Here is a 135,219-nt window from a genome sequence, read left to right on the forward strand (position 1 = left end):
TTATTAGAGAAATAATTTCATGGAGAGATGTGCATAAAGGAGGAAGAAAATGTTACTGCTGTGCTTACTTTTTAATTGATAAATAATAACTATATATAATAACGGGGCACTCTGATGTTGTGACGAATAAGAGGACATCAAAAAGTTCATGGCCCATTACTAAAAATCTATGCCTGAATTTCAAAAACTTTTGCATGAAAATAAACCTACCTTCTAATTCTGTTTTTCCATGAACTTTTTGAAGTTCCTTCATTCCTATTATTTTTAATGTCTCCATTACATAATGTCTCATTTGTGATGAGACATTTGTATTCTCATTCCTAGCAATTTTAAAATGCTTAATACTTTTTAACATAATCACTATGCTGTGCCATAGATCAAAAAATCCAATTCTTCCCATCTAACTGGAACTGCTCTCTTGGAGCAACATCTTCCCATTCTCCCACCCATCCCCTGCTTCTGTGTGTTCTGTCGTTTAGATTCCTCATGTAAGTGAGATCACATTTTTACATTGCTATTCCTATATGATGTATCTCCTAAGACAGAAATTCCATCTATCAAATTTCGCTAACTTTTCAGTTCTACCGATCCCAGAATTATTTCTCCAGTCTGTGAAAATTCTGAGTTAACTGTGAGAATTCCCAAGATACCTAATGAAATGTCCTCTTGCCTCTTGTAGTTCCTCTTCGATTTTATAAACCCTCCTGGACAAGAGTAAAAATATGGGATGAAAAAGCTGCTACATTCTTGGAAAGCAAGAGATTAGATAAGTTCTTACTATGAAGGATACATTTATTTGAAATTTGAAATTTTATCATATGTATTCTTTTCTACAGAAAACATTCTGTAGATTCTAAAAACAACAAAAAAAAGATCTTAAACTTAAAAAGTGAAATAAAACCCAGAGACATAATTAATAAAGGGGGGAGGAAATCAATTACCTTTCCAATATAGAGTTGAGAAGCAGTCTCAATTTATATAGAAAATTTTCAATTATATGGGAAACTATATAAACAAAATTCTCTATTTACGTAGGAAATAATATAAGCAATATTGTGACTATATATGGACATGAATAAGTGATGATCAATGATACTTTTTAAAGACGTGTTTATTTATTTGAAAGGTAGAACAACAGAAAAGGAGGAAGGGAGGGGGAGAGAGTGAGTGCACTGCTCTCTGCTGGTTATCTTTATTATTGATTTTAGAATTATAAGCTAAACATTAGTTTTCTGATATATTTCTTTAGTAAAGGTTCAACTCAGACTTGAAGAAATCTTTAAACACAGTTCAGAGAAAATGAAGATTGCATCATGCCATTTGTACCAGAATTTGAAATCACTTTGCTATTATCTTCTTAACTAAATTTTTGTTATTTAGTGTTATGTTGTTGGTAGCACCCTACCTACATTCTTTTTACTGGACTACTGGACTGAAGCTAGTTTCCTGGCAAATTTGTGATCTTTTTTTCAACTGTTCACCTTGCTGTTCTGCTTTCCTCACGCCCCTCTCCGGAAAGAGAAACTCCAGATTAATCCTTTTCGGAACACTTCTACCTCTGGCTCTATTTCTTAAAAAACTGACCTTAAGCAATTAACATCTCTTTGGGGTCATAACACTACATATTATTTCTCTTTACATAACACTATATTTTTCCTCACATAGTGCTGTATGTTATTTCTCTTCGCATGCATTTCTTTTTCTTTCTTTCTTTCTTTTTTTTTTTTTTTTTTTGACAGGCAGTTAGACAGTGAGAGAGACAGAGAAAAAGGTCTTCCTTTTTTTGCCGTTGGTTCACCCTCCAATGGCCACTGCGGCTGGCGCACTGCAGCTGGCGCATCACGCCAATCCGAAGGCAGGAGCCAGGTGCTTCTCCTGGTCTCCCATGGGGTTCAGGGCCCAAGCACTTGGGCCATCCTCCACTGCCTTCCCGGGCCACAGCAGAGAGCTGGCCTGGAAGAGGGCAACCGGGACAGAATCCAGTGCCCCCACTGGGACTAGAACCTTGTGTCCCCGCACCACTAGGCAGAGGATTAGCCTGTTGAGCCATGGCGGCGCCAGCATCTCTTCGCATGTATTCCTTTTACCCTCAGATATGGATGTAACTTTCAGTGCAAAATTCAAAAAAAAAATTAAAGCTCTGTTCTATCCCACTAATAATCTATTTTCATCTCTAGGTTATTTTAGAGAACACGAGAACACATTGACAAAATGGATACAAGAAATCAGTCTGTTGTGTCAGAATTTGTGCTTCTGGGACTTTGCCATTCATGGAATATTGAGGTCTTACTCTTCATGATATTTTTGATGCTTTATCTGATCATTGTATCTGGAAATATTTTCATCGTGGTCTTAATCATCACTGACTCACATCTCCATTCCCCCATGTACTTCTTGTTGGCCAATCTGTCCTTTGTGGACATGTGGCTTTCCTCAGTCACCACTCCTAAGATGATCACAGACTTCCTCAGAGAGAACAATACCATTTCCTTTGGAGGCTGCATGTGCCAGATCCTATTTGTTCATTTTGTAGGAGGGGGTGAGATGGTGCTACTTGTGGTAATGGCCTATGATCGCTATGTGGCCATCTGCAAGCCACTCCACTACTCCTCTATTATGAGTCTGCAAAAGTGCACTGGGCTGGTGCTGGCTTCCTGGATTGCTGGCTTTGTTCATGCTGTGAGTCAGATGGCTGTGATTGTGCAGCTGCCTTTCTGTGGCCCCAGGGAGATAGACAGCTTCTTCTGTGACATACCGCTGGTGGTCAGGCTGGCCTGCATGGAGTCCTCTAACTTGGAAATATTAATGAATGCTGACAGTGGGGTTCTGGCTATGACCTGCTTTATTCTACTGCTGATATCCTACACATATATTCTTCTCACTGTCTGCAAAAGCTCAAAAACTGGAGCATCGAAGGCCCTCTCTACCTGCACTGCCCACATCACAGTGGTGGTGCTCTTCTTTGGGCCGTGCATCTTCATCTATGTGTGGCCACTCAGCGTCACCTGGGTGGACAAGTTTCTTGCTGTGTTTTACTCTGTTATTACACCTCTCCTAAATCCAGCCATCTATACCCTGAGAAATAAAGAGATGAAAAGTGCCATGGATAGATTCAGAAACTATTACATGGATTCCAGAGCAAACAGTTAACACCTAAAAGCTTCAATAGGAAAAATTCAAATTGTCAACATCCTGTTTTTATAAAATAGTTGAGGCTTCAGGGTGTTTTTGTGTACCTTTTACTCCTAGCTTTATATACAAGAGTAGAGGTTAGCATAATTCAGTGAATTTCAACATTTCCTAATCAAACAGAAAAACATTATGAAGTGTTTCCCTAAAATCCAAATATTAATGATATCTATTTGTGGAAGTCTTATCAAAATTATTTTCTGTGTCTTTAATAACATTAAAAGAATACTGCAATGTTATATGTACATTCTGATGAGCAGCATCTTAATGAAATTTTTCCTAATTTCTTTTAACCACATTGGCAAAAAGTGTTTATGTAACATTGATACCTCTCATCTAAATGTCACTTACCTTTGGCAAAACATTATCACTTTTTCCTTAACTTAAATTCCTGCTCAAATACTAGTGGGAAAAATCAGGGGAAAAGCCAAGAGTGGATGATATACATTTGGCAAAGTATATAAGGAATAACAGTGGGGGTTATACCCTGCTTGTTTTTATTGACTTTATAAGAATTAAAATATATAAAGAAAGCCTAATGACATTTTCTTAATTAGATCATTGTCAAAGAATGATATTTACAACTTATTAATAATTTTATAAAAATCCTATAATATACTGTCCCCAAAGCGGGGACCATGCCTTACTGATAATTTTTTCAAAGCCAAAATACATAGTACAATGATTAATTATAAAATGGATACTTATGAAAATATATCAGTAAATCAACAAATGTTAAATTTTTCACTCAAATGCCTATAACATTCATTTTCAAAGTATGTATAAACTACTCTTGTATGTAAAAAATTTCTAGTGATTTTTAAAATATTTCTTTTCTTTTTCCCAGAATGATAAATTAAGTGAATTGAAATTCATTACTAAGAATCAGCAATATATATCATAAAATGAAAAGAGGATCCCATTCAATAGGATGCTGGCCATGGGTTTATTATAAATTGCCTTGATTGTGTTGAGGAATGTTCCATCTTTGCCAAATTTTCTCAAGGTTTTTTTTTTTTTAATCAAGAAACAATGTTGTGTTTTATCAAATACTTTTTCCGTATCAATTGAGTTAATATGGTTTTGGTTTTTCAGTTTGTTAATGTGATGTGTCACGTTGATTTGCTAATGTGATTTGCTAATTTATCCCTGGTATGCAGGGATATAAATTGATAAATTCCACTTGGTCCAGGTGAATACTCTTTCTGATGTGTTGGGGTATTTGATTAGCTGGTATCAACACTCTTCTCAGGTCCAGAAAAAAGTGCTAAAATGTCTATGGAAACACAAAAAACTTAAATAGCAAAAAGTAACCTTAAACAAAAAAATACAAAGCCAGAGGCATCACAGTATCATATTTCAAGACATACTACAAGGCAGTTATAATCAAACAGCATGGTACTGGCATAAAAATAGGCTTGTAGGTCAATGGAATAGAGTAGAAACTCCAGAAAACCAAACCACACATCTATATCCTCTTAATCTTTGAAAAAGGAGCTAAAATCTTTTCCTCAAGGAATAACAATCTTTTCAACAAATGATGCTGGGAAAATTGGATCTCCTCATGCAGAAGTATGAAAAAAGACCCCTACTTTATACTTTGTACAAAAACCAACTCAAAATGGATCAAGGATCTAAATCTACAACTTGATACCATCAAATTCCTATCAGAGAACATTGGGGAAACCCTGCAAGATATTGGTATAGGCAAAGATATCTTTGAAAAGACCCCAGAAACACAGGCAATTAAAGCTAAAATAGACAAATGGGATTACATCAAACTGAGAAGTTTCTGCACTGCAAAGGAAATACTCAAAGTGATGAGGCAACTGACAAAATGGGAGAAAATATTTGCAAACTATGCAACTTATACAGGATTAATATCCAGAATTTGTGAAGAGCTCAAGAAACTCAAAACAATCCAATTAAGAAATGGGCAAAGGACTTGAACAGGCATTTTTCAAAAGAGGAAATTTAAATTGCCAACAGACACATGAAAAAATGCTCAGGATCACTAACCATCTAGAAATGCAAATTAAAACCACAAGGCAGTTTCACCTCATTCCAGTTAGAATGGTTCTCATACAGAAATCAACAAAGAAATGTTGGATGAATGGAAAGAGGTATCCTAGACCACTATTGGTGGGAATGTAAACTAGTACATCGATTATAGAAAACAGTATGGAGATACCTCAGAAAATAGAGCTACCACATGATCCAGCAATACCACTCTTGGGAACTTACCCAAACAAAATGAAATCAGCATATGAAAGAGTTACTGTACCCTATGTTTATTGCAGCTCAATTCACAATATCTAAGATATAGTATTAACTCAGATGTCCATCAACTGATGTCTGGAAAAATTGAAGAATTTATATAGTATGGAATACTACTCAGGCATACAAAGGAACAAAATCCTGTCTTTAACAAAATGGACACAACTGGAAACCATTATACTTAGTGAAATAAGCCAGTCCCAACAAGACAGATACCAGATGTTTCCCTGATCGGTAATAATTAGTAGAGTACAAAAAAGTAATGTATATGAGCAAAATTGACACTGAGATTTACAGCTTTTGTCTCTACTGTTGATGAACAGTGTTTTTTCCTTCCTATTATTTGTTCAATTCTTTACTTTGTGTAGGATTAATCTTATGAGCATAAAATAAACTGAAAGTAAATCATTGTAAAAAAATTATTTAATGAATAGTGTTGAAATAAACAGCCAATCTTTGGGGGAAAATACGTTGAATCTGTACATTGTAGATGTCATACAAAATATTCTTAAAATTAAATCAAAAAATTAAATTATAAAAAAAAAGAAAGAGGGGTATTCCATCTGCTGGTTCACTCCCCAAATCCAATCACCATAGCCAGTGTTAATTTTCAATTTAGTGTAAATAATTTTCCTACTCTATGGAAGAATTCTTTCCCTGAGAACCAAGACCTTCAAAGCAAGCAGACCTCAACATTGTAAGGATGGGAAGAAATAAATTTTTAAGACATTTATTTATTTATTTATTTATTTTAAAGAGTAAGAGAGAGAGAGAGGTTTTCCATCTGCTTGTTCAATCCCCAAGTGGCTACAATGACCAGAGTTGGGCCAGGCTGAAGCCAGGAGCCAGGAGCTTCTTCCAAGTCTCCAATGTGGATGGAGAGAACCAGAGACTTGCACCATCTTCTGCTGCTTTCCCAGGTGCATTAGCAGGGAGCTGTTTCAGAAGCAGAGCATAATGGATTAGAACCAGGGCTAATATGGGCACTACAGACAGTGGCTTAATCTGCTGCACCACAGCACTGGCCAAAGGGAAAAAATTTCTGAGCAGGTAATTAAGTATATTAGTGAGAAGACCTTCTTCTGCTCCCTCATCTTCATTCCCAAATCCAGGGGATGAATATCTCAAGAGACTGACAGGTGATCCAGCTCTCTGCGATGGCCTGGAAAGCAGTAGAAGATGGCCCAAGTCTTTGGACCCCTGCACCCGCGTGGGAGATCTGAAAAAGGGTCCTGGCTCCTGGCTTCGGATCAGCTCAGCTCAGCTCTGGCCTTAGCAGCCATTTGGGGAAATGAACCAGCAGATGGAAGACCTCTCTCTCTATCTGGCTGTACCTCTCTCTGTAACTCTGTCTTTCAAATAAATAAAATAAATCTTAAAAAAACAAGAAAAAGGAACAAAGTCTGTGCACATTCTGAGCAATCTATCACCAGCAATCTATGCAGTCACCTTTGTCACTATCTGCTCATTCTGTTCACTTTAAGCCCTAACCCTCCAAACAAATCACAATTAATTATTCAGGAGCAAATGTAGATCCATGCTCGCTGGTAATAGCAAAATGAAATACTGGCTCATTGTCTTCCAAGGTGAAGAATTTCTCTTTGTCATTATCCTTTAGGACCACAATCATGGTACTAACCTTACTAATCCTTGAACATAAGACTTCACTAAATTGAGACCACATGAAGTTGAAGATATTTACTTTTAGTCACTGCCAATGTATCATGTAAAACCATCCATATATTTAAGTTTTTATTTCCAATCTATTGTTACAAGGAACTCTGTGTAGTAATAGGTATGCACTGAGAAGTAAATCCAGCAAGAGCAGATATTGAAGGGGTGGAGTCATAAGCTAATGCAACTGCTTAGTGCCACAGGACCTACCAAGCTTCATCAATTAAATATATTTTCACATTTCAATTTTATAGACTGAGCAATAAGATGGTATCCATGCCATAATGAGTATGGGTCACATAATACCTGATTCCAAATTTAGTCATTTCTTATCTATGACAGCCCAAATAGGGTGGTTATCACTGGATCTCAAGAAATGTTAATAAGGTGGTTAATCTCCTATTATCTGGTTCAGATATGTCTAAAGCATACAAAATTTTCTCTTTGCTCATTATTGCATACAATCAAAATTACTGTATCAGTGTAATAAATTGGAATATTTTTTGAAATATAGAGTTGAAGGCATTGAAGAATATTGCAGTAAATGAATTTTATGGTATATAAGTTATATTTTTTTAAATAGATTTCCAAAGTACAGCTTATGGATTACATTGGCTCCCCCCCCATGACTTCCCTCCCACCCACAACCCTCCCCTTTCCCGCTCTCTCTCCCCTTCCATTCATATCAAGATTCATTTTCAATTTTCTATATATACAGAAGATCAGTTTAGTATACATTTAGTAAAGATTTCAACAGTTTGCACCCACATAGAAACACAAAGTGGAAAATACTGTTTGAGTACTCGTTATAGCATTAAATCTCAATGTACAGCACATTAAGGACAGAGATCCTACATGAGGAGTAAGTGCACAGTGACTCCTGTTGTTGACTTTACAAATTGACACTCCTGTTTATGGCATCAGTAATCTCCCTATGCTCCAGTCATGAGTTTCCAAGGCTATGGAAGCCTTTTGAGTTCTCCGACTCTTATCTTATTTAGACAAGGTCATAGTCAAAGTGGAAGTTCTCTCCTCCCTTCAGAGAAAGGTACCTCCTTCTTTGAAGACCTGTTCTTTCCACTGGGATCTCACTCACAGAGATCTTTCATTTAGGTCCTATTTTTTTTTTTCCCAGAGTGTCTTGGCTTTCCATGCCTGAAATATATGAGTTATATTTTGAAAAGATTATATATATAAACATATGGAATCTTTAAATTTTTATGGAAAATGTGCATTATGAAAATTTACATATGGATTTCAAATTTTTGCACCAAAATGAGCTTATTTTTCATTTTATTTTTTCCTCAAACTTGATAAAGTACCCTCATATATTCGTGGATATGTATTTTTATTTATTTACCAAAATATGTACACTAAATGGTAGATTTTTTTTAACATTTTGAGTTTGTTAGAGGTACAAATTAGAGAGATGTATACCTACCTCTAATTAGATGTATACCTCTAATACAGTATAGGCTATGAATTTTCTAGGTATGGTTAACATTAGACTTACTCTATGCCATATTTTAGTTTGGACTGCATTTTTTCATTTTGCATTAAGCAAAGAAGTACACTGGGAAGGAAATCAGAACTCAGTTATTCTGGGCAGTTTAGAGAAGATGATAGTTTATATATAGTTTGAGTAAAGTACCAGTAAATTATTATTTTGAGTACAGGTAATCTAAAATGTGAAGCCACACTTTGAGCAATATATGCTTTTTCATCGCCTTTATATACATGTATAGTTGGACTATACCTCATTTGCCAAATAGTGTACAAATAGGGTTGTCATAATTCAATGTAACTTCATAAGTAATTCTGAATATTGTATAAAAAAGTTAATTCAGAAAAATGTTTAAAACTAGAAAGTATATATTTCATGGTAGTTCAAAGTATTTTCCAAAACAAGTCATAAATGAAAATAACTAGCTCAACATCAAACATGTAGCAATTTTATTTCAAAGAAAGGAATTCTTTATTATAATATAAATAAAAAGATTTTATACATAAAAAAGAAATAAATGCAGTGAGAGCTCTTGTGAGAAGTCTTTCAATCTGTAAATAAAAGAAACCATTGACATTGGTTATAGTCTTGTGAATACAGTGCTCTGCTCTGTGTTTCATAAACTTTTAAGGTCATGTGGGGACTGCTAAAAACAAAGACACACACACAATTGTCCTATTATATTTAAAACTATAAAGTACATAAATAATCTATAAAAGGAAATTAAATAAGTAATCAAACGAATTATTACTGATTTTGGACATAAGTATCCAAGATTTTCTGAGCTTTTATGGATACAAGTGACATACTTGGTCCATAAGATGGTGTATGTATCAAACACTTTGAGTATCTGTCATGTAATTCTTAAACTGCATATATTCATTAAAGTATTTGTGTCATTTGTGTGGTAGAAAATATACTAAATGACTTGTACTCTCATGTATTACTTAAGAGATCTTCCTCAAACCTGGGACTTGATTACCCAGTCTCCTCATTGCCATCTTCATGTCTTTGTTCCTCAAGGTGTATATGGCAGGATTCAGAATGGGTGTAATCATGAAATCCAAAATGGCAAGAAATTTATCCACTGATACTGTGGGAAATGGCCACATATAGACAAAGATGCATGGCCCAAAAAACAAAACCACCACCGTGATGTGAGCTGAAAGGGTGGAGAGGGCCTTGGACAAACCACCCGAGGAGCGTTTCCATACAGTGACCAGGATGAATATGTAGGAGATCATCAAGAAGAAGAAGGTGCCTGTGGAAATAAACCCACTGTTGGCAGTCACTATGAATTCCATCCTGTAAGTGTCTGTGCAGGCAAGTTTGATGAACCAAGGAAGATCACAGTAAAAACTATCTATCTCATTAGGACCACAAAAAGGCAAATGAACAACAAAAGCTAACTGAGCCAATGAGTGAAGGAGACCAATAACCCAAGCACCAGACAGAAACAAAACGCACATCTGTGGGTTCATGATGGTCAGGTAATGGAGGGGCTTGCATATGGCCACATATCTGTCCAAGGCCATGGCTAAGAGCAGCACCATCTCCGATCCACCCAGGACATGAAGGGCAAATATCTGGAGGATGCAACCCTGAAATGAAATGATATTTTTCCCAGAGTAAAGGTCAGAAATCATTTTAGGAACCGTAACAGTAGAAAGGCACATATCAATGAATGAAAGATTTCCCAAAAGGAAGTACATTGGAGAGTGTAAATGAGCATCGAACATCACAGAAAATACAACAAGGAGGTTCCCAAGAACAATAATTACATAAAACACCACAGAGAAGGCCAGAAGAAAATTCTGCACTGGTCTATAGGTAGAAAGTCCCAGGAATACAAATTCAAATACTGCTGAATAATCTGTTTTATTCATTGATTTTGTATTACCTGAAAGGAACAACAATAAATAAAGTAATGCACAAGAGATATTAAACAATGTAGATGTCACAAGGCTTCAAATTCTAATATTAAAAAAATTAACCACAGTTACAAAATCCCTTTGAAAACATTATACATTAATTTGTTCATTTAACAACATCTATTGAGTAACTTTACTGAATACCCCTATATGTTAGTCACTGCATCGCATTCCAAAATGAACATAGACCTCATCATTGTACATTTTTCAGTCTAGTTGTGAAGCTAGGCATTAAACAACTAGTTACATATGTAGAGGATTATGCTGATTATAAGTTATATAAAAAGACAAACTAGGTGCTGGAAGATGTGTGTGCTAAGATCTAAAAAATGAACATGGTTTCAGGGGCTGGCGCTGTAGCACAGTGGGTTAATCCTCTGCCTGTGGAGCCAGCATTCCATATGGATGCCAGTTCTAGTCCCCACTGCCCCTCTTCCAGGCCAGCTCTCTGCTGTGGCCCGGGAGTACAGTGGAGGATAGCCCAAGTGCTTGGGTCCGTGCACCCGATGGGAGACCAGGAGGAGGCACCTGATTCCTGGCTTTGGATCGGCACAGCTCCGGCCATTGCAGCCATTTGGGGAGTGAACCAACGGACGGAAGACCTTTCTCTGTCTCTCTCTCACTGTCTGTAATTCTACCTCTCAAATAAATAAATAAAATCTAAAAAAAAAAAAAAAAAAAAAAAGAAGTATCCTGAGGAGTGAACAGAACAAACCTGAATAAATAAAAGACAAGTAAAGGTCTTCTCAAGGTAGAATCCTACAGGAGTGTTAAGTGTTTGGTGAATATCTAAGAGATGATAGAAACCATTGAGGAAGAAAAGTGAAATAAATAAGGAAAGTATAATAATAGAGAATTACCTTATTCAAAGAATATTTAGCTGGGAAAAATATTTGACCTTATATGTAGAAAAAATATCATGAAGAAATGTTCAGAATGTGCTTTTAATGAAAAAGCTTACAAAAATATATAGACAACATATTTTAAACCCTATAAAATAAAAATAAATGACAAATAATAATTGTTTATCTCTAGGTTCATTTACTAATTTGATTTTTGTAAAATTGCTACTGTGTGACATTGTGATAGATAAAAATATAGCCAAATATCAATTTCCAAGATTCACTTCATATATTGATATTTTTCTTAGAAGATTTACTTGAAAATTATGAGATTTTTCTAAACTACATACAGCTTGAACAACCAAACAACTGTAATCCTTGTTCCACACCTGAACTGCGTACCATGCATTCCCCACCTGCAAAGCCACCACCAAGCTTTCCTTCTGATCCCAGACCATTGATGTTTTCATGTTGTGACTTCCCTGTGCCCTTTGCTGCACTTCCCCAGCTAGAGAGCAGCATAAGGTGGCGGGAGTGCCATGAACACTTTACAGACATGAATGGGATTGAAAGCAGTCAGGACTGGGCATTCTAAGGGCTATGGACATGGAACAAGTGATGTAGTCAGAACCTCACATCGGGGATTCTGGGGGATGCTCCGTAAGAGCACGCGGTAGGGAATGATGCAGACAGTGAAAACACATACAGAGCAGAGTCGAAAAAGAGGGAATGAGACAACCACTGCTGCAGATGAGAAGAGATTTGCCTTGCCAGTAGCTGCCCATTGTTTTTATATTTTGATCATGTAATGTGGGGGTTTTAAAAGATACTTATTAAATACAAAAAAGATGCTCATTCTGAAAAGCAAAATGTGTATTTAGCACGATCACAACTACAGAAGATGAAGAAAAAATGTTTTACAAACAAGTAAATAAAAAAAGACCAATAATGTTAACAGACGTTTCAGCAAAGAAGATACGCAAATATACAGATGGCATAAAGCCTGTGGAAAGACGCTCCACATGATATCATGATATGTCATCAGGAAGATGAAATTAAAACGGTAAATACAACCACTTACCTATTAAGATGGTCAAATTTCAGAACACTGTCAGCACAGAATCCTGGCAAGGATATGGAACAACAGGGACTCTCATTCGTTTTGGGCAGTTGTTGACAAAATGAATAAATTCTTAGCATATGATCCAGCAACCTTGCACCTTATCCTCTACCCATATGAACTGAAAACCTCTGTCCACTAAATCTGCAAATAGATGTTAAAAGCAGCTTTATTCATAATCAGCATTTCCTGTAGTAGATAAATTAATAAATAAATAAATGGTGGTGTATCCAAACTATGGAATAATATTCAGAAATAACAAAAGAGCTATCAACCCTATTATAGAAAAATTCTAAGAAGTCAGTCCTAATGTGCAAATTTTATATTTTTCATAGAATCTTCTTTGGAGAAAATACATTGATCAATAATGTTTCCTGATTGATTAAGGATGGAGGTGATTTGAAAGGATACAGAAGGGAACTGACAGACACAGAATAAAAAGCAAGAGAAAAGAAAATTATAAATAAGAATAGATTAAAAGAAATGATAGAAGGCAGTCTGAGATAAGAAGGCACTGTGAGAGTCATTGATTAGTTACCATCCTGCTGAAACTTGTTCAATGACTTTAGTCTTTCACAGAAGTTAGAACTCCTTTATGAAGGCGATCTCCCTGGCTGTTTTCCCAGTCTCACATCTAGAGTCTACACGACCTCAACAAAGCTCTCTCCGATTTTCTTAAACTACTTACATCACCGTTTTTGTTTGTTTATCTTCTGTTTGCATCCTACAACTGAACTGCTTGGTACATGCTATTGGTTGAGAGATTATTTATCATCTGTAAGTACAATTGCTGCATCACCTTCTCAAAAACCGCTTCCTCTTTATTCCTGTTGTACATTAAACCTACTTCTTTGTGTTATGACAATTCATCATGGACAATTGGCCATCCTGTCTCTCCTGCCAAGTCTATGAGTTCTTTAAGGACAGAGATAGTATCTTATTCACAAATCCAGCCCACAGTAAATGTGCGTGAATACTCATATTCACAGACAAGTGGATGGATGACCTTATGTCAGTTTCTTGGTACATGTTTTACCCTAAGTTTCTCCCTGCCCATGCCCTACTAATTATATTATCAATCAAAAAACTTTTCTTAAACTGGCAGGATAAACCGATCTCTTTGTGCTAGTATTTCCTAAAGCAAGACATAGTGCACAGAAGGGAGGATAGAGTGGTAAGTGTCACTATGCTCCTAGATCTATAGATATGAAATGCATGACTTTGTTCACCATATACAAAAAATTTCTAAAGTTTAAAAAAGCGAAAACAACAAGATAGTTTGTGTTCAGAATTAACTTTTGAAATACATAATTGATATCTCATTTTAAGTTAAAAAATTGATAAGGGACACATTATCAGCATGTCTCACAGAAAAACACAGAACAGTAAGATGAAGATACATGGAGGTGTCCACATCTGTTGAGACTACTGCGCCCAGGAGGCTACCTTCTGGACCCACTGTCTAATCCATAGCTTTGAGAGGCTGTAATGCACAGTCAGTGGCCCAGATTTCAGAGCACTGGCGTTGACATACTCTCCAGGAACTTCCTTGTCCAAGAGAGTCCTGCTCTACTTCTTGTGGGCTAAATATAATTTTACTGGGGTCAGCATTGTGGCTCAGCAGGCTAAAGCCCCAACCTGCAGCACCAGCATCCTTTATAGGTGATGGTTCGAGTCCTGGCTGCTCCTCCAATCCAGCTACCTGCTAATGTGCCTGGGAAAACAGCAGAAGATGACCCAAGTGCTTGGGTCACTGCATGTAGTGGGAGACCCTGAAGAAGCTCCTGGCTCCTGGTTTCAGCCTTGTTCAGTCCTGGCTGTTGCAGCCATTTGAGTGGTGAACTGGAGGATACAAGATTCTCTCTCTCTCTCTCTCTCTCTCTCTCTCTCTCTCACTGCCTTTCAAATAAATAAATCATATATATAAATATATATGTATATATATATATAATTTCACTGCATATTTACCTCCTAATTTCGTCCTTAGCAATCACACTTCATTAGATTTCAGATTCCACGACAATAATTTTAATTACTGTTTTCCCTTCATCTCTGAATCCAGTCAATTCAGCGAACTTTCCAGACCTCACTTCCTAAAGAACACTTCAACGCAGAATAGGGCTACACTTCTTGATTGTGTTTTTTATTTTGATTAAAGCAGGAGCTACAAACTGTAGCAGCAACAGAAACTACAGGTTTGTGAGGCACAAACAGTCACCTAGTATTTTACAGCCATTATTAACAAACTATATGCTCTGACTCATATTCTACATCATCGTTAACCTGAATCTGGGTTTGTATTTTATGTCCTTCTATTGGCACTTACAGTTATCTCAGCGCAAACTTCTTTTGTAAATGGATTGTGTTATCAACTGTTTCTACATGTGAAAATTGCCTTCCCAAATAAAAGATTAAATGCTCAAAATATTAAGAGAAAATTGTTACCCTACAGCTGTTTGGCACTATTCCTCACTTTTATGTCTACCAATCTTGTTCAAAATGATGAGAATATTTATGGAGGTATAAAGAAACTTCTGTTTACCTCCTTAGATGGATTTTCCCTTTCATACTACTCTTTTTAATAAAGGTTAGAAATTAGTGAAAAAAATAACATATTTTTCAAATCAATTGCCCCATCATTTTTTTCTTTTAAATATTTATTCATCTAATTTGAAAGTTAGAGTGAGAGAAAGAGAGAGAGAGAATCTTCAACTGCTGGGTCACTCACAAGATCAGCCACATAGACCAGGCCAAAGCCAGGAGCCAGGAGCTTTATCCAGGTCTCCCATAAGGATGGCAGGGACCCAAACACTTGGACAATCTTCCACTGCGTTTCCCAGGCCACTTGGAGGGAGCTGGATGAGAAGTGGTTTAGCCAGGACACAAACTGGTGCCTACATGGGATTCCAGTGTTCCAAGTGACGAGCTTTGCTAGCTATATCACAATACCAGCCCCTCAAAATTTCTACAATTAACTTATGCAGGCTTAATTTAATTGGTATTTCTGAAATGTAATCAACTGAATCAGTCTGTTGGAAAATAATTTTATAAATTTGTTTTTATATCAATCCCCTCTTACATCTCTCCAAGAATTTTGAGGTGATTATGCTCTTAGTGACATTTTTCTGAAAATATTATTTTGAATTTTAGAGTCTTTAAAAGATATTCCCTTTGCATGTGCACCTTATCATTAAACTGTTTGTGACTGACCACAAGCATGTTGTTCATACTTGAAGAAATTCTAGAAGTATGAAACAAGTGATTTTCAACATCTAAATGTCTGTCCAAGGAAAAATAAATCAAACTTAGATATTCTATAATGCATTTTCATGTTGAATTTATTTTCATGGTAAAATAAAATAAAGTTCCACAAAATTCTGTGACACCCCAGATAAGAATTGATATCTTCAACCAACAAATACCTCTGTAAAGCATAATGATTTCTCCAATAATTTTATTTCCACTGATCTTTGAACTTCAAATGACTGTCTCTACCCCTGAATAAGGAAGTGTCAGTGGCACTGAAGAATAGTTAGCTCATCTAAATTCTGTTTCAACCAAGCAAAACTCATACCATAACACATTTTTATTTCCATAGTACTAGTCTCTAAACTGGAAAGGACTGGTAAAATACCACCTCAGTTCATTTCCTTTCCACTCTCATAGCTGCTCATCCAGCAAGCATGAAACTTAGCCTATCCCTAAAACCACACTTGCATTTTTCTATAGTTCCAGGAGAAATGTAATAGCTGAAACTAGAAACTGAAATACTCTGTGAAATCCTTTGATAAGTATAAGCAACAGTTTCATCAGCTTCAGTATAGTAAGGGGAAAGAAAGAAAAAGCAGCCCAAACTTAATGAGCTTTCAGAAACTTTCAAGGCATAGCCCAGAGCAATGCACTTAATAATCAGCTGTGCAAGTCTCCAGTCCCTCCTGGAGCATGCTCACAATTCAGACATTAAAAAAATTCCCACAAATCAGGGTACATTCCAGACCTTATTAGAAAACCCATGGAGTGAAAAACAAAAATTCTAACTTTCCTTTGCTCAAAGCTATTTCCTGGGGGTATCCTAGTAGGAAAATAGAGAAAATCCTTATGATAATGACACTTGAACAAATTACCAGCTTCAACTTTATGTCACCCACTTACCTGATAAGAAAACTAAGGAGAAAAAATATTAAAATAATTTCCAGCTATGCTTTTATACTTTTAAATATCTTTTCATTTTGATATCTTATGATTATAACCAGACCATAACTAGAGTAAGTTAGACCTGCCACAGCACTGACACCAGCTAACAGTGACCACTTGTTGTTTGGTGACCTAATTCCTCAGTCCATTCATCATGGGAATTCTGTCTTAGAATCCCCATGGAAGACAGAAAGGATACCAGAAGTTTACTACATAGTAAAATCAAATTAAAGGAAAACAAACATCTGTGCCACAATATACGCTAGAAGTCCCAACAAGAAGAAACAATGTTCCAGGCAGTAGAATGTCCATAGTTATCGCTAAAGCTGGTATTAGTGAGCAGGGAGCAGCTATTAACACGTTAGGTAAGCATAGCTTGTGTCATGAATATAACACATTTACATGAGCTCACAAGTTTACATAACTTCTAATTTCAAAATCAACATGATAAAGATCATATGTCATATTTATATTGAGGTTATGTGACAAAAAGATCATGTAACAGATTTTTTAGAGATTTTATTTATTTATTTGAGAGGTAGAGTCATAGAGAGTTGTTTGAAATGTAGAAAGTACAGAGATGATAGAATGTTAATAAGTGTGATTTTGAGAAGTGTGCTTAACCAACATGAATGAATAATTAATTAATAATAGAAATGCCTTCAGATTATTAAAACCTGTATAGAAATTAAATACTTATATACATAAATCATGATGAATGAAAAAAAAGAGTGCACTTAAATCAGTTATGAGGAATGCTATCATGATCAGAAAGTGATCTTCTTGTGACTGGAAGTATAAAAGCAGCAATGGGCAATAATCTCACACAATTTCCATGGGCTAAAATTATGTTAGGTAATTACCTAAGTCTTTGCATATGGAAGAGATTTTACTCACTAATATAAGTCAGCCTTCTGATATCTAGTTTGGAAAATACATTAAATTAACATCTGCTGTAGGGCAGCTTTACCAGTGAAAGATGCTCCCAGTGTTTGATTCTCTGTGAAACATTCTCCTCTTTCACTTTTTTTTTTGGTTCAAGCCATTAAATATTTTACTGTATTCTTTTCTTAAGTTTTTGACAGCATCAACAAAAAATCCATAATTCTTATCCTGTTCCAAATGAAATATTCTCCTGCCACTGATTTCCTCTGCCTCTGGGTTCCTGCCATTTAGATGCAATATGCCTACACATGGGTTTTTCATTTGTTTATTTTTTAAGATTTATTTTATTTATTTGAAAGACAGAGTTACAGAGAGAGATAGAGCCAGAGAGAGAGAGAGAGAGAGAAAGGTCTTCCATCATCCCCAAGTGACCACAACTGCCAGAGCTGAGCTGATCCAAAGCCAGGAGCCAGGAGCTTCTTTGGGTCTCCCACAATGGTGCAGGGGCCCAAGGACCTGGGCCACCTTCTATGGCTTCCCCAGGCCATTGCAGAGAACTGGATCAGAAGTGGAGCAGCTGGGACTTGAACCGGTGCTCATATGGGATGCTGGCACTGCAGGCCAGGGCTTTAATCCGCTGTGCCACAGCACTGGCCACTTATTTACTTTTTGACTGTGTATTTATCATTCTCTTTCAGCATCATTTTTTTCTAGATTGAGAAGAATGTATTTGGTATTTTGATTGGTATCACATTGAATCTGTAAATTGCTTTTGAAAGAATGGACATTTTGATGATACTGATTCTTCCAATCCATGAGCATGGAAGATTTTTTCCAAATTTTGTAGCATCTTCTATTTCTTTAATGTTTTGTAATTCTCATTGTAGAGATCTTTGACAAGCTTAGTTAAATTTATTCCAGGGAACTTGATTTTTTTTGTAGCTATTGTTGATGGGATTGATCTTAGAAGTTCTTCTCAGCCTTGACATTTCCTGTGTATACAAAGGCTGTTGATTTTTGTGCATTGATTTATATCCTGATACTTTACCAAACTCTTCTATGAGTTCCAATAGTCCCTTGGTGGAGTCTTTTGGATCCCCTGTATATAAAATCATGGCATCTGCAAATAGGAATAGTTTGACTTCTTCTTTCCCAATTTGAATCCCTTTGATTTCTTTTTCTTACTTAATGGCTCTGGCTAAAACTTCCAGAATACAGTGAATAGCAATGGCGAGAGTGGGCATGTTTCTCTGGTTCCGAATCTCAGTGGGAATGCCTCCAACTTTTCCCAGTTCAACAGGATACTGGATGTGGGTTTGTCCTAAATTGCCTTGATTGTGTTGAGGAATGTTCGTTCTATACACAATTCACTTAGAGTTTTCATCATGAAAATGTGTTGTATTTTGTCAAATGCTTTCTCTGCACCTATTAAGATAATCATATGATTTTTTTCTTCAGTTTTTCAATGTGATGTAGCACACTGATTGATTTATGAATGTTGAACCATCCCTGCATACCAGAGATAAATCCTAGTTGGTCCGGGTGAATGATCTTTCTGATGTGATGTTGGATTTCAATTGGCCAGAATTTTATTGAGGATTTTTGCATCTATGTTCATCAGGAAAACTGGTCTCTGGTTGTCTTTCTCTGTTGCATCTTTTCCAGGTTTAGGAATTAATGTGATGCTGGCTTTATAGAAAAAAATTTGGAGGATTCCCTCCGTTTATATTGTTCTGAATAACTTGAGAAGAATTGGAGTTAGTTCTTCAAATGTCTGGAAGAATCCAGCAGTGAAGCCATCTTGTCCTGTGCTTCACTTTTTTGGGATGGTCTTTATTACTGATTCAGTTTCTCTCGGTCATGGGTCTGTTTGAGTTTTCTATGTCTTCATGGCTCAATTTTGGTGTGCTGTATGTGTCCAGGAACCTATCCATTACTTCTAGGTTTCCCGGTTTGTTCACATATGGCTCTTTCTAGTAATTTCTGATGATTCTTTTTATTTCTGTGGTGTCTGTTGTTACATTTCCTTTTCCATGCCTAATTTAATTGATTTGGGTCTTCTCTCTCCTTTTGTGGTTAGTTGGGCCAATCCTGTGTCATTTTTGTTATTTTTTTCAAAAACCCAGCTCTTCATTTTGGTAATCTTTCATATTGTTTTTTGGCTTCAATTTTGTTGGTTTCTTCTCTAATTTTAATTATTTCTCTTCTACTAGTTTTGGGTCTGGTTTGCTGCAGTTTTTCTAGATCCTTGAGATGTATTGATAACTCATTTATTTGGTGCCTTTCCAGTTTCTTGATGTAGGCACCAATTGCTATAAACTTTCCTCTTAACACTGCTTTTGCTGAATCCCTAAGTTTGATATGTTGTATTATCATCTTCATTTATTTCTAAAATTAGAAATTTTATGATTTTTTTCTTTTGATTATTTCTGTGGCCCATTGTTCATTCAGGAGCATGTTGTTCAGTCTCCATGTGTTTGCATATGCTCTAGGGATTCCTGAGTTGCTGATTTCCAGTTTCATTGCCTTATGGTCCAAGAATATGCACAGTATGATTTTGATTTTATTGAATGCTGAGACTTGCTTTATGGCATAGCACGTGATCAATCCTAGGAAAAAATTCCATGCACTGATGAGAAAAATGTGTAGTCTGTGGCTATAAAGTGGAAAGCTCTATAAATATGTTAGGTCCATTTGGTCTATAGTGTCAATTAACTCTATTATTTCCTTGTTGATTTTCTTTCTGGTTGATCTGCTGAAAGTAGAGTATTGAAGTCCCCATTACTATTATATTTGAGTCTATTTCTCCCTTAAATATTTTAACAATTCTTTTAGAGAGTCACATCCTTTTGTTGAATTGATACTTTAATCATTATATTCTGTCCTTCTGTTGCTGTGGATTCGTTCTGAGAGGAGGAGCATGGTGGAGGCAAGAGGCACAGAGTCACCACCCAGACCCGGGGAGTTGGGTGAAAGCAGGCCAGAGGCGAGCAGCCCACAAACTCATTTATTTTAATTGGTACAGTAGCTTAAATAGCCAAGGCAGCCAATCCAGTCAAGGGGCGGTTTATGCCCTAACCAATCACAACCTGTTACCAGGCAGTATCCAAAGCCATCCAATCACAGCCTGTTGCCAGGCAGACTCTGTTGTCATGTGGTTTCCAAAGCCATCCAATCATAGACCTTTGCCAGGCAGGCTCTGTTGCCAGGTAGGTTTCAAAGCCATTCCTGAGTAACTGACGCTCACTTGCGAGTGGCCATCTTGGCATGGTCTTCTTATTCCACCACAGTCCTTCTTTGTATCTTTTAATAGTTTTTGTGTTAAAGTTTATTTTTGGCTGACATTAGGATGGCCACACCAGTTCTTTTTTGGTTTCTGTTAGCATGAATTATTTTTTCCTTCCTTTCACTTTCAGTCTGTGTGCATCTTTGTTGGTAAAATGTGTTTCTTGTGGGCCACAAAAAGATGGGGTTTCTTTTTTAATACATTCAGCCCATCCGTTTTTTTTTTAACTGGGGAGTTGAGACCTTTTATATTCAGTTTGACTATTTTCAAGTACCAACTTTGCCATGCCATGTTTCCGTAAATAGTCTCATTTTTGTATTTTAATTTCCTTTGTACTTTTCCTGGGTCATTCTCTGTCTTCACCTTCTTTCATGGTGATGTTCCTGTTTCTATGTTTCTGTGTGTAGCACATCCTTGAGCTTCTGTTGTAGGCCTGAGCAAGTAGTTACAAATTCTTCCAATTTCTTTTTATTTTGAAAGATCCTTATTTCTCCTTCATTCATAAATGAGTACTCGTTCCTGGGTGGCAGGTGTGGTAAGATGGCCCCAGCTATTGATGAGTGTGTGCATGGGAGGCAAAGTTGACAGTCCCCTGCTTAGGTTCGAAAATGTAAACAAACAAAATGGCTTCTCCAAGATGTCTGCAGGTCTGGGAAAGAGGGGAGAATAGAGGAGGAGAGGTGGGAAGAGGGGTGCCCAACCACTCTATTCCTTGGTCTATACCTTCTCTTTTTTACAGATGGAACTTCAAAAGCAATTCACCAAGCCCTCCTTGCCACTGCTGTTTGCAGCTCTGTGTACCCACGATTTCCCATCTCACCTGGTCTGCTGGGAGCTGGCACCAACCCTCCTGGTCTGATCCTCCACCACTTCCCTTTCTTATTTGCTCTTTTAGTGTTGGTCTGCCCGTTCTCTGTTACTGTCCTAGGCTTCCCATCACGAATTTCCCACAGCTCTATTTCCAGAGTGTATCTTCTCTCCTTTTTAACAATCTATTTGGCCTCATGTGACTCAGATTATCCTGTTGCTATACTGCCATCTTTGCTCACAACCCCTCACTATTTTAACAGCAGTGGTGGATTTATTAATACTATATAATACAGAGTCATGAAAACAATGATAAAGTGAGTAAAGAAGGGTATGTTATTATGTAAGGGTTGTAATTAAATGAGACATTTAATAATATCTATATACAAAATAACATGTCACCTACACATTTATATATACATATAAGTACTTGTGTAGCTATCTATATATATATATATATATAAACATATATATTAAATGTATAGATTAACTTCCACATTTGACAGAAAATGTGATAGTTTCTTTCTGTGTATGACTTATTTCAATAAAAAAATTTGACCTCCAATCCTATCAATTTTGTTACAAATGTCATGATTTCTTACTTTTTCTTGGATGAGTAATATTCCATTGTGTATATGCATCACATATTTTTATCCAGTCAACCAGTGAAAAACATATAAATTGATTCCAGGTATTTGTTATTGTTATTTGTGCTGTAATAAATATGGCAGTGGAAATACTCTTTCATATGCTGATTTTATTTCCTTTGGATATAAGATAGCTGGGTTACCTCGTGAATCTATTTTCAATATTTGAGGAAATTTTATACTGTTTTTTATAGTGGTTCTATGAATTAGCATTCCACCAACAGTGTATTATGGTTCCTTTTTCTCTATAACCTCACCAGCATTTGCTACATTTTTTGTTCCATTCTAACTGGAATAACATGATAGATCATTGTGGCTTTTATTTGCATGTCCATGATAGGTGATACTGAGCACTTTTTTGCATTTTTTGGTCATATGTATTTCTTCTTTTGAAAAATGTGTATTAAGATCCTTTGTCCATTTCTTATCTGGACTTTGTTGTTGAATTTCTTGAGTTGCTTATATATTCTGATTCCTAATCCATCATGTGGTGCAATTTGCTGATACTTTCTTCCATTCTGTATCTTTTCATTCTGTAAATTGTTTCCTTCTTGGTTGGATATAATCCCTTTTGTCTATTTTTACTTTTACTACTCTTTCTTTGGGGATCTCATCCAAATATTAATTATGTATGACTACATTAAAAAGTGTTTCCCAAATTTTCTCATCCATTCATTTCAGTTTCATTTATGTCTTTGATTCAACTTAAGTTTCTTTCCTATAGGGCTTAAGGCTGGGGTCTTGTTTCAAAATTCTGTGTGTGAAAGTCCAGTTTTCCCAGCACCATTTACTGAAGAAACTGTCCTTTCTCCAAGGAGTGTTTGTAGCACCTTTGTGAAAGATAAGTTGGCTGAAAATGTGTGGATTTACTTTGGGGATTTCTCTTCTGTTCCAGTGGTCCACATGTCTACTATTTTGCCCATACTATGCTGTTTGGGGTATGGTAGGCCTGTAAATTATATGTTTATCTGTGTACCAATTCCAAGACAGTTCAATTACCTAAGATCTTATAAATTACATTTTTGTGGTTTTGTTATAATTGCTGTTTATTATAATTCTGCACTCATTTTTAGGCCAAAAAACATAATTATGACTTTATAGACCTTTAAGTTTAAGCACATATGAACTCTTTTCTCTTCTAACCCTTTTGAAATTCCCTCTGGGATAATTTTTCTTTCATATGGGGAAAAACCTTTTGTGTTACTTTAATGAAAGCCTGCTAGTGAAAGATTCATGTTTTCATTATTAAATATACCTAGGTTGAAGGAAAAATATTTTAAATATAAATAAAATGGGAGGAAAGCATGAGGGCTATATAGGAGATGTCAAAATGATCTAACATAAGTACAACTAGAGTTTTACAAGAAAACAGCAAATAAAGAGGTGATACTGGTAGATATAATAGATGAGAAGTTTCCCAAACTGAGAAAAGTGTCAAACAAGAATGTATTTTTTCTTTCTCTTCCAACTCATAAATTTTTAATCCAACTCATTGACAAAGTTCTCAATTTTAGACATTACATTTTTGAATTCCAAAATTTACATTTAGTTCATTTTTCTAATTTCTAGTTCTCTGCTCATATCCTCCTTCCTATAGTTTAATTAATTAATCACATTTTTAATGTGTTAAATCCACATCTAAATATAAATATATAATATGATATTTTATATTTTAAAATATAATGTTACTATAAATAAATATTTAAATTTATAAATATAAAATAAAATATCAATATATTTTATATGCTTATTTTTGTTGTATGGTTTTTCTTCTCATTTTCTTTTTTTATATATGGTTAATATTCAGTACCAAATATTATGAATCAGAACTCACAGATTAAATTTATTAATTAATAGAAACTTAGTTTTTCAACTAATTACATTTTAAAAATAATTTTAAAAATTAAATGTTCAATAAGATTCAATGCTATAAGTTTTTCAAAAAATGTGCATTATGCCTACTTTCTCTTGTATGGAAAATCTAGATTCCTAGTAAAAATAATATCTATTTTCGGCTGGCGCCGCGGCTCACTAGGCTAATCCTCCGCCTTGCAGCACCGGCACACTGGGTTCTGGTCCCAGTCGGGGTGCCGGATTCTGTCCCGGTTGCCCCTCTTCCAGGCCAGCTCTCTGCTGTGGCCAGGGAGTGCAGTGGAGGATGGCCCAGGTGCTTGGGCCCTGCACCCCATGGGAGACCAGGATAAGTACCTGGCTCCTGCCTTCGGATAGGCGCTAGGCGCAGTGCGCCAGCCGCAGCGCACCGGCTGTGGTGGCCATTGGAGGGTGAACCAATGGCAAAGGAAGACCTTTCTCTCTCTCTCTCTCACTGTCCACTCTGCCTGTCCAAAAAAAAAAAAAAAAAGGAAAAAAATAATATCTGTTTTCTTTCATACTATATTATATACAAACTATTCCAAACTTTTAATGTGAATATAATAATAAATTAGGACTATTAAATAAAACAAATGAATGCTGTGACTTTTACTCTACATAATCCTGTATTTTAATAAGTTCTATAATTTGTTTGTACATTCACTGTGTTAATGTTAAATTTTTTATTTTATTTTACTTTACTGAAAATCTTGACATGTATTATGAAGAAAAATATGATGCTTTCAGTTACATGTATATATGAAAAAATGTTCTATTGTTTTTCTTGTTTTACTCTACTTACATGTATTTCATAATATTATCTCTATTTGCTCTTTTTAATTTTGTATTTTTTATTTATCATCATTTTATTTGAAAGGCAGAGAGACAGAAAGTTAGAGAGATCTTCTACCTGTTGATTCACTCTTCAGATACTCATATAGCAACCAGGCCTGGACCAGGCCTCAGCTGGGAGCCCAGAGCTCAGTCTGGGTTGCTCATGTGCATAGCAGAACCCCAAGTCTTGAGTCATCTGCTTCCCAGAGGATACATCAGCAGGAAGCAGAGATCAGCAGTGGAGCCAGGACTTGACCAAGGCTTCTGGAGGGGAGATGCAGGAGTTCCAAGAGACATCTTAACCACTATTGTAAATGCCAGTCTGAATTGTACATTATTTCGATATCAAATTTTATAACTTTTGTGTTTACCTTTCTGTAATATCCTTAGTTCCCACTTAGGAAAAAAACACAAGTTTCCATTATTTGAGTAACCAGATTTTTTTTTTTTAATATCCTCTGACTCATACCTGTTACTGATGAGGAAATCAACATATTTTTTCTTTTTGTTTTTCTGTTCCGCCCTTGCCCCTCCTCGTTAAAATGTGGTGTGTTTCATTGGTCAATTAACATTTAACTACTATTCTTTCACGTGCAGATTTACTTTGGTTTGTGTTATTAAATTCTGAACACCAGTGTAGGGAACTTTCCTAAATAACTCTTGATAGGATGTAGCTTGGATTCCTGAGGTAGTACTTATATGTGCAATTTTCTCAAAAGCTTACACCCTTAAAAATTTTTTTCTATACTTATGGTATAGATTTTAAAAACAGATTGCCTGTGTGTTAAATTTTATCTATCATTTTATTTCCTAGAGTTTCTTGAAAATGTGGTTCCATTATTGCCTCTTTTCATATATAATTATCAATAAATCAGATGTCAACCTGATTTTCTCTCCAATTTGAATATTTGAACTTTTTAAGAAGATGCAGAAGAAATGGCATTCTAAGTGTCTAGTAATTTTACTAGGATACATTTGTAATTGACAAACTGAGCTCAATTTCTCAAGTTTTTCCAAGTGTATTATAACCTGTTGGATTATGTTGAAGGCTTTCTTTTAAGACACTGAAAAAGTTTAAAACAATAGTTTTATTGAATAGCCTCATTTTAAAATAATGCATACAATGGATATCATTTGCCTGGTTCTATATAACTTTGACTCTGATCTCATTTTATCTCTGCTTTAATTAGAGTTAATTTTCTTGGTTCTTTTCATTTTTAGAACTTATTTGCAACTTGGATCATTATATTCCTTGGGATACCTTGCAATTTATTCTTCACTTCTGAAATGAATTTTGTTCTTTCAAATTTTGCCCTGTGTTAAGTAAGTTTTTGCTTTTAAGTTTGATATTCTTAGCCATTTCCATCATGGGGTTTGAATTTCTCACTCAGCGTGTTCTTTCCTGTGTTGGTCTGCAGGTTTAGTGACCTGTAACTTATGATGGAATATTATCATATGGTTTTCTCTGTCTTTGGCCAGAATCAGCATCAGTAAGGTTCAGATTTCAATAGCCCATAGAAAATCTGGGTGTTCTTCAGTGTATACATGTTTTGATCAATGGTCAGTTTTTTTAGTCAGAGAACTTTTTGTGTATGTTTGTGGTTTGTGTGTTGGCCTCATTTTAACTTAATCACCTAATCAAAGATCAGCTCTCAGAGAAGATCTTGTCCAGCAATGCTCCTTCTTCCATAATATCTCTACTTTCTTTGCCTGAGTGCTGTTCCTAAAACCTTAATTTTTTCCTTCCATACCACATTTAAGAGAATGGTTAAATTCAAGCTTGCAAGGGACAGTAACTTTTCCTTTAGTAATGTTAGTAATACTAACTGTCAAACTATTCCTTTGTCATATTCCTTATTTTCTGCATATATGAATAATAATATTTCTCGTTAAATTTAAGTTCTTTCAAGAATTATAATTCAAAATGTATAATCATGTACATTTATTAATATGAATAATAGTTTAAAACAAGGAAATGAAATGGCAAACTTTATTCAACTAGAATGTGAACCAGTTTGCTTACCAAAAACTGTTTCAAACCCATTATTCTCTTTAGATTCTAATACTTTTCAACCTTGTGACCATCGAAAATATATAACTACATATACTAGCAGTATGACAAATATAGCACTGAAGGCTGAAATTCATTAAAAATTTTTCAATTTATTCAGTGCATAAGTCAAAATGTGGGATACAGGAAAAAGTGCATTTTCTGTATTTTAAAGTCATAAAACTATGTAAAGTTGATGATAAATAAGTAAATATATAATTAAATTCTTGGTCATGGAGTTGGAATGAATTACCAAAAGTTTTTTGAGCTGATGGATTAAGGAAAATTAATTGTCTCTGACAGTGTGAATTCTTAGGCATGTATGTCTACAGAATAGCTGTCAGAAGACAGCACTTGTGATCTAAGTTACTTAGGAAATTTTCCTCAGACTCAGTACATGACTAACCAGTCTCCTCATTGCCGTCTTCATGTCCTTATTCCTCAAGGTGTATATGGCAGGATTCAGAATGGGTGTAATCATGAAATCCAAAATGGCAAGAAATTTATCCACTGATACTATGGGAAATGGCCACATATAGACAAAGATGCATGGCCCAAAAAACAAAACCACCACCGTGATGTGAGCTGAAAGGGTGGAGAGGGCCTTGGACAAACCACCCGAGGAGCGTTTCCATACAGTGACCAGGATGAAGATGTAGGAGATCATCAATAAGAAGAAAGTGCCTGTGGAAATAAACCCACTGTTGGCAGTTACCATGAATTCCGTTCTATAGGTGTCTGCACAGGCAAGTTTGATAAATTGAGGAAGGTCACAGTAAAAGCTATCTATCTCATTAGGACCACAAAAAGGCAAATGAACCACAAAAGCTAACTGAGCCAATGAGTGAAGGAAACCAATAACCCAAGCACCGGACAAAAGCAAAATGCACATCCGAGGGCTCATGATGGTCAGATAGTGGAGGGGCTTGCATATGGCCACATACCTGTCCAAGGCCATTGCAATTAGTAGCACCATCTCAGACCCACCCAGAACATGAAGAACAAATATCTGAAAGACACATCCCTGGAAGGAAATGGTATTTTTATCAGAGTACAAGTCAGAAAGCATCTTAGGAACCGTTAATGTAGACAGACATAAATCAATAAACGAGAGGTTTCCTAAAAGGAAGTACATGGGAGAATGTAAATGAGGATCAAGCATCACAGTAAATACAACAAGAACATTGCCCAGGACAATTGTTACATACAGCACTGCAGAGAAGGCAAGGAGGAAACGCTGCACTGGTCTGCAAGCAGAAAGGCCCAGGAACACAAATTCAGAAACCTCAGTGAAGTTTACTGCATACATTGGTTTTGTAGGATATTACCTAAGAGATAGAAAACAAAACAGGAATAAAGGGAATTTATCAGAAATAATATTGAGGGAAACAAATTTCAATCATTTTTAAAATCTGTATTAAAAGTTTCATGAGCACATGGTATTTTGAAAATTCATGTACGCATAGATCCACCAAATTAATTAAAAATCATCTAAAATTTCCCATGGAACTGTGTAAGGTTCTGAGTTAAAAGACTGATTGTGACTTCAGGCAAAGCTAAGTAAACAGCCATCAACACAGACATACGTTGATGACTGATTCTAAGGAAAACAATAAAGTGCTCTAAGGATGATGTGACTTAGCACACTGGTGCTTGCAGAGGCTGATGAAGGAAAGTCGACCAATACAAGTTTTGGAAGTAGCATGTAAACACTCTGAACCAGGAAGGCCAGCAGACAGAAGAACAGACGGAAGTGACAGGACAGCCTTACGATGTGGTATCCCTGATAAGAATTTTGGTCTTTATCTGAAGAGCAACAGAGAGTTACTGAAGGATGATAAGCAATTGCTTGATAATATTTCTCCTTCAAATGGTCACAATGTAAAGAACGAAATGAAAGAGTCAGAGAGAGCCCACAATAACCTATCGGGAAGAATGCTATCATACGATGAGCAGGATAAACTCTCAACCAGGGATGCTGGGACAAGTGACACTTGCAAAAATAATGATCTTTGCCTCTTGACGTAAATAAGTATTGGAGTTTTTAAGTGTTAAATACAGAAACCCAAAGGAAGTATAGGAATGCCTAGACAAAAATTAGCTTGGAAAACTAAACATTACTCATGTTTACAAATAATTGAAGAAACCAAGGATAATACCCAAAATATTAAAATAGAAATAATTCTAAATATATATATACAGTACTCATATATGTAGATATATGTATAATTATTTTATACAGAAATATAAGAATTGTAAATAATTTATACAAAATAGCTGTAAAATATCAAACAAAAATTGACATACTTAATATAAAATCAATTCTTCCATAAGATAAATGAAAAATATGATAATTCAAATTTAAAATAAAGACATTAACAAAAGATGAAATCCATATGGCCAGATAATCACATTAAAAGTAAACCACACACTAGTGATCAAAGACGTGTAACATGCAGTGTTTACAATACATTGATGGAGCCGGCATTGTGCAGTAGCAGGTAAAGCAGTCGCCTGAAGTGCCAGCATCCCAGATGGGCACTGATTGACTCCCAGCTGCTCCACTCTTGATCCAGCTCTCTGATATGGCCTGGGAAAGCAGTAGAAGCTGGTCCAAGTGCTTGGGCCCCTGCACCATGTGGGAGACCAGGAAGAAGCTCCTGGCTCCTGGTTGGATCGGCTCAACTCTGGCCATTGCAGCCAACTGGGGATGAACCAGAGGATGGAAGACCTTTCTCTCTCTCTGCCTCTCCTTCCCTCTCTGTGTAACTCTGACTTTCAAATAAACAAATAAATCTTAAAAGAATAAAATAATAAAATACATTGACAACCTGGTAAATAACAAATTGTCAATGTGTTTTACAAGGTGATGACTTCTTATAAATGAGACTATAAAGATATAGGCATGCTCATGCACTGTTGATGGTGGTGCAAATTGATAGAACATTTCTAGAAGACACATTCAAAATAGATAGCAGGGGCCTGCGCCACAGCTCACTTGGCTAATCCTCTGCCTGCGGCGCCAGCATCCCAGGTTCTAGTCCCGGTTGGGGTGCCAGTTTCTGTCCCGGTTGCTCCTCTTCCAGTCCAGCTCTCTGCTGTGGCCCGGGAGTGCAGTGGAGGATGGCCCAAGTGCTTGGGCCCTGCACCCTCATGGGAGACCAGAAGGAAGCACCTGGCTCCTGGCTTCGGATCAGCTCAGTGCTGGCTGTAGCGGCCATTTGGGGTGTGCACCAATGGAAGGAAGACCTTTCTCTCGTCTTTCTCTCTCTCACTGTCTATATCTCTACCTGTCAAATTAAAAAAAAAAAAAATAGATAGCAGAAGTGAAAAGCTTTGCTTATTCTACGACCTACCTCAAGAATTTACTCTGTTTATTGACAATAAATAAACTAAAAATTAAGCTATTGGGCACTTATTGTACCCATTGTTTATAAAAAGAAAAATAAGAAATAACAAACACTCATAATAAAAATTTAACTATGCATTGTTCATATAACTGGAGAAGTCATTTAATAACATATATAGACATAAAAATCAATAGATGGAAGATGTTAATAAAACACATTTGAAAAGAAAGAGAAGGTTGCAAGATAAAATCTATAGCACACCTACGTTTTAAGATGAATATGGAGCCGGCGCCGCGGCTCACTAGGCTAATCCTCCGCCTAGCGGCGCCGGCACACCGGGTTCTAGTCCCGGTCAGGGCACCGGATTCTGTCCCGGTTGCCCCTCTTCCAGGCCAGCCCTCTGCTGTGGCCCGGGAGTGCAGTGGAGGATGGCCCAGGTGCTTGGGCCCTGCACCCCATGGGAGACCAGGAAAAGCACCTGGCTCCTGACTCCTGCCATCGGATCAGCGCGGTGCGCTGGCCGCAGCGCGCCGGCCACGGCGGCCATTGGAGGGTGAACCAACGGCAAAGGAAGACCTTTCTCTCTGTCTCTCTCTCTCACTGTCCACTCTGCCTGTCAAAAAAAAAAAAAAGATGAATATGGAAAATAAATAGAAAGACGCTTATCTTTGTTATCAATAAATTCTTAATCATATTTGTACATATGCATTTATTAATTTGAATTGTATGAATTACTGTTTCAGTAGATCAAAAGATGGTCAAATATTATCAGTTTAACCAAGTTCAGCCTGATATGTTAACTTAATATTTTCTTTACATAAGTTTCTAGACTGTTTTATCTTTAATCACTGACACATCATTGTTGATTGTTCCACACATGAACTGAATACCATGGCATGTGACATTGTGACCCATATAACATTCTGATGGATACAAATAGGATCAAGTATATTTTCAAGGGTTCCATCTCATTTACTGATATCTTTACAATATTTGCTTCTAACATTAATAGACTTTCTAAATTATTTTCCATTTTAGCAACCAACCAGCATTAATCTTTATTTCATACTAAATTGAATACTGGGGGTGCTCCACTTGTGTCTTCACCACCAAGCTTTCCTCTTTCCCTACACCATCCATGTGTCTGTTTTCACTCCTCCCTGTGCCACTCCACACTACCTGGGCTCCTGCTGCACTTGCTCATCAGAAAAGCAGCATAAACTGGCAGGAGCACTACAAACACCTTAAAGACAAAAACTGATCTGAAGGCAGTCAGGCCACATAGGGGATCAAACATCCTAAATGCTGGAAACATGGAATAGATACTGTAGCCTGAGGGAAACACCACATGGTGATTCTAGGAGGCCATCCAACAAGGACACTAGATGGGAATTTTTATGGGAAATAACCAGATGAAATAGAGTAGGATTGAAGAAGTCAGGGAAGCACAGTCGTGGAGATGAATGACAGTGGACGTGAGCTGAGAAGGACCACTAGCCAAGTCTCCATCTAAAGGATTTTAGAGTGCAATGTGTGTATTTCAAACTAGACATACGCTGGAACTGAAAGAAATGTACATTCAGTGTACTGACAGTATTTAAAAACATGTGATTTATTCTTCTATATTTCTCTTATTCCAATTGTTTAAAAATTCCTTATTAATAAAAGTTTCTTCATCTATTATAGTTCAATAAGAAGGGAAAATATTGTTATCAATCAGAATGTTACAATTCATTAAAAGGCCAATTTATTAACTCCACGAGGAGAAAGTGTTAAAATGAAAGGGAAGGTGTGTACAGGTAACTCAAAACAGGAAAAATACCACATAACAATGGCCAGTAAACAGTTGGTTGATTGTTCCACCTTATCAGTCATTAGGTGCCTTTTTGGTTTTGATCAAGGAAAGATACAAATACAGACAGAGCTAGAGCTGGATGGAAGAAAGAATTCCCAGTATTTTCAATGTTTCAAAATAAAAGCTACTCTTATACACTGTTTAAGATAGTATGAATTGCCAATATATATTAACTTTTAAATGTACAAATCTATTTCTGGACATACTAGAATAAGAACAAATGTACATACAGAATGTGGCTATTGTGTCAAATAACAGTGAAAGTATTGATCACATTATGATATATCTATACAGTAGAATACTATTAAGTTATTAAATCAATTAAATAGCTGCATATATACAGAGCTAGAAAGGTTTCCAACTTAACTGAAGAAAATAAGAGAATTTATAGTAAAAATTTATGTTTGAATAGAAATACTCTCAAGGAATGTACACTGTGGATTGCTGTGAGTTAAATCCTAAAAAGCAGATTTACATGTAGTATTAATGTCCTACGTTTATACTCACATTTCTGTATCTTTTCAAAGACCTAAAACAATTTTGCATTGTTTTTTATTTTAATATTCATTTTTTGAAATATTGCATAAAAGGTTCTCAGGGACACTCAAATAAGCACTTAAAAACTGAAGCAAAGTTTTACACACATAAATCCTACTTACTCATAAAAAATTCACAACAGTCACTTAGCACAAAATGTTCTCAATGAGGAATTCGTGGCCAAGGTAAAGCTCACATTGGTGAGCAGTCTGTTGCCAGTTTCTCTACAATGTACTTCTTTCTAGTTGATTGTTACCAGTAGGGGAGGAGATGAAAGGCAAAGGGAGAATGACAGAGAAGGGGCGTGAACAAGAGGGGCAGAGGGACATGGGAAAGGATGGAAGCAAGCGAGAGGGCTGGCATGCAGGCTCACAGGCAAGCAGGCAGCACAGCTTAGTGAGCGGGTGTTTCCTCGGTCTTCTCGTACCTGCGCACCACTTACAGCCTAGTGCTTCTGCCTGCAGAAGGTCTCAGAACGGCAATAAAGTTCTGGAAGTCTGTCAGCTGCCCCTCTCCCCAGTCTCTCCCCTCACGGACGTGATGAGCCGCAGACACTCCTTGTCCTCCCAGGATTGCTCAGGTTCACCTGTTATTTTTGTTTTGTGTATTAAAGGGATCGCGATCTCCTTCAATGAGCTGATGTCTTGTTTCAGAATTTCATCTCTTGCATCAGTTTGTCAAAGATCATGCCTTCACATCACGCTCACAAGCCTGTTACGTTACTTATTTCATAATGTAATTTTCAATAATCAGTTTCTCTGGATCCCTTACTAAGTCTAGGAGCTTCTTGAGGGCATGGACCATGTCTTATAAATCTTAGCCCATCGTGTTGTAAGTTTGAGAGAGAGGTGAGTGCTTTGACGGGTGTGGGTATGCAAGTGCATTTAAATGGAAGGATAATTAATGATGTTTTCTTGGTAAGGAATCCATCCTACATCATAACCCTATTGAAAACTGATGACTGTAACACTATTAAAAATCAATTGCTGGCCGGCGCCGCAGCTCAGTAGGCTAATCCTCCGCCTTGCGGCGCCGGCACACCGGGTTCTAGTCCTGGTCGGGGAGCCGGATTCTGTCCCGGTTGCCCCTCTTCCAGGCCAGCCCTCTGCTGTGGCCCGGGAGTGCAGTGGAGGATGGCCCAAGTGCTTGGGCCCTGCACCCCATGGGAGACCAGGAAAAGTACCTGGCTCCTGCCATGGGATCAGCGCGGTGCACCGGCAGTAGCTTGCCGGCCGCGGCGGCCATTGGAGGATGAACCAACGGCAAAAGGAAGACCTTTCTCTCTGTCTCTCTGTCTCTCTCACTGTCCACTCTGCCTGTCAAAAAAAAAAAAAATCAATTGCTGCTCTCACAGTTATCGTCAACATATGGGAGGTCTGAGGCAATTTGCTGAAAAACCAATTTTCAAGGTCATTGTCAGTCTCTATTCAAACATGATTTAATACAATCAAGTCCCAGATATTTCCCTGTATAGCAAGATACAACCTAGCATATGTAGCAATGAAAATTTAAGTTTCTTTTGGAAACACTGATGAGAATGGATGTCCAGTAAGTGCTTGTTGAAAAAGAAATCGAGATGGAACCAGGGAGAGAAGATCAGTAGTGTGGTATAAGTATCATACAATGCCTGCATAAGTAAAATAATTGATAGATTTTGGTAGGCTATTGTATTTAATTGTTCCATCCCCACTTACCTGGCCAAAAAGAAAAAGGATGCCCAAAAGCAGTGTTGTCAATCGTACTGAATCTTTAAGAAGTGCTTCCCTCTTTGATGCTACATTGCTAGTGCTTCTCCCAACTGCTCCATCTCCAGCAAACAACTTACCAGCAGGTTTTGGTGACCGCCCATGGCAGCCTATCTGTGTCCCCAGTCATATACCATGGGAATACCACCTTTGAATTCCATGGCCTCAAAGGGAAAAAGGTTGGAAATTTTCTTGAGAAAGTAAATAGAAATAAAAAAATTATATTTCATAAAATATAACAGCATAATATCTTCAAGGAAAATTAGCTTCTGATACTTTATTATCTATTTGTGAAATAATTCGGACCAATATAAGTAAAAATAAGGAACAGCTATTGACAGGCTCATTAAATAAAAATCTAACAAAATTATTTTAGAAGCATATTAATGAACATTCTGGGAAACACTTTTTTCTAATTTATCCATATTTAACCTCTATTTTATAGATAATAATATTAAATGATATAATAATTACATGTATTGACAAAAACATTGTAAGTTCCATCAAACTTTCCCAATTACTTTCTGATTTCAGAGTCCATAGCTGTAACCACTAGAACACAACACACTGCCTCCTTTTTATACCAAGGCTATAAGGTAGAAGAGTTCACAAGCCTGTTTAGCTTCTAACTCTTCTGAGCATTTTAATGTATTTTGTTCATTATAACCAGACTGTGAAAATGCAATATTCTACTGTAACAAATAAAGACATGAGATTGTGATTCACCTGCCATTAATGGTGATTCTTGTTACTAATCATTAATTCAGTCCTGTGGTCTTTTTATTCATAGGTTGATGCTGGACATACTAAATGCCTGAAATGCCTTTAGAAAATTAAATACACAAGCAGAACAAATGCCAAACACAACATTAATCATAAGTATTGTATTATGTATTACAAGAATGCAATGCCAACATACTAACAAAATATGTCTTTGATCATTGAATTGCTAATAATTATTTCCATTGTACTAAATTTTAGTCTGAATTCTATATAACACTAAACCTGAAGGCTTTTAACTAAGAGAAAACTTAGTGCGTTAATTGTAACATATTCTTTTAAATCAAAAGTATATTTTTACCTATTATCAAGTGAAGAGAAAATTGAAACTAAATTAATCATTTTAGGAAAAAAATGTGCTGACCCAAGCTTTTAGAATAAAAGATTAACCCATATTGTTCATTTATATCTCCTCATTTATCTTTTTTTAAAGATTTATTTATTTGAAAAGCAGAGTTACAAAGGCAGAGAGAGGAAGAGAGAGAGGGGGAGAGAGAGAGAGAGAGAGAGAGAAAGGTCTTCCATCCCCTGGTTCACTCTCCAAATGGCTTCAATGGCCACAGATGGGCTGATCTGAAGCCAAGAGCCAAGTGCTTCTTCCAGGTCTCCCATGCGGGTGCAGGGGCCCAAGCACTGGGGCCGTCTTCCACTGCTTTCCCAGGCCACAGCAGAGAGCTGGATCAGAAGTGGAGCAGCTGGGACTCAAACCAGTGCCCATATGGGATGCCAGCAGGTGGTGGCTTTACCTGCTATGCCATAGCATGTGCCCCATGTATTGTTTTTGTTTGTTTGTTTAATTTTGAAGATTATTTCTGTTATTGAGTTAAAATTCACATAATATTAAATTAATCATTTTGAGTGAATGATTCAGTTCATAGTACATTCATAATATGGAACAATCATTATTTCCATTAAAATCTAAAGTATTTCATCACTACCCTTTATCTACTGAGGAGTCACTCCCCAGGACTTTCTCTTGCCTTTGAAACCTACTACTCTATTTTTCTGTCTCTACAAATGTATCTATTATTTGTATTTCACATAACTGAAATCAAAACAGTGTGTGAACTTTAGTGTCTGGCTCTCCCACTTAGCACAAAGTGTTCACTCATACTGAAGTGTGTCTCAATTCCTTTTAAATGGTTGAATAATATTCCACTGCGTGGATATACCACCGTTATCTGTTCAGCAGCTGATGAAATCTGAATTATTTCCACCTTTGATTGTTGTAAAAGCTGATAATATGAACGTCTGTGTACAAGTTTTTTGTTTGAACAACTGTTTTCAATTGCTTTGAGTGAGTGGAATTCAGGGATGCTAAGGAAATTCTATGTTTAACTGTTTTAAGAACTTTCACTGATTTTCACTGTGTCTGTCTCATTGATGGTAGCATTGCACAAAGATTCAGATTTTCCTGCATGCTTGACGAATTTCTTTTTTATTTCTTTTAATTTTTTTGCATTTGGGAGTTTTTGCTATGTTTTGAAAATAGGTATCTTCTTGCTATTTGTAAACTCTTTACTTAGTGTAGGGTTAATCTTATGAGGATAAAGTAAACTGAAAGTAGATAATAGTAAAAATTAAGTGAGAAAATAAGAGAGAAAGGAGGAGGAATGGTGGGAGTGTGCATGGGAGCGAGTGTTAGGTGGGAAATATCACTATGTTCCTAAATCTTTATATATGAATTACATGAAATGTGTTTACCCTAAATTTAAAAAATATATTTTTTTAATAAAGACCATTTTGACTATTGGCTATTCCAGGTTTCTTGGGGTTCCACATAAATTTCAATAGTGTTTTAGTAGCTTTATCAGCACAATCCCACAAAATATTATTTAGTCTTCCTACTCCTCTTTACCATTTTTCTCCATTCTTCGTAATATAGTGTCTAGGCACACAGATTCTCTGTTTCAGGCTGCCTAAGTTTGAAAGCTTGGACTTCGACTCATTACCTTTGTGACCTTGAGAAAGTTACTTAAACCCAACAGTGTAATTAGTTTATATGATAACGCCCTACAAATTTCTGAAGGCTGTGTATGCTAGCTGCTATTCTAAATTTCCACCCATTTTACTTCATGTACTAAAGGAAGTTCTTAGATAACATTTATTTTCAAAATCTTCTGAGTTTCAAATCCAGATAATTTCCTTTCATTTTCTCATGGTATTGTATCACGTTGCCCCAGAAAAGCTACTTATAGATTTTCTTTATTTATATCACCATTTGTTTGAATCTGATTCATTCTCAAAACTCAAAAAGATTTCATCTATGATTTAAGTAAACCCAGTAGTCTGAATGCTAAGGTCATCGTGTTGGACATTGTAAGCCCTCACCATTCATTTGCCCTCTTCAGTGGTTTAAAAATTTACATTTATACTGGCTTCTCCTTCCCTGGGTCAATCTTCTCTACTTTCTTACTTCTGCTTACAGAGACCCTCTGCCATGTAAACTATCTGTCCCCAGTCTTTTTTTTAAAGATTTGTTTATTTTACTTGAAAGTCAGAGTTACAGAGAGAGAAGGAGAGGCAGAGGGAGAGAGAGAGAGAGAGAGAGAGAGAGAGAGGTCTTCCATCTGCTGGTTCACTCCCCAGTTGGCCGCAACAGCCAGAGCTGCACAGATCCAAAGCCAGGAGCCAAGAGCTTCCTCCAGGTCTCCCACATGGGTGTAGGGGCCCAAAGGCTTGGGCCATCTTTTACTACTTTCCCAGGCCACAGCAGACAGTTGGATAGAAAGTGGAGCAGCTAGTGCACATATGGGATGCCAGGCATCGTCTTTACCCCCTACGCCACAGCACTGGCCCCTGTCCCCAATCTTGAAATCAATATCTTCTATGGAAGAAAGAAATTTAAACTAAAACAAGGGCTCAAGACAGAAAACCCAAGGTGAAGTGCTGGTAGGAGATAAAACAATGGTTTATCTTGCCTGAAAGAGACATGAGTGACTTGTAGAAACTGTCACAGTAGGGCCTTGGCTGTACAGCAGTAGCAAAATATGTCATTGCCATTGCTGTGAACACTACAGCTAAAAAGAAGGTAAGAGTATATATCTAAGGTAATGCATAAACTAATCATAGAACACTATTATCACTCTTACTGACTGCACATTCCATTGTTTGTTTTTAAATATTTATTTATTTAATTGAAAGGCAGAGTTACAGAGAGGCAGAGGCAGAGAGAGAGAGAGAGAGAAATGGATGAGAGAGAGCTTCCATCCACTGGCTTACTGGCCAAATGGCCACTTCAGCAAGGCTGAGCCAGGCTGAAGCTAGGAGCCAGAGCCTCATCCAGTTTTCCCACGTGGGTGCAGGGGCCATCTTTCACTGCCTTCCCAGGCACATTAGCAGGAAGCCTGATCAGAAGTTGAGCAACTGGGACTCAAACCAGCACTCACATCTGCTGATGGTACTGAGGTGTTGGATTTACTCACTAAACCACAGTGCCGGTCCCTGAGCTACTTTCCAGAAATGTGCAGCCAAAAAAAAAAATAGTAAATAGATAGTAAATAGTAAATAGAGCAAAGACTCATGCTATGTATGCCTTATTTCAAAGTCTGGCTTTTGGTTTATTCTACTCATTATCCTATTTCATGCACTACACTAATGTAGTCTCATTGAAATTCCTTTCTTTTCCTCCTATTCCTTTGGATATTCTGTCTGTCATTCTATCAAATCTGATCCTCCATAGCACATTCACATCTAGTTCTGCCTGTATTGGCCCTTTAATGCTATGAACAGTACAGTACTTCATTGATACTTCAGCTGTTCTCCTAAAACAAAGTATCACATCAGTCCTTCCCTCGCCAGACTGCCAAAAGAAAAATAATGGACACCGAGCAGATGGCAGCTCAGAAAGAAAGCCCTATATCGAGAACAGCAGTGCAGAATCAACCCTTATAAGTCCCAGGATTCCAGCGATAGCTAGGACAAAGTTGAAGTTAGGGAGAGGACAATCCTCAGCAACCCAAAAATGTTATCTGTCATGGGTCTAAGAAGAGATCATTAAATATTTTCATATTTCACTGTCATCTTTGCCACCTAATCATGCTTGTACAACAACATTCAACACACACATGTCTTGACCTTATATCAAATTGTGTTCATCAGGATGAAGTTTTTTACATTTTCTTTTCCTCTTATTTAGATAGGAGCCCCATTGTCTATGATTAAACAAGTATATAAATACAATTTTAAAACAACTGAGATTCCTAACTTAGAAGACCATTTATAGTAGTCAAGCCCCCACAAAACCAAAACCAAACAAACAAAATGAATCTGTTTTTAAAGATTGATGAGGAGCCCAGCACTGTGGTGCAGTGGGTTAACACCCTGGCCTGAAGCGCCAGCATCCCATATGGGTGCCGGTTTGAGACCCCGCTGCTCCACTTCCGATCCAGCTCTCTGGAAAGCAGAAGATGGCTCAAGTCCTAGGGCCCCTGCACCCCCATGCGAGACCAGGGAAAAGTACCTGGCTCCAGGCTTCTGTTGCGGCTCCCTTGCAGCCAATTGAGGAGTGAACCAAAAGATATTAAAAAATCAAAAGAGCAAAATAAAATAACAGTTTTCAGTTGTTTCCTGTTATCCTGTGAAGAACCATCACAAGTTAGGTGGTCAATACAAGTGAAAATTACAAGCATTTTGCTAACCTCAGCACCACTAGATTACAAGCTTTTTTCTCCTTTCCTTGTATATATTCAGCCCATTGATGTTCAATTGACTTCTCACACTGCAGGTGGCTCCAATCAAAAAGGAAACAAAGTTGCTAAGCCTTCACTCAACAAGGCCTCTAAGCCTTTGCTTGAGTTTGCCGCACTTCCGCATCTCAGTGCCTCAGCGTTTCCAACAATCCAAGATGGCCCCCAGGGGAGGTACCTAGCCTGACAGGAGACTTCCATATTCGTTACAGTATGTGTCCTCAGCTGTGATAGGTCCTTGAGGGCGTGCCCGGCTCGTGTCCTGCCTTACCTTTTTGCTGGTTGGCTCAGTTCCCTTGTGCCCAGGACAGCCCCCTTTCTGTGTCTATATAAGCTCTTCCCTTCCCAATAAAGTCGAGAACCCGGCTGCGCCCTGGGCGTTGACTGATCTCCTGGCTCTGGTGTGGTTCCTTTGCTGCCGACACTCATCATCCCGCTCGGCCCCTGAGCTCCCCAGGCTGGCCCTGAGGAGCTCTATCAGACCTGCTGCCCCATGACGAGCAGCAACTGGTGCCCCGTGTGAGGACTCACGAAATTGCCGACAGGCTAATCAGACTACAGGTCAGTGTACTCCCATAAGATATGGAACAGCACAATTCCAAACTCAATCCCTCCCTTGATACCCTTAAAGTCCTAGTTAAGAGCAGGGGTTGGAACTCTCTGATAGCCAGGCCTTGCAGACTTGGAGGGCCCTCGTTAAGGTGGCCCCTTGGCTCCCGGAGGCCAATTTATTTGATTGGGAGACATGGGACAGGACAGAGCAACTTTTGCGTAAAGCACAGGTCGACAGGGGTGAGATTCCCCCTCTTGGAGCTTTTCCCACCATCACTGCTCTTAAGAGCTGTTTTCCACCCCGCCCTACCCAAACTCAAGGTAAAGAGAAGACTCCTTCTGGCGAGCCCCCCCCCCTTCTCAAAAAGAGAGCCTGAACGAGTGTTCCAATGAGGGAAAAGCAGAGCCCTTGCAGGAGATAGGGTCAGAATCCCCTCCTGACCCCTTTGGTGCAGCCCCATGGTCACCTAGAAATGAGCCGCAGCCAACATCTCCTGGCGCCCCTTCTTCTTCCTCCAATCCTTTTCAGACTCCTTCCACCCCTACCCCTCCCTACCTCAGGGCAAAACCAATGGCGGGCGCAAGAGCACCCCCCTTCTCGGGGCCTGAAATGTGCCTCCCTGTGAACGTGAACCCTAGAGGCAATAGACCGGCCACCTGGTACCCTTGGGAGGCCAACGATCTAAAGGAACTAAAAAAGGCAATCTCCGAAGATGGCCCAAACTCTCCGTGGACAGAAACGATCCTTCAGGGCCTCGTTCACCAAAACTGCACCACCCAGGATTGGAAGAACTTAGCTAAGGCCGTTCTTCTGGGGTCCTTGTTTATCAAGTGGTGCGCCTTCTTTAATGATGAGTGCCATACCCAACCCGAGAGAAATCAGGCTGCCAACCCTCCTGTTGCCATCACCTATGGGATGCTTTCAGGCACCGGCGATCAGTACTCCACAGGTATACTGCAAGTGGCCATTCCCGCCCCCTACCAGGAGCAGCTTTGTGCTCTGGGCCTGGCTGCCTGGAAGAAACTTGAAGAGGGCCCCTTCGAGCCTCCAATTTCTGTTATCACACAGAAAAGTTCTGAGGATTTGGCTACTTTCATAGACAAGGTGGAAAAGAGTCTACAAAGGAAGTTTCCCCCAGGGCCCTTAAGGGATCAGTTCCTAAAGATGTTAGTGTGGGAGGGCATGACTGCTGATCATAAACTGGCCTGTGCTGGTTTAAAGCACAGAAACATGGGATGGTGGGTCGTTGCCACCAAGGATGTGGGAACCATGTCTCATCAAAATCAGACCATGGCATCCTTACTAAAAGCCTCCCAAAAGGAGAACCTGGACACTCTTGTGTGTGCGCTCCAGCAGGCCTTCCCCGGGAGGGGGAAGAGCTGCTTTGGCTATGGGCAGGAGGGGCACTTCAAGAGGGAGTGCCCTCCCATCAAAGAAGGAGGTATCTTTCTCTGAAGGGAGGAGAGAACTTCCACTTTGACTATGACCCTGTCGGAATAAGATCAAAGTCGGAGAACTCAAAGGGCTTCCATAACCTTGGCAACTCATGACTAGAGCCTAGGGAGATTACTGACGCCATAAACAAGAGTGTCAAATTGTTAAGTCAACAACAGGAGTCACTGTGTACTTACTTCTCATGTGGGATCTGTCCTTAGTGTGTTGTCCAATGTGAAGTAATGCTATAACTAGTACTCAAACAGTATTTTACACTTTGTGTTTCTGTGTGGGTGCAGACTGATGAAATCTTTACTTAATAGATACTGAATTGATCTTCTGTATATAAAGATAATTGAAAATGAATCTTAATGTGAATGGAATGGGAGAGGGAGCGGGAGATGGGAGGGATGTGAGTGGGAGGGAAATTATGGGGGGTAAGCCATTGTAATCCATTAACTGTACTTTGGAAATTTATATTTACTAAATAAAAAATAAATTTAAAAAAATGTCCTACACAGAGGATCTCTGTGAAACCTCAGTGGAAAGAAATGGTCATCACAGAAGGATGTGCTCTTCTCTGAAGGGAGAGAGAATACCCACTTTGCGTATGGCCGTGTCCAAATACCAGTGGAGTCTGTAGTCACAGAAGGCTTCCATAGCCTTGGTAGCCCATGGCAAGAGCCTCGGGTGATGCTTTATGTCATAAATAAGAGAGAGTTAATTGTTAAAGGAACAACAGTAGTCACTGTGCACTTGTTCCCTAGTTTGGACCTCTGTCCCTATTGAATTGCAATATGAGAATCAACTGCAAATTTTCTCCCCAAACTGTACTCACTATGTTGTGTGTGTGAGTGGGTGCAAATTGTTGAAATCTATGATTATCATAGAGTTGGTCCTCTATATATAAAATCAAACTAAAAATGAACCATAATGAAGAAGGAGATGGGAGAGGGAGAGGGAGGTGGGATGGGAGTTGGGGGGAGAGGGCGGGTATGGGGGAAAGAACCACTGTATTCCTGAAGTTCTATCTATGAAAATTGCATTCATTAAATAAAAATTTCAAAAAAGAGAGAAAAAAAAGAGGGAGTGCCCTCATAAGCAGGGAGCCATCCCATTTCCAGGAGGCACCCCCGGACAGCTCCCCCGTACTCCCTGTCCTAGATGTAGAAAGGGGTTTCATTGGGCCAAGGACTGTCGATCAAAGACAAACATCAAGGGGGAGCCTTTAAACTCCCCTTGGGGTGGCCCCCAGCCCCATTACACAAAGGGGGTTCTTCAGTAAAAGCACACTGGACAGTCCCCTTAATATCAGGGATCAGACCAAAAATGACCATCACCATAGGATGAAAAAGCTTTAAATGTCTCATAGACACTGGGGCAGACCGAACAGTCCTCAGGAGAGAGGAAACCCCCCTGCACTGGAGACTTCTCCCCGGTCCCTCTCTGATGGAAGTGGGTGGCCAGACCAAATCCTTCCAGACAGCCGACCCCCTCCCATGGAAAGACCTGGATGGTAACGGAGGGGAGGTTTGCCCCTTGGTAGCCTCAGGGCTGACCGCCAATCTTCTTGGGCAGGATATCCTGGGAGAAGTGGAGGCCTACGTCACTACTGACCATAAGGCCTTTTACGAGGACTTTCTTGAGGAGCAAGAATTCCAACAACAATTTGAGGAGGGAAGGGTTTGCCACTCAAACTATTGAGATGATCCTTCTTTTGAGGCCTTGAGGAGGGGGGAGCCAAGACCATTCATCCGACCGCACCCCCAATCCTAGAGGCCACTGCTCTCCCAGGGCCCCTTGAAATTAATTGGCTCCCGGGCCCCCCTGTATGGGTAGAGTAGTGGCCACTCCCACAACACAAAATCCAACAACTCCACTTACTCATCCAACAGCAACTTCAAGCTGGACACCTTAGGCCCTCCATTAGGCCCTGGGATCCCCCTGTTTTTGTTATTCAGAAAAACAACGGCAAGTGGCACTTCCTACATGATTTAAGAAAAATAAACGAGAAAATGATGCCCTTCAGGACCCCCCAGAGGGGTCTCCCTTGGATCCCTGCCATCCCTAAACAGTACCACACCGTAATTATTGACATCAAAGATTGTTTTTTCTCCATCCCCTTAAGGCCGGAGGACTCCAAAAAGTTTGCCTTTTCCGTCCCATCCCTTAATTTTTGTGGCCCCGATAAGAGGCACGAGTGGACTGTCCTCCCCCAGGGAATGGCCAATAGCCCCGCTATGTGTCAGTACTATATGTCCCAGGTTTTAACGCCTTTAGCTAAACAGGCTAGTTGTTTATTATATGTCTATATGGATGACATTATCCTTGGGGCACCCCGAGTCCAACTGCTTGACCAGTTCCTTAACTTCTGCTTACAACTGCTCACTAAACATGGGTTCCAGATTGCCCCTGAAAAGGTTCAAAAGGTACCACCCTTTAAGGTTCTTGGGGCTGTCTTAGAACTAGATACAGTCTCCCCCACTCGACCGCAGCTTCAAATCCAACAAACCTATTCTTTACCTCAGTTACAAAAGCTCCTCAGGGAAGTTAACTGGATGAGACCTGAGATCCCTATTAGTACCAAGGAGCTCACTCCCCTGTTTGACCTCCTTAAGGGAGGTACCTTGTATAAGACTATTACTTTAGAAAAAACACACCAACACATTCTCCTTAAGCTCCAACAGGCTATGTATTGTTCCTGCCTGAGACATTATGACCCTTCCACCCCCCTATTCTATATCTTCAGTGGAAAATCCCTTTTGGCTCAAGATGGAGCCCATCCACTGGGTTCATCTGTCCGTGGGAGGGGCCCCCCAGATCTATGCCGCCCTAGACCACCTCGCTGACTGCATCATAAAGGGTAGGAACCTGTCCAATCGTCTCTTTGGTCATCAGCCACATACCCTTGTTGTACCGTTTCGGTTGACTGATTTCGAATGGTTACATCAAAACAATACCCGCGTTGCAATTACTCTAGAAGGCTTCCCAGGGAAGATTGATTGCCACTATGGCCCCTATAAATGGATGAACTCCTTCTCCAAACTTGACTGGATACCACCCAAATTATGTTTGGCTGAGGCTGACCCATCCTTTCACACTGTGTTCACTGATGGGGGAAAAATAGGAGCAGCAATTGCCATCTTTCTGCCCCATATGCAGAGACAAGAAGTACCAAAAACCATAGTTCATAATGTTCAAGAGTCGGCCCAATTCAAGGAACTTTATGCCATTGTCCTGGCCTTGAAAACAATACATGGACCCTTTAACCTGTTTGCTGATAGTCTTTACATGGCCAATCTACTCCCCAACCTCCATTGGTTACATATTAACTTGATGATAACCCTATCACTCCTTTAATGATTCAAACCAGAAACTTTCTAAAGTCATGGACTAAGCCTATATTTTTACAACACCTCTGGGGACATCAACATCTCCTGGGCATTTTGTCTCAAGGTAATGCCATTGTGGATTCATTAGCATCCTCATCCCAGTGCTACCTTACACAAGATGAGGCTATCTCCTTTCACAACCTTACTCACATCAATTGGAGGGGGTTACAACATCGATACCCCCATGTCCCAATTAAAGAATTAAAGAAAATTGTCCGAACTTGTAAGTCCTGCTCACCATTCTTACAGCTACCTCCCTTTCAGGAGCCCAGGGTCAACCCTCGTGGACTGGCACCCAACCACCTCTGGCAAACTGATGTCACCCATTTCACTTCTTTTGGAAAGCTTAAGTATATTTTTGTAACTGTTGACACCTTTTCTCCTGCCTACTGGGCTACAGTCCACATAGGCGAAAAGGCTAAACACGCTAACAATCATTTATTACAATGCTTTGCGGTTCTTGGCATTCCTAAACAAATTAAAACTGATAATGGACCTTGTTTTACCAGCGCCTCATTTGCTACCTTTCTAAAGCATTGGGAAATTAAACATGTAACTGGTATCCCCTATAACCATACGGGCCAGGCAATCATTGAAAGACAAAACATTAAAGGCCCAACTTTTAAAACAAAAAGGGGGAGCAGCACCCCCTCATGACCAGCTAAAGATGGCATTATGCACCTTAAATATTTTAAATTTTTCAAAAACTGACAACCTCACTTCTTTCCAGCGACACTGGACAACTACTCTTAAGTACTCTACTGTTAAGGTCCGATGGAGAGACCCCCCTCACGGGGGCCTGGAGGGGCCCTGATCCCCTCCTAATGGCAGGCAAAGGCTTTGGATGCATCTTCCCCCAAAATGAAGACAAACCCATCTGGGTCCCAGCCAGAGACCTCAAACACCTTCCCCCCACTGACCTTAATGACCTTAACCCAAGAGCCCAGCCCACTTGAGGCCTTGTCTCTCTCTCTCTCTCTTTCACAGGAATGATGAAACACCTGTGGCTACCTGTTGCAGGGGCGATCCTCCCAACCCTGCCATTGAAACTGTCCCCTGGTGAGACGTCATCCGGTGGGGGACACTGGGAATTTCGGGTCTTGGCTATTGGGTTCGATCCTCCAATAGTCCTCAACACTTTCAAATGTACCTCAAAGGAAGTTGAGCTTTGCTTTGATGCTTGCCAACCCACCACTGGGTGGGGGTCCTGTGCAGATTGGGAAAAAATTTATGCAACTAGCCATAAATACATATGCTGGAAAACATTACAAAAGGGAGACTGTGTGAATAGCCAGGAAGGGTATTGCCCCTACTGGAGCTGCCCACATTCACACACAGGGTCGCTTAAGAGTCCAGGGGATTCCAATTCAATCCCATCAAGGTGGCATGTACCAATGCCATCTCACTATTCCAAGTGATCAATTTCAGTTCACAATTGATCATAATGAAAGGACTAAGAGTCAAAGGGAGCACATAAACAAGTCTAGTACCTGCTAACACTAACCGATAGAATAAATAAAGGGGAGAGTGATCCAACATGGGAAGTGGGATACTCAGCAGACTCATAGAATGGCGGATGTCCTAAATAGCACTCTGGCCTCAGAATCAGCCCTAAAGGCATTCAGATCTGGCTGAAAAGCCCATGAGAGTATTTCAGGCATGGAAAGCCAAGACACTCTGGCAAAAGATCTCTGTGAGTGAGATCTCAGTGGAAAGAACAGGTCTTCAAAGAAGGAGGTACCTTTCTCTGAAGGGAGGAGAGAACCTCCACTTTGACTATGACCTTGTCTAAACAAGATAAGAATCGGAGAACTCAGAGGGCTTCCACAGCCTTGGAAACTCATGACTGGAGCATAGGGAGATTACTGATGCCATAGACAGGAGTGTCAATTGGTAAAGTCAACAACAGGAGTCACTGTGCACTTACTCCTCATGTAGGATCTCTGTCCTTAATGTGCTGTGCATTGAGATTTAATGCTATAACGAGTACTCAAACAATATATTTCACTTTGTGTTTCTATGGGGGTGCAAACTGTTGAAATCTTTACTTAATGCATACTAAACTGATCCTCTGTAAAAAAAAAAAAAAAGAAAGAAACTATCAACTCCCAACTTGACTCTCACTGGGATTAAACAGGAAAATAGGTCTGATCTGATTTCATCATCATTTTAAAAAAATCATCTATTATTTTTCACTTTATGTGTCTGTGTGGGAGCAAACTGTTGAAATCCTTACTTAATGTATACTAAGCTGATCTTCTGTATATTAAGATAATTGAAAATGAATCTTGATGTAAATGGAAGGGGAGAGGGGGTGGGAAAGGGGAGGGTTGTGGGTGGGAGGGACGGTATGGGGGGGAAGCCATTGTAATCCATAATTCGTACTTTGGAAATTTATATTCATTAAATAAAAAAAAAAGAAAAAAAAAAGAGTCCTTTGGAGCTATTCCACCCAAAGTGGAGCTCCTATAAAAGAGGAACTTGCAACCCAGTAAAGTATAAGATAAGAAATTCCAATGATCCTAAATGGCTCTCAGGAGAGGATGCAGGAATTCCAGTGGATGGGAAAGGAAGAGACCCATACGGCCTCATTAGAATAATAAAGGTACGGATCCCCGCTCCTACTTCCTACTTCCTCCCCCGTTGAGGAAGTGCTTCTACAAGCAAAAATACATCTCAGCTAATCAGTAACGTGGAAAAGGAAAATAGCCCATATCAGTCAATAACCTTTTTGACCTGACTAGAGATGCTTAACCTTACATACCAGCTGCTTAACACCTCTGCATTACCTGTCCAGCAAGGCTGTTGGCTATGCGTACCTCACCAAAGGAGACCCCCTATTATGCTCCTTGGCATGCAGTTAAATGCTAGCTCTCTTGTCCCATGCCCCCCTGACAAATCCCCTGTCCCTTGGGCAGGGGGCACATCAACAAATGTCTCAAAGATAGATAATACAACTCTACTGCCTAACCAGTCTTATTGCACACCCGGAAATGCTTCCTTCCTATGCCAGCACCTATTAACCCATACCATGAGAGGCGATCAAACCTGCTCCCCTGTCTTGTTGCTTCCACAGGTTGAAATTGCCTTGGCTACTGAGCCCCTTCTGATTCCCCTCACTGGAAAAGCCCAGATAGCCAGGGCACTGGCCCTTAGCCCCTTGCTTGTGGGGTTGGGTGACTGCACTGGGGTGGGTACTGGTGTGGCTGGGATCTCCTCCGCCTTTTATCTCAACAAGCGATTACATTCTCAGGTTGTCGGGGCCCTGCGAGAAGTAACCCAATTGCTTAGAGTCTTACAGGAACTGATCTCCTCCCTGGCCTCTGTAGCCCTTCAACATAGAAGAGGATTGGATTTACTAACGGCAAAGGAGGGAGGACTTTGTGTCTTCCTCAAGGAGGAGTGCTGCTTTCTTGTTAACCAATCTGGAGTCATACAGAATCGAATTAAACAACTCCAAGACAGCCTTGAAAGTCACCTGAAACGCCTAATGGACTCTTATAATGGCAGGGGAGGGATGTGGGGAGGGTGGCTGCCCTACCTCCTGCCGTTGTTTGGTCCAATCACTGCCATAATTGTGCTTCTGCTCATAGGCCCTTGTGGTTAACGCCTTAGGTTCCTTTGTTAGAAAACAGCTTCGTTCAATCCATGTCAACCAGCTGGAAGTCAGGTACCAGGCCCTTGTTAGTCAACAGGATACCCCCCTGGGTTACTAGCCAAACCTCTCCACTCACCCCCTCATCTACTAATAAAGGGACTGGTAGCCAATGACGGGTAAGATCTCCTGGGAATGGTCGACCTAAGACAGGATGGTCAGGCTCTCAACCCTGGCTTCTCTGATGACAGGCAACTTCCGATTCCTGACAGGAGGACAACCTAAGACAGACACAGTTATCCTCAAAATAAAAGGGGGAGATGCAAGGGGCTCCAACCAAAAAGGAAACAAAGTTGCTAAGCCTTCGCTCAACAAGGCTTTGCTCAAGTTTGCTGCACTTCCGCATCTCAGTGACTCAACATTTCCAACAATCTAAGATGGCCCCTGGGGGAGGTACCTAGCCTGACAGGAGACTTCCATATTCGTGAACAGTATGTGTCCTCGGCTGTGATAGGCCCTTGAGGGCATGCCTGGCTCGTGTCCTGCCTTAGCTTTCAGCTGGTTGGCTCGGTTCCCTTGTGCCCTGGAGAGCCCCCTTTCTGTGTCTATATAAGCTCTTCCCCTCCCAATAAAGTCGAGAACTCAGCTGCACCCTGGGCGTTGACTGATCTCCTGGCTCTGGTGTGGTTCCTTTGCTGCCGACACTCATCATCTCACTTGGCCCCTGAGCTCCCCAGGCTGGCCCTGAGGAGCTCTATCGGACCTGCTGCCCCATGACCAGCAGCATTACATCATCACAATGGGAGAGGATTCAGGCAAACAATGAAAAGAGGTCTGCTATGAGTATTACCATACAAGGAAATTTCTTTCTTTGCAATACTTGATTCCAAATTCTGGTTTTTATACAGTCTGTGTTCTTCAAACATAACCAGGCTACTGGTTTGAAACATAGATGTCAACATCTCTTTCCAAGTGCCTTTTTAAATTGTCAGCAACTAATTTACAAAATTACTTACAATTCACCTTATTCCTGTACCCTAAATACTTAATGAATACTATCAATCCTGAAGGAAATTCTTCAAATTGTTAGAGTGTTCATGTGGTTTAATTTTCATGCCTCATCTGTCTTGTTTCGATAACAGGCGTGCCCCATCTGAACATTATTTGACGTTTTCATCTTGACATTCACATAGTCTGGCTGGTCCACTAGCCAGGAACATCCTGTAGCTCTTGTCACTTGCTTCCAAATAATGGTGGGCAATTAAAGCACTATCCAAAGAAGAGTACTCTCAAGTCCCGAATAATGAAAGTAACCCTTTAGTTATAATAAGACTCAGTCTTATAAAGCAGCCTAGAATAGAGTTTAAAAATTGATTAAAATCTCTTTTTTTTTTTTTTTTGACAGGCAGAGTTAGACAGTGAGAGAGAGAGACAGAGAGAAAGGTCTTCCTTCCATTGCTTCACCCCCTAAATGGCCACTACGGCCAGCGTGCAGCATGGATCCGAAGCCAGGAGCCAGGTCCTCCTGGTCTCCCATGCGGGTGCAGGGCCCAACCACTTGGGCCATCCTCCACTGCCTTTCTGGGCCAGAGCAGAGAGCTGGACTGGAAGAGGAGCAACCAGGACAGAATCCGGCACCCCGACCAGGGCTAGAACCCCAGGTGCCAGCACCACAGGCGGAGGATTAGCATAGTGACCCTCAGTGCCAGCCTGATTAAAATCTCTGTTAAGTGAATTTATCAATATAACATCAGTGATATTGATTCATCATCTATCATGATTCCATATTGCAGAGACATTCAAAATTACTTGATCTATTTGATGGACCAACTTCAGGAAAATATAAATACAGTAGCCTTTACTATATAAAGACTTGTTTTCCCACATCAGCATTTCTGAGCCTTTCTCCCTTTCAGCTTTAACCTGAGGACAGTTGAACAAGACCTACAGGAGTATCTATTCCCTGCTACTTCTTAAAGAAGGGAAACACTAATTTTTCCTGCAACCGAGCAGGTGTACAATTGAAGAATCCTCTGTTCTCATCTATCTTTATTTGGTAAAACTGAAACACAAGATTTGTTTATTCCTTGAATGCTTACATTGATCCAGATAGAAAGACAGCAACCCTGGAGTTTATGTGAAGGCTTGGAACCAGTCCAGAGCCTCTCATTACTCAGGATTAGTGGAATCTCCTTGGAAAAGGTTCATTAAGAATTAGGCTGCAATAAACATGGAGATGCAGATAGCTCTATTATTTGCCAATTTGATTTCCCTTGGGTAAATTCTGAGGACTGGGATAGCTAATTCATATGGTAGGACTATATTCTGATTTCTGAGGTATCTACAAACTGTCCTCCATAGCGGCTTTACCAGTGTGCATTCCCATCACCAGTGGATTAGAGTACCTTTTTCCCCACATTCTCGCTATCATTTGTTGTTTGTTGATTTCTGTATGAAAGCCAATCTAACTGGGGTGTTCATGGATTGGAAGAATCAATATCATCAAAATATCTATTCTTTGAAAAGCAATTTATAGATTCAATGTGATACCAATCAAAATACAAAGACCTTCTTCTCAGATCTAGAAAAAAATGATGCTGAAATTCATATGAAGGAACAGGAGACCTCGAATAGCTAAAGCAGTCTTATACAACAAAACAAAGCTGGAGGCTGCACAATACCAGATTTCAAGAATTACTACAGGGCAATTATAATCAGAACAGCATGGTACTGGTACAAAAACAGATAGACTAATGGAACAGAACAGAAACGCCAGAAATCAACCCAAACATCTACAACCAACTTCATACTAGCTAAGACATGGAATCAAACTAAATTCCCATCAACAGAAGACTGGATAAAGAAATTATGGGATGTGTACCCTATAGAATATGACACAGCAGTAAAAAAATGAAATCAGATCATTTGCAACAAAATAGATGAATGTGGAAAATATCATACTAAGTGAAATAAGCCATTCTCAAAAGGACAAATATCATATGTTCTCCTTGATTGGTGACAACTAACTGAACACCTAAAAGAAATCTGTAGAAGTGAATTTGACACTATGAGAATCAATGATTTGATCAGCCTTTGTCCTGACAGTCAAGGAACAGCTTATTATTTTATTTTTTTTACTATGTTCTTTTTCTACTTAATACCATGGTTGAACTCTTTATTCAACACAGAATTATTCATAGGTGTTTTAATCCAATTGAAAATTAATCCCAGTAAAAAACTGAGAGTGGGAATAAGAGAGGCAGGAGATGTACAGTTCGGCAAACATTCCCCCAGACTTACCCCTAAGGGTAAAGGTAAAAACTTGCCATGGAATTCCAAATCCCATGAAGCTGGGTGGTATTAATGCCATCTTACTAGTTAAAGTGATCATTTTTAGTGCATAACTGATCATACAGATAGGAATAAATGCCAAAGGGATCACATAAATCAGACCAAGTGTCTGTTAATAACAACAGATAGAATTAAAAAGGAGAAAATGATGTAATATGGGAAGCTGGCCACACAGCAGACTCATAGAATGACAAACACCCTAAACAGCACTCTGGCCTCAGAATCTGCCCTTAAGGCATTCGGATCTGGCTGAAAAGCCCATGAGAGCATTTCAGGCATGGAAAGCCAAGACCTACATGAAGGATCTCTGTGAGTGAGATCCCAGTGGAAAGAAGGGGCCATCAAAGAAGGATGTAGCTTTCTCTGAAGGGAGGAGAGAACTTCCACTTTGATTATAATCCTGTCGAAATACTTACAGAGTTTGTGGACTCAAAAGGGTTTCATAGCCTTGGCAGCTCATGACAAGAGCCTCGGGTGAACACTGAAGTCATAAATAAGAGTGTCAATTGCTAAATCAACAACAGGAGTCACTGTACACTTGCTCCCCATGTAGGACCTCTGTCCTTAATGTGCTGTACTATGGGAATTAATGGTAAAACTAATATTCAAACAGTAATTTATACTTTGTGTGTCTGTGTGGATGCAAACTGTTGAAATCTTTACTTAGTATAGAGTTGGTCTTCTGTATATAAAGATAATTAAAAATGAATCTTAATGAAAAATGGGATGGGAGAGGGAGTAGGAGGTGGGACAGGAGTAGGGGTGGGAGGGCAGGTATGGAGGGAAGAACTGCTATATTCCTAAAGCTGTACCTATGAAATTTATATTTATTAAAAACAGCTTTAAATTAGAAAGAATTAGGACAGAAGTAGGTGAGCGACGGAAAGAAGCATTACATCCATGTCAGTCTTCCCTGAAGGTCTATGTGGAGTTGATGTGAAGGCATAAATGATAGCTCTCTCCATATTACAGGTTATTTTCAATGTAGTTATCATATACCAATGAATTTTAGACTCACATTGTATTGAATATCTACACAATGGAACCTAAATAGTTTACTTACCATATTTTAACTAAAGTTTGCCTTCTCTGAACTTAAGCAACTATATTTTTATATAGAAATATTTCTAGGCTATGTCTGATTACCCAGGATCCTCCTTTTCCTGCTCTTCACTTTAGATGGCCAGTACATTCATCAGTACACACCTGGTTAATGCCAAATGCAGTAACTTCACCTCTGTGCTTCATGATCTCCTCAAACCCCAGGTATCTAGTCCTAAAGAGTGACAAGAATAGTTTAAAAACATCTCTTTACATATGAGCAGAAATGAAGTATTTTTAAATTAGCATCCTCTTAATTCCCTCTTAAAAGTTTCTCTAAAAGAAGTCATTAGATTGAATTAAAGATATTTAATAAAATTGGATATTGACACACCATTCCATATGCTGCACATTAAAACCGAGCAGAACTCCTCCAACCAATTACAGGGGAAATGAATGGGAAGAATACCCACCAACATGTAGACAAATACTATTTCTGGTGGAAAAAAAGTAATTGGAAAAAGGAAATAGAGGCAAACTGTCATGTATCCTTTTAAAAATTTTAAATCGCTTTTAAAATGTTGGAATCTTGAACTATAAAAGTAAATTTACATGATAGCTTGTAAATGAAAATAAAAGGTGGGCTTCCATTGTTGTTTAGAAAAATATTAATAAACATAAGTACTTAAATTGTTAAACCTGGGACATTGCTCAACTTAGACTAGATATTGTCCTTGACGTTTTCTCTGTTCTCCATTAAAATCATACACTAGCTCAGGTTGGTTGTTTTGTGACAAGTCTTTCATCTCTCACCACTGGCATCCACTGCCCACTCAAACAAGCCATCTGGCTTCTGCTGGGATGTGAAGTAGCGGCTCAGATGTGGAATTATGTTTTTCTTTAAAAAAGTTAAATAAATCAGTGTTCTCAAACTGTACTTAACTTTCATCATCAGAAGCTTTATCACTATGTTCACTAGGTCTGTCTGTGACTGTAAGATACACTCTTAGATGATACTCAGAGACACTCAGAAGCTATGAGATCCCAGAGGAATGTGATTTAGGGATCTTGGATGTTTCCTACCCTAGAGGCCACTCTGCAGTGAATATATGCCTCACACTCCATGAACACCAGTCACTGAGATAATGTAGCATTTATTTTGCTCCAACAATTTTGATGACATATAATGATTTCATTTCAGACTCTAGTTAGAATGCAGACAATGCTTTATCCATGGAAAACCATCTGGTCACGCATGATGTCTCTCTGGTAAGATGCAATATTTACAGATTTCTTAATGTGTTCCTCATTTTCCTTCACCCATTATATTTAAGACAATTCTAATGTTGTGAGCATTTTTCCATACATACTAAAAGCCATGGTTTGGAAGTGCTGTGTAGCTTCCATAAATATAAAAAAAAAATTGTCCCTCAGCTATATCATGAGGCTCTGGACTTTGTAAAGTCTAAGGCAATGTTTTCTTTTTGGTTTGCAGCTTCCTAGATGACTCAGCTGAGGAAGAATTGTTCTCACAAATCCAGAATCTGGTGTTCCCGCGTAAAGGGACTGTTTTAGGCACTGATATGTGACTGTAATGGACAGAAATTTCTGAATAGGAGAAATTTGATTATCATTAAGAGCAGCAAGAAACCAAATAAAACATAAGGGGCAAAAACTCCCCAAAGCTTTAAAAATCCATGGTTACCATGGAAATGGAATTATGCTCTTGGAACTGAAGGAGATGCAGGCTGATAGAAGGACAGGAAGAGAGAGTGCTGGGATCTAGCCCAGTCTTAGTCATGCTACTTCTCAGCTCCGAGACTCCTAACGGGTTACCCTGAGAGGCCACCTCACAATGAGACCACTTCATGAAGTTATTATGAAGACTAAATTACACAGTGTAAGCGAAAGTTCCTACCACATGGGAGATATCCAGAGAGACCAAACGCAGAGACTTGGTTTTCAACTGATCTTGAAGTCAGCAGCTCACAAATGAAACATGAGACTGGTCTCTATGTCTCATTCCTTTCCCAAATTGTTACTCTCTTTGGTGAGTGTTGCTTTTTTATTTTTGTAATTTCCAATGATTTTTTTAATTTAAAATTATTTAAACTTATTAACATATAAAATCCTGTATTTCACTTCTATTACCCTATAGAGAATAGCACAGTGCTGAGTTAGAATCACAGGTCCAAAATATAGTTGTTGAATTGAAAGTGGATTAAAGTTCCTTGGGCGGAGCCAAGATGGCGGAATAGTGAGGGCGCGCACCGATAGTCCGGGAAAATTTAGTTTAATAAAAGGGGAGTTACGGTAGCCGCAGAAAAAAGAACCAGGAAAAAATTGCAAGGGAATCATGAATCGGAGGACCTACTGGGAGAACAAGGTCGCCCACCGCGCAGAAGCCAAGTCGCGGGACGGAGCCGCAGAAGCCCCAGTGCTCCAAGGGGAGTGCATGCCACACAGACAACAGCGGGGAGACTTGGGACGCTCCACACATCGGCGCTGGAAGGGGAGGTGAGCTCAATAACCCGAGACATTGGTGGGGAAACGGGGGTCAGAATCTAGAGGGGGGCCGGAAAGTGCAGCAAACTCACTGCCGGAAAGAAGGAAAAAAAAAAGCTTCGGGGTTTCTCTTCCCCCTAACCTTGCAAAGGTTACAAGGCTGCAAGTCTAGAATTCCCAAGAGACAAAGAGCAGGCCTGCGCTCTGGATTTACATATCAATGGGGGAGAGCTAAGGAACTGAGTCACTACAATTCAGTAGCCTAGGCAACCCAGTGGGAGTCCAGAGGAGCCAAAGACTGGAAGCTAAATACCATCAATTCTGCACAGCCGTGCCCTGTGGTGTTACTTACCCCCTGAATAAATAAAATAAATAAATAAATAAAAAGAGAGAGATTTACCACGCATAACCTGAGGGTGTCACCTTTGCACACCCTTAACCTGGAAGAACCAGGCAGAGCTCTCAGGCCGCACCCATCTCAAGCCTCCAAGGCTCCTCCAACAGCAGGCAGTCCACTTAACACGGACACAGTATAAATAAAAAAAAAAAAAAAAGAAAAGAAAAAAAAAAACGCACAGTGACGCAAGAAGAATTAACTATGCCGAGTAACAAACACAGAAATAGAGGGAGCAAGATCAACGAGGACACTATGCTGCCTCCAAATAAGCAAAACACCCCAAGCCAAGAGTATGAAGATGATGAGATAGAAGAAATGCAAGATACGGATTTCAAAAAATTTATGATAAGAACATTTAGAAGTTTTCAAAAGCAAATCCTTGAACTACAGAAATCCTTAATGGACAAGATTGAAAATCTCTCTCGTGAAAACGAAATTTTAAGGAAGAGTCAAAATGAAACTCAGAAACTAGTAGAACAGGAAAGTGTTATAGTGAAGAGAAATCAAAATGAAATGAAGAGCTCAATAGATCAAATGACAAACACATTAGAAAGCCTTAAAAACAGAATGGGTGAAGCAGAAGAGAGAATATCAGACTTAGAAGATAGAGCACAGGAAAACATACAGTCAAACCAAAGAAAAGAAGAGGAAATTAGAAACCTAAAAAATATTGTTGGGAATCTACAGGATACTATCAAAAAAACCAACATTCGAGTTCTAGGAGTTCCTGAAGGCATGGAGAGAGAGAAAGGATTGGAAGGCCTTTTTAGTGAGATACTAGCAGAGAACTTTCCAGGTTTGGAGAAGGACAGAGATATCCTAGTACAGGAAGCTCATAGAACCCCCAATAAACATGACCCAAAGAGATCCTCACCACGACACGTGGTAATTAAACTTACCACAGTGAAACATAAAGAAAAGATCCTAAAATGTGCAAGAGAGAAACGTCAGATTACTCTCAGAGGATCTCCAATCAGACTCACAGCTGACTTCTCATCAGAAACCCTACAAGCTAGGAGGGAATGGCGAGACATAGCACAGGTGCTAAGAGAGAAAAATTGCCAGCCCAGAATATTATAACCTGCCAAGCTCTCATTTGTGAATGAAGGTGAAATAAAGACCTTTCATAGCAAACAGAAATTGAAAGACTTTGTGGCCACTCGTCCGGCCCTGCAAAAGATACTTAAAGATGTGCTACACTCAGAAACACAGAAACACGGCCATCAATATGAAAGAAGGGAAAGGAAGAACACCTACCAGTAAAAGAGCATGGGAAGCTCAAAGCATATACTAGAAAATATTTCCGGGAAAATGGCAGGGCAAAGTCACTACGTATCAATAGTCACATTGAACATTAATGGTCTGAATTCTTCAGTTAAAAGACACCGTTTAGCTGACTGGCTCACAGAACACAACCCAACTATTTGTTGCCTACAAGAAACACATCTCTCTAACAAAGAGGCATGCAGACTGAAAGTGAAAGGTTGGAAAAAGATATTCCATGCCAACAGAAACCAAAAAAAAGCAGGTGTAGCCATATTAATATCAGACAAAATAAACTTTAATACAAAAACTGTTAAGAGAGACAAAGAGGGACACTATATAATGATTAAGGGTTCAATTCAACAGGAAGATGTAACTATTATAAATGTATATGCACCTAATTACAGGGCACCGGTCTATTTAAAAGATATGTTAAGGGACTTAAAGGGAGATTTAGATTCCAATACAATAGTACTGGGGGACTTCAATACTCCACTCTCAGAAAGAGACAGATCATCCGGACAGAAGATCAACAAGGAAACAGCAGATTTAAATGACACTATAGCCCAAATGGATCTAACAGATATATACAGAACTTTCAACCCTACATCTACAGACTTCACATTCTTCTCAGCAGCGCATGGAACCTTCTCTAGGATTGACCACATACTAGGCCATAAAGCAAGTCTCAGCAAATTTAAAAGAATTAGAATCATACCATGCAGCTTCTCAGACCACAGCGGGATGAAGCTGGAAATTAGCAACTCAGGAAACCCCAGAAAGTATGCAAACACATGGAGACTGAACAACATGCTCCTGAATGAACACTGGGTCATTCAAGAAATCAAAAGAGAAATCAAAAACTTTCTGGAAGTAAATGAAGACAACAACACAACATATCAAAACTTATGGGATACAGCAAAAGCAGTATTGAGAGGCAAATTTATAGCAATAGGTGCCTATACCAAGAAATTGGAAAGGTACCAAATAAATGAGCTTTCAGCGCACCTCAAGGACCTAGAAAAACTGCAGCAAACCAAACCCAAATCTAGTAGGAGAAGAGAAATAATTAAAACCAGAGAAGAAATTAATAGGATTGAATCCAAAAAAACATTACAAAAAATCAGCCAAGCGAGAAGCTGGTTTTTTGAAAAAATAAACAAAATTGACACCCCATTGGCCCAACTAACTAAAAAAAGAAGAGAAAAGACCCAAATCAATAAAATCAGAGATGAAAAAGGAAACATAACAACAGACACCATAGAAATAAAAAGAATCATCAGAAATTACTACAAGGACCTGTACGCCAGCAAACAGGAAAACCTATCAGAAATGGATAGATTCCTGGACACATGCAACCTACCTAAATTGAACCATGAAGACATCGAAAACCTAAATAGACCCATAACTGAAACAGAAATTGAAACAGTAATAAAGGCCCTCCCAACAAAGAAAAGCCCAGGACCAGATGGATTCACCGCTGAATTCTACCAGACATTTAAAGAAGAACTAATCCCATTTCTTCTCAAACTATTCAGAACGATCGAAAAAGAGGGAATCCTCCCAAATTCTTTCTATGAAGCCAGCATCACCTTAATCCCTAAGCCAGAGAAAGATGCAGCACTGAAAGAAAATTACAGACCAATATCCCTGATGAACATAGACGCAAAAATCCTCAATAAAATTCTGGCCAATAGAATACAACAACACATCAGGAAAATCATCCACCCAGACCAAGTGGGATTCATCCCTGGTATGCAGGGATGGTTCAACATTCGCAAATCAATCAATGTGATTCACCACATTAACAGACTGCAGAAGAAAAACCATATGATTATCTCAATTGATGCAGAGAAAGCATTTGATAAAATTCAACACCCTTTCATGATGAAAACTCTAAGCAAATTGGGTATAGAAGGAACAATCCTCAATATAATCAAAGCAATTTATAAAAAACCCACAGCCAGCATCCTATTGAATGGGGAAAAGTTGGAAGCATTTCCACTGAAATCTGGCACCAGGCAGGGATGCCCACTCTCACCACTGCTATTTAACATAGTTCTGGAAGTTTTAGCCAGAGCCATCAGACAAGAAAAAGAAATCAAAGGAATACAAATCAAGAAGGAAGAAGTCAAACTATCCCTCTTTGCAGACGATATGATTCTGTACTTAGAGGATCCAAAGAACTCTACTAAGAGACTATTGGAACTCATAGAGGAGTTTGGCAAAGTGGCAGGATATAAAATCAATGCACAAAAATCAACAGCCTTTGTATACACAAGCAATGCCATGACTGAGAAAGAGCTGCTAAGGTCAATCCCATTCACAAAAGCTACAAAAACAATCAAATACCTTGGAATAAACTTAACCAAGGACATTAAAGATCTCTACGATGAAAATTACAAAACCTTAAAGAAAGAAATAGAAGAGGATACCAAAAAATGGAAAAATCTTCCATGCTCATGGATTGGAAGAATCAACATCATCAAAATGTCCATTCTCCCAAAAGCAATTTATAGATTCAATGCAATACCAATCAAGATACCAAAGACATTCTTCGCAGATCTAGAAAAAATGATGCTGAAATTCATATGGAGGCACAAGAGACCTCGAATAGCTAAAGCAATCTTGTACAACAAAAACAAAGCCGGAGGCATCACAATACCAGATTTCAGGACATACTACAGGGCAGTTGTTATCAAAACAGCATGGTACTGGTACAGAAACAGATGGATAGACCAATGGAACAGAATTGAAACACCAGAAATCAACCCAAACATCTACAGCCAACTTATATTTGATCAAGGATCCAAAACTAATTCCTGGAGCAAGGACAGTCTATTCAATAAATGGTGCTGGGAAAACTGGATTTCCACGTGCAGAATCATGAAGCAAGACCCTTGCCTTACACCTTACACAAAAATCCACTCAACATGGATTAAAGACCTAAATCTGCGTCCTGACACCATCAAGTTATTAGAGAACATTGGAGAAACTCTTCAAGATATTGGCACAGGCAAAGAATTTCTGGAAAAGACCCGGGAGGCACAGACAGTCAAAGCCAAAATCAACTATTGGGATTGCATCAAATTGAGAAGTTTCTGTACTGCAAAAGAAACAGTCAGGAGAGTGAAGAGACAACCGACAGAATGGGAAAAAATATTTGCAAACTATGCAACAGATAAAGGGTTAATAACCAGAATCTACAAAGAGATCAAGAAACTCCACAAAAACAAAACCAACAACCCACTTAAGAGATGGGCCAAGGACTTCAATAGACATTTTTCAAAAGAGGAAATCCAAATGGCCAACAGGCACATGAAAAAATGTTCAAGGTCACTAGCAATCAGGGAAATGCAAATCAAAACCACAATGAGGTTTCACCTCACCCCGGTTAGAATGGCTCACATACAGAAATCTACCAACAACAGATGCTGGCGAGGATGTGGGGAAAAAGGGACACTAACCCACTGTTGGTGGGAATGCAAACTGGTCAAGCCACTATGGAAATCAGTCTGGAGATTCCTCAGAAACCTGAATATAACCCTACCATTCGACCCAGCCATCCCACTCCTTGGAATTTACCCAAAGGAGTTTAAATTGATAAACAAAAAAGCGGTCTGCACCCTAATGTTTATTGCAGCACAATTCACAATAGCCAAGACCTGGAACCAACCTAAATGCCCATCAACGGTAGACTGGATAAAGAAATTATGGGATATGTATTCTTTAGAGTACTATACCGCAGTAAGAAACAACGAAATCCAGTCATTTGCAACAAAATGGAGGAATCTGGAACACATCATGCTGAGTGAAGTAAGCCAGTCCCAAAGGGACAAATACCATATGTTCTCCCTGATCGGTGACAACTGACTCAACACCAAAAAGGAAACCTCCTGAAGTGAAATGGACACTATGAGAAATGGTGACTTGATCAGCATAGCTCTGACTGCTAATGGACAACTTAATACATTATCCCTCATAGTATTTTTTTTTTGTCTGTTCTACTTAATATGACTGGTTTAATTCTGTAATTATCACACAGTTATTCTTAAGTGTTGAAAATTAACTGAAATGTGATCCCTGTTAAACATAAGAGTGGGAATAAGAGAGGGAAGAGATGTATAATTTGGGACATGCTCGGGCTGACTTGCCCCAATTGGTAGAGTTGGAAACATACCAGGGGATTCCAATTCAATCCCATCAAGGTGGCATGTGCCAATGCCATCTCACTACTCCAAGTGATCAATTTCAGTTCACAATTGATCATAATGAAAGGACTAAGAGTCAAAGGGAGCACATAAACAAGTCTAGTATCTGCTAACACCAACCGATAGAATAAATAAAGGGGAGAGTGATCCAACATGGGAAGTGAGATACTCAGCAGACTCATAGAATGGCGGATGTCCTAAATAGCACTCTGGCCTCAGAATCAGCCCTAAAGGCACTCGGATCTGGCTGAAAAGCCCATGAGAGTATTTCAGGCATGGAAAGCCAAGACACTCTGGCAAAAAGATCTCTGTGAGTGAGATCCCAGTGGAAAGAACAGGTCTTCAAAGAGGGAGGTGCCTTTCTCTGAAGGGAGGAGAGAACCTCCACTTTGACTATGACCGTGTCTAAACAAGATAAGAGTCGGAGAACTCAAGGGGCTTCCATAGCCTTGGAAACTCATAACTGGTGCATAGGGAGATTACTGATGCCATAAACAGGAGTGTCAATTGGTAAAGTCAACAACAGGAGTCACTGTGCACTTACTCCTCATGTAGGATCTCTGTCCTTAACGTGCTGTACACTGAGGCTTAATGCTATAACGAGTACTCAAACAGTATATTTCACTTTGTGTTTCTATGGGGGTGCAAACGACTCAAATCTTTACTTAATGTACACTAAACTGATCTTCTGTAAAAAAAAAAAAAAAAAAAAAAAAAGAAAGAAATTTTCAATTCCCAACTTGACTCTCACTGGGATTAAACATGACAATAGGTCTGATCTGATTTCATCATCATTTAAAAAAAATCATCTATTATTTTTCACTTTATGTTTCTGTGTGGGAGCAAACTGTTGAAATACTTACTTAAGGTATACTAAGCTGATCTTCTGTATATTAAGATAATCGAAAATGAATCTTGATGTGAATGGAAGGGGAGAGGGAGTGGGAAAGGGGAGGGTTGTTGGTGGGAGGGACGGTATGGGAGGGGAAGCCATTGTAACCCATGAGTCGTACTTTGGAAATTTATATTCATTAAATAAAAGATAAAAAAAAAAAAAGAAAGAAAGTGGATTAAAAACCAAGAAACTACAAACCACAAAGTTAATAATATGAGGAGTGATTTGGAGTGTATCCTTATGCTCATGAATGAAGCTTTAAGTTATCTGATTTCATATATACTCTTGGAGTCTGAATATTTATCATGCCTACATAAGATATGCCTAAAATTAATTGTAACTATATTATTTATATTGCTCTCAATATGAATTATTTTGTAGTAAAATTTCTCTGCTGTAATTGAACTGAAATAATGCAACTTTAAACAAAGTAATAAGGTGAGAAGGCAGGAATAATTTTTTTAATTAACTAATTTATTTGAGAGGTAGAGTTACAGAGAGAGAGAGTCAGAGAGAGAAAAAAGTCTTCCATCTGCTGGTTCACACCCCAATTGGCCACAATGGCTGAAGCTTAGCTGACCTGAAGCCAGGAGCCGGGAGCTTCCTCCAGGTCTCCCACGTGGGTGCAGGGGCCCGAGGACTTGGACCATCCTCTACTGCTTCCCCAGGCCATAGCTGAGAGCTGGATCGGAAGTGGAGCAGCTGGGTCTCTAACTAGCACCCATATGGGATGCCAGCACTGCAGACGGTGGCTCCACCTGCTGCGCTCAGCACCAGATCAGGGATAAGATTTTATTATTTTGGCATAATTTACAGCATCTAGAGTCTATCAGGTTTTCATCTGAACTCTTATTTATTTGACAAGAATAAAGTCCCCTGCTACATATAATACTTTCTAATTTGGTATCTGAACACACTGTTGTACTTGAACATCAATGATATTTCAACTTTACATGTCAGTGTCAGCCCAAACAATTTAAGGAGAAAACTTCGAGCACTTACTGTCAAAGACAATAGTAAGAATTACTATAGATACATAGAGTATGTTTCATACACTTATTTGGTCATTTGTTTATTCTTATGTCAATTATCTTTTCATAGCACAGGTATTCTCAAAAGTATTTATTATTTTTTCACGATTTGTAGAAATCACATTCATTCTCAAACAATTTTAGTTCTTTTCTAAACAAGCATTCATTCCGGAACCTAATTTGAGTAAATTTGTGATTAGAATTCTGCAAATGTGTTTCAAGAGTCAGCGGTAGCAATGGGCTTCTCATTCCTAACATTAAAATCTTTTTCCCAAGTAACTTGATGCTCAGTCCATCTTCTCAATTTCTGTCACAGACTTTAGTTCATTTTAATACATGCAGAGATTTCTAGATATTTTCTCAGAATTCATCTTGGTTTTTTTAATTTGTTTTTAAAGATTTTATTTATTTAATTGAGAGGTAGAGTTACAGGCAGAGAGAGGGACAGAGAAAAGCCTTCCATCTACTGGTTCACTTCCCAAATGGCCAACAGCCAGGGCTGGGCCAGGATAAGGCAGGAGCCAGGAGCTTCTTTCAGGTCTCCCATGTGGGTGCAGAGGCCCAAGGACCTGGGCCATCTTCCGCTGCTTTCCCAGGAGCATTAGCAACGAGCTGGATCAAAAGTAGAGCAGCTAGGACTCAAAAAATGTAGAGGCTTAACATAGTACGCCACAGTGCCAGCCCCAGTCACCTTCTTTTTAACTGGTTCCTCTTACTATAATTAGTTTACTATGTCATTTCTTTTAAAACTTGTGTTAATACTCCTACTTAATTTTTTACTATATATGTAAATTCATTAATGAAATAATTATTGACCTTCAATAATGTGCTAAATATATTCTAATATTGTTAAAATTCATTTTTATTCATTTTAAAGACAAAAACAGACAGATTTCCCATCTGCTGCCTCACTCCCTAAATACCTGAAACAGAGAGCTGGACCAGGCCAAAGCCAGGAATCAAGAATACAATCTAGGTCTCTCATGTGGGTGGCAGGAACCCTACTATCTGAGCAATCATCTGCTGCCTCCAAGATGTACATTAGCAGGAAGCTAGAATCAGAATCAGAGCCGGGATTCACACCCAGTCACTCCACTATGGGATGTATGCATCCCATGCAGTGTGTAACCACTGTGCCAAATGCCCACACCTAACATCTTTAATTTAAATATTGGAACTGTTTTTATACCATATAGTCCTCTAAAAATGTCCCTTTTTTATTTTATTTTTTAAACATTTACTTATTCATTTATTTGAAAGTCAGAGTTACAGAGAGAGGAGAGGCAGAGAGAGAAAGAGAGAGGGAGAGCGAGAGGTCTTCCATTCAATGGTTCGCTTCCCAGTTGGCCACAACGGCTGGAGCTGTACCAATCCAAAGCCAGGAGCCAGGAGCTTCTTCTGGGTCTCCCATGCAGGTGCAGGGACCCAAGGACTTAGGCCATCTTTTACTGCTTTCCCGAAAATAGCAGAGAGCTGGATCGGAAGTGGAGCAGCTGGGTCTTGAACTGGTGCCTATATGGGATGCCAGCGCTTCATGCCAGGGCATTAACCCGCTGTGCCATAGTGCCAGCCCCAAAAGGTATCTTTTAAGCAAAATGGTCTTTTATCTCAGGTCCACGGTATTGAATTGACCATAACTCTTGATTTGTAGTCTGATTTCATCATTTTTTCAGGTCTATTTTGTTTGTTCTTGTATTATTCTGTAGTAAGATTATATCTATGAAAATATGTTGATGCCATACAAATACAAAGCTAAACAACTTAGAGGGTGCTCATATGCTTATGTGCTCATCCTCAGGCCTACTGCAGTCCTCCCTTTACTTGAGGTTATTGATATTGTTCATCTTCTCTTTGCACTCCATCACCTATACAAGTTTTCGCAAAGTAATTCTTCTATTACTTTACACCTGACAAAAATGAACCATATGAACATTTTTCTTTCATTATTACACTTTACTAAGGCAATTCTGTATCATCTCTATCATTTTATGTGGGTGTAATTCTTTTGTTTTAGAACAAAAACAAATTATTATAGGATTTTGTTAATGAAAATTATTATAAATTTTTCCCTATCTGTGTATGTATGTATATTCATATGCATATATATATGAATTTATCTTGGGATATAAGTGAGAGCGCAATTTCTGGGCCATAGAATGTGTGAATGTTAAACTTTACAAGAGAAGTCTAAACTTTGTTTGGATCATGATTATACTGGTATTCTCTTTCATTAATAATGTTTAAGAAATCCTGTTAATTTTTGTACTGTTTGTTTGTTTAGAAAATCTACTGACTTGTGTTTTGCTTCAGGTGAATTTAGAACCGAAACAAATGGAAGAAACAAACCAGTCTGTGGTGTCAGAATTCATTATTCTTGGGCTTTGTGAATCATGGGAGCTCCAGGCCTTCCTCCTTGTGATATTTTCTACACTTTATTTGACCACCATTTTAGGAAATATCTCCATTATGATCATAGTCACCATTGACCTTCATCTCCATTCTCCAATGTACTTTTTGTTGGCCAATCTCTCCTTCTTCGACTTCTGCTTTTCCTCAGTCACCACTCCTAAAATGATCACAGACTTTCTCAAGGAAAACAAGACAATCTCCTTTGGAGACTGCATGTGTCAGCTTTTTTTTGGACACTTCTTTGGAGGGGGTGAGATGGTACTGCTTGTGTCAATGGCGTATGATCGCTATGTGGCCATCTGTAAGCCTCTGCATTACTCCAGCATCATGAGCAGACATATGTGCATTGGGTTAGTAATTACATCATGGGTTATTGGCTTTGTTCATTCAATAAGCCAACTACTTATTATTCTCAAGCTTCCCTTCTGTGGACCAAGAGAATTAGATAGCTTTTTCTGTGATATCCCACTGGTGATCAAGCTAGCCTGCATGGACACCTATATTCTAGAAATATTGATAAATGCCAACAGTGGGGTATTGGCAACCATCTGCTTCATTCTGTTACTGATCTCTTACTCTCATATTCTTTTTACTGTCAAACTTCAATCTAAGGATGGGGCATCCAAAGCTCTCTCCACCTGCACTGCCCACATTATGGTGGTGGTATTGTTCTTTGGACCCTGTATCTTCATCTATCTGTGGCCCGTGAACATCACCTGGGTGGACAAGTTCCTTGCTGTACTCTATGCAGTTATAACACCTCTCCTAAATCCAGCCATTTACACTCTAAGAAACAAGGAGATTAAAAATGCAGTGAAGAGACTGTGGTGTTAGTATATTAATTTCAATGCGTAGTTCAGGTTCTCACATTATCAAAATGTTCACTATAACCTTCTAAATTAACCACACTGACTTGTGTACTCTGCACTGGGGAGTACTCCCGTATTCACAAATGGAAATCGGGTATCTCCAGATGAAAGGTCTCCGTCGATTCTGTTCAGTTCCACCAGTTTACTGATCATTAAATGCAAAATGATTTCTGTCTGGAAAGCTTTACCAATCTCTATCATTAAAAACTTGGTTATGCTCAAAGATGATTTGAAATTAATAATATAGTAGTGCATAATAACATAGCTGCCGGAGCTGCAGCTCACTAGTCTAGTCATCCGCATGCAGTACCGGCACCCCCAGTTCTAGTCCCAGAGAAGCACCTGGCTCCTGGCTTCAGATCAGCGCGTTGTGACGGTCGCAGCGCGCTGGCCACGGCGGCCATTGGAGGGTAAACCAACAGCAAAGGAAGACCTTTCTCTCTGTCTCTCTCTCTCTCACTGTCCACTCTGCCTGTGAAAAAAAAAATAACATATTAGTGGTACCTATTAATATTGGTTCTGCTACTTTAAAAACATCTGCAATCATATTTTGATATTTTCTGTAGGCTAAGCGTTTCTTTAATCACATCATGTCAAAAAGGTCTTCTCTAATTTTTAATAATAAGCCAGTGGATTGAACATTCCTTTCTTTATCTTTACAAATGGATGAATTAGTTTTTCATTTGGTTAACATTCTGACTAACTTCTCTGGAGAGATAACCACAAATTCAATCATTAAGCATTCCCCATCTTATGCAGAATAAAGCTGAATAATAATCATAATCGCAATCTAGAGAGAATTTTATTTCCTCAACTTCATATCTTTTAGCTGTTTTTGAAACACTCTAATTGTCCTTTCCTTTTGTTTCATTTCTTTACTGATTTTTTGTTTACCTAATTTCTCCAACACTGTTCCTTCTTCCTCCAGCTTTAAACTTTTCTCCTCTTCATACTGTTTGATTGTCAGACAATATATAAGTTAAATTATTCATATTATGCATTTAATGTGAAGGGAAGTAATATGTTCATATTTCAAAGTCCTTCAAAAGCTGAATATATTACCTCTAATTGAATTAATTGAAATCTCGATGATCTTATATCTGAAGCCATACTACCAAAGCTGTAATTTACCTTTTCTCATTACCTTTCTGTGAAAAATTTTTAGGACTAAAAATAAATAGTAAAATAACTTTTTAAATAGAGTTAATGTGATAATTCAATGTAAACTCATAAGTAATCATCTATTTTATATATTACAGATGTTTAAATAAATATTTAAATTAAGAACAGACTATCATTTATAAAGAATGAACCAAAACCATTTTAAAAAAAGATTAATAAGCATAAAAAGTATTCTACATGTACTGTGTGGCTATTTTATTTCAAAGGAATAAATGTTATGAAAGCTAATATATTTATGAGAAAGTCATCCAGTCCATAAATAAATGTTGGAACATCTATTAGTTGTTCTAGGACTATAGTATTATAATTGTGTTTTATAAACTTTTCAAGGTTGCCTATGATTTACTAAAATATAGGCCTCACAAAAATATTTGCTTTCTCTATTTGCAAGTCTCAAGGTACATAAAAATTTTCCACAATGAGAAATGAAATATGTAATAAAATAAATTAGTATAGAATTGGAATAAAACTATCCATATTGTCTGCTCCCCACCCCTGTATTTGCAAGAGATTACATTTTTTGACCCAATATGATGGTATATACATTAAACACTTTGAGTATATTTCAGGTAATACCCATATTTTTGTATGATTTCAGCATTTGAAGAGTCTAAAGAACACAACAAAAAACTTTGCTCTTTTAAGCTATTTAGGAGATGTTCCTCAAACTCAGGACTTGTCTACCCAGTCTCCTCATTGCCATCTTCATGTCTTTGTTCCTCAAGGTATAAATGGCAGGATACAGGATGGGTGTAATCATAAAGTCCAATATGGCAAGAAAATTATCCACTGGAACTGTGGGAAATAGCCACTATAAATAAAAATGAATGGTCCAAAGAACAACTCCACTACAGTGATGTGAGCTGAAAGAGCTGAGAGGGCCTTGGACAAACCACATGAAGAATGTTCCCACACAGTAGACAGGATGAAGACATAAAAGATAACCAGTAAGAAGAAGATGCCCATGGAAATGAACCCACTGTTTGCAGTAACCATTAACTCCATTCTGTCTGGGTCTGTATAGGCAAGCTTGGTAAACCAGGGAAAATCACAGTAAAAACTGTCTCATTAGGACTACGAAATGACGAATGAACAACAAAAGCTAACTGGGCCACTGAGTGAATTGAGACCAATAACCCAGGCACCAGACAGAAGCAAATTGCACATCCGTGGGTTCACAATGGAGGGGCTTACATATGGCCACATATCTGTCTAAGGCCGTGGCTATGAGCAGCACCATCTCAGATCCACCTGGGACATGAAGGGCAAATATCTGGCTGACACAAACCTGGCAAACTAAAGGTCAGAAATCATTTTAGGAACTGCAAGGTAGAAAGGCAGAAATTAATGAATGAAAGATTTCCCAAAAGGAAGTACATTGGGGGGTGTAAATGAGCATTAAATATCACTGAAAGACAATAAGCAGGTTCCCAAGGACAATTATTATATAAAACAACGTAGAGAAGGCCAGAAGGAAATGCTGAACTTGTCTGTAGGTAGAAAGCCCCAGGAACACAAATTCAGATTTGAGAGAATAACTTGTTTTATTCATTGGCTTTGTTTCTATTACCTTAAATAAACAATGACAAACAATTATAAAGCAATGCACCAAAGGTATTTAAGGTTCCAAGATGGTGGAGCAGGGAGGAAGCTTACTGCTCTGGTCTAGGAGAGGATAGCTTAAAAAAAGTGGAAAGAGTGCAGTGTCAGGGAAGATTTAGGGAGAAAACAGCAGAGAAAATTCTATGCAAATTAGAGGGACACAGTGGACCTACATGGAGGGCGTAGTTGCCCAGGCTCAAGACTCCAGCAGCCGAGAGCTTCCATATCAGCATGGGAGAGTGAGATGAGACCAGGCTGCAGCAGCCCAAGCCACTGGCAATAGAGCTGCAGGAAGATCCTAGAGGGAATCCAGCCTAGAGCCCCGAGGGGGATAGTGTACCTAACCAACTAGAGGGAAAAAAAGGAGAGACACATTTCTCACTTCTCAGTCACCTTACAGTGGTGACCTGTAACAAGCTGTAGAGTGGGCGCCATTTTGGACATACATAACAGCTGTGCCAGCTTGTGTCCATGTCCAGCATTCAGCCGAGTGGAAACTCCTGACTCTGGTAGGGAGAGCTAACAGGGGCTGAGTGCTCATGACTGTGGGAGGCTTGTGTGCCAGAACTATAAAAAAAGAAAAAAACTGAGGCTGGGTGGAAAGACTAACAGTGTGGCTGGGACTTTGGGAAGTCACCGAGGGGGACTCCACACACTCAGGGCTTCCTGGTTACTTGGTAAGGGGCATTGCTGAGGAGCTTGAGCTTACACTGAAGACAGAACAGATCCTTTTTGTGGTCCTTTGGACAGAGTGAATGAATGTTACACCCACTGGAGCTAGCACTCAGGCCCTGGTCACCTTTGAGGAGAGGAGCTCAGCTGAGCAGAATAAATCTCCCTTCTGATTAGAAAAAAAGAGGAGATTTACCATGCCAAACCTAGTGTGTCACCTCAGATATATTTGGAAAAATGGCAGGGCAAAGCTGTACTTATCAATAGTCACCTTGATTATAAATAGCTTCAGCTCTCCAGTTAAAAGACACAGACTGGCTGAATGGATTAAAAAACAAAACCCATCTATTTGCTGCCTGCAAGAAACATAACTCAACAACAAAGATTTAGCACACAGACTAAAAGTCAAAGGATGGAAAAAGGTAGTCCATGCCAACAGAAAACAAAATGAGCTGTGAAGCCATCCTAATATCAGATAAAATGGACTTTAAAATAAAAACTGTTAAATGAAACAAAGAAAGGCACTATGTATGATTAAGGGGCCAATTCAACAGGAAGATATAACTATCATAAACATAAACGCACCTAATTACAGGGTACCTAGCTATTTAAAAGAAATGCTAATGAATCTAAAGGGAGACATAGATTCAAATACAATAGTAATGGGGGACTTCATACCCCAATTTCAGCAATGGACACATCAACCAGAAAGAAAATCGACAAGTAAACAGCAGAGTTAATTGACATTATTGACCAAATGGACCTAACATATCTACAGAACTTTTCATCCTACAGTTGCAGAATACACATCTTCTCAGTAGTGCATGGATTTTTCTCTATGATTGACCACATGCTAGGCCATAAAGCAACTCTCAGCAAATTAAAAAAAAAAATTAAAATCATACCATGCATCTTCTTGTACCACAATGCAATGAAGCTGTAAATAAACAACTCAGGAATCTCTAGAACATATGAAAATACATGGAGACTAACAACATGCTCCTGAATAAACTGTGGGTCATTGAATAAATCAAAAAAGAAATAAAAAACTTTTGGGAAACAAATGAAGATGACAATACAACATATGAAAACCTAGGATTACAGGAAAAGCAGTATTAAGAGGCAAGTTTATAGCAATTGGTGCCTACATCAAGAAATTGAAAAGTCACCAAACAAATGAATATTAATGTATCTCAAGGATCTAGAAAAACAACAACAAACCAAACCCAAAACTAGTAGAAGAAATAATTAAAATTAGAAAAGAAATCAACAAAATTGAGTCCAAAAAAATACAAAAGATTAGCAAAACAAAGGGCTGGTTTATTGAAAAATAAACAAAATTGACACACCAATGGCCCAACTAACCAAAAAAAGGAGAGAAAAGATTCAAATCAATAAAATTAGAGATGAAAGGGAAATTAACTATAGACACCACAGAAACTAAAATGAATCATCAGAAATTACTACAAAGAGCTTTAAGCCAACAAACTGGGAAACCTAGAAATGTACAGATTCTGGGACACATGCAACCTACCTAAATTGAGCCATGAAGACATAGAAAACCTAACAAACCCATAACTAAGACAGAAATTGAATCAGTAACAAAACCCTACAACAAAGAAAGCTGACTAGATGGATTTACTGCTGAATTCTATCAGACAAATAAAGAACTAACTCAATTCTCCTCAGTTATTCAAAACAATTGAAAGAAAGATAATTCTCCCAAATTATTTCTATGAAGCCAGCATCACCTTAATTCCTAAACCTGAAAAAGATGCAACAGAGAGAGACAATTACAGACCAAGTTCCATGATGAACATAGACACAAAAATCCTCAACAAAATTCTAGCCAATCGAATCCAACAACACATCAGAAAGATCATCCACCCAGAACAGGTGGGATTTATCCCTGGTATGCAGGGATGGTTCAACATTTGCAAATCAATCAGTGTGAAACATAACATTAACAAACTGCAGAACAAAAACCATATGATTATCTCAATAGATGTAGAGAAAGCATTTGATAAAATACAACACTCTTTCTTGATGAAAACTCTAAGCAAACTGGTTCTAGAAGGAATATTCCTCAAAATCAAAGCAATTTATGACAAACCCATGGCCAGCATCCTACTGAATGGGGAAAACTTGGAAGCATTCCCACTGAGATCCAGTACCGGACAAGTATGCCCATTCTCACCATTGCTATTCAATATAGTCCTGGAAGTATTAGCTATAGCTGTTAGGAAAGAAAAAAATCAAAGTGTTACAAATTGAGAAGCAGGAAGTCAAATTATCCCTATTTGCAGATGACATGATTCTACATATAGGGGATCCAAAAGACTCCACCAAGAGACTATTGGAACTCATAGAAGAGTTTGGTAAAGTAACAGGATATAAAATCAGTACACAAAATTTTATAGCCTTTGTATACATGGACAATGTCAAGGCTGAGACTGAACTTCTAAGATCAATCCAATTCACAATAGCCACCAAAAAATCAAATACCTTGGATAAATTTAACCAAGGATGTCAAAGGTCTCTATTGTGAGAATTACAAAACATTAAAGGAAGAAATAGCAGAAGATACAAAGAAATGGAAAAATCTTCCATGTTCATGGACTGGGAGAAGCAATATCATCAAAATGTCCACAGTACCAAAAGAAATTTACAGATTCAACGTGAAACCAATCAAAATACCAAGGACATTCTTCTCAGATATAGAAAAAATGATGCTGGAATTCATATGGAAACATAGGTGACCTAGGATAGCTAAAGCAATCTTGCACAACAAAAACAAAGCCGGAGGCATCACAATACCAGATTTTTAAGACATTCTACAAGGCAGTTATAACCAAAACAGCCTAGTACTGGTACAAAAATATATGGATAGGTCAATGGAATTGAATTTGAATCACCAGAAATTAATCCAAGCATCTACAACCAACTTATATTTGACCAAGAAGCCAAAACCAATCCCTGGAGCAAGGACAGTATACTCAACAAATGATGCTGGGAAAACTAGATTTTTAAAGGCAAAAGTATGAAGCAAGACCCCTAACTTACACCTGACACAAAAATCCATGCAAAATGGATTAAAGATATAAATCTATAACCCAACACCTTCAAACTGTTAGAGAACATTGGGGAAACTCTGCAAGACATTGGCCTAGGCAAAGAGTTCTTGGAAAACACCCCAGAGGCACAGGCAGTCAAAGCCAAAATTAACAAATGGGATTACATCAAATTGAGAAGTTTCTCACTGCGAAATAAAAACTCAGGAAAGTGAAGAGGCAACCAACAGAATGGGAGAAATTATTTGCAAACCATGTAACTGATAAAGGATTAATAACCAGAAAGTACAAAGAGATCAAGAAACTCCACAACAACAAAACAAACAATCTCATTCAGAGATGAGCAAAGGACTTAAACAGATATTTCTCAAAAGTGAAAATCCAAATGGCCAACAGACACATGAAAAAATGTTCAGTATCAGTAGCTGTCAGGGAAATGCAAATCAAAACCACAATGAGGTTTCACTTCACCCCAGATGGAATGACTTTCATACAGAAATCTACAAACAACACATGCTGGGGAGGATGTTGGGAAAAAGGCACCTAACCCATTTTGGTGGGATTATAGACTGGTAAAGCCACTTTGGAGGACAGTATGGAGATACCTCAGAAATCTGAATATAGATTTACCATTTGACCCAGCCATCCCAACCCTGGGAATTTACCCAAGGGAAATGGCATCAGAAAATAAAAGAGTTATCAGCACCCCTTTGTTTATTGAAGCTCAATTCATTGTAGCTAAGACATGGAACCAACTTCAATGCCTGTCAACTGAAGACTGGATAAATAAATTATGGAATATGTACACTATGGAATACTACCCAGCAGTAAAAAAATGAAATCCTTTATTTGCAATAAAATGAATGAATCTGGAAATCATCATACTTAGTGAAATAAGTCAGTCCCAAAGGGACAAATACCATATGTTCATATGTACTCCCTGATCTGTGAGAATGAATAGAGCACCTAAAATGAAATCTGCAGAAGTGGAATTGACACTTTGAGAAGGGATGACCTGAGCTACCTTTGTCTTGATTGTCAAGAAATAGTTTGTGTGTTTTTTTCTCTTCATACATTTGTTGAGCTCATTACATAACACAAAGTTAATCTTATGTGTTTAAACTCAATTTAGGATGGATTTCAGTAAGAAATAAGAGTGGGAATAAGAGAGGGAGTAGGTTGTGTGTAACTGTAAAGCTGTATAGTTCTGCATACATTCCTAAGGACTAACTTCTTTTTCTTTTTTCACTTTTATTTAGTAAATATAAGTTTCCAAAGTACAGCTTATGGATTACAATGGCTTTCCCCCTCATAATTTCCCTCCCACTCACACCCCTCCCATCTCCCACTCGCTCTTCTATTCCATTCACATCAAGATTCATTTTCAATTATCTTTATAGACAGAAGATCAATTTAGTATATATTAAGTAAAGATTTCATCAGTCTGCACCCACACAGAAACACAAAGTGTAAAATATTGTTTCAGTAGAAGTTATAGCATTACTTCACATTAGACAACACATTAAGGACAGATTCCACATGAGAAGTAAGTACACAGTGACTCTTGTTGTTGACTTACCAATTTGACACTCTGTTTATGGTGTCAGTAATCTCCCTAGGCTCTAGTCATGAGTTGCCAAGGCAATGGAAGCCTTTTAAGTTCTCCAACTTCGATCTTATTCAGACAGGGTCATAGTCAAAGTGGAAGTTCTCTCCTCCCTTCAGAGAAAAGTACCTCCTCCTTTGACTGCCCCGTTCTTTCCACTGGGATCTCACTCGCAGAGATCTTTCATTTGGGTCTTCTTTTTTTTTTTCCAGAGTGTCTTGGCTTTCCCGGCCTAAAATACTCTCATGGGCTCTTCAGCCAGATCCGAATGCCTTAAGGGCTGATTCTGAGGCCAGAGTGCTGTTTAGGACATCTGCCATTCTATTAGTCTACTGTGTATCCCGCTTCCCATGATGGATCGTTCTCTCCCTTTTTGATTCTGTCAGCTAGTATTAGCAGACACTAGACTGATTCTATCAGCTAATATTATCAGACACTAGACTGATTCTATCAGCTAGTATTAGCAGACACTAGACTGCTATAACTAGTACTCAAGCAGTATTTTTCACTTTGTGTTTGTGTGTGGGTGCAAACTGTTGAAATCTTTACTTAATGTATGCTAAACTGATCTTCTGTATATAAAGAGAATCGAAAATGAATCTTGATGTGAATGGAAGGGGAGAGGGAGTGGGAAAGGGGAGGGTTGTGGGTGGGAGGGACGTTATGGGGGGGAAGCCATTGTAATCCATAAGCTGTACTTTGGAAATTTATATTCATTAAATAAAAGTTAAAACAAATAAAAAATTTTAAAATTAAAAACAATGTACTAAAAAAAAAATCTCCACCAGAAAGGGAACACTGCGGAGCACTGTGGTGTAGTGGGTTAAGCCTCATATGTGGTCACCAATTCTAGTCCCAGCTGCTCCACTTCTGATCCAGCTCTCTGCTTATGGCCTGGGAAAGCAGTAGAAGATGGCCCAGGTCGTTGAGCCCCTGCACCCATATGGGAGACCTGGAAGAAGCTCTTGGTTCCTGGCTTCAGCTTGGCCCAGCTCTGACCATTGTGGCCATTTAGGGAGTAAACCAGTAGATGGAAGACATTTCTCTCTGTTTCTTCCTCTCTGTCTGTAACTCTGCCTCTCAAACAAATAAATAAAGTCTTTAAAAAAAAAAAAAACAGGAAAAATAGATACCATTGGGTTTCAAATTCTGTTATAAATAAAATCTTTATCCTCAGGCACAAAACACACATTCATGAGATCATAATATTCATGTAGTGGAGGGGCTTGTGTATGGCCACATATCTGCCCAAGTTCATAGCTATGAGTGGGACCATCTCTGATCCATCTAGAACACAAAGGACAAATATCTGGATGACACACTTCTGAAATGAAATGATCTTTTTCTAGTATAAGGGTAGGAAAGTCCTTTGAAAGTGTCACATATTATATTAATTATATTATATTATATTATATTATGAAATATTCAGTTAGGCTTCCAGGACACCTCCTGTTTAGCAGGCAATGTATCACATTTTGCAGTAAAACACAGGCATTGTCTTTATGAAATTTCAATCTAGCTGTAAAGCAAGGCATTCAATAAATAATCACATAGCTAGGTGACTGCACTACTAATAAGTTATGTGAAGCAAAGCACCAAGTGCTATGCCAACTATGACAGCTCCTGGCAGTGTTCTCTGCCCTGGCCTGGAAGAAGTTTTATTCAGATTTAAAGAGTGAATGTGGTTAAATACAAAAGGAAGTGTGGGAAGAATGATCTATTCAGAGGAGTGACATGGACCATGGTAAAACAGAACCATCTAGAATAAATGAAACACCAGTAAATATATGACCAAGGTAGAATCTTCCAGGTATTTCAAAGAATTTGGTCCATATCTAAGGGGTGATAAGAAGCCGTTGAATTAGAAAAGTAAAATAATATATGTGCTTTAAAAAATGTGAAGTATCTGGAAAGTGTAGAATATAATAAAGGGATTGGAAGAGAGATCAGTTAGGGGGATATCAAAAGACCAAAAAAATAGATATGGAAGGGTAAATTTGTCAGTAAATGTTGGCACAACTATTGCTGTATTGTTTGTGGAAAAGTCTAAAGTACGTAAATAGTATGTCATGAGTGAGACTGTGGGGAAACACTCTTCTACCCTGCCATTTTGAGTATTTAAAATTATTCATCTTCTACAGAATGTAATTCCAAAATATCTTTCACATAGTTCTAAATTGCCTCATGACTTAGAATACCATTGCAAGAAAAATTTTCTTAAAATAATAACAGCGACTGAACTAAAGTAATTATGTGGGAAATATTAATTCACTTTAATTGGTACAATTCATTGAGGGAAAAAGGAGCTATAGGTTTATTAAATAAAAACATAGTTTACACTAAATATATCCAGCTAGAAATTGAGGAGTTACAATTAAACAAGAAAGAAAATTATACAAACCAGATACCCACAATTACAGAAATATGAATGATGAATTCATTCAAAGATACTGAACCTCACCAATTGTTAAGGAAATGCAATTTCAAAAAAATAATAATTTTCTTTTTTTCCTAACAGATTAGTAAGAAAAAAGAGATAAAGGGTAGGGGCTGGCGCTGTGGTGCACCGGGTTAAAGCCCTGGCCTGAAGTGCCGGCATCCCATATGGGCGCCGGTTCTAGTCCTGGCTGCTCCTCTTCTGATCCAGCTCTCTGCTATGGCCTGGGAAAGCAGTGGAAGATGGCCCAAGTCCTTGGGCCCCTGCACCCAGGTGGGAGACCTGGGAGAAGCTCCTGGCTCCTGACTTTGGATTGGCTCAGCTCCAGCTGTTGCGGCCATCTGGGGAGTGAACCAGTGGATGGAAGACCTCTCTCTCTGTCTCTACCACTCTCTGTAATTATGTCTTTCAAATAAATTAAATAAATATCTTTAAAAAAGAGAGAGAGAAAGGTTAATATCACTATGTGCAAAGGAGTGCTTATAATGGAAATTCTTGCTGGCCGGCACCGCGGCTCACTAGGCTAATCCTCCACCTAGCGGTGCCGGCACACCGGGTTCTAGTCCCGGTCGGGGCGCCGGATTCTGTCCCGGTTGCCCCTCTTCCAGGCCAGCTTTCTGCTGTGGCCTGGGAAGGCAGTGGAGGATGGCCCAAGTGCTTGGGCCCTGCACCCCATGGGAGACCAGGAGAAGCACCTGGCTCCTGCCTTTGGATCAGCGCAGTGCGCCGGCCATAGCGTGCTGGCCGCGGCGGCCATTGGAGGGTGAACCAACAGCAAAGGAAGACTTTTCTCTCTGTGTCTCTCTTTCATTATCCACTCTGCCTGTGGAAAAAAAAGAAAGAAAGAAAGAAAGAAAGAAAGAAAGAAAGAAAGAAAGAAAGAAAGAAAGAAAGAAAGAAAGAAAGAAAGAAAGAAAGAAAGAAAGAAAGAAAGAAAGAAATTCTTGCTAATGATAGGTGTCAATGGAAATTAATACAATCAGAATTTCAAATGTTCAAATCTAGCAAACAACAGAGCTTTTCTAAGGTTCCTGTCTTAGAACAGAGGGTTAAATTCCTGTGGGAGTATTGTAACCAAAAGGAATGCAATAGCTTGTTAGCACAGAGATAGTATATCTAGATACTCACATATTTACTACACTATTCTAATAACAATAGCAAAGAATTTAAATTAGAACACAGTTTTAAATCAAATTTTAATGCATATATATATATATATATATAGTAATCTTGCAGCTATTTAAAACAATGCTATAGAAGCAGGTTGTGGAACACCACAGGTTTGATGCTAGCCATACTACTTCTGATTCAGTTCCCGGCTAACATCCATGGGAGAACAGAGGATGATGATCCAAGTACTTGGGCCCCTACCACCCATGTGGAAGCCCAGTATGGAGTTTCTGGTGCCTGATTCAGTCTGGCCTAGCCCCAGCTGTTAAGGCCAATCAGGGAGTGAAGCAGTGGATGGAAGATCTCTGTCTCTCCTTCTCTCTTTAGCTCTGCCTTTCAAATAAATTAATAAATCTTTAAAAGATAAATAAATAAAACAATGGCATAGGGTTACATAACATAGACCTAAAAAACAACAACAAATCTTGCAGGATAGAATCAAGAGTACGATTCAGTCTTGCAGTACATAAAACCATCTTAAAATCCAAAAGTCTACATTTTAAGAATTCAATCTAATAAAATGTGGCTTGAACTTTTTAAGATCCTTACTTTTGCAGTTCAAATTACCTTTTGCATGGAATTGAGAGTTTGGAGCCAGCACACATTGAATAAGATAAAAAAAAAAAAACAGACTAGAAAGTGAACAACCCATTTCTCAGCTATTGGTATAGCAAAAATTGTCAGCAAAGTGTTCATTTTGAGGTGAAACCTTTACATTTTTAATGGCATATTTTCTGGAAATCAGTAAATTCCATGATTAATAATGGAAGTGATTTTAGAAAAGACAAAGAGGGAAGTGACAGAATAAAAGGCAAGAGAAAATAGAAGTAGTTGAGAATCCAACCAGAGTAAGAGAAATTCATCCAAAAGACAATAAGAATCAACAATTGATCTTTGAAATATACATGTCTACTTTAATTAACTTTTATCTTTAGAAAAGAATCAATAGAAGACATTTCAGCAGCATATTCTATAATTAGCATGCAACAGAAGACAGACCTAACAGGTGTGCCCCTCTGTCGAAACACACTATGCCAAGGAGGCTGCCTCTGGGTCCACTGTGAGGCTGGGATGCAATCAATGGACTGGACTTGAGGGCGCAGGGAATGGTATACTCTCCAGACCTCTGTCCAAGTGAGCTCTGCTCTATTTTTTTGTTGGCTAAATATAGTTTTACTAAGTATTTATGTTCTCATTTTCCTCCTTAGAAAGTGCACTTCTTTATGCTTCGTGGTCTTCTGAACTAATATTAATTCCTCTTTTCTCCTTCACCTGGGAATCCAGTCATTTCAGAGAACTTCCCAAACCTCCCATCCTAAAGGATCCTTCAAGGCTGCCCACATCTGCATTGTTTCTCTTCACTGAATGAAGCAGGAGCTGAAACAGCAGCAGCAGCAGCAGCAGCACTGGGGATGTCGTTTGCAAGGCACAAGCAATCATCTACTGTTTTTCAGTCATCAGCAAACTGCTGTCTACCTTCCTGGGGTCAACTGTACTTAACCTGAACTTGAATTCATATTCCATGTCCTGCTATGAATACCTAACCTTATCTCTGTGCATGCCTTTTTTTTTTTTTTTTTTTTTTTTTTGACAGGTAGAGTGGACAGTGAGAGAGAGAGAGACAGAGAGAAAGCTCTTCCTTTGCCGTTGGTTCACCCTCCAATGGCCGCCGCGGCCGGCGCGCTGCAGCCGGCGCACCGCGCTGATCCGATGGCAGGAGCCAGGAGCCAGGTGCTTTTCCTGGTCTCCCATGGAGTGCAGGGCCCAAGCACCTGGGCCATCCTCCACTGCACTCCCTGGCCACAGCAGAGAGCTGGCCTGGAAGAGGGGCAACCGGGACAGAATCCGGCACCCCAACCGGGACTAGAACCCAGTGTGCCGGCGCCGCTAGGCGGAGGATTAGCCTAGTGAGCCGCGGCGCCGGCCTGTGCATGCTTCTTACGTAAATATTTTGCATGTTGACTATTTCTATTTGTGAAATTGCTTTTCCCAACAAAAGAAATAGTGACTAATTAAACAAAATTACTATCAAGTTATTTTATATCATTCCCCACTTGTTTTTAACTAATCTTGGTTATTTGAAATTGATAAAAATGTTTGTGAAGGTATACACAAATTTTTGTCTTTCTCTAATTTCTTGAATGAGTCTTCCCTATGCTAATTTTTCATTTATTTTAGATAATGATAACAGCTCCAAGCTTAGTGAGTTTTCATAATTTACCAAAAAAAAGTAACATGTTTTCAACTCTGCAACCCCTCAAAATTGCTAAAAGTCCATTAGCAGCTCATAGGAATTGGGATGCACAACATCTGACCAACTGGGTCAGTCACTTGGAAAATATATTCTAAATATTCTAAATTGTTTTCTTAACATTCCTTCCTACTTTCCATCAGAAACTTTTAGCTAATCATAGAATACTTAAGAACTTCTCTCTGACAATTTTATTTATTTTAAATGTGATTCCTTTTTTAACACATTCAGCATCCCTAAAGTCTTTGATCCACTCAGTAATATTCAGACATTTTTATGCTTTTGAATAAATGCTACAGGTATGGAATAAATAAAGATTTATCACTCACGAAATTATCACTCACGAAATTTTTATGTTAAATATTAACTGTATATATTTTTTACTTACTTAATCTTATCCAACAAGATTCTCTGACCACCAAACAAGCTTTGATGTCATACAAGCCAATACCTCTGTAAAACATAGGTATTTCTCCAGTAATTTTATATCCACTGACTTTTGATCTTCAAATGACTCTCTACCTCCAAAGAACCAAGTGACAAAGGTACTGAAGTATAATTAATTCATATAAAAGTCTATTGCTTGGAGCCAGCGCTGTGGTGTAGCGGGTAAAGCCGCCACCTGCAGTGCCAGCATCCCATATGGGCGCCAGTTTGAGACATGCCTGCTCCTCTCCAATCCAGCTCTCTGCTGTTGTCTGGGAAAGCAGTAGAAGATGGCCCAAGTCCTTGGGCCCCTGTACCCACATGGGAGACCTGGAGGAGGCTCCTGGCTCCTGGCTTCAGATCGGCACAGCTCCGGCTGTTGCATCCATCTGGGGAGTGAACCATCGGATGGAAGACTCACTCTCTCTCTCTCTCTCTCGCTCTCGCACTTTCTCTCTCTCTCTCTCTCTCTCTCTCTCTCTGCCTCTCCTTCTCTCTTTGTGTAACTCTGACATTCAAATAAATTAAAAAAAAAACTTTAAAAAAAAATGTCTGTTGCTATCAAACAAAACTGGTGCCATAACAGTTGTCAAACAGTAAAGGGCTGGTAGAATATTACTCCACTTCTTTTCCTTTCCACTCCCTGTACCTGCTCATCCACCAACCATGAAACATGGACTATTTGTGCTTTCCTCTTGTTTGCATGAAAATATAATATGAAGCCAAAAGTAGAAGCTGTAATACTCTTTAAAATCCTTTGAGTAAATATAAGGAAGCAACAGATTCACCCACATAACAGTATTGGAAAGTGAAGGGAAGAAAAACCAGCTCCAAGCTTAGTGAGTTTTCATAAACCTTCAAGGCACTGCCCGGAGCAGTATACTTAGTGGTCAACATGCAAGTCTCTAGTCACTCCTGGAACATGCTATGACCCAGACACAAAAAAGATTTCCAGGAATCCAGGTAGATTCCAGATCTATAGAACAATTTATCAGTGGGGAACAAAAATTTGAAGTTTCCTTTGTTCAGTGCCAAAAGTTGGGGCACATAAATAAACTTTTCTTGAGTTGGAAAGCAGAAATTCCTTATTATAATGGCATTTCAATAGACTATCAACTTCAACTTCATCTCATTGCTTACCTGACCAAAAAATGACAAGAAAAAGAGACCTTAAGGAGGCTTTTCAACATATGAATATGTACTTGTTAATAGGATAGAATCAGAGTTAGACCTGCCACTGCACTGACTCCAGTGCACAGTGACCACGTCCTGCATGGTGATCCAATTGTCCTCAGTCTATTCATCACGGGGATTCTGCCTTGGAAACCCCACGGCCTGAAGAGAAAGAAAGAATATTAGAAGTGTGCCACACAGTAAAATTAAATTAAAGGAAAAGAAAGAAATAGTCATGCAACAATGCACACTGAAAAGTCCCTTCAGCAGTAGAATGTCTGTAGCTACTTATGTTGAAAACTAATATTAGTGAACTGGTAGTAGTTATTAACATGCTAACTAAGCCTAAGTTACATCATTAATGTAGTACACTAATGAGGGCTCCTAGATCTATATAACTTTTACATTTCTTAATATTAATACTATAAATAGCTTGTCAAGGCTATGAGATAAAAGGACAATGTTCCTTTGACTTGGTACATTAAAATGGCATACCATATGGATTTTTTTAATTTTTTAATTTTTTTATTGACAAACAATAATTGTACATATTTATGGAGCACAATTTAATATTTTGATATGTGCATTTTAATGATGATATTAGGATAATTAGCATCCATCACTTCATATATTCAAAGTCTCTTTGTAGTGTGAACATTCAGAAGTCTTTCTTCTAGTGATTTAGAAAATTACAATATGTTATTGTTAATTATTATTACCTAGATTCTTAATCTGGTGCCAGACAAACCAAATGTCTGGAGTGCTGGACAACAACAAGAAGTAAGCACGAAGTCCAGTCTCACATATCTTAATCAAGGCCACTCAAGGCTACAAAAGTAAGTCCCTTTAAACACGTGTAGTTTCTGAAATAAGAATGGCAATTTGATTGATCTTAACAATATTGTTATTATTCCTTTCCTGGTCTCTAAATATTTTGTCAAGTTCTTCATAAAGACTAACCTTGCAAATTTAAATGAGGCTGAGAAATGTTGGGAGTTACTTGTTTAAAAATCTAGACGTCACAGAGAAGACACAAAGCTGAGTGTGATTTTGAAAACCTTGCTCATTCAGAAGTGAATGAGGGGCCACTGTGGCCACCTCAGTGCCAGCATCCCATATCGGTGCTGGTTCAAGTCCCAGCTGCTCCACTTCCCATCCAGCCCTGCTAAGGTGCCTGAGAAAGTAGTGGGAGATGGCATGAGGAAGCTCCTGGCTCCTGGCTTGGATCAACCCAGCTCTGACTGTTGTAGCCATTTGCAGAGTGAAGAAGCGTATGGAAAACCTCTTTCTCTGTCTCTCCCTCTCTCTGTCCGTAACCCTGCCTCTCAAGTAAACTAAATCTTAAAAGAATTTACCAAAAATGCTACAAAAATAGTAATCATAGCATAAACTCTATTTTGTCAGAAGGTGTATAAAACAATTAAGTACTAGTCAACTATAGCTTAAAAAAAAAAAAAACCCTACACTCTAGGTAGAAATTTGGGTTTTTACAAATGGCATATTTAATTACAAAAATTATATTGTGACATCCCTAGGAACATTTTATAGGCACGCAAGCTTCTGCAGAGCCTGGTAGCATTTGGTAAATAGCTATTTTTAGACTGTATTTATTCTCAAAACATTCACAAATTTGTACAAAGTAACAGAGTTTGTTGTTCTTGCAGGTAACAGCAGCAGCTTGGTTTTCTTTTATTTAAAAATAGCTTCATTCACTTATTAAAAATGAATACAAAAATTTATCTTATTTTCCAGAAATTAGCTACAATAAACTGACTCATGGAATCAAGTATTTAGCGTATTTCAGTGCAAGTTATTATCCCTTAGCTGTCTCCCTAGGAAGCCATCTCGGTACATTCCTTGTTCAGTGGTGGCTAATGTATTTTAAAACATTTTTGAGAGAGAGGGCCCGCCCCTTCTCTCTGAGGCGGTGGCCAGCACTCTAGAAATCCCCCTTTTGGTGATTCCAATCATGCGTTCCGAGGAAGGCGCCTCCCTTAGCACCGGGCAATCATTGGTTCTCAGTAAAATTTCTCCTTAGAGAGAGTAACAAAACAAAACCCACCCACAGTGGAAAAATCGCAAAAGTGCTGGCCCATTCTATACTCCATTCAAGCTCAGAAACCTCAGTGAAGTTACCCGGTCAGTTTTCTACAGGTTAAACAGGACTAAGGCAACCAAAGTCACAAAACAGAAAACAAAAACATCTTTCTGTCTGCAAATTCCCAGTGGTGCACTGAATCCCCCCTTCCTGGGTCTAGCTGCCTGCTGAGATGGCAAGGAATGCGTTCAGCGAGTCCACTTCCCCGCAGTCCACTGCTCCACAGGGCCCGGAGCCCTGTGCCGGTCATCTCCCAGAGCTGGGCGCACCTTCTGCCAAACCGTGTGTTCACTCCAAGCCATCACAGTACCAGAAAGTGAAGACTGCGTGGAAGACCCACGTGTATCTGGCTGGGTCAGATTCAGAGACTGGCCTGGGTACTGCTGGAGACATTGAGAAGCTCGCCATGGTACTGAATATTCAGGGACTGTCATTTGAAACGAAGTGCAAGCAGAAGAGGAACTTGATGAGTCTCGGACTCCGGGTGTGTGAATGTCCTGCATGGACAATGACCATGCGACTGATGCAACACGCACAGGAGGGCCTGCAAGATACAGCAGCCATCCGTGTGCGCCTCCTCAGGTGCCTGGAGTGATGACTTTGAGAGAGGTCACAAAATTATCATCAGCTCCATTCAGAGAATCCAAAAAGGAGAAGAGCTCGCTATAAGTCTGAGTTTGTAAATATGCTATATTTACATGCTGTTTCTTTAATATACTAGTACATTACAAAGTCTCCTCCCTTTATCTTTTTATCACTTGGAGATAAGCACACGATATAGCTCCAGAATTGAGCTGCTGGTGAGAGGATTACTTCCAATGTTCCTCTGAGTCACAGGAAACAGAAGTTCAAGTAGGCCCTACCGTCAAGAGCACAATGAATTGTGTTTCTGTGTGGGTGGAAACTGATGAAATCTTTACTTAATATATACTAAATCGATCTTCTGTATATAAAGAGAATTGAAAATGAATCTTGATGTGAATGGAATGGGAGAGGGAGCGGGAGATGGGAGGGGTGCAGGTGGGAGGAAAGTTATGGAGGGGGGAAGCCATTGTAATCTATAAACTGTACTTTGGAAATTTATATTTACTAAATAAAAAGTAAATAAATAAAAATTAAAAAAGAGCACAGTGAAAAGTCATGTGAAGCCCAATGCTGATTACCAGGCTAGGGAGGGTGCGGAGGCAGGTGGGATGACAGACGCCAAAACACAGTTCCATGGAGGGAATCGTCCTTCGTGCCTCACGGCACACAGGGAACGATGGCTGACAGTAACACATGATGTATTTATGAATGACCGGAAGGGAAGAGCTCAAACACTCCAAGCTTGGAGTGATGGTAGGAAGACCGAGAAGCTGACTGCTCTGACGTAATCAGTATGATCTGTGTAATCATGCATGCGTTAGATGTCACCTTTACTGCAGAGACAGGTGCCATTCTGACATGTAAATTGAAATCTTAAGTAATAATAAAATATATGAAAAATTAAAAAACAAACACGGAGTACAGTAACAACATGCAGTACTGAACCGGCTGTCGCTTGCCCATCTACACAGCTCATCTAACTTCTGCTGGCACTAGAACTGATATTATGGTTCAATTTTAAGGCATGGTAGATGCAGACCAAATAGAAGCCTATGTCCTCGTAACAAACAGAATAGAAATATTTTATTTTGTTACATTTTTGTTAACATTTTCTATTGTATCTTACCAGACTAACTTGTATCTAGCTTTGAAAAGTGGCCTTTATTAATAGAAGTCTCAATTCAGAAGAAGTGGAAAGTTAAGGGATGCCCCAGGAGCATAGTATGATAATGTTCAGATTTGGGACTCTATTTAAAACACAGCTGGACAGGTGCCCAGCCCAGAGGCTGCACTCTAAAGGATTCCACACCAAGGACAACAAATTCTACCAACAAGCTGACATCAGACAACCAAGAGGACTTCATGTCACTTACAGCAGAATCCAGAGAGAAACCTGTCAGCCGGAGGACGGGTTTCAGAGGTGACATCTGCCAGGTGAGTCTATTCAGACTGTCTGGAGTCTCCAACGTTTAGCTTTTATTTCATTCACTCAATTAAGATTTTTTTCTGCAACAGTTTTTTCATACCTACCCATTAGGTTCAGAGTTTTGACTGTACTATTTCATTGATCTGTCTACAAGGAAGATTACAAGTTTTCTCTCCCTAATAGCTCCTGAGACCTCTCTGGACTTCCCACAGTAAAGTGTTGCATGCTAGCAAACGGGAATGTTCCTCTACAATCTTACAAGTTCCCAGGTTTGCAGGTTGGGGATTATAACAACCAGTGTGGAAAATGCAGTATCACACTCTCAATCTGGGACAAGGCTTTTCAGTTCTCAAACTGAGAGAATTCTTCCCACAACCTGAACAAATGGAATTTCTATTGGCAAGAGCTGGGAAGGGGAAAGATTTCACAGCAGGCAAAAGCAAAAGGAAGAAGCCATGTCGTGATAATCAAGATCAAATCCTGCAAAAATATCAAAGAAAATTATCATTGAAAAGTTATCATTGCATAAGATATTCAAAATACAAAATTCTTTATATAATAAGGCATGATGAAAATTGGGGTGTCATGGAGAGTTGGGTAGTGAAAGGAGTGACTGCAAAATCAGATTTAAAAAAAACTGTTGCTTTGATTGGCAAAAGTACAAAAAATCTGAAAGATATTTGAAAAAATCCAGGGTTCACTTAAAGACAATAGTGTGATATTTAGGGTTGATGGATTATGGTGTCCTACGAGCTCAGCCTCTGATATTTCATCTCTCTACTGGGTCTGCTCTGCAGAAAAAGCAATTAATACATGTTGTCTACTAATGCCACGATTGCTTAACAGTTTTTACTCCCTAACAGATATTCAGCTTTATATCAATAATTTGCCAAATACTGAGATTCATTCAATCACTACGATAATAATGGTCATGAATTAAACATGAAGAACCTCCGTGTGACTGTCCTACATGGAAATTGTTCAGGCACAGACATGCATGCAAGATGGACTAAGAAGTAATGTATCAATGAATTTTGTCCTACAAATCTCTATTTTACCACTGAAATAATAAATTCAGCTAAAGAAGATTTGCCTACTAGTGGGGGAATATTAATGTGTAAATAATTTCTTTCTCCTGAAATTATTAGGCAGGCATCACTCACATAATTGGTGAAGAAATTTTCTAGAAAACTTAAAGACAAAAGTCTGATAACAGAACAGGAAGCAGCCTCACTTGCCTTCATCTAATACATTCAAGATTTTATCACTTTTTATGTAAGCATTCTCCTAACTACTGTAACTGTACCACTTTTTTATCACCCAATCTAATGACTTAAATTCTAGGCTATGCAATCCCCTATTAGCAGTGAAAAGGAGGTGGGTGGATATATTTTCTACCATTGATCCTGAGTTCTCATCACTCTACCCACAGGTGGTCTGAAATCACTCCCGTGCACAAGTCAATGGGCGGCCTGAATGACTCTGTGGTCTCTGAGTTTGTGTTGCTGGGACTCTCCACTTCTTGGGGAACCAAGGTTTTTCTCACGTTGACATTCTCCTTGCTCTATGTGGGGATCATCCTGGGAAATCTCTTCATTGTCTTCTTAGTCATTGCTGATTCTCACTTGCATTCTCCTATGTACTTCCTGCTGGCCAACCTGTCCCTAAATGATGTTGGGGTTTCCTCTACCACGGTTCCTAAGATGATCTCAGATCTTTTAAGTGAATACAAAGTAATCTCCTTCCAAAGCTGTATGACACAGATATGCTTCATCCACATCATGGGAGGAGTGGAAATGGTGCTGCTCATAGCCATGGCATTTGACAGGTACATTGCAATCTGTAAGCCTCTTCACTACTTGAACATCATGAGCCCTAAAAGATGTGTTTCATTTGTAGTCATTGGCTGGGTAACTGGAGTTGTCCATGCGATGTCTCAATTTGCTTTTGTGATAAACTTGCCTTTCTGTGGGCCTAATAAAGTAGACAGCTTTTACTGTGACTTTCCTAGGATAATCAAACTTGCATGTACAGATGGGGCCAAGTTTGAGTTTGTTGTTGCTGCCAACAGTGGCTTCATGAGCATGGGCACCTTCTTCCTGCTAATCCTTTCCTACGTCTTCATTCTGGCCACCGTCTGGAAACGTTCTGCAGGGGACTTATCCAAGGCACTCGTCACGTTGTCAGCTCACATCACGGTGGTCGTACTTTTCTTCACTCCGTGCATGTTTCTGTATGTGTGGCCTTTCCCCAAGTCATCAATAGACAAATACCTGTTCATTGCTGATTTTGCTATCACCCCTGCCTTGAATCCTATCATCTATACACTAAGGAACAAAGAAATAAGAATAGCAATTCAAAGAATGAGGAAATGGAGACATTCTGACAGATTTTCCTGAGCGCAGATTTTTTTTTTTTTGTAATTCTAATCTGCACATTCACCTACCTGGTGGACATCTCCTCTTTGGCAACAGCCAGTTAACACAGCCAATAACAGGATATCGCATCTACCTCACTAAACTGCTCACTTATTTTCTATTCATATTGAACTTCCAGTCACTGCTTTCAGTACTAGAGAAAAACTGAATCCAATGATAAAATAGGTTGTTTTAGCAGACAGCAACATATTTATAGTTTCTTTATTTAACCTGTGATCACTGAGCATAATAAAGGATATAATGAAATATCTTGTTTCCCATGACATTCACAAATACAAGAGGTCTGCAAATAGTTCAAGTAAAATGTGTGCTATAAGAAAACTATGTGTGGGTTTCAAAATTATTTGCACCAAATTAAATTACCTTTTAACGCGATATTTCCATGAACTTTTTGAAGCCATTCCATAAGCTGCAAACTTGTGTCCTGAACATCAGAAACCTCACATGAATGGTCACAAACTTGAGATGAATGCGTCTCCAGCTTGCTACACAGGGTTCCTCCTGAAGAATATTCAGAAATAAACACTGAAATTGGTTTTTAGGCGTATCCGAGGGGCAGTGACAGAAGAGGAGAATGCTTAAGCTGATAACACAACAGAGATGCAAGCCCTGTAGCCCTCCGGGAGCCTGGACAGACAGTGTCATCTAGAGTTGTCTCAGGTGAAGGACAAACTATTGAGGCATTTCTTCATTTCTGAAGTTTGCACTGTTCTTCTTTCTCCAGTCTCTCCCTGTGTGTGTTTTAGGAAGCCACAGAAAAATTGTCAGATAGCCTTTCTGGAGTTTATAATAAAGAACCATAACCAATAAAAGCAAAAACTGGGTAATTTCCCAATAGTTCCTTGTTAATTATGTAGGAAAATAAACTTCCCTTCTCTTTTATTCACTTAATAATTGTACTTAATATTAACTGTTACAGGAGCATAAACAATAGTTGTCATTGAAATGTTTCTCTCTCTCAAGCCCCGCAAGGCCAGCTGCTCGAGTGTCCATTCAGCAATGGGTATGCACCCATCGGTAAGTCGGTGAGCAATCTGTGGCATTAGCGACCACAGCTTGCTGTCATCAACCCTCTGCTGTGACAGGAATGGACAAATTAATTCCAACACTGAAACTACCACTGCAGACCAAAATAAAGCAGAATTCAACACACTCCATGAAAAATAGTAAAAGCTAAAGAATTTTTTTAAAAACAGGTCATCAAAGAAGGAGGTACCTTTCTCTGAAGGGAGGAGAGAACTTCCACTTTGACTACGACCTTGTCTAAACAAGATCAGAGTCGGTGAACTCAAAAGGCTTCCATAGCCTTGGCAACTCATGACAAGAGCTTCGGGTGATTACTGATGCCATAAACAAGAGTGTCTAATTGTTAAGTCAACAACAGGAGTCACTGTGCACTTATTCCCCATGTAGGATCTCTGTCCTTAATGTGCTGTACATTGTGATTTAATGCTATAACTAGTACTCAAACAGTATTTTTCACTTTGTGTTTCTGTGTGGGAGCAAACTGTTGAAATCTTTACTTAATATATGCTAAATTGATCTTCTGTATATAAAGAGAATCGAAAATGAATCTTGATGTGAATGGAAGGGGGGAGGGAGAGGGAAAGGGGAGGGGTGGGAGGGGAATTATGGGTGGGGGGAGCCATTGTAATCCATAAGCTGTACTTTGGAAATTTATATTCATTAAATAAAAGTTAAAAAAAAAAAAACACTAGAATCGTTGTAATCGACTCACTCGGTATCTTCACATCTAAATTTAAGATAAGGCCCACTGTCAATGGTGCTCTAAATTCAGGGAAACACTGAAACTATGAAACCCCACAGACTCAGCCTGAGTAGTGTGTAAGTCTCACTTATCCAGAGCTCAAATCCCTAGAGTTACTCATCCCCAAAACTACTCCCTGTAGTTAATATATTCCACACTGAGGATAATGCTCTCCAGAAACAGTGTCTAAGCAGAATGTGCAGTGCTGGTCTCAGTAGGCTCCAACTCCTCACATGAGGAAGAATCTTACAACAAAGATTGCTCCCGAGATACATGCCCCGTGACATATCTCACACTCAACCTCTCCTTTCTCTCCCCCTCCTTCACACTAAAGCCAGATTTCAGACAACTGATAATCAGCCTTGACACTCCTGCACTGGAATTTTCTGAAAGCTATATAGTCTTTCCAGAAACACTGAAGGTTTATTTTCATCTGTTACTGAGACTTCTGGATTCTATATAGCAAAAGACCTTCTAGCACCAAAGGGAATGATTTCTGTCCAACCCCAGAACTCCCTGAATATCAAGATTCCAGCAACCCTATGCTCCTATCATGACCAATATCCTGGATTAAGGGATGGCCCTGGAAGAGATCTAGAACAGTAACTAACATATACATAATAGGAAATTGATTGATAATAGTATCTTTTATAACAAATTATACAGGAAGAACTTGAATGAAGCATATGGAAGAAAATCTACAGAATGCATAAAAACCAACTATTCTTCATGGAAACAGGCCTTTAGAATCAGAGTCTAGAGGGCACCCTGGAAGTAAGAGTCAGAAGACAATCAATGTGCACTCCTAGGACCAACATTCTGTGTAGAAGGCTAAGCCTCTGCCTGCAATGGCAGCATTCCATGTGCGCACTGGTTTGAGTCCTGGCTGTTCCACTTCTTATCCAGCTCCCTGCTTATGCACCCGGGAAAGCAGCAGAAGATGGCTCAAGTCCTTGAGACCCTGTACTCACATGGGAGACCTGGAAGAAGCTCCTGGCTCCTGACTTCAGATCAGCCGAGCCCTGGCTGTTATGGTCATCTCTTTCTCTCTCTCTCACTCTCTCTCTCTCTCTCTCTTTCTCTCTCTCTCTCTCTCTCTTTCTGCTTTTCAATAAATAAATATGTCTTTAAAAGTGTGCACACCAGTCATGCTGCTTCCCAGCCTGAGACTTCAAATAAGTTCCATTTGAAGAAAAACAACCTCTCAGCAAAACTATCCAATTTGCGGGCTCGGGATTATTGTAAAAATTAAGTCATACAATGTGAGTGTGTGCTACAGGCAAATGAGTTATATCAGATTCAATATTTCTTTTTTGATCTCCACACATTTTACTTGCTCTTTAGAGAGAGTTCCGCCTTGTGAAATATGATGATGGAAATCAATCCTTGGAATGTGAGGACTTAGCTTTTCCACCTTGAAAACATCACTCTTGGCTGGTGCCGCGGCTCACTAGGCTAATCCTCCACCTGCGGCGCCAGCACCCCGGGTTCTAATCCCAGTTGGGGCACCAGATTCTGTCCCAGTTGCTCCTCTTCCAGTCCAGCTCTCTGCTATGGCGAGGGAGGGCAGTGGAGGATGGCCCAAGTGGTTGGGCCCTGCACCCACTTGGGAGAACAGGAGGAAGCACCTGGCTCCTGGCTTCAGATCTGTGCAGCGCACCAGCCTTAGTGGCCATTTGTGGGGTGAACCAATGGAAGGAAGACCTCTCTCTGTCTCTCTCTCTCTCTCTCACTGTCTAACTCTGCCTGTCAAAAAAAAAAATCACTCATATTACAAATAATTATCCCAGAATTTTTTGACTACTAATATGAATTAAAGTTTAGACTAATACTAAAATCAATCCAAAGTACACATTAGCAACATCTTTCACAGAAAGTGGTGGAAGTGGTAAAGCCAGCATGGCATCGATGTGATCCACAGCACTCAGAATCTCCACCTGACATGCACAATGATACATGTGCTGTGCAGTATGAAAATTTTCAACAACCCTCTAACTTCACTAGAGAAAAATAGGTCTTCCAACATCTGAAATTTTCTCATTCCAGACTGATGTTTCATTCTTTGCAGGCTGTCAGCTATGTTTATTACTGAAAACTTTTTTTAAAAGATGTATTTAGTTATTTGAAAGGGTTACAGAGAGAGGTAGAGCCAGAAAGAGGGAGAGGTCTTCCATCCGCTGGTTTACTCCTCAAATGATTTCAACAGCCAGAGCAAAGCTGATTTGAAGCCAGGAGCCAGGAGCTTCTTCCGGGTCTCCCACATGGGTGCAGGGGCCCAAGGACTTGGGCCATCTTCCACTACCTTCCCAGGCCATAGCAAAGAGATGGATTTAAAGTGGAGCAGCCAGGACTCAAACTGGCGCCCATATGGGATGTCAGCGCCTTAGGCCAGAGCTTTAACCCTCTGTGCCATAGCGCTGGCCCCCGAATGAAACTATTACTTTAAGAAAATATTATGATGAGCTCAGTCTAATATTTAGCAACTTGCAGCAGCACTAATGACAAATAGCCTTACAGATAACTTTCCATATGGGTAATGAACACTTATTTTGTCTTTTTTAATATACCCTTCCAAACGACAGATCATTGAATATACAATGGACTAACTGACCCAGAAAACCCACTTTTGGGTATACAAATATATATATATATATGGAAATAATTTGTATATATGTAAGTATATGAATGCTGATCTAGCTTTATTAGCAGCCAACAAAAATGGAAACAACTCTATGTCCTAAAGAGGGCAGCAGCTAAATAAGCAGAGGTATACCATAAACAGAACGCTTTTTAGCAATAAGGAGAAACAACTAATAAACACAACGAAGATGAATCTCAGATGCAGGTTAAAGCAAGCCAGACTCAAAAACAGACTGTAGGATCCTGCAAATGCAAATGCAAACCACAACCAGATGTCGCATTGAGATTCCTAACATCAAACATAAAGATAATGAATGCTGTAGAGAAAAGATGATAAAAGGTTGGTGACTCGCCAACTCTGCTGGATAAATACACAAAGAAGAAAAACTAGCACCGCATAGGGATATCTGCCCGTCCCTTCTTTATTCACTGTGACATTATTCACAATAAAGCATGAAATGAAATCAAACTAAGTATTCAACAGAGGTAACTGGATAAGAAAATGTGATAAAGATATAAAAATGGAATACTCTTCAACTATATATATGTATGTATATATATATGTATTGTGTATATATATGTGTGTATATATGTGTGTGTGTGTGTATATATATATAATACATTTGTGAAAACATGAGTGACCCTGGAGGTTTTTATGTTTAATGAAATAAGCTAGACACAGAAAGAAAAATAGCATATGATCTCATTTATGAAGAAAATAAGAATGGTGAAATCTACACACAGGGTAGATTTGTGATGACCAGAGACAGGGATGAGGAGGAAAGAGGTAGAAGGAAATCTAAGATGATAAATCTCCAATGAAGTAGAGTGAATAAAGCTAGAGAGTTGATGTGACACATGAAGACTGTAGTTAGTAGCATGGAATTACGTACTGAAAATTTGCTAACAGAAGTCCTTACTGAGCACACACAGATGCACATAGAACCTATCTATGCAAGTAATGGATATATTATTTTGTTGGAGTATTGACATCATTTCAGTATGTTTATATACATTAAAACATCATGTTTTATAACTAAAATCATTTTTTAAAGAAAAAGAAAAAGAAAAAGAAAAACTATAGGAACAGAAAGCAGATCTGCGACTACCCGAATCAAGGGCATAGTGTGAGGTTAACTATAAGTACCCCAGAAGAACTGGACAGTGCAACACTTATGCAAATGTATGTGTTGCCAGGGCAATCATTACACAAAATGCATATTTTGACAGTATAATTGTTACCCAAATGTATACATTGACAGTGCCATGGTTAAATGTATAACTGCAGAACTATATACTTACAAGCTTTAATATTATTAAATGTAAATTATATTTTTTTAACTTTTATTTAATGAATATAAATTTCCAAAGTACAGAATATGGATTACAATGGCTTCCCCCCCATAACGTCCCTCCAACCTGCAACCCTCCCCTTATCCACTCCCTCTCCCCTTCCATTCACATCAAGATTCATTTTCGATTCTCTTTATATACAGAAGATCAGATTAGCATACATTAAGTAAAGATTCCAACAGTTTGTTCCCACACAGAAACATAAAGTGAAAAATACTGTTTGAGTACTAGTTATAGCATTAAATCTCAATGTACAGCACACTAAGGACAAAGATCCTACATGAGGAGTAAGTGCACAGTGACTCCTGTTGTTGACTTAACAAACTGACACTCTTGTTTATGGCCTCAGTAATCACCCTAGGCTCTTGTCATGAGCTGCCAAGGCTATGGAAGCCCCCTGAGTTCACTGACTCTGATCGTATTTAGACAAGGCCATGGTCAAAGTGGAAGTTCTCTCCTCCCTTCAGAGAAAGGTACCTCCTTCTTTGATGACCCATTCTTTCCACTGGGATCTCACTCACGGAGATCTTTCATTTAGGTTTCCCCCCCGCCCCAGAGTGTCTTGGCTTTCCATGCCTGAAATACTCTCATGGGCATTTCAGCCGGATCCGCATGCCTTAAGGGCTGATTCTGAGGCCAGAGTGCTGTTTAGGACATCTGCCATTCTATGGGTCTGCTGTGTATCTCACTTCCCATGTTGGATCATTCTCTCCCTTTTTTATTCTATCAGCTAGTATTTGCAGACATTATTCTTGTTTATGTGATCCCTTTGGTTCTTAGTCCTATCATTAGGATCAACTGTGAACAGAAATTGATCACTGGGACTAGTGAGATGGCATTGGTACATGCCACCTCGATGGGATTGAATTCGAATCCCCTGGTATGTTTCTAACTCTACTGTTTGAGGTAAGTCAGCTTGAGCATGTCCCGAATTGCACATAAAGCATTTATGTGTTTATGTACTTTATATTTTATAAATTTATAGAATATATACTTATATAATTTATACTATAAAAGGTATTTTTAGAGCCAGCATTGTGGTGCAGTGGAAAGCATCCCCTTTCAGAGGTCTGGCTTGGCACTGGCTACTCTGCATCCAGCTCAGACTCCTGCTAACGTGCCTGGGAAGGAGCACCGATGACCAGAGTGCCTGGATCCCTGACACCCTCGGGGAGACCCAGATGGAGCTCCTGGCTCCTGATTTCAGCCTGGCCAACCCCAGCCATTGAGACCATTTGAGTAACGAATCACTGGATGGAAGACGGATCTCTCTGTCTCTCTGTCTCTGTCTGTCTCTGTCTGTCTCTGTGTGTGTGTGTGTGTTACACCATTCAAGTAAATACAGCAGTCCTTTAAGTCAAGAGTATAAGGACCACAGATGGCTGCCACCTGCCCATCTACACAATTCATCTAACTGTACAGGCACTGGAACTAACATCTTTGATTTTAAGACATGGTAGGACCAAATAGAGCAGTGCTATGTCCTGCCAACAAAACAGAATAGAAACATTTAAAAATCTATTTTGGTGGATTTTTATTAACATTTTCTGTGGTATTTTACTAGATTAACTTGAATCTAGCTCGAGAAAAGCATGCGTTATTATCTGAAGACTCAATTCAGGAAAAGTAAGGGATGCTAAAGGAAGCTAAGAGAGGCCCCAGGAGCATAACAATGTGGCATTCCAAATTCGGAGCTATTTAAAACACACAGCTGGACAGATTTCCAAGCCAGAGGCTGCACTCTGTATGCCACAGTGAAGAAAACCCATTTTACCAACAGGGTCACATCAGAAAACCAACCAGACTTCATTTCAGCCCTGCAGTCAGAAAGATCCTGTTTCAGAGGTGACCTTGTATGGTAAGTCTAACACAAACTAGTTTTTGAATTTTCCAATTCTACCCCATTCACTTGCAAAAGTGAATGAATTTATTTGAGAATAAATTTTACTTCTTGATTAATACTTATCCATACCTATTTATTGATCTTACAGTTATAAGTGTATAATTTAGTTGATGTGCTTATTGAAAATGTTATATGGCTCCTTGTTCAAATAATCCTGGCGATATACTGACAGTTTACAGCAGAATTTCACACCCTAGGAAAAATCGCTCTTCCTCCACAAGCTCCCAGACACCAGGGTTGGAGAAGAATGGTTTCTACAAGCCGTTTAATTCGCCTGGATATTTTCTAATTTTTTTTTCAAATTTTAGCTATTCCACCTCCAGATCAAAGCAGTAAACTCAATCATTAAAATTAATAGGGTGAAGTAACCCAGTCTGAAGAGAAACAATGTTATTGAACTGATTTGAGTATTAACATGAACTTCCATTGGTATCACTATTGGCCATTTAAATGTATCTTGGTCTCAATTCTCTATGTAGAACACAATGTCTTGTTTTAGAATTCTTCTCATTTTTCTTGGTCTTCTCAAAATCAAGAATCAGATTAGAAGTCATTCCTGGTAGGAAAGCTATCTTGGAGGATTTGGTGCCAGGTGGACCTTATTGTACATCCAGTCCCTCCATATTATATCTATATGACATGAGAAAATTAGGCTTTCCCCTCTGAAAACTGGAAACAAACATTAAGATTATTAAAATTTAATGTTTATAAGTGCTTCATACAGACATAGCACGTAAGTGTACTAGTCAAGCAACATTTTAAAGACCCAGATTCTAAGCTTAAAAAGTAAAAGAAAAAAAAGAGTACAAATACGAAAGAGATAAAGAAAGAAAATAATAAAAGGAGCAAAAAGGAAAGAAGGAAGGAAAGAGGAAAGAGTTAGTGGGGGGGGAGAGGAGAGGGATCTGCAAGGGAGGGAGGAAAAGAAACTCAGAAACTTTGTTGTCTCATAGAAGTCAATGTAAGTGATACAGTTCAATAATTTAAGAGCAAATGAACTTAGAATTTGCATTTTCTCCTTGAATAACCACAAGAAGCAGGTAGCTTTCATGTCCGTCACACTAACTGGTCTCCAGAAGAAAAGCCATCTTGTCAGTGAAGTGGCCAAAGTACTGAGTTGATACTGGTCATTACCTCCAAGTCTTGCTCTGGCTGATTTCATTTGTACAGATAAGAACTACTCATCAGTAAGTGTTGTGAACAACAGTTACGGTGTATCAGAAGGGGAGTGCTTTATGTGGGTTTCTCATCCCTTGTGGTTGCTGCGTTGAACCCGCGCAGGCACACACAGGGAGGACGAGGATGTCAGACTTTGCTTTTACAGCACCCACCTGTAACTATCCTACTCTCTCCTCTGTTGCTCCTTACCATCTATTCCCCTTTTGTCTTCCCTTCTCTGTTGTTATTTCTCAGTACTTCATTCCTTTTCACTCAGCATGTAATATCCTTAAGGTTTTATTTTCACAGGTAAATTACAATATGATATGAACATAAAATTCTTCAAATAGACATTCTCTTTGCTAGGTGACAAATCATGAACCACCATCTCTGTCTCGCTTGCCCTTTCTCTCAATATTAGAGCATGAAATAAAAGTGGTATCTATGTCTTGGTTACTGATCCCACTGATGCAACATGAGAATCCATGTTACCTTTCTTTGTCCAGAAGAATTCAATTGCTGTTCCTAATATGTCCCTTTCCTAAATATAATCAGGTTTTCAGAATAGGTAGTACTTTTTACCATTAAATATGTGTCAGTTTTGTGTGAATAATTTTAACTATAAAGATCAATGCATGAATTATGATCATAAATTGTCAAGAATTAAGCATCATAAAATGCTGATTTGTACAACTGATTTCCATAATAAACTGCACAAACAGAAATAAAATATACACAGAGGGAAAATGTGTTTAGAATTTTTTGGTCTAGAAATCTCTTTTTCATCAGTGGAATATGAAATTTAGATAAGAAGAATTTACATACCAGAGGAGGAAAATTAATGTGTGGATAATTTCTAATATTATTAGGATAAGAAAACACATAGATACATAAGCAGGGAAAATATCTAGATATTCTTTATTGTAAAAACAAACACGGCAAAAGAAAAACTCCAATAATGGAATTAGAAAGCAAAAACAGGGGCCCGTGTTGTGGTCTAACAGGTTAAGTGGCTGCCTCCAGGGCCTGCATCCCATATTGGTGCCCTTTGAGTCCTGACTGCTCCTCTTCTGATCCAGCTCCTGCTGATGCACCTGGGAAGACAGCAGAAGATGGCTCAAGCGCTTGAATTCCCACACATGAAAGACCTGAATGAAGCTCCTGGCTCCTGGCTTCAGCCTGGCCCATTCCCAGCCATTGCAGTTATTTGTGGAGTGGCCCAGAGTATGGAAGAACTCTCTATATCTCTCTCTCTCTTTCCAAAACTCTGCCTTTCAAATAAATAAAAGGGAAAAAAAGGAACAACTAATACATTGTCATCAAATACTCATGCGTCCATAACTTTCTATCACTTTTTAATCTAATCACTGTCTTAAATACTATGATTCTGTTTCTTCTTATTTTGCTGTCCAATCCAATGCTTTCTAACTCTTGGATATGTAATTTACAGAATAATCTAGAAGTGTATGTAGGAAACATAGAGTAGTACTGCTGATAATGACCTTTTGTAATTCTCCATCTACAGGTGGTCTGAAATCACTCCCGTGCACAAGTCAATGGGCGGCCTGAATGACTCTGTGGTCTCCGAGTTTGTGTTGCTGGGACTCTCCACTTCTTGGGGAACTAAGGTTTTTCTCACGTTGACATTCTCCTTGCTCTATGTGGGGATCATCCTGGGAAATCTCTTCATTGTCTTCTTGGTCATTGCTGATTCTCACTTGCATTCTCCTATGTACTTCCTGCTGGCCAACCTGTCCCTCATTGATGTGGGCCTTTCCACTACTGCAGTTCCCAAGATGATCTCAGACCTTTTAAAAGAACATGAAGCAATCTCCTTCCAAAGCTGTATGACACAGATATGCTTCATCCACGTCATGGGAGGAGTGGAAATGGTGCTGCTCATAGCCATGGCATTTGACAGGTACATTGCAATCTGTAAGCCTCTTCACTACTTGAACATCATGAGCCCTAAAAGATGTGTTTCATTTGTAGTCATTGGCTGGGTAACTGGAGTTGTCCATGCGTTGTCTCAATTTGCGTTTGTGATAAACTTGCCTTTCTGTGGGCCTAATAAAGTAGACAGCTTTTACTGTGACTTTCCTAGGATAATTAAACTTGCATGTACAGATGGGGCCAAGTTTGAGTTTGTTGTTGCTGCCAACAGTGGCTTCATGACTGCAGGAACCTTCTTCCTGCTAATCCTTTCCTACGTCTTCATTCTGGCCACCGTCTGGAAACGTTCTGCAGGGGACCTATCCAAGGCACTCGTCACGTTGTCAGCTCACATCACGGTGGTCGTACTTTTCTTCACTCCGTGCATTTTTCTCTACATGTGGCCTTTCCCCACGTCATCACTTGACAAATATTTGTTCATTGTTGATTTTGCTGTCACCCCCGTCTTGAATCCTGTCATCTATACACTAAGGAACAAAGATATAAAGATAGCAGTACAAAGGTTGAGCAAACAGGAGTGTTTTGTCAGAACGTTCTGATGAACTCTGATTTGGAGCTCTTATTTCACACATGCTTATTGACGACTCCACGTAGGAACCTGTCAGTTAACATGGACTACCTGACATGACATCTACCTCACTAAACATATGAATGCATCTACTACTCTGACAGAGCCTTTGCTTGTGGCTGTTACAAAAAGGAAGAATATAAATCCACTGTAGCATGTGTTATTCCAGCAGGTAACATCAATAGCTATAATTTTTATGTTTCTATTATGGTCATTTAACAATGAGAAAAGATTATTTGTCATCAATTCTGTTTCTCATATGTTTGTAAGTGAACTGAAATCTTGTAGGAATGTCTGAATTATCACATCAAAAAATCACATGTGGTTGGCTAGCTGCTTTCTCCCTCAGAGGAAGACTCAAAGACAAACTTTGAGTGCAAGGAGTTTATTGAAAGGTTGATTTGGGGAAGCACCAGTGAGGATATGACAAAGAGAAGACAAGGATACAACTACTCATACATATAACCAGTTGATACGAATAACGAGTAAGCAAACCCACTGTGGCCAGTCCATGAATTCTGGTTGTGTATATCTGTCGCACACCAAATATTCTGTGTACGTTTTTGGAAGCCAGAGACAAACTACCAGGTAGACTTTCTACTGTTTGCAATGAAGAACCACAACCAGGAATTGGCACTGTGGCACAGCAGGTGAAGCACGGCTTGCAATGCCAGCATCCATATGGAGTGCTGAAGCTCCACTTCCCATCCAGCTCCCTGCTCATGTGCCTACGAAAGCAGCAGAAGGTGGTGCAAGTACTTGGGCCACTGCCACCACTGGGAAACCTGATGGAGTTCTAGGCTCCTAGTTTAGCCTGGCCCAGTCCATGTCACTGTAGCCGGCAGAGTGGGAACCAGCAGCAGCAAAAGGGAGATTATCTATCTGTCATTGTCTCCTTCTTTCTGTATCACATTGTCCTTCAAATAAGTAAATAAGTACTTTTAAAAAAAAGAATAAAGAGTCACCAACAATAGAAAGTAAAGGGTAATATTCTAATAATTTATTTCTTCCTAGAGTAGAAATTAAAAATTTTCTCTTTATTTGCCCATTAATTAGTATGTGAATGTAAAGAATTCTTCTAATTAAAATATTTCTGTTTCTCTACTTTCTACAAGTCTCATAACAATTACAGGTCCAGGTGTGTGTTCAGCCAGGGGCATGGATCCATCAGCAAGTCAGATCATACCTATTGTGTAGCTACCAGATTGCTGCTAAATGTTCCAGCACAAGTCATCCAGCCATCTTACTTCAGCTGCAATAGGAATTGGCACTCTAGTTCCAATATGAAAACTACACCTATAGAACAAGAAAAAATACGTTTTTCACCTCTACAAGAAAAATAAAATGAAACAAAAGATTTTTTAAATTCTATTTTACTTTCATCATTATAGTTCACCCACTTTCTACCTGTGTTTCTGGATTTGAGAAAAGGTACAAATTCAAATAATGCTCCCAATTTAGCAAAACTTAGAAACCACGAGGACACTGCTTGAGTAGTTTGTCGGTACGTTTGGCTTTCCTATAACTTAGAACACTACAGTTTCCCACTCATGGAGCATTTACTATATTCTGTGATTAATGTACACCACACTGAGGAAAATACCACCAGCACTGCCCAGACAGAAGGTGCATCGTTTGTCTCACTCGGTTCTAACTGTATTCCAGGCCCTCCTCAGAATTCAGAATCTCACTTACCTATAATTTAACTAAGTTGTATCCTTTCCCACCTTGGACACATCATTCTTAGTAAAAATTATCACAGAATTCCATCTCTAATAATATGAATTCAGTTTTATAGTTTTATTAACATCTGGCCATTTTTAATCATCTCAGAACACGAGTTAATAACACCTTTCAGGGAAAGTAGTAAGAGTGATAACGCAGGCACGGGCTTTGATAAGATCCGCAGCACTCAGGATTTCCTTCATCTGATGTGCCCGGTGGTGAACACCCTATGCTCTGTGATAACGTTGAATAAATCCCTTCAACCTCACCAAATTCACTGGGTCCTCTGACATCTGAAACTTTCTAATTCCAGCCTGGTGTTCTGGATTGTGTTACTGACAGCTGTGTTGATGATGGAAAACTTCTGTAAAATAGTGTCACGGTGAGTCCAGACTAATTATAGCAAATTCAAAACAACGTTCACTAACACCAGTAACAAATACATCTGTAAAGAATTTTCATATGGATTTTGGCCATTCATTTCATCTTTTTGAAAATAATTGCTTAAAGAATTTGTGTCATTGAATGTATAATAGATGACTGATCCAGAAAAATCTATGCTTAGCTATATACCCAAATGATGTTATATGTAACTTAAGTAAATGTGTGTTCACACAGTTTTATTATTAATCAATAAAAATAGAAACAACCCCTAATGTCTTAAAGAGGGGAGTGAATGAATTAGAAGAAGTACAATGATAAAACGGAATCTTTTAACACTGAGAGAAAACTACTAATACACACATGGGTGACAGTAAAAGACAGAGTGAAGAAATACAAATCCAATACATAACAGACTGCATGATTTTGGAAATGCAACCCAATCCATAAATGACATATCACATTACAGGTGTTTGGATGCCAAATATCTGCATATCAAACATAAAGATACAGGGACCAGTGCTGTGGCATAGCTGGTAAAGCCACCACCAGCAGTGTCAACATCCCATATGGGCGCTGGTTCGAGACCCGGCTGCTCCACTTCTGATTCAGCTCTCTGCTGTGGCCTGGGAAAGCAGTAGAAGATGGTCCAAGTGCTTGGGTCCCTGCACCCACATGAGAGACCTGGAAAAGGCTCCTGGCTCCTGGCTTCAGATCAGTGCAGCTCCAGCAATTGTGACTGTTTAGGAAGTGAACCAGCAGATGAAAGACCTCTCTCTCTCTCTCTCTCTCTCTCTCTTTCTCTCTCTCTCTCTCTCCTCTCTCTCTGCCTCTATTTCTCTGACTCTGCCTTTCAAATAAATAAATATATAAAGAGATAATGCACATTGGTTAGTACTACATGACTACCAATCCCACCCCCCTGTTGGATGAAATACCCAAAGAAGTGAAATCAGTATGTCATAGACACATCTGACCTTCCTTGTTCACTGAAGCATTATCCACAATGAAGTGTGATATGAAATTAAAGTAAGCCTCCATCAACAGGCAAATGGTTTACAAAATGTTGGATACATATGCAATGTAATATTATTCACCCTTAAAAGGAAGTATATAAAGTCATTTGTGAATACATGGGTGACCCTTGACAATACTGTGCTAAATGAAATAAGCCAAACACAGAAAGAAAAGTACTCTGTGATATCATTTATGAAGAAACTAAGACAAAGAGGTTGAATAGGTACAAAAAAGGTAGAATGATTATTACCAGAGTTGGGGGGGGGTGGGCAATAAGGAGATGTAGATCAAGGTTGAAAATCTCCATTATGCTAAGTGTGGTGCAGGAATCTACAGAAGTAATGTAACACCTAAAGACAATACTGTGAATGATATGATATGTAAAACCTTCTAAGAGAAGGCTTTAGCATCTATTTTCATAGAAGTTAATATCATAAACACAACAAATAGACACAAAAGACTTCCATGTAATTATGTTAGTTTGACTATCAATGCCATTTCACTATATATGTATGTATATTAAAACGTTGTAAACTTAAATATCTATAATAAAAATATTTAAAAAAGGAAAGAACTGTAGAAACTTAGAGTGCAATGGAACTATTGTACATCTGAACAGTGTTATGGTTCCAAAATGCATAACTATAGAATCATGTACTTAAAACCTTTAGCTTTATCAAAGGTAGATTTTGTTTTATTTAAATAGAAATACATTAAATTATAAAACATTTATGAAATTAAGGGAATTACTATAGTTCATTTAAAAATTTTTCTTAGATTCCTAGAAATTACCTACTCCCTCCAACTCTCTCTCTCCTTCAATCCGGATGCTACCTCCCATAGATCCTTTGCATTTACTTGTGTGAGACAGACAAATTATTCAGCCTCTATAATGTTTTTCTTAAATGTTATTTACTTATTTGTGAAAAGTAAAGAGACACATACAGAGATTTTCTATCCATATTCACACCACAAATGCCAGCTACAGCCATGGCTGGGGCAGGTCAAAGCCAGGACACAGGAACTCAGTCCAGGTCTCCCATGTGGGAGACAGGGACCCAACTTCCTGGGCCACCACCTGCTGCCTCCCAGGATTTGTATTAGCAGGAAGCTGGATTGGAGCACAGAGCTGACACAAACCCAAGGACACAGGTGTCTCGAGTGGCGGCTTGCCTGCTGAACCACATGTCCACCCCTCTGCCCAGTATCTTCTATATTGTTTCATCATCTGTGAATGTTTATGTGCATATGAGGATTAAATGAGGTAGTGCTGGGAAGGTGTTTTGGAGCATCCCAATTAGAGCTCACTAATTATATTTTCTAACTGAGATGATTATGGACCCTAGACCTCAGATCACAATAATGGAAACTAAGCAAATCAATTAATTTAAAGGCTTGAGACCTGAAAATTAAAGGAGCAAATAGATAAAAAGTCTATGAGGGGGGGAGGAGGCAAGATGGCGGAATAGGAAGGGAGCACACTGATAGTCCGGGGAGAGATAGTTTAATAAAAGTGGAGATACTGCAGGTTCAAGGAAGAGTAGGGGAGGAAACAGCAGAAGAAACTCTTCCGGAACACGTGATTCACAGTGGACCTGCGTGGAGAGCGTGGGAGCCCACAGTTTGGGACACCAGCGGCAGACTCAACACACCAGCGCTAGAACGCGAGGTGAGCCGAACCTCAATAGCCCGAGACACCGGCAGGCAAGTGGAGAGAGGAGACTAGAGGGAACGACCCCCCCGGGGGGGGGGGAGTTCACCAGGCTAACCGGAAGAGAGAGAGAGAGAAAAAAAAAGGTGAACTGGTACGGACACCGGGTTTCTCTCTCTCCGCTCACCTCTCAAGGGTGAGCAAGACAAAGAGCAGGCGTCATCTTGGACATACGTCATAAGCAGAGCGACCTCAGGTCTGCACCGGCCCTGAGCCTAGCAGAAAAACCTGACTCTGGGCGGGGCGAATTAACAGGAGATTAGGACCTAGTAAATTTGTGGTGCTACTGAACTGAGACAGTGAAAAAAGAGATGGTGGGGGAGAGAACTCACGGAATTCACATGAGTACTCTCCAGAGACGCTACAATTCCGTAACTTTGGCAACCCAGTGGGAGATTGAAGGAGAATTTGAGCCCACTCTGAGGGCCGAACAGATTCCCTGTGGTCCTTGGGAAAGAGCTTCCGATCTCTGGCTCCTGTGGGTATATCATTTGCCTGCTAACTACCTCCAACTTCATTCAACGGTGCGGAATTACTTCCCTTTTGAATCAAAAAAAAGAAAGAGAGAGAGAGAAAGAGATTTACCACGCCTAACCTGGGAGTGTCACCTTTGGCACACCAAACAGAGCTCTAAGGCCACACCCATCTCAAGCCCTAAGGCTCCATCAAAAACAGATAGTCCACTTAATCTAGAGTCATAGAATAACAAGAAAAAGCACCACAGTGAAGAAACCAAATATCTCCAATATGCCAAATAACAAACGCAAAAACTGAGGTAATAAAAACAAGGAAGTCACCATGAAGCCCTCAAATGAAAAAGACACCCCAATTCAAGATTATGAAGATGATGACATAGAAGAAATGCAAGAAGCAGATCTCAAAAAATTGATAAGAACATTAAGAAGTTCTCAAAAACAAATTCTTGAACTACAGAAATCCTTAATGGACAAGACAGAAAATCTCCCTCGTGAAAATGAAATATTAAGGAGGAATCAAAATGAAACGAAACAACTAGTACAACAGGAAACTGTGATAGTGATGAGAAATCATAATGAAGTGAAGAATTCAATAGATCAAATGAAAAACACAATAGAGAGCCTTACAAACAGAATGGGTGAAGCAGAAGAGAGAATATCGGACTTAGAAGACAGAGAACAGGAAAGGATACAGTCAGACCAAAGAAAAGAAGAGGAAATTAGAAATCTAAAGCATATTGTCAGGAATCTTCAGGATACTATAAAAAAAAAACCAACATTCAGGTTCTAGGAGTTTCTGAAGGCATGGAGAGGGAGAAAGGATTAGAAGGCCTTTTTAGTGAGATATTAGCAGAAAATTTCCCAGGTTTGGAGAAGGACAGAGAAATCCTAGTACAGGAAGCTCACAGAACTCCTAATAAACACGACCAAAAGAGATCCTCACCACGACACATTGTAATTAAACTCTCCACAGTGAAACATAAAGAAAAGATCCTACAATGTGCAAGAGAGAAACGTCAGATTACTCTCAGAGGATCTCCAATCAGACTCACAGCTGACTTCTCATCAGAAACCCTACAAGCTAGGAGGGAATGGTGAGATATAGCCCAGGTACTAAGAGAGAACAACTGCCAGCCCAGAATATTATATCCTGCAAAGCTCTCATTTGTGAATGAAGGTGAAATAAAGACTTTTCATAGCAAACAGAAATTGAAAGAATTTGTCGCCATTCGTCCAGCCCTGCAGAGGATGCTTAAAGATGTGTTACACACAGAAACACAGAAATACAGTCATCAATATGAAAGAAGATAAAGGAAGGAAACCTCACAGCAAAAGATCACAGGGAATTCAAAGCATATATTAGAACTTATCTTTGGCAAATGGCAGGGCAAAGTTACCACTTTTCATTAGTCACATTGAACGTGAATGGCCTGAACTGTCCAGTTAAAAGACACCGATTGGCTGATTGGCTTAAGGAACAAAACCCATCTATTTGCTGCTTACAAGAAACACATCTTTCCAACAAAGATCCATACAGACTGAAAGTGAAAGGCTGGAAAAAGATATACCATGCCAACAGAAATGAAAAAAGAGTGGGCGTAGCCATCTTAATATCAGACACCATAAACTTTACCACAAAAACTGTTAAGAGAGACAAAGAGGGACACTACATAATGATTAAGGGATCAATACAACAAGAAGATATAACAATTATCAATGTATATGCACCTAACTACAGGGCACCAGTTTATCTAAAAGATTTGTTAACAGACTTAAAGGGAGACTTAGACCCCAATACAATAGTACTGGGGGACTTCAATACTCCACTCTCAGAAATAGACAGATCAATAGGACAGAAGATCAACAAGGATACAGTAGATTTAAACGACACTATAGCCCAAATGGATCTAACAGATATATACAGAACTTTCAATCCTACAGCTAAAGATTATACATTCTTCTCAGCAGTACATGGAACCTTCTCTAGGATTGACCACATACTAGGCCATAAAGCAAATCTCAGCAAATTCAAAAGAATTAGAATCATACCATGCAGCTTCTCAGACCATAAAGGAATGAAGTTGGAAATTAGCAACTCAGGAATCCCTAGAGCATACAGAAACACATGGAGATTGAACAACATGCTCCTGAATGAACAATGGGTCATAGAAGAAATTAAAAGAGAAATCAAAAATTTTCTGGAAGTAAATGAGGATAACAGCACAACATACCAAAACTTATGGGATGCAGCAAAAGCAGTGTTAAGAGGGAAGTTTATATCAATAGGTGCCTACATCAAGAAATTGGAAAGGCACCAAATAGATGAGCTTTCAATTCACCTCAAGGATCTAGAAAACCTACAGCAAACCAGACCCAAATCTAGTAGGAGAAGAGAAATAATTAAAATCAGAGAAGAAATCAATAGGATTGAATCAAGAAAAACATTACAAAAAATCAGCCAAACGAGGAGCTGGTTTTTTGAAAAAAATAAACAAAATTGACACCCCATTGGCCAACTAACTAAAAAAAGAAGAGAAAAGACCCAAATGAATAAAATCAGAGATGAAAAAGGAAATGTAACAACAGACACCACAGAAATAAAAAGAATCATCAGAAATTACTACAAGGAATTGTATGCCAGCAAACAGGGAAACCTATCAGAAATGGATAGATTCCTGGACACATGCAACCTACCTAAATTGAACCAGGAAGACATCGAAAACCTAAACAGACCCATAACTGAGACAGAAATTGAAACATAATTAAGGCCCTCCCAACAAAGAAAAGCCCAGGACCAGATGGATTCACTGCTGAATTCTACCAGACATTTAAAGAAGAACTAACTCCAATTCTTCTCAAACTATTCAGAACAATTGAAGAAGAGGGAATCCTCCCAAATTCTTTCTATGAAGCCAGCATCACCTTAATTCCTAAGCCGAAAAAAGATGCAGCACTGAAAGAGAATTATAGACCAATATCCCTGATGAACATAGATGCAAAAATCCTCAATAAAATTCTCGCCAATAGAATGCAACAACACATCTGAAAGATCATCCACCCAGACCAAGTGGGATTTATCCCTGGTATGCAGGGATGGTTTAATGTGCGCAAGACAATCAATGTGATACACCACATTAACAGACTGCAGAAGAAAAACCATATGATTATCTCAATAGATGCCGAGAAAGCATTTGATAAAATACAACACCTGTTCATGATGAAAACTCTAAGCAAACTGGGTTTGGAAGGAACATTCCTCAATACAATCAAAGCAATCTATGAAAAACCCACAGCCAACATCCTATTGAATGGGGAAAAGTTGGAAGCATTTCCACTGAGATCTGGTACCAGACAGGGATGTCCACTCTCACCACTGCTATTCAATATAGTTCTGGAGGTTCTAGCCAGAGCTATTAGGCAAGAAAAAGAAACTAAAGGGATACAAATTGGGAAGGAAAAACTCAAACTATCCCTCTCTGCAGATGATATGATTCTTTATTTAGGGGACCCAAAGACTCTACTAAGAGACTATTGGAACTCATAGAAGAGTTTGGCAAAGTAGCAGGGTATAAAATCAATGCACAAAAATCAACAGCCTTTGTATACACAGACAATGCCATGGCTGAGGAAGAACTGCTAAGATCAATCCCATTCCCAATAGCTACAAAAACAATCAAATACCTTGGAATAAACTTAACCAAGGACGTTCAAGATCTCTATGATGAAAATTACAAAACCTTAAAGAAAGAAATAGAAGAGGATACCAAGAAATGGAAAAATCTTCCATGCTCGTGGATTGGAAGAATCAATATCATCAAAATGTCCATTCTCCCAAAAGCAATTTATACATTCAATGCAATACCAATCAAGATACCGAAGACCTTCTTCTCAGATCTGGAAAAAATGATGCTGAAATTCATATGGAGACACAGGAGACCTCAAATAGCTAAAGCAATCTTGTACAACAAAAACAAAGCCGGAGGCATCACAATACCAGATTTCAGGACATACTACAGGGCAGTTGCTATCAAAACAGCATGGTACTGGTACAGAAACAGATGGATAGACCAATGGAACAGAATTGAAACACCAGAAATCAACCCAAACATCTACAGCCAACTTATATTTGATCAAGGATCTAAAACCAAATCCTGGAGCAAGGACAGTCTATTCAATAAATGGTGCTGGGAAAACTGGATTTCCACGTGCAGAATCATGAAGCAAGACCCTTGCCTTACACCTTACACAAAAATCCACTCAACATGGATTAAAGACCTAAATCTACGACCTGACACCATCAAGTTATTAGAGAACATTGGAGAAACTCTTCAAGATATTGGCACAGGCAAAGAATTTCTGGAAAAGACCCGGGAGGCACAGGCAGTCAAAGCCAAAATCAACTATTGGGATTGCATCAAATTGAGAAGTTTCTGTACTGCAAAAGAAACAGTCAGGAAAGTGAAGAGACAACCGACAGAATGGGAAAAAATATTTGCAAACTATGCAACAGATAAAGGGTTAATAACCAGAATCTACAAAGAGATCAAGAAACTCCACAAAAACAAAACCAACAGCCCACTTAAGAGATGGGACAAGGACCTCAATAGACATTTTTCAAAAGAGGAAATCCAAATGGCCAACAGGCACATGAAAAAATGTTCAGGATCACGACCAATCAGGGAAATGCAAATCAAAACCACAATGAGGTTTCACCTCACCCCGGTTAGAATGGCTCACATTCAGAAATCTACCAACAACAGATGCTGGCGAGGATGTGGGGAAAAAGGGACACTAACCCACTGTTGGTGGGAATGCAAACTGGTCAAGCCACTATGGAAGTCAGTCTGGAGATTCCTCAGAAACCTGAGGATAACCCTACCGTTCGACCCAGCCATCCCACTCCTTGGAATTTACCCAAAGGAATTTAAATTGGCAAACAAAAAAGCGGTCTGCAGCCTAATATTTATTGCAGCACAATTCACAATAGCCAAGACCTGGAACCAACCTAAATGCCCATCAACGGTAGACTGGATAAAGAAATTATGGGATATGTACTCTTTAGAATACTATACCGCAGTAAGAAACAACGAAATCCAGTCATTTGCAACAAAATGGAGGAATCTGGAACACATCATGCTGAGTGAAATAAGCCAGTCCCAAAGGGACAAATACCATATGTTCTCCCTGATTGGTGACAACTGACTGAACACCAAAAAGGAAACCTGTTGAAGTGAAATGGACACTATGAGAAACGGTGACTTGATCAGCATAGCCCTGACTGTTAATGAACAACTTAATACATTATCCCTCTTAGTAGTTTTTTGTCTGTTCTACTTAATATGACTGGTTTAATTCTGTAATTAATACACAGTTATTCTTAAGTGTTGAAATTTAACTGAAATGTGATCCCTGTTAAACATAAGAGTAGGAATAAGAGAGGGAAAAGATGTACAATTTGGGACATGCTCAAGCTGACTTGCCCCAAATGGTAGAGTTAGAAACATACCAGGGGACTCCAATTCAATCCCATCAAGGTGGCATGTACCAATGCCATCTCACCAGTCCAAGTGATCAATTTCAGTTCACAATTGATCATAATGAAAGGACTGAGAGTCAAAGGAAGCACATAAACAAGTCTAGTACCTGCTAACACTAACCGATAGAATAAATAAAGGGGAGAGTGATCCAACATGGGAAGTGAGATACTCAGCAGACTCATAGAATGGTGGATGTCCTAAACAGCACTCTGGCCTCAGAATCAGCCCTAAAGGCATTCCGATCTGGCTGAAAAGCCCATGAGAGTATTTCAGGCATGGAAAGCCAAGACACTCTGGCAAAAAAAAAAAAAAAAAAAAAAAGAAAAGAAAAGAAAAACAAAAAGAAAAAAAAAAAAAACTAAATGAAAGATTTCTGTGAGTGAGATCCCAGTGGAAAGAACAGGTCTTCAAAGAAGGAGGTACCTTTCTCTGAAGGGAGGAGAGAACCTCCACTTTGACTATGACCTTGTCTAAACAAGATAAGAGTCAGAGAACTCAAGGGGCTTCCATAGCCTTGGAAACTCATGACTGGTGCATAGGGAGATTACTGATGCCATAAACAGGAGTGTTGGCCGGCGCCGCGGCTCACTAGGCTAATCCTCCGCCTAGCGGCGCCGGCACACCGGGTTCTAGTCCCGGTCGGGGCGCCGGATTCTGTCCCGGTTGCCCCTCTTCCAGGCCAGCCCTCTGCTGTGGCCAGGGAGCGCAGTGGAGGATGGCCCAGGTGCTTGGGCCCTGCACCCCATGGGAGACCAGGAAAAGCACCTGGCTCCTGGCTCCTGCCATCGGATCAGCGCGGTGCGCCGGCCGCAGCGCGCCGGCCGCGGCGGCCATTGGAGGGTGAACCAACGGCAAAGGAAGACCTTTCTCTCTGTCTCTCTCTCTCACTGTCCACTCTGCCTGTCAAAAAAAAAAAAAAAAAAAAAACAGGAGTGTCAATTTGTAAAGTCAACAACAGGAGTCACTGTGCACTTACTCCTCATGTAGGATCTCTGTCCTTAATGTGCTGTACATTGAGAGTTAATGCTATAATGAGTACTCAAACTGTATATTTCGCTTTGTGTTTCTATGGGAGTGCAAACTGTTGAAATCTTTACTTAATGTATACTAAACTGATCTTCTGTAAAAAAAAAAAAAGAAGAAGAAGAAATTATCAATTCCCAACTTGACTCTCACTGGGATTAAACATGACAATAGGTCTGATCTGATTTCATCATCATTTAAAAAATCATCTATTATTTTTCACTTTATGTTTCTGTGTGGGAGCAAACTGTTGAAATCTTTACTTAATGTATGCTAAACTGATCTTCTGTATGTAAAGAGAATCGAAAATGAATCTTGATGTGAATGGAAGGGGAGAGGGAGTGGGAAAGGGGAGGGATGCTGGTGGGAGAGACGATATGGGGGGAAAGCCATTGTAATCCATAAGCTGTACTTTGGAAATTTATATTCATTAAATAAAAGTTAAAAAAATGTGAAAAAAAATAAAGGAGCAAATAAAACACTAAGGAGAGAGGGAGACAGCTAAAGAAGGAGGAGAGGGGCAGGAACAGCAGGTCCCTGTAAAAACAAACCAATGGGGATTTAATCATACTTGTCACATAAATTAAAAATCAAAATACACAGAGATATTTAAAGAAATAAAAATCTCCAGTGATATATATTGGTAACATAGCTGCCCGTATCCATGAGGACTATTTTCCAAGGCATTTACAGTGCCAGTACAAATCACAGACAGGGGGCCGGCACTGTTGCGTAAACGGTTAAGCTTCCACCTGCAGTGTCAACATTCCATGTGGCAGCTGGTTCAAGTCCTAGCTGCTCCACTTCAGATCCAGCTTCTTGCTAATAGCCTGGGAAGAAGAAGACTTGGAAGAAGCTCCTGGCTCCTGGCTTCGGCCTGGCCCAGCTCCAGCCTTTACATCCATTTAGGGAATGAACCAGCAGATGGAAGACCTCTCTCTGGCTTTCTTTCTCTCTAAATATATATCATGATTTTTAGTATGCATATATACTTATAATAAAGTTTAATTTACAATCTGGTCACAGTAAGACTAATAATAAAATAGAACACTTACAACAATATATGGTTATAAACATGTGAATGTAGCTCCTCTTCCCCTCCGTCTCTCTCTTTCCTCCTGTCTCCCCAAGTAACTGCAATGAGAATGAGCATTTTTAAATATTTTTTGAATATTTTTCCTTCTTATTTTAAGAAATACCTATTCAGTTCATTGGCCTCATATTAACTGGATGGTTTGGGGTTTTTGTTGTTATTGTTTACTGTTTTTGAGTTCCTTATTTATTCTGAATCTTAACTATTTGTTTCTATCAATGAATGCAGGATAAAGAAAATATTATATCAATACATTGTAAAATATTATTCAGCCATAAAAAGTGAAATCCTGACATTTACAACAAAATAAATGGCTCTACAGATCATTATGATAATTGAAATAGTTAAAACATAGACAAATACCGCATTTCACCATATGTGGAAATTTGTAAGTAGATCTGAGGAACCCAACAGCCCCCCAAAGACTCAATTAAAAACATGAACCAATGATATAAGTAGACATGGCTCAAAAGAATATATACAAATCGTCAACAAACATGTGAAATAATGTTCAACTACACTAATCATCAAGGAAAATGAAACCAAAACTACATGAAATATCTTACTCCAGTTAGAACAGCTATTAACAAAAAAGACCAAAAAAGTGCTGGCAAGGATACATAGAAAGGGGAATTCTCATACATTGTTAATGGGAGTGTGAATTAATGCATCCATTGTGGAAAACTATGAAATTTCCTCAAAAAACTGGAATTAGAGCTACTGTATGATCCAGCAATTCCACTATGGGTATATACCCAAAGGAAAGGAAATCACTATGTTGAAAACACACCACGGCTCACTAGGCTAATCTTCCGTCTTGCAGCACCGGCACACCAGGTTCTAGTCCCGGTCAGGGTGTCGGATTCTGTCCCAGTTGCCCCTCTTCCAGGCCAGCTCTCTGCTGTGGCCAGGGAGTGCAGTGGAGGATGGCCCAAGTGCTTGGGCCCTGCACCCCTTGGGAGACCAGGAGAAGCACCTGGCTCCTGCCTTCAGATCAGCGTGGTGCGCCAGCCGCAGCGCACCGGCCGCAGTGGCCATTGGAGGGTGAACCAACGGCAAAGGAAGACCTTTCTCTCTGTCTCTCTCTCACACTGTCCACTCTGCCTGTCAAAAAAAATAAATAAATAAATAAAAGAAAGAAAGAAAAGAAAACACTCCTGTACTCCATGTTACTGCAGAACTACTCACTACAGGCATGGTACACAACCAACCAAAGTGTTCCACAGATGGATGAATGTATAAAGAGCAGGTGGTTATGAACACACCGTTGAAATACCACTCAGCCACAAAAAAGAATGTCGTCCTGTCATTTCAGCAACACAAATGAGGCTTGCAGACATTGTGCTAAGTGAAACAAGTCAGCCACAGTAGGAGAATCGCTGCCTGTTCCCACTTAGGAAGCTTACGAAGCTGATCTCAGAGAAGTAGAATAGTGATTAGCAGGGGCTGGAAGTGGGGGAAGGAAGGGCTGTGGGAGGGGTTAATGGGTACCAGGTTAATGGGAGGATTAACTTCTGATGTTCTTCAGCACACTGAAGTAACGGAAAACATTTATTGTGTGTCTCAAAATATCTAGTAGAGAGGATTATGAATGTTCCCAACACAAAGAAATAATGAATATTTGAGGTGATGGATATGCTAACTAATCTGGTCATTACATGTTGTATGTATTCATTGAAATATCACAATTTACCCCATAAATATGTACAATCATATTGCAATTATGAAAAACCATGCATACGTTGAGTTCTCTTTTAGAAAAAAATAGATGTGAACATGTATAATAACCACTGGAGGCTGCAAAGGCAGAGAGGGAATGAGGAGACTGGCTACCAGGTAATAAAAGACATCCAACAGAGGGTCCTAGTTCTCCGGCTCCACAACACAGTGGTGAGACTGGAGCTCACAGCATTGTACTGGATATGATATAAAGAACTGGGAGAGACGAGTCAATAGGTTCCAAATAAAATGAATAAAAAGGAATGGCTATTTGCCTGGATTGATCGACTTATGCTTTCTAAAGGTGTTAAAATGTTGCACAATACTCCACAAAATTACAAATATTACTATTAATCAAAATTTTTAAGTAATTATATGTGGCCAGCATCCCATATGGGCATCAGTTCAAGTCCCAGCTGCTCCTCTTCTGATCCAGTTCCCTGTTTATGGCCTGGGAAAACAGTGGACAATGGTACAAGTGCTTGGGCCCCTGCACCCATGTTGGGGACCCAGGAAAGGCTTCTGGCCTTTGGCTTTGAATCAACCAGCTCCAGCCTCTACAGCCATCTGGGGAGTGAACCAGCAGATGGAAGATCTCTCTCTGTCTCTCCCTCTCTCTGTAACTCTACTTCTTAAATAAATAAATAAATCTTTACTAAAACACTATAAGTACTATAAAATGTCCTATTATGTTCAACTAGCCTTTCTTCCTTCAGACTGCAGTTGACCATGTGTCACTGAGACCACGGAAAGCAAAACTGCATCTCCTGTTTAGCAGCTGTTACATCCCAGGTGGTTAGGTAGAAGAGGAGTGAAGGGAGGTTTCTAATTTTCTACAAATGTGTCTAATGAATTTCTTAAATCATATTTAATACACTACATTCATAATATTAATAAAGCAGTTGGAAAGTTTTTCCATTCACTTTCCACCATCTAGAGAAATACCTGGAATGGTCCTCTGAGGCACAGGAAACAAGAGATGGAGTCGTCCCTTGAGTCAGGGGCACAGCGGGCACAGACGGGCTGGCTCTCACCTGCCCATCCTCACAGCTCATAGCTTCTGCTGGCCCTGGAACCAACATCTTTGTTCAATGTTAAGATAGAGTACATGCGGACAAAATAAAAGGAAGAGTGTTATATAGCTCCCTATCAAACAGAATAAAGCCATTTTAAATTTCATTTTGTTAGATTTTTATTCACATTTTCTGTTGTGTTTTACTCCATCAATGAGAATCCACCTTTGCAAAGAATGTTTTATCATGTGAAGACTCAAGGCAGGACAAGTAGGAAGCTTTGGGTGTGGGGAGCAATCCGGACTAGACTAAGTTACTCGAATTAAGACTTATTCTATGCATCTGCTCTCCCACAATATGGCGCTGGGAGAGAAGTAAACAGCTTCTGCACAGCTGCCTCCAGTTCAACTAATAAATTGTAGGACTTGCTCCTGATTGGAGAGCAGCGTACTCGGCGTGTGGGCAGCCGAGTTAGGATTGGCGGAGGAGGACTATGAAGGAGGAGAGAGACGGCATGCACCAGGAACATCTATGGGGAACATCTGAGGGAACCCGTGCAGCCCCCGAGAAAGCCGGCCGGCGGTGTGCCGCTCCCCTGCGGAAGTGGGGAATGCGGCCAGGGGGAACTGCCCTTCCACGGAGGTGGAAGGGATAGTAGCCAACCCGGGAAGAACCAGCAGCAAACCCGGGGAGGGCCGAGCAGACGAAAGAACAGCGCAGGGTCCAGTGTCGTTCCTCCACGAAGAGGGGGAGCGACATTTGGGATCCCCCAGGAGCTTAATAAGGTAAGCTATCCTAAATTTGGGACTCTGTTTAAAACACGCAGCGAGAAATGTTCCCAGCTCAGAGAATGAATTCCAGAGTTTGCCAGACTGAAGAGAGCACATTCTACCAACATCAGCCACAACGGAAAATCAACTGAGCATCATTTCAGACTTCAGATAGAATCTAAAGTGAGCCCTGCCAGCCAAAAGGGTGGGGTTTCAGACAGGATTCCTGCAAAGCAAGGATGTCAGAAACGGACTTTTGGACTTCGTTTCACCCATCCACTCATTTAAGAATGAGTTATTTTATTGGCATTTTCCATACGTGTTTATTGATCTTAGAGTTCTGAGTGTGTTATTTAGTTTATGTGCTTACCAAAAATTATATAAGGTTTCTCATCCAACTAATCTCTGAGACTTGTGGACTCATTTGAGGAGAGTTTCATACACCAGCAAAAATCAGCGTCCCTCTAACGGGGTGAGGAACCCTTTTCCTGCCAAGGCCATTTGGATATTTATAACATCATTTGCAAGCCATAAAAAATTACCCACTTTCACATTAGCCTGCTGTGGATTTATTGAATTTCATGTCCCACCTGTGGCTGCCTTGGCAGGTCCAGAACAAATGATTTTGCAGGCATTACATGGCCCGTAGACCCGACATTTCTCAAGCAGACACCCAGGCTGGGCAGAAGGGTTTTTGCAAGCCACTTATTTACCTTGGTATTTTCTAATTCATCTTGTGTTTTGTCTGTTCTGCCTTTTAATCAAGAGAATAGACGTTTGAAAAATCAGTCATAAACAGTAAGAGGGTGAAGTACACTCCAGTGTGACACTGAAGTGACTTGAGTGCTAGCATCAACTTCTTGTTACCATTATTGGCCATTTAACTTTGTTTATCTCTGGATCCTCTATGTAGATCACACTGCCTTGCTTTAGAACTCTTTTTTCCTAGTTTTCTCAAACTCAAGAAATCTTATCAGATGCTGTTCTTAGTAGGAAAGTTATATTGGAGGTGATGGAGCCAGACAGACTTCGGATTATATCCAGTCCTGCCACATCCAATCTGTATGATAAAGGAAAATTAAGCTTTCACACCTGAAAATGGAAATTAATTTTAGTATTATTACAATATGTTTGTAAATGCTTAACCTAGGCTTAATATGTAATGTGTGTTAGTCAGTCAACTTTTTAACTTTTAAATTCTAGCCTGAAAAAAGTGAAAAAATAGATAAGATATTAAGAAAAAAAAGTTTGAAAAGACTAAAGTGAGGGAGACAGAAAAGAAGGAAGAAATGGAGGAAGGGGGTGAGGGGAGGAGGGAGGGAGAGAGGAATTGGACAGGAAGGAAAAGGAGAGAGTGAAAACAGGGGGAAGGGAAGGGAGGCAGGAAGAGAGGGAGGAAAGGAGAAAATGGAATAATTCACTTTTTTACTTGGAAACATGTGATAAGTTCTTAAATTCTATCATCGAGTAACTTTTATTATCAAGCTAAAAACAGCCTAAATAATTACACAAATAATTCATTGTTTTCACCCTTAGTCTGAATAGATATTAAGGCTGGCGGCTGCTTCACATAAATTGAAGTAACTATTTGCTACTTTTCCGTAGATAAAGCCCCTGATCTTGAAGAAAGCATAGGAGGAACAGTTGTTTAACCCTTTTCTTTTCAAATACTTGTGTTTTTTCCTACTAGAACTAAGAAAGACAACATCAACATTGACCTATATATTGCTTGCACTAAAAGGCAAAGGAAAACATACAACATATATATTTGTCTAAGTATGAAGTAGAAAGATGAACTTTATGGGTAAGTCCTAAGTCTGTACAAAGAAGCTAGCAAAGGAAAAGCCCTCCTCTGTGACACAATTTAATGCTGTGTCATGAGAGCAGAGCTTGAGACCTGCGGAAGCTTCCTGTCCCACGGGGGCACCGGAATGCCCATCCATGGAACAAGTGCCGACTTCGCTCCGTTTGTGTGGTAGTTTACATGGGCTTCTGGCCTCCTGTCACAGACGGAGCCCAAGAACTTATCCAGGACTTCACACCAGTCCTGCAGAGCTGTGGAGGACGGCCACCTCCTGAGTCTCCTCCAGTCACTCTGCAGCTGGATCACGGGCCCCAGCCTCCTTAACCTTGACCTCTTCCCTCAAGGGGGCACCCCTGAGCCTCAGCCCGAGCTGCTTTGGCTTCTTTCACAGGCAGGTCAGATGCCTTCCCTGCAGCCCACGTCTCAGCCTGCACAGCGGCCGGATCCTCTGGGACTGAGGAGCCCTAGCAGCTGGGACTCTGGGGCCAAGATCAATGGCCTAACTGGACTCGATGACCCCTCGGGTCGCCTGACCCCTGAACAGCACGTTTGTAGCACTAATTATGTATCAGTTTTGTATCTACAATTTATTGATCCATAAGCATTAATGAATGCTTTAATTAATGCATTAATGATCATAAGGGGTCAAGAGTTAAACATCATAAAAATCTTAATCTGTATGACTGACCCCTATTGTGGATTGTACTAACAGAAACAAAACATGCACACACAAGGCAAAATGTGTTAAAATTGTTGGTCTAGAAATACCATTTTCATCAGTGAAATAAATTGAGAAAAGGAGAATTTATATGCTATGTGGGAGAATCAACGTGTGAATAATTTCTACCACCTAAGATTAATAGGATGGGAAAACAAGTAGATATTTAGGCATGGAAAAGATATAGCTACACGTTATTGGAAACATAAAACAAAATAAAATGTCCAATAATAGAATGAGAAGGAAGTAACCTATTTGCCACCACCAGACGTTCATATATCTGTAATCTTTCTCTTGTTGCTTCGTCACTCTCCTCATCCTATAGTTCTTTTATTTCTTTCTCATTTTGTTATCTGATCAATGTTTTCTGACTCCAGGATCAGCAACCTACAGAACAAACTGAAAGGATAAGCAAGGGACACGTGTTAGTAGTAATGATCCTGAGTTCTCATCACTCTACCCACAGGTGGTCTGAAATCACTCCTGTGCACAAGTCAATGGGCGGCCTGAATGACTCTGTGGTCTCTGAGTTTGTGTTGCTGGGACTCTCCACTTCGTGGGGAACTAAGGTTTTTCTCACGTTGACATTCTCCTTGCTCTATGTGGGGATCATCCTGGGAAATCTCTTCATTGTCTTCTTGGTCATTGCTGATTCTCACTTGCATTCTCCTATGTACTTCCTGCTGGCCAACCTGTCCCTCATTGATGTGGGCCTTTCCACTACTGCAGTTCCCAAGATGATCTCAGACCTTTTAAGTGAATACAAAGTAATCTCCTTCCAAAGCTGTATGACTCAGACATGCTTCATCCACGTCATGGGAGGAGTGGAAATGGTGCCACTCATAGCCATGGCGTTTGACAGGTACATTGCAATCTGCAAGCCTCTTCACTATCTGATGTGTCAATTTGCTTTTGTGATAAACTTGCCTTTCTGTGGTCCTAATAAAATAGACAGCTTTTACTGTGACTTTCCTAGGATAATTAAACTTGCATGTACAGATGGGGCCAAGTTTGAGTTTGTTGTTGCTGCCAACAGTGGCTTCATGAGCATGGGCACCTTCTTCCTGCTAATCCTTTCCTACGTCTTCATTCTGGCCACCGTCTGGAAACGTTCTGCAGGGGACTTATCCAAGGCACTCGTCACGTTGTCAGCTCACATCACAGTGGTCGTACTTTTCTTCACCCCATGCATGTTTCTCTATGTGTGGCCTTTCCCCACGTCATCAATAGACAAATACCTGTTCATTGCTGACTTTGCTGTCACCCCCATCTTGAATCCAATCATCTATACACTAAGGAACAAAGAAATGAAGATAGCAGTACAAAGGTTGAGCAAACAGGAGTGTTTTGTCAGAACGTTCTGATGAACTCTGATTTGGAGCTCTTATTGACAGCCTCCAAGTATCTGCCATTTGACACGGCCACCTGGACGTTACCTCACTGAACATATGAATGTTTCTACCACTGCTACTGAGCATTTATTCATTGCTTTACTACTATCCAAATATAAATATACTGTGATATAAATTATTTTAGCTGATAGCAGAAATACCTATAAATAATGTTTATGATTTAACTTGTGCTTATTTGGCCAAAGGGTTATATAATACTTCTTTTTCCCATAAAGTTTCCAAATAAATTTCAAATTTACTTTCATGAAGGTCAAGTATTATTACATCATTATTCACTTGTTAAAAAAATGGATGAGCCTGGTAGAAATTATGCTAAATGAAATGAGCCAGGCACAGAAAGAAAAATACTGTATGATCTCACTTTTGCAAAAAAAAAAGCATGAAGAAATGCTGGTTAAATAGAAATAAAATGCAACAGTGGTTACAAGAGCAGGGAAAGGAAGAAGGGAAGTCAATAGAGAGAAGTAGGCTGACGGTTACCAACTTCCAGTTAAATATGAGGAAAGGTCTAGAGAAGGATATGCCACATGAGAACTGCAGTTGGTAACATGATGTTACATGCTCAAAATTTGCTAAGATATTTCAGAAGCTCCTATCATAAAAGCTGTTACCATGCACATCTGTGTAAGATGATAGATATATTAACTATTCTATAGATATCATTTCACTATGTAGTGTATATGAAACCATAATGTTGTATGCTAGAAATATAGGTAATAAAATTATTTTTAAAAAGCAAAGGCAAAACTGTAGAAACAGAAAAGACATCAGGGATTGTCTAGGTCAGGACAATCCTGCGTGACTGACTATAGGGGAGAAACACAACTACAGAGGAGAGGGATAGAGACAAAGAAACCAAAGCAGAAATACCTATAAATAATGTTTATGATTTACCAAAGAAAAGAAACAAATAGGACGTAATAACTGCACTTTTCACATGAAATTAATTAAATTTAAAATAGCAAACAAAATTCACAAAGAAAAAATCTTCATTGATATGTGTTAACAGTAATCTCTTAGATCCATAAGACTTATGTTCCAAGGAATGCAGGGAGTGCCTAAAACTTCAGATAGGACAAACCCTATATAAGCCACATTTTCCTATATGCACATATGAATAGTTTAATTTATAAATCGAACAGCCATAACAATATGCTGTAGTAAAAGTTATGTGGATGTGACTCAACCTCTCTCTCTCTCTCTCTCTCTCTCTCTCTCTCTCTCTCTCCTTCTCTCCCTCTCCTTCTCTCCCTCTCTCCTTCTCTCCCTCTCCCTCCCTCCCTCTCCCTCTCTCCTTCTCTCCCTCTCCCTCCCTCCCTCTCTCCTTCTCTCCCTCTCCCTCCCTCCCTCTCTCCCTCTCTCCCTCTCCCTCCCTCCCTCTCCCTCTCTCCCTCTCTCCCTCTCCCTCCCTCCCTCTCTCCTCTCCCTCTCTCCCTCTCTCCCTCTCCCTCCCTCCCTCTCTCCTTCTCTCCCTCTCCCTCCCTCCCTCTCTCCTCTCCCTCTCCCTCCCTCCCTCTCTCCCTCTCTCCCTCTCCCTCCCTCTCTCCTCTCCCTCTCCCTCCCTCCCTCTCTCCTCTCCCTCTCCCTCTCCTTCCCTCCCTCTCTCCCTCTCTCCCTCTCCCTCCCTCCCTCTCTCCCTCTCTCCTTCTCTCCCTCTCCCTCCCTCCCTCTCTCCCTCTCTCCCTCTCCTTCCCTCCCTCTCTCCTTCTCTCCCTCTACCTCTCTCCCTCTCTCATCTCCCTCTCCCTCCCTCCCTCTCTCCCTCTCCTTCCCTCCCTCTCCCTCTCTCCCTCTCCCTCTCCCTCCCTCCCTCTCTCCCTCTCCTTCCCTCCCTCTCCCTCTCTCCCTCTCCCTCTCTCTCTCTCTCTCCCTCTCCCTCTCTCACTCCCTCTCTCCCTCTCTCCCTCTCCCACCCTTCCTCTCTCCCTCTCCCTCTCCCTCTCTCCCTCCCTGCCTCCCTCTCAACATCTTGCACAGTACTCACCTTCCTTCTTCCAGACCACTGCTGTCCATGGGTAACTGCCACTGGAAAACAAAACCTCAGAGGACGCTGTGTGTGCACTGCTCATTATGTACAGAAACTTTGGCTCGGCAGTTACTCATCCAAGAGTGAACAAGAGGAAAGGGGAAATGAAGGAGGCCTGCAAAATTTACCATCAATGTATCTAATTAATTTTTGAATCTGGGGCGGCGCCACAGCTCACTAGGCTAATCCTCCGCCTCGCGGCGCCGGCACACCGGGTTCTAGTCCCGGTCTGGGCACCGGATTCTGTCCCGGTTGCCCCTCTTCCAGGCCAGCTTTCTGCTATGGCCCAGGAGTGCAGTGGAGGATGGCCCAGGTGCTTGGGCCCTGCACTCCATGGGAGACCAGGATAAGCACCTGGCTCTCGCCATCAGATCAGCACGGTGCGCTGGCCGCAGTGCGCAGGCCGTGGCAGCCATTGGATGGTGAACCAACGGCAAAGGAAGACCTTTCTCTCTGTCTCTCTCTCTCTCACTGTCCACTCTGCCTGTCAAAAAAAAAATTTGAATCTTATTATATGTATTGATAAATTATTTCTTCAATAAAAATTAATTAGAATATAACCTTCTATTATCTTTCAGTACTTAGAGATATGTTCATAAAACATAGTAGTTTTACACTCAAGATATGAATTTCAAAGCATCTTTTCAAAGAATACTGAGAAGATTATATCCAATGCTATTCTGAGTCACAGGAAGCAGAAAATCAAGTTGGCCTTTTAAGTCAAAACCACAGTGGCTACACACCAACGCTAATCTGGCTGTAACCTGCTCATTTAAACAATTCATCAAACATCTGCTAGGGCTAGAGCTGGCATCGTGACTCAGTTTATTATATGATAGGTTTAAGAGTGTTATATCTTCCTAACAAATATAATAACAAAACACTTCAACAGCTTTATTCAAGTAAAAATGATATACAATAATTACATGTATTTAGTACCTGCAATTTTATTTGTTTTGTATTCATGATGGGCACTATCTTGTACAACAGATCTCCAGAATCTAATCATCTAGAAAAACTGAATCATTGTAATCACTTAATGCCTCCCTGTCCCCCTTCCCCAGCCTTTGGAAACCATTACTGTGGTTCTCCTTCTGTAAGTCTGACTACTTTGGATAGCTCATGGAAGTGAACTCGTGCAGCATTTGTCTTTCCTGCGACTGGCTCATTTCACTTAGTTTGAGGTTCTTAAGATTCATCCATGTTGTTCCAAATGGCAGCATTTCCTCTTTTAAAGTTGTAAAAGTTACTTAATATCTGAAGGGCAGAAAGAGATTTCACATCCATCGGTTCACTCTCCTAATCCTGCAACAGCCCAGTCAGAGACAGGAGCTCTCCACAGGTGTTCCACGTGTCTGAGGGACCCACGCATCTGAGCCGTCATCCGCCCCTCTCAGGGTACTCATCAGCAGGAGTGGGGAGGTGGGAGGCAGAGTGGAGCCACAGTGCAAACCCAGGCACTTTGACGTGGGTTCTGGGAGTCCCAGCTGTCATCTTACCTGCTGCACAGAGTTCCTACTCCACGTCTGTTAATGTGAAATGATATTCCACTTCACCATATTTTTGATTCATCTGTTCATGAACACTAAGTAGTTCCCATATCTTGGCTATTCAGAATCCTGCAATGAATACAAGTGTGCAGGTATCTGTCCGATGGACTGATTTCATTTCCTTTAGATATAAAACCCGTGGTGGGATTCCTGGGTCACAGGATAGCTCTATTTATCAATTTTTGAAAGCACTTACTCATTTATTTATTTGAAAGGCATAATGACAGAGACAGAGAGAGAGATACTTACCACATGCTGTTCACTACCCTAAACACATGCAACAGTTGTGGTCAAGCCAGACTGAAGCCAGGACCCAGGAACTCCACCCAGATCTCCCACATGGAGGGCAAGAACCAAAGTACTTGGGCCATCATCCACTGCCTGCCAGGCACACTAGCAGGAAGTTAGATAGAAAGTAGAGTAGCCAGACAGAACCAGACACTCTGATACCAGATGTCGGAGTCCTAAGAAATGATTTAATTCACCGTGCCCACAGTGCCAACAGCAAGAAGAATTTTCACTATTTTCTCTATCTGTTGCAGCTTAACGTCAGAAGGCTCCAAATTTGACATCCTAGCCAATGCTAATTTTATTTATTTATTTATTTATTTATTCATTCATTCATATGAGAGAGAGACAGAGACAGAAAGACTGATAACTCCCATCTGCAGTTTCACTCCTCCAATGCCACCAGTGGCCTTGGGTCATGCCCAGCAGATGACCAAAACCAGGACCCACAAATTCAACCCAGGCCCCTCAGGTGGGTGGCAGGAAGCAGGAAGCAGGTCACTGCTGTCCTGCCAGGTTCTCATCCGCGGGGAGCAGGGGCAACGAGCAGAGCCAGGGATTGAACCCAAGCACTGCCATCCAGGTAGTCAACCAGAGTCTTAACCACTACTTGGCCAACACTTTGTTTTCTGTTTATGCTTCCTTATCTTACATGTATAGCTGCATTTAACTAAGTGGAAGCTTTTGTTGAAAAGGGTCCAGTATTACACAATATCTTCAATTCAGAGAAAGGGAGAAGCTAAGGATCCCTGAGGAGCATGAAAGCAAAAGTCTTTCTGAACACTTGGCCCCATTTAAAACACAGAACTGGAAGGTTTCCAGCCCGGAGACTACTGTCTGCGGTATACAGGTTTATATTACCTGGAATGAGATAGTCATCACCAACACCGCTCACTGCAGAAAACAAACTGGACCTCACTTCAGACTTCAGGGAATCTGGAGTGAGCTTAGTCTGCCAAGAACCAGCTGGTGTCAGATTCCTGTAGGGTAAGTGTATTACAAGCTATCTGGTTTTAACTTCACTTTCCATCCCATCCACTGGTTTGATAATATTTTCAGTTTAGCATTTTTCAATACCTGTATTATTAGTCTTAGAGTTCTGAATGTTACTTAGTTTCTATGATTACCAAAAATATAAGATTTCTCTCCCAACTAACCCCAGAGACTTCAGTAGTCCTTAAAGCAGAGTTTCACACACTAATAAAAAACAGTCTTACATGCTTTCAGATACACATGTTGGGAAAGAATGGTTTTTAGAGACCAGTTATCTTTCCCTGTTATCTTATTCTTTTTGCATTTTGGCTGTTCTATCTTTTAATCAAAGTAGTAAACACAGACAAAATCAGTAATTAACATTAATAAGACAATATAGTCTCAAGGCTAATGATGATGTTGAATTATTTGAATATAAATGTGAACTAATTGTTATTGGTTTTTTAATTTATTTATTTCTGAGAGCTGTGTGTTTGTATCTGAAATGTAGCATTAGATTTGGGGGCTGTATCCAATCTGATAAATACGGATCCTCAGAATATATTTTACGACTACTGAAGATGTCTTCCTGATCTCTTGCAGGAGGGGCAGATTCAAGAACTTGAGAACATTTATTACCACGTTTTCAATCATCATATTAATTTTTGACAATAAGAATTATACTTCTAAATAAGTCACTCAGAGAAATGCAAATGTCATATGACCTCACTCCATTGAGGAATCTTTAATAAAATGTGATCCAACAGAAGTTAAAAGAATAATGTTGGTTGCCAAAGGCTGAGGAGGGAAGAGAGGAAAAGGCTGATTAAAGTCTACGAGGTTATAGCTGGATAGGAGTGAAGAGTCCTGGGGCTCTATTGTACAGTAACGTGAGATCAGATATTAGTGTACTGTGTATTTCTCTAAAAGAAAACTAGAAGATAGAGTTTTGCATTTTTTTCCATAAATAAAAGTTAAATGTTTGAAGAGTTAAATGAACTTACGCTAACCATTATACAACATATATATCTAGCAAAACACCACACAGTACTCCATTAGTATGTATTTTTGTATGTCTGTTTAAATTTTTAAATTTAAAACAATTTCTTAAATGAATCAAGAAATAGAAAAGTATTTCTGATGAATAAAATATTTATCTGCTCTTCTATACTTAGTTTTTCTTATCCACAATGTTGTGCACACATCTACATCCAAGATAAACTGATTTGCAATTTTGAGTTTAGTGCAATGCCAGCATTTCAGTAAATTTCTGCTCTCTAGTTCCTGATCATTAAGTTCTTGCTTCTGTTGCAGAAGCCCTTATTCATCTCTTTGTATTTGGGTCCCAGTAGCACACACTCTGTAAATGGAAGAAGCAAACCAGTCAGTGGTGTCTGAGTTTATTTTTCAGGGACTTTGTGACTCACAGGAGCTCCAGGTGATCCTCCTACTGCCGGTTTCTATACTCTACCTAATGACAGTTTTGGGCAACCTCTTTGTCGTGCTATTAACCATCACCGACCACAATCTCCATTCCCCCATGTACTTCCTCTTAGCTAATCTCTCCTTTGTAGACTCGTGCCTTTCCTCTGTGACCACCCCTAAACTGATCACTGACCTCCTAAAGGATGATAAGACCATTTCCTTTGGGGGCTGCATGGCCCAGATTCTCTGTGTGCATTTCTTTGGAGGGGGTGAGATGGTTCTTCTGGTGACAATGGCCTATGACCGTTATGTGGCCATCTGCAAGCCACTCCATTACTCCAGCATCATGGACAGACAGAAGTGCATCTGGCTGGTTTTGACATCATGGATCATTGGCTTTGTTCACGCTATGAGCCAACTGGCTATGATCTTGGAGCTGCCTTTCTGTGGACCTAGAGTAGTGGACAGCTTTTTTTGTGATATTCCTTTGGTGATCAAACTAGCCTGTATGGATACCGATACTTTAAGAATAGTTATAAACGCAGACAGTGGGCTTTTGGCAACAACTTGCTTCATTCTCGTGCTGGTCTCCTATACTTATATCCTGTTTACCATCCATCTTAATGCTAAAGAGGGTGCATCCAAGGCCCTCTCTACTTGTACTTCTCACATCACAGTGGTGGTGCTGTTCTTTGGACCCTGCATCTTCATCTACCTGTGGCCAGTAAGTATCACCTGGGTGAACAAGTTTCTGGCTGTGTTTTATACTGTAATCACACCTCTCATGAATCCAGCCATTTACACACTAAGAAATAAAGAGATTAAGAATGCCATAAAGAGGCTGACAAATCAGCATGTGAACTCAAGGGATAATTGTTAGCAATCTCACATGGCAAGAAAACACACTGTGTGGCTCTCTTTTGCCACGTGTTGACTGTAAACTGAACAGCCAATAACTGACTCAGATCAGAAAGCTCTGGATAACCCAAGATGTACAGTTTGTACTTTTTATTATGAAAATGTGTTTTGAAATCCAACACTTAGATTCTTACAACTTAAACTGCAAAAATAAACTTTGTATATATTCATTGATTACCAAATGTGAACAAAGATGTTAATGGCACAAAAATAATGGCCACAATTTGTGGTTTGTTTTTTTTTTTTTTTTTTTTTTTTTGACAGGCAGAGTGGACAGTGAGAGAGAGAGACAGAGAGAAAGGTCTTCCTTTTGCCATTGGTTCACCCTCCAATGGCCGCCACAGCTGGCGCACCACGCTGATACGAAGGCAGGAGCCAGGTGCTTCTCCTGGTCTCCCATGGGGTGCAGGGCCCATGCACTTGGGCCATCCTCCACTGCACTCCCTGGCCACAGCAGAAAGCTGGCCTGGAAGAGGGGCAACCGGGACAGAACCCGGCGCCCCTACCGGGACTAGAACCCGGTGTGCCGGCACTGCAGGCGGAGGATTAGCCTAGTGAGCCGCGGCGCCGGCCCACAATTTGTTAAAGGCTACCTATGTTCCCAACACTGTACAACATCTTTCACCTGTTATGTATTACTTAACAAAATCACTTTGAGTTTTCATTATACTCCCATTTCTAAAACCACATCACGTGTCTATCCTAATTCTGATTTAGCTAGAGAAAATTCTAAAGGCATTTATATTCATTTAGAAAACAAAATGATAAATTGTCAAATCATAATCCTATTACCCCTGCTCTTCATAATTTAATCCTTTAAATTAAAGTTTTTAATTCTTAATTGTTGTTTTAAATGTAGCTTCTCTGGAAATGTCTTCCTTAAATACACAAGGAGAAATGTTTTCAAAAGTTTGAAACATTACTTTTTCTCATTTAATAAAAAATTTATATGATAATAGTTTTACCTTACATGAAGAAATAACATGAGATATTATGATTGTGGAGAAGGAAAATGAGTTGTTTCAAATCAAAAAAATTATGGACTTACGAGAAGAAAAGTCTATGGGAAACTGTCAATAAAAATAACAGCACAATTACTCCTTTGTTCTCTGCAAAGTTCAGATGAGCTGTGTGGTTCTGATCTACATAGCTAACAAATTTTCTGCTTTCTAAGTAAACCCTTGCATGATACTCTCATACAAAATTATAAATGCATGTACACACAATGTATGTATACAAATATTGCATTTAATACATGAGATAGAAAGACGATAATTAAAACATCACTCATACCCATCTAGAGGTGTGCAAGCGGACATGTGGTGACTTCTTGGGATGTTCTTGAGAAGTAATTATCTCAACTGTGCTCACTGATACAACTCTGATGTTAGGAGTCACCACTGCTTCACAGGTGATTTGAAGCCCACAAGCAGCTTACTCTCTCACTTCACTATGGACAAAATAAAACACCAGCACATCTTGACTGACTCCTAGTTAAACTAGATAACTTAGTTCTTGCAGAAAAAACAAATGAAGTCTTACTACCATTTAGTTTCTAAGCATATAAATTACTTTTAGCTCATTAGCAATTCAACACAATTCACTTCTAAGTAATTCATATTTCAAGAAGAATCTCAATGGAAATTTTCAAAATTTTGAATTGAATATTAATAAAAATACAGTAATTGTAGAAGGTGTGGAGTTCTGTCACAGGTATACTTGCAAGAACATTATTTCATGTGCATATACTTTTCAAAGAAAGGATCTGGGGTCGGTGTTGTGCAGCAGATTAAGCTGTCTCCTGAAGTGCCAACATTCCGTACGGGCACTGGTTAGCATCCCGGCTGCTCCACTGACTATCCAGCTACCTTTAATGGTCTAGGAAAAGCATTGGAAATTGACCCAAATATTTGGCCCCCTGAAACCCACATGGAGACCAGGATGAAGCTCCTGGCCTCAGCAAGTCCCAGCCTTGTCCATTGCATTCAACTAGAGAGTGAAGCAGCCGATGGACGATAAGAGATTCTGACTCCTGGCTTAGCCCACCCAGACTTATTTATTGTGGCCATTTGGGGAGTTAGCAAGCAGAAGGTAGATCCTCTCTCTCTCTCTCTCTCTCTCTCTCTGCCTTTCAAATAAGTCTTTTTTAAAAATTGTCCAAAAAGCAAACAACTTTGCCCCACATTGATCCCCATTATAATGATAAAATAGTAGAAGTTATGGTAACTATGGGTGAATTACAGTTGTGGGGAAGACAATACTATAAAAACAGAAACAGAAAGTAAATGGATTTGAGGTGAAGCATGCACACAAAGATGGGGATACCATTTATGCCCAGTGGTCTTCGAAGGACGTATGGGGAGAGCTGAGATTGTGATATTGTGTAGGGTATTCACTAAGCTTACACCAAAGTTGTAAAGATATAATAAAATTTCTTCTTTTTAAAAAAATGGTAAACTATTTCTTTACAAGTATTTAATATTAATATGTAAATCCATATGTTCATATTTCTAAACCAATGATCAAAAAAGATGTCAGCATAGATAATAATAAATCATGCTATTGCATATTGACATTGCATATCCATTTCTTTTAGTTTGTACTGCTAAAGTGGAGAAGAGAACAGGTAGTCAATAGAGACTAATTAAGTTTCAGCTAAAGCCAGGAGCCAGGAGCTTCTTCTGGGTCTCCCACATGGGTGGCAGGGGCCCAAGCACTTGGGTCATCCTCTGCTGCTTTCCCAGGCCATAGCAGAGAGCTGGATCAGAAGTGGAGCAGCCAGGACTTGAATCAGCACCTACATGGGATGCCAGCGTCACAGGAGGAGGCTGAACCTGCTACATCACAAGGCTGGCCCCTATCCTCACTGACTTTAAATCTGATCTAGAAAGCTGACTGGGGTCCAAGCAATTCCTTTGCTCCAAAACCTGTAATCCACATTGCCTCCGCCGCCCCCAAAGTGATGAACCTGAGCTGCTCTGGTATAGCCACTGCTACAAGTCTATTCTTAGTCCAGACCTAGTAGATAGCAAGCGTCCCCGTAGCCCCAGAAGTCCCAGAGCCACAGACAAGGTGCTCTCCAGAACAGGGTGCAGTCCCCTCCATTCTGTAGCTGTGACATTTCTGTGCACAAGCTCCAGAGCCACACTCGTTCACTCTGTAATCTAGGACAGTTCCCTTCGGCCTCTTGGGACTTGGCAGCAGCACAACCCACAAGAAACTGCAGGTTATTCAATCTGAGGAATCCCTCATTTTCAACTCGTGGATCATAGTACTGGGCGCCTTCACACAAGCCTCAGCAAAACCATTGCAGTCCTGCGGGGACTGGGGCAGTTCCACCACATGCTTCAGCTCTGGAACGTCACCGTGTGCCACACCCCTGGAGTGACCAGTCCTCACCTGTGGTACCTGGAGTCTGCACTCCTCTGCTTCAGGCTGCCAGTCCACAATGCCCAGAAAAAGTGCCACTCACCCTGAGACTTGATTAAGGACTTGAAGCTCCAGGATGTGACTGTTAGTACTAAAATGCACTCTGCAGAAGCAGGAGAGCAGCTTCCTGCATTCTGCCACTCCAGACCAAGACTTCCAATGTGCAGTCCCCAGCAAAACATGAATCTACCTATAAGACCGTGACTCAGTTCCCCTTCACATCCCACAGGGTCTCCCAGGAGACTAGGATCTTTGGTACTGTACTCTCAAGCATCATTCACACACAGGGATGGCAGGAGCTACGGAAGGTTTCACACACATCACAGAATCCCAGAACCACAGATATTGGGCCTGAAGCCCCAGCATCTCTCAAGTTTCCCTGGAAGGACACAGGAACAGGCCCCTCTTACAGCATCAATCACAGGCTACAACCATCACAAACTCTAGTGTGACTGACATCAAAAAATCTAGACGTCAAAGAGTCAACCCTAAAAGCCCATATCCACTTCAGAGTCATACTTCTATATCAATGAACTGCTGTAGACTAATCAATTGTGACACTCATAAATACTACTGCTATTGATTAAATCTTAAGAAATCACTCAATGATTACACATCTAGGCTCACCTAAAACCAAAACAAAACCCATAACCAGAGTAATAACCCACGTTCCATGTAAACAAAAAGTTATTTTCCATCAAAACCTACTGCATAAAGAAGGACCTATTATATCAGATGCACTGATGTAAATGTAGGGACACAGGAAACATGAAGAACCAGATAAACATGACTCCTCAATAGAACACAATAGTTCCCCAGAAACAGATCGTGATTAGAAGGCAATCTATGAAATGGCTGCAAAGAGAATCAAAAATAATGATACTTAGAAAACTCAATGAGGGACGGGCACTGTGGCCTATCAGCATTCAATATGGTGCCAGTTTGAGGCCCAGCTGTTCCACTTCCAATCCAATTCTCAACTACTGCTCCTGGAAAGGTAGCAGAGGATGGCCCGAATCCTTGGGCCCCTGCCAGCCACATGGAAGGCTCAGAGGAAGGTCCTAGTTCCTGGCTTCAGCCTGGCCCATCAAGAGCCAATGTGGCCATTTGGGGACTGATCCAACAGATGGAAGATTGACACCTCTCTCTCTCTCTCTCTCTCTCTCTCTCTATATATATATATATATATATATATCTTTTTGTAACTCTGTCTTTCAAACAAATAAATAATCTTAAAAAAAAAAACTCAGTGAAAGTCAAGAGAATACAAACACGCCATTTAAAGAGATGAGAAAACCAAAGTGATGGAAATTACTTTTAAAAATCAGAAATCTAGGAGTTCAACATATCAATCACTGAAATAAAAAATACAAGAGGGAATTTCAACAATAGAATAGATCAAGTGTAAGAAAGAACTTATGATCTTGAGGGAAAGAATTTTAACTGATCCAGTCAATAAAAAATAAACAGAAAGGAATTACGATAATGAAAAAATCCTGCAAGACACGCAAGATACCATTAATCAAATATTCATATTATAGAGACACCTGAAGGGTAAAAGAAGAGAAAAGCATTGAAAACATACTGATTAATACAAGAGGTAAAAAGTTTCAAGTCTTGAAATAAACATTGATACTCAGATATAGGAAGCTCAAAGAACCTCAACCACACTCGACTGAGAAAGACATTCCCCTATGCATAAAATAATCAAGTTGTCAAAAAGTAGGGATAGGAGAGAAAATTAAAATCAGTAAGAGAATAAATAACACCAAGCTATATAAAGGAAATCCATCTAGACTGATAGCAGACTTCTCAGCAAGAACCCTGCAGGCCAGAAGAGACAGAGATGAGATACTCAAGTTCTTTTAGGAAAAAGGCTTCCAGTCAAGAGCATAACATCCAGCAAAGCCACTCTTTATAAGTGAAATAGAAAATGCACTTCCCAAACAAAAACGGAGGGGCTCACGCTGTGGCACTTCGGGTTAAGCTGTCAAGTGTAACACTTGCTTCCTGTCACAGTGCCAGTCTGAATCGAATCTACTCTGCTTTTGATACAGCTTCCTGCCAATGTACACCCAGGAAGGCAGTGGAAGACAACACACGTAACTGGGATTCTGCCACCCTTGTGAGACCAGGATGTTCTTTCTGGTTCCTGATTTAAGACTGGCCTAGATCTGGCTATTGCAGCCATGTGGGGAGTAAACCAGCAAACAGAAGACCTCTCTCATCATAAAGACAGAAAGTAACAAATGCTGACAATGGCTGTGGAGAAAAGGGAACTCAAACACTGTTGGTGAGAATGTCAACTAGTACCACCACAATGCAAATCAGTATTGAGTTTTCTTTAAGAAGCAGAAACAGGGTGTCAGCACTGTGGTGTGCCTGCAGTGCCGGAATTCCATATGGACAATGGTTCAAGTCTTGGCTGCTCCACTTACAATCTAGCTCTCTGCTAATGCACCTGGGAAAGCAAGTGGAGATGGCTTAAGTTCTAGGGCCCCTGTACTGACATGGGAGACCTGGATGAAGATCCTGGCTTTGGCCTGGCCCAACCCTGGTTGTTATGGCCATCTGGGGAGTGAACCAGCAGGTGGAAGATATCTCTCTCTCTCTCTCTCTCTCTCTCTCTCTCTCTCCTGTCTCTGTAATTCTGCCTCTCAAATTTATCTTAATTATTTGAAAGTTTTATATATATATATATACAAAGAGAGACAGATCTTCTATCTGCTGGTTCATTTCCCAAATGGCCATAAGGCCAGGGCCAGGCCAGACAAAAGCCAGGAGCCAGGAACTTCTTCCAGGTCTCCCACATGGATGCAGGGGCCCAAGCACTTGGGCCATCCTCTGCTGCTTTCCCAAGAGCATTAGCAGGCAGCTGGATTGGAAATGGAGTATCCAGGATTCAAACCAATGCCCATAGGGAATGCCAACATCACAGGTGACGGCTTTACCCATTACACCACAACACTGGGAAAAACATCTTTTTCAAAAACCCAGAAACAGAATTTGCATATGTCCATCAATCTTACTAATGGGTTACTCCCAAAAGATATGAAAGCATTGTATCAAAGAGATGCTTGTTCCACCATGATTATCACAGCACTGTTCACAACAGTAAACACATGAAATCAACCAAGGTGTCTATCCTCACAGTAAAGAAAATTTAGGGGGGCCGGCGCTGTGGTGTAGCGGGTAAAGCCGCCACCTGCAGGGTCAGCATCCCATATAGGCACTGGTTTGTGGCCCAGCTGCTCAATTACCAATCCAGCTCCCTGCTGTGGCCTGGGAAAGCAGCAGAAGATGGCCCATGTGCTTAGGCCCCTGCACCCACCCTGGAAGAAGCTCCTGACTCCTGGCTTCAGCCTGACTCATCCCCAGCCTTTGCAGCCATTTGGGGAATGAATCAGTGGATGGAAGTTCTGTCTTTCTTTCTCTCTCTCTCTCTCTCTCTCTCTCTCTCCTTTCCAAATAACTAAATAAGCCTTGAGAAAAAAAAAAGAAAATTTAGATCATATACATTATGGAATACTATTCAGCCACAAAAAGGAATGGAACATTGCCATGTGCACCGACATGGATGAAACCAGATGTCAGTGTAAACCAGATGTTTGTGTAGTCAGACACAAAAGACAAGCACTGCATGTTGTCCTTACTTACATGAGCTTCAAAAGCTCCTAGGAACCCAGAATGCTGAATTGTAAAGGTGGGGAAAGGTAGGA

General features: G+C 39.6%; 6 protein-coding genes and 1 pseudogene across 9 annotated transcripts; 4 read left to right on the forward strand and 3 right to left on the reverse strand.

Annotated features, from left to right (window-relative positions):
• The first annotated feature begins 1,783 nt into the window (after positions 1–1,783).
• LOC100346389 (olfactory receptor 4K14-like) lies at positions 1,784–5,907 on the forward strand. The gene has a single exon (XM_051822571.2). The coding sequence runs from the start codon at positions 2,212–2,214 to the stop codon at positions 3,148–3,150; it is 939 nt and encodes a 312-aa protein (XP_051678531.2). The 5' UTR covers positions 1,784–2,211; the 3' UTR covers positions 3,151–5,907.
• Positions 5,908–9,436: 3,529 nt separating this feature from the next.
• LOC100346132 (olfactory receptor 4F15-like) lies at positions 9,437–10,624 on the reverse strand. Its single transcript, XM_051822283.2, has one exon. The coding sequence runs from the start codon at positions 10,528–10,530 to the stop codon at positions 9,592–9,594; it is 939 nt and encodes a 312-aa protein (XP_051678243.2). The 5' UTR covers positions 10,531–10,624; the 3' UTR covers positions 9,437–9,591.
• A 16,763-nt stretch (positions 10,625–27,387) lies between these two features.
• On the reverse strand, positions 27,388–28,616 carry LOC100345870 (olfactory receptor 4F3/4F16/4F29-like). The gene has a single exon (XM_002718021.4). The coding sequence runs from the start codon at positions 28,419–28,421 to the stop codon at positions 27,483–27,485; it is 939 nt and encodes a 312-aa protein (XP_002718067.3). The 5' UTR covers positions 28,422–28,616; the 3' UTR covers positions 27,388–27,482.
• Positions 28,617–55,343: 26,727 nt separating this feature from the next.
• On the forward strand, positions 55,344–121,065 carry LOC100338259 (olfactory receptor 4K3). 4 transcript variants are annotated; one of them, XM_051822567.2, is made up of 4 exons: positions 55,344–55,483; positions 83,327–83,439; positions 96,692–96,769; positions 119,947–121,065. In XM_051822567.2, the coding sequence occupies exons 1-4, from the start codon at positions 55,433–55,435 to the stop codon at positions 120,842–120,844; spliced, it is 1,140 nt and encodes a 379-aa protein (XP_051678527.1). In that variant the 5' UTR covers positions 55,344–55,432; the 3' UTR covers positions 120,845–121,065. The 4 variants fall into 4 exon arrangements, 3 of the variants coding, with proteins under 3 accessions (XP_051678527.1, XP_051678524.2, XP_051678528.2); XM_051822564.2 differs by lacking the exon at positions 119,947–121,065 and adding an exon at positions 99,498–101,586; XR_007910460.2 differs by lacking the exons at positions 83,327–83,439; positions 96,692–96,769; positions 119,947–121,065 and adding exons at positions 79,689–79,887; positions 80,038–80,302 and having other exon boundaries at positions 55,346–55,483.
• Positions 68,845–69,827, reverse strand: LOC100339507 (olfactory receptor 4F15-like; annotated as a pseudogene).
• On the forward strand, positions 85,818–90,456 carry LOC108178278 (olfactory receptor 4F21-like). Its single transcript, XM_051822570.2, has one exon. The coding sequence runs from the start codon at positions 88,176–88,178 to the stop codon at positions 89,109–89,111; it is 936 nt and encodes a 311-aa protein (XP_051678530.1). The 5' UTR covers positions 85,818–88,175; the 3' UTR covers positions 89,112–90,456.
• Positions 121,066–125,883: 4,818 nt separating the features above from the next.
• Positions 125,884–128,117, forward strand: LOC100338512 (olfactory receptor 4K17-like). Its single transcript, XM_051822569.2, has one exon. It carries the CDS (start codon positions 127,095–127,097, stop codon positions 128,031–128,033), a length of 939 nt encoding a protein of 312 aa, XP_051678529.1. The 5' UTR covers positions 125,884–127,094; the 3' UTR covers positions 128,034–128,117.
• Positions 128,118–135,219: the final 7,102 nt, after the last annotated feature.

This window comes from Oryctolagus cuniculus, chromosome 12, assembly GCF_964237555.1.
Source record: "Oryctolagus cuniculus chromosome 12, mOryCun1.1, whole genome shotgun sequence".
NCBI lineage: Eukaryota > Metazoa > Chordata > Mammalia > Lagomorpha > Leporidae > Oryctolagus > Oryctolagus cuniculus.

Excerpts from the sequence above, each read along its gene's own strand:
- LOC100345870 (XM_002718021.4), bottom strand. The coding sequence starts at position 28,421 with ATGTATGCAGTAAACTTCACTGAGGTTTCTGAATTTGTGTTCCTGGGC.
- LOC100346389 (XM_051822571.2), top strand. The coding sequence starts at position 2,212 with ATGGATACAAGAAATCAGTCTGTTGTGTCAGAATTTGTGCTTCTGGGA.
- LOC100338259 (XM_051822564.2), top strand. The coding sequence starts at position 55,433 with ATGAGACTGGTCTCTATGTCTCATTCCTTTCCCAAATTGTTACTCTCT. Across the intron at positions 55,484-83,326 it reads CCAAATTGTTACTCTCTTTG|ATTCTTAATCTGGTGCCAGA; the intron begins GTGAGTGTTGCT and ends ATTATTACCTAG. Across the intron at positions 96,770-99,497 it reads TTCAGAGGTGACCTTGTATG|GTGGTCTGAAATCACTCCCG; the intron begins GTAAGTCTAACA and ends CTCCATCTACAG.
- LOC100346132 (XM_051822283.2), bottom strand. The coding sequence starts at position 10,530 with ATGAATAAAACAGATTATTCAGCAGTATTTGAATTTGTATTCCTGGGA.
- LOC100338512 (XM_051822569.2), top strand. The coding sequence starts at position 127,095 with ATGGAAGAAGCAAACCAGTCAGTGGTGTCTGAGTTTATTTTTCAGGGA.
- LOC108178278 (XM_051822570.2), top strand. The coding sequence starts at position 88,176 with ATGGGCGGCCTGAATGACTCTGTGGTCTCTGAGTTTGTGTTGCTGGGA.